This window comes from Equus asinus, chromosome 17 (genome assembly GCF_041296235.1).
Source record: "Equus asinus isolate D_3611 breed Donkey chromosome 17, EquAss-T2T_v2, whole genome shotgun sequence".
NCBI classification, from domain to species: domain Eukaryota; kingdom Metazoa; phylum Chordata; class Mammalia; order Perissodactyla; family Equidae; genus Equus; species Equus asinus.
The window spans coordinates 50,298,490-50,416,004 of record NC_091806.1 but is presented as its reverse complement, the minus strand read 5'-3'; the positions used below and the strand labels follow the sequence as shown (position 1 = coordinate 50,416,004).

The 117,515-nt window shown below is 55.1% G+C and overlaps 3 protein-coding genes and 1 long non-coding RNA gene across 5 annotated transcripts; 1 reads left to right on the top strand and 3 right to left on the bottom strand.

The window, feature by feature from the left end:
• Positions 1 to 30,742: 30,742 nt before the first annotated feature.
• LOC106824950 (mucin-2-like) lies at positions 30,743 to 117,297 on the bottom strand. Of its 2 annotated transcripts, none has more exons than XM_070488524.1 (49): positions 117,181 to 117,297; positions 115,801 to 116,071; positions 114,721 to 114,835; positions 114,250 to 114,340; positions 114,058 to 114,167; positions 113,654 to 113,864; positions 113,218 to 113,343; positions 112,496 to 112,613; positions 112,239 to 112,377; positions 112,039 to 112,149; positions 111,887 to 111,956; positions 111,608 to 111,745; positions 111,355 to 111,519; positions 110,823 to 110,917; positions 110,321 to 110,447; positions 109,682 to 109,937; positions 109,485 to 109,537; positions 109,245 to 109,345; positions 108,659 to 108,810; positions 108,203 to 108,341; positions 107,779 to 107,889; positions 107,514 to 107,693; positions 107,137 to 107,376; positions 106,462 to 106,618; positions 106,093 to 106,224; positions 105,252 to 105,399; positions 104,630 to 104,673; positions 104,042 to 104,239; positions 103,547 to 103,570; positions 93,712 to 102,975; positions 92,660 to 92,962; positions 39,113 to 39,324; positions 38,580 to 38,754; positions 37,827 to 38,074; positions 37,074 to 37,257; positions 36,576 to 36,798; positions 35,740 to 35,918; positions 35,263 to 35,332; positions 35,040 to 35,140; positions 34,902 to 34,933; positions 33,966 to 34,143; positions 33,561 to 33,665; positions 33,295 to 33,335; positions 32,924 to 33,046; positions 32,727 to 32,822; positions 31,878 to 32,006; positions 31,655 to 31,694; positions 31,219 to 31,345; positions 30,743 to 31,122 (listed from the first exon to the last, which is right to left on the bottom strand). In XM_070488524.1, exons 1-49 carry the CDS (start codon positions 117,254 to 117,256, stop codon positions 30,909 to 30,911), a joined length of 15,942 nt encoding a protein of 5,313 aa, XP_070344625.1. In that variant the 5' UTR covers positions 117,257 to 117,297; the 3' UTR covers positions 30,743 to 30,908. The 2 variants fall into 2 exon arrangements, with proteins under 2 accessions (XP_070344625.1, XP_070344624.1); XM_070488523.1 differs by lacking the exons at positions 30,743 to 31,122; positions 31,219 to 31,345; positions 31,655 to 31,694; ... (13 more) ...; positions 38,580 to 38,754; positions 39,113 to 39,324 and adding exons at positions 83,657 to 84,060; positions 84,157 to 84,283; positions 84,593 to 84,632; ... (13 more) ...; positions 91,604 to 91,778; positions 92,151 to 92,368.
• Positions 39,608 to 42,459, bottom strand: LOC139040853 (mucin-2-like). Its single transcript, XM_070488582.1, has 2 exons — positions 40,624 to 42,459; positions 39,608 to 39,897 (listed from the first exon to the last, which is right to left on the bottom strand). The coding sequence occupies exons 1-2, from the start codon at positions 42,335 to 42,337 to the stop codon at positions 39,608 to 39,610; spliced, it is 2,004 nt and encodes a 667-aa protein (XP_070344683.1). The 5' UTR covers positions 42,338 to 42,459.
• LOC106828028 (mucin-2-like) lies at positions 43,334 to 59,544 on the bottom strand (the record flags this gene model as incomplete). Its single annotated transcript, XM_070488525.1, has 30 exons — positions 59,416 to 59,544; positions 58,094 to 58,364; positions 57,004 to 57,118; positions 56,534 to 56,624; positions 56,342 to 56,451; positions 55,945 to 56,155; positions 55,503 to 55,628; positions 54,781 to 54,898; positions 54,524 to 54,662; positions 54,325 to 54,435; positions 54,173 to 54,242; positions 53,913 to 54,050; positions 53,660 to 53,824; positions 53,130 to 53,224; positions 52,630 to 52,756; positions 51,990 to 52,245; positions 51,791 to 51,843; positions 51,543 to 51,643; positions 50,884 to 51,035; positions 50,428 to 50,566; positions 50,019 to 50,129; positions 49,754 to 49,933; positions 49,377 to 49,616; positions 48,700 to 48,856; positions 48,331 to 48,462; positions 47,490 to 47,637; positions 46,869 to 46,912; positions 46,276 to 46,479; positions 45,781 to 45,804; positions 43,334 to 45,207 (listed from the first exon to the last, which is right to left on the bottom strand). Coding segments are annotated over exons 1-30 (5,778 nt in total), but the record flags the coding sequence as incomplete, so codon positions are not given.
• On the top strand, positions 62,967 to 68,571 carry LOC139040829 (uncharacterized). Its single transcript, XR_011495247.1, has 3 exons — positions 62,967 to 63,127; positions 67,208 to 67,350; positions 68,439 to 68,571. It is a non-coding gene; the product is annotated as an uncharacterized lncRNA (long non-coding RNA).
• Positions 117,298 to 117,515: the final 218 nt, after the last annotated feature.

Sequence of the window (117,515 nt, the reverse complement as noted above, 5' to 3'; positions counted from 1 at the left end):
GATGGGGTGTGAAGTGGAGACCTAATGTGACTTTGTCCACCTGGAGAACCACTGTCCCAGCATTGACTGAAGGTCCACCCGCCCTGCGGATGGGGAGGACCTTCCCACCGCAGTATTTATCAGAGCGTGGGGTCTGTTCCACCTGTCCCCTGGCCCATCCCTGCACCAGGTCCACGCCACCTTACTGGTCGTGAGGGCTGGTGAGACCAGCCTCCCCACCTTCCGCTTCTTTGAAATGCTTGAGGTTCTTCTGGCTTGTTGCCCTTCACGTGGGCTGCTGGAGCAGCCTGCCAAGTCCTTAAAAATTCTACTGGGATTGTGAAAGGCATCTCAATGGATATACTGCTGCTTGCAGAGAACCGACCTTATTTCCCCTGTTGAATCTCCCCATTCGTGAGCATGCTCATCCACCCCTCCATTTAGTACGAGCTTACTTTCTGCCCTTCAGAAACATCTAGTGATTTCTCAGAATGGCCTGAAACATGTTCCGTTTGATTTATTCTTAGGAATCTACGTAACAGTATGGCTGCTGTTAATGACATAATTTCCCATTATATATTCCACTTGGTTTTTACTGGTGTAAATAAGAGCTTGGTTTTGTGTGTGTGTTTTCATTAATCTTGTATTTAGTAGGGGTGTTGAACTCTCTAATTGGTCCAAATAACAGAGCCATATATTCTCTTGGCTTTTCCATCTTGATAATAGTCTCCTCGTTCAATCAGGACAGTTTCTTCTCTTTCCAGTCCTGCTGTTTACTTTTCCTTTTTCTTGCTCTATTGCTTTGGCAGAACCTCCAGCGCCCCGAGGACTGGAAGCCACGGCAGCAGACCGCCTCTGTCCTCCCTGACTTTGGCGGGAGTGATTCTAGAGTCCCGGAACGCAGTCTCAGGTTTGCTGCAATTTTTTGGCAGCTACCCCTTAACATGCTAAGAACATTTCCTTCTGGAATTAGTTTGCTGTAAAAAAAGAATCAAGGGAGTGACATCAACAACATGACAGAGTGAGCAGTTTTCTTTGTGTCTCCCTCTTCAAACTACAACTAAATGGACATTAACTGATCAACGGAGGGTACTCAGACAGCACCTGAGGACACGTGAGAGAACCACATTGCTACACATGAGAAGGTGGATGGACAACCCCCGGGGAGGAGGTGGAGATAGGTGAGAACTCTCCGGCACCCAGACGGACCACTACCCACGAGCGACTCTCCCCCGGCTGAAGCACTCATAGCACTGCCGCGGCCCCATGGGTAGTTGTGTGGGTTAGCATGACTGATGAAACAGGTGAGCGCAGCCCTAAGCCTCCAGCGATTGCCCTTTGGACCAGTGACAACATCCACAGTCCCACTGAGGCCCCAGGGAGTGACTCGGGCTAGGACTCAGTAGGGAGGCCCCGCCCAACAAGCGCAAAGGCTGGGCGAGCTAGGAGGAGATGCAGCAGAGCTGGGAAGCTAACCGCTGCAGCATTAGATGCACATAGCTCTGCTGCGGCCTCGAGGGGACAAGTGAGATCCAGAAGGACTGACCGAGTAGGCGGTGACAATGCAGAGCCCCAGAGTGATTGCTCCTTGGTCCAGTGGGAAAATCCATGGGCCCACAGTGGCCCCAAGGGAGCAAGTGAGATCCAGCTGGACCACACAGCGGCACAGCTGTGAGTCTGGGAAAACAAGCTCCAGGCTGCTGCAGAAGCCCATAACACCACTGCAGTCCATAATGGGGGAGCATGTCTAGGTGGACCTATGGGAGCAGGCAGCAGCAACCTGAAGCCCCCAGGTGATTGGTCTCACAGTTGATGGGAGACACCACAGGGCCACTGCAATACCAAGGAGTGGCCCAGGCTTGGTCAGGAACAGCTGACAGAGATCCTGGTGGGCACTGATTACACAGCTCCTGCCCCCTCCCCCCAGTGGCAGCAAGTGGAAGCAGTAAACAAACTCTATCTCTATGCGAAGGCACAAATCCGTGCCATCAAGAAGTATGAAAAAATCTATTAAATCTCCAGAACAGAAGGAAAATGACAAGTACCCAGAAAACCATCACAAAGACACAGAAATCTATAACTTCAATGACAAAGAATTCAAAATAGCCATTATTAAAAAACTCAATGAGTTAAAAGAGAGTACAGATAGACAACTGAACGAGTTCAGGCGCCACGTGACAAAAGAGCTTGAAACTATAAAGAAGATCCCATCAGAAATGCTGGAGATGAAAAACACAATGCATGAGATTAAGAAAAATCTGCAATCCCTGAACTGCAGAGCTGATATCATGGATGATAGAATTAGCAGTCTGGAGTGTAGGAATATAGAAATGCTTCAGGTAGAGGAAGAGAGAGAACTAAGACTAAAAAGAAATGAAGAAACTCTCCAAGAAGTATCTGATTCAATTAGGAAATGCAACAGAAGCATTATAGGTATCCTAGAGGGAGAAGAGAAGCAGAATAGAGCAGAAAGCTTGTTCAAAGAAATAATAGCTGATAATGTCCCAAATCTGAGGAAGGAGCTGGAAATAGATGTGACAGAAGCCAACAGATCTCCAAAATATATCAGTGTCAAAAGACCTTCTCCAAGGCATATAGCAGTAAAGCTGGCAAAAGTCACTGACAAAGAAAAATATTAAGGGCAGCAAGGCAAAAGAAAATAAACCACAAAAGAACACCTATCAGGCTGTCGGAAGATATCTCAGCAGAAACCTTACAGGCTAGGAGAGAGTGGAATGACATATTCAAAATTCTGAAAGACAAAATCTTTCAGCCAAGAATACTCTATCCAGCGAAAATATCCTTCAAACATGATGGAGAAATAAAAACTTTCCTAGATAAACAAAAGTTAAGAGAGTTCATTTCCACAAGGTGCCAGCTACAAGAAATCGTCAGGAACACCCTCATACCTGGAAAAAAAAAGGTAAGGGGTTACCAAACCCTGAGCAAGGAGATAAATAGAAAGACAAAATCTGAAAATTCCAGCTCTCCATCAAAACAGGATAGGAAATGCTTGAGTATAACATTAAAGATAAAGCGAAAGAAATCACCAAGAATAAATATGATCTTTTTATTTTAACCACAAACTCACAAAACAAGAGGAAAAAAGATGTGACAGTAACAACTTAGAAGGGGAAGAGGAAAGAGATGGAACCAGCTTAGTCTAAGGAAATAGGAGGCTACCAGAAAATGGAGAATCTCATCTATGAGATGTTTTATACAAACCACATGGTAACCACTAAACAAATAATTACAACAGAGACACAAATTACAAATAAGGAGGAAACTAAGAAGACCACCATCGAAAACTACCTAACTGAATCAGCAGTCCAAAATACGTGGGACGAGAAACAAAGGAAATGCAAGAGAACTGGAAAATGAGTGATAAAATGGCAGCATTAGGCCCCCACATTTCGATAATCACTCTAAATGTAAATAGATTGAATTCTCCAATCAAAAGACACAGAGTGGCAGGATGGATTAAAAAATAAGACCCAACAATACGCTGCCTCCAGGAAACACACCTCAGCCCCAAAGAGAAACAGACTCAGAGGGAAGGGATGGAAGACGATACTCCACGCCAATAGTGAACAAAAGAAAGCAGGTGTTGCCATACTTACATCATACAAAGTACCCTTCAAGACAAAACAGGTAAAGAGAGACAAAGAGGGGCAGTATATAATGATAAAAGGGGCACTCCACCAAGAAGACATAACCTTATAAATATATATGCACCCAACACAGGAGCACCAAAGTACAGAAAGCAACTATTATCAAAACTAAAAGGAGATGTCAACAACAATACAATACGACAAGGGGACTTCAACACCCCACTAACACCAATGGATAGACCATTCAGACAGAAATTCAACAAGGAAACGGTAGGATTAAATGAAAAGCTAGACCAGATGCACTTAACAGATACATATGGAACACTGCATCCAAAAACAGCAGGTTACACATTCTTCTCAAATGCACATGGAACATTCTCAAGGACAGACCATATGTTGGGAAACAAAGCAAGCCTCAACAAATTTAAGACGACTGAAATAATATCAAGCATCTTTCCCAACCATAATGCAATGAAAGTAGAAATTAATTACAGGGAAAAAGCTGGGAAAGGGGCAAAGATGTGGAGATTAAACAACATGATACTGAACGACCAAGGGATCACTGAAGAGACTAAAGGAGAAATCAAATATTATCTGGAGACAAATGAACATGAAAACACCCCATACCAACTCATTTGGGATGCAGCAAAACCGGTCCTAAGAGGGAAATTCATTGCAACACAGGCCCGCCTCAACAAAGAAGAAAAATCTCAAATAAGTAATCTCAAACTATGTCTACCAGAATTAGAAAAAGAAGAACAAACAAAGCCCAAAGTCAGTAGAAGGAGGGAAATAATAAAAATCAGAGCATGAATAAATGATATTGAAATAAAAAAGACAGTAGAAAGGATCAATGAAACAAGGAGCTGGTTGTTTGAGAAGATAAATTAAATGACAACCCCCTAGCCAGACTTGCAAAGAAAAAAAGAGAGAAAGCTCAAGTAAACAAAATCAGAAATGAAAGAGGAGAAATTACAATGGATACCACAGAAATACAAAAGATTAGAAGAGAATATTATGAAAAACTATATGCCAACAAATTGGACAACCTAGAATAAGCTGATAAATTCTTAGACTCTTACAACCTCCAAAAAGGGAAGAAAAATAGAGACTCTGAATAGACCAGTCACAAGTAAAGGGGTTGAAACAGTAATCAAAAACCTCTGCAAAACTAAAAGCCAGGGACTGACAGCTTCTCTGGAGAAATCTACCAAACATTCAGAGATTTAGTACCTATCCTTCTCAAATTATTCCAGAAAATTGAGGAAGATGATGCACTTCCTAACACATACTACAAGGCCAACATCACCCTGATACCAAAGCCAGACAAGGACAGCACAAAGAATGGAAATTATAGGCCAATATCACTGATGAACATAGACGCAAAGATCCTTAACAAAATATTGGCAAACCAAATACCGCAATACATTAAAAAGATCATACACCATGACCAAGTAGGATTTATACCACGGACACATGGATGGTGCAACATCTGCAAGTCAGTCAATGTGATACACCACATTAACAAAATGAGGAACAAAAACCACATCATCATCTCAACAGGCACAGAAAGCATTGACAAGATCAAACATCCATTTATGATTAAAAAAATCTCAATGAAATGGATAGAGAAGGAAAGTACCTCAACATAATAAAGGCCATACATGACAAACCCACAGCCAACATCATACTCAACTGGGAAAAATTGAAAGCCATCCCTCTGAGAACAGGAACAAGACAAGGGTGCTCACTCTCACCATGCTTATTCAACATAGTACTGGAGGTTTTGGCAAGAGTAATTACACAAGAAAAAGAAATAGACTTCTTCAAGGAGCAGAGCAAAATGGCAGGTTGAGCTGACCCGGGATTCTCTCCCCTCCAAAATACAACAAAGGGTTGGAAAAACTGAATTTCAGAGAATAAATCTAATGCCAACACGTTAGAGACCTACAATACCAAGAAGGCGGAGATCATAAACCTTGTTTACACCTTCGGAGGCGCCGGAACGGTAGGAGAGAACATCGCTCCCTCCCCTAGAGTCTGCGATCGCTGCGGCGTGGGTCGGGAAGGAGCGGGGGAGGGGCCACGCAACCGAGGATCATCCAGGACTCCTGCCGCTGATTCAGAGGAGACCTGCTGACGGGGGGGAAAACTTCTGTGCACAGGGACCCTATAAACCCAGGGCCTCGGGAGACCAGAGAACAGAACTGATCTGAACCCAGACCGGCGGCGAGAACAGCAGCCCCTCCCCCCCAGCAAAGCCACTGGGCGCCGCCATCTTGCCCAAAGGCCGAGAGCTCAGAACACGTGGCTCTCGACCCCCATCTAGTGGCGACAGGCTGTAACTGCAACCGAATTCTACCACCATGAGAAAAAAACACTCCTCTACCATCCAGCAATTTATAAAAGCCCCAGACCAGAAGGAAAACAATAAAAACATAGAATTAAGTCCTGAGGACTTGGAATTAGGTAAACTAAGTGATAATGAGTTCAGAGTAGCTATAATCAAAAAACTCAATGAGGTAGAGAGAAGAGAAAGATAGGGAAACAAGCTGAGTTCTGGAGTTACTTCACAAAAGAGAGTGAAATCATAAAGAAGAATCAAACAGAATTACTAGAGATGAAAAACACAATGGACCAGATAAAACAGAATACGGATTCCCTGAATGCCCGTGTAGACACCATAGAAGAGCAAATTAACGTAATTGAAGATAGACAGGCTGAATGACTCCAGACAGAGGAAGAAAGGGAACCAAGAATTTAAAAAAATGAGGAAAATCTCCGAGAGATAGCAGATTCAATGAGGAGTAAGAACTTAAAGATCATAGGAATTCCCGAGAATGTGGAAAAGGTAGCCAGCTGCTTAACGAAATTATTGAAGAGAACTTCCCAAATCTAAGGATTAACGGAGAAATGTGTGTAGAGGAAGCTTTCAGATCTCCTAGATTTGTCAATGTAAAAAGACCTACTGCAAGGCACATAGTAGTACAATTGGCAAGAAGGAAACATAAAGAAAGAATACTCAGGGAAGTAAGAAAAAAGAAGAGAATAACCTATAAAGGAGCCCCTATCAGACTGTCAGTGGATTTCTCTGCAGAAACCCTACAAGCTAGGAGAGAAAGGAGTGACATATTCAAAGCTTTAAAAGATAAAAATCTTCAACCAAGAATACTCTATCCAGCAAGAATTTCCTTCAAATATGAGGGAGAAATTAAATCTTTTCCAGACCAACAAAAGTTAAGGGAATTTGTAACTAAAAGCCCTCCAATACAAGAAATCCTCAAGAAGGCTCTCATACCTGAACAAAGAAAAAAGGGAGAAAGGAGTCACAATCCACAGACTAGGGAGACCAATGGATAGAACCAGAACAGGATAGCAAATATTCAACTATAGCATTAGGGTAAAGCTAAGGAAATTACCAAAGCAAGGACGATCTTATCACTCTAACTACAAATTCATAACACGAGTTGGAATAAGAAATGAAAATAATGATTTAGGAGGGGAAGAGCAAAGGGTCTAAATCAGTATTGGCCAAGTAAGTAAGAGACCACCAGAGAATAGACTATATTATACACGAGATTCTAAATACAAACTTCAGGGTAGACACTAAAATAAAATACAGAACAGAGTCACAAATCATAAATAAGGAAAAATCTAAGAAACCCATCATAAGAAATTGCAGTATTAAATGGGGAGGCTAAAGCACACAGGAAAAGAAACGTGGGAAAACAAGATAATGAGCGACAGATTGACAGCATTAAGTCCACATGCATCAATAATCACTCTCAATGTGAACGGATTGAACTCTCCAATAAAAAGACACAGAGTGGCAAAATGGATTAAAGAACAAGATCCAACAATTTGTTGCCTCCAAGAAACACACCTCAGCCCCAAGGACAAACACAGGCTCAGGGTGAAGGGGTGGAGGACAATACTTCAAGCTAATAGCAACAAAAAAAAAGGCAGGTGTTGCCATTCTTATACCAGACAAAGTGGATTTCAAAATAAGACAGGTAAAGAGAGACACGGAGAGACAATATATAATGATCAAAGGGACACTTCATCAAGAAGAAATAACGCTTATAAATATCTATGCACCCAACACAGGAGCACCAAGATTCATAAAGCAACTATTAACAGACCTAAAGGAAGAGGTTAAAAACAACACAATAATAGTAGGGGACCTGAACACCCCACTCACATCAATTGACAGACCATCCAGACAGAAAATCAACAAGGAAATAGTGGAGCTGAATGAAAAACTAAAACAATTGGACTTAATAGACATATATAGATCACTCCACCGTGAAAGAGCTGAATACACATTCTTCTGAAGTGCACATGGAACATTCTCAAGGGTAGACCATATGTTGGGAAACAAGGCCAGCCTCTACAAATTTAAAAAAATTGAAATAATAAGAAGCATCTTCTCTGATCATAATGCTATAAGGCTAGAAATTAATTACAAGAAAAAAGCTGAGAAAGGCACAAAGATGTGGAGACTAAACAAGATACTACTGAACAAGCAATGGATCATTGAAGAAATTAAAGAAGAAATCAAAAAATACCTGGAGACAAATGACAATGATAGCATGCCATACTAACTCATATGGGATACAGCAAAAGCTGTATTAAGAGGAAAATTCATCGTGATACAGGCACATCTTAACAAACAAGAAAAATCCCAAATAAGCAATCTTAAACTACACCTAACTGAACTAGAGAAAAAAGAACAAAGAAAGCCCAAAGTCAGCAGGAGAGAAATAATAAAAATCAGAGCAGAAATAAATACTATTGAAACAAAAAGGGTGGTAGAAAGGCTCAATGAAACAAAGAGCTGGTTTTCACATAGGTTTCACATAATAACTTCAGGGTATTATGTGAAGTGAAATAAGCCAGATAGAGAAAGACAAACTATGTGATTCCACTCATGTGTGAAAGATAAACAAACACATGGACAAACATAACAGGTTAGTGGTTACCGGGGGATGAGGGGTAGCGGGTGGGCACAAAGGGTGAAGGGGTGCACCCATAAGATGACTGACAAATAATAATGTACGACTGATATTTCACAATGTCGTGAACTATCATCACCTCAACAAAAAAAAAATCAAGACAAGCTGTGCCTTACCAGATGCTTTTTCTGCATCTATTAAGATCACAGGGTTTTTCTCCTTAAAACTGTCGACGTGGAAATCACTATTGCCAGCTTCCCACCCTGTTCACATAGTGATATGGCACATCCCGGCCCCCGTAGCTGTGAGGGGCCAGGTCACCATTTTTTCAGAAGATTTAGACACCAGACAGGACCCTCCACATGACAAATGTGATCTCCAAGATGATAGCTGCTCCATCACCCTGGGTCCTGGACTGACATGTGGAGCAGGGCACCAGCCAACCAGTAACAAAGATGAAGCACGAATGAGACAGAAACTTTTGTGTCATAGGTCACCAAGATCTGGGAGCTTTGTTACTGCAACACAGCAAAGCTGTCCTGACTGATACACAAGGGGATTTTTTTGTTGTTGAACCATCCTTGAATTCCTGGACAGACCTGCTTGCGTACAATTGTTGGGGTGTCAGGGTGGTGGTGGGGGCTTCATACCCAGCACCAGCTCCCCATGCCACTGCTTGAACCAACTGAAAAATAAGCAAACGGCATTGGCACATGCAGGGCCAAGCCTGGTCTTGCAAATTATAAATTCTAGGCTGGAGGCCATGGATTATGTTTGTGGGTAAGCAAGCTTCCTCACTCTGACCCCGAGAATTAAACAGACAGTCCTCCAGTCGCCGGCAGTGCTGGGGCTGGACAAGCCCCCCTCCTGGAGAAGAAGAGGACAGGGATGGTGGAGGTTAGCTCAGCCCTGGAGGAAGGGACAGAGAAGAGCTGGGATACACAAGCCCTGTTCCTTTTCCAGATTTGGCGGATCCTTTAAGTCACAGCACCCTCCCTGTGATGGAGCAGGTGAAGGGTGGAGGGGCAGGAGCATTGCGCTAAGGGGACCAGCTCCACTGGAAGGAGAAAAGCACTTGCCCCACAACGGCTTCTGACTCCCCCTTCTGAACTCGCAGTGCTGATGTTCTCCTCAGCTGTCTGCATCTGTGTTAGTGATGGGATTTGTCTCCCGCATTCTTTCCTCGAGATGTTCTTGGCTGATTTTGGTGTGACAGTTCTTCTAGTTTCAGAAATGAGATGGCTAAGTTTCCCAAGTTTTTGCTATCTGGGGTGGTCTGTGACATAATGTGGTCAGAGCCCCCATTGTCCACACCCACTGTGTCCTGTCCTCACTGATCTGGGCTCGGCCATGTACGTGGTTCATTACGGCCACTGGAACAGCAGCAAATGGGACACAAATGGAGGCATGAAAAGTGCTTGTGCACCGGGCCTTGTCCTCTTGAAAACAATGTGGCTGACTTGCATACGGTTCTCTTCTTCTGGAGAAGGAGAGAACTGGCCAAGAGAGACGTCAATGACCCAAGCTGTTCCAGCCAAGGCCAGCCCAGCAGACCACCAAATGACAGACAGCAGGCACAGGAAAGCCAGCCCAGACTGCAAACTGCGGAATAAGGAGCTAAATGAATGGTGGTTTTTTAAGCAACCGTCACTAGGTTCGTTTTCTTTAATCGAAGTATTATTTCCATGCAATAACATGCATCATTTTAAGTGCACAATTTGCTAAATCTTAGTAATTGCATGCCATCATTTACCCAGCACCACACTCAAGACAGAGAATCTCAAAAGCTTGTTCGTGACATTTTGCAGCTGGTTCCTTCCCCCATCCCTGGTCCCAGGAAACCCCCGATCTGCCTTCTTTTCCCCGTTTTGTCATTGTCAGAACATTCAGGATGGACTCATGCTGTGTTTTAGGTCTGACTGTGTTCAGTTAACACAGTGTTTTTGAGATGCATCTGTGCTGCGTCTATCAGTATTGTTCATTTTCATCAGAGAACAGTATTTCACTGTGTGGATATGTTTCAATTTGTCTATCCATTTGCCAGTGCATAAACATTTAACTTGGTTCTAGTTTCAGAAATTTTGAATAATGCTTTGAACGTCCACACACATGTCTTTATGTGGCCAGATGGTGCCCCTGCCTCAGGTAAACCCCCAAAAGAGGAACTGTTGGGTCATAGAGTACATACATATTTAACTTTGTAAGATCTTGTTTTCCAACGTGGCTGCATGATTTCTCATTCTCTCCAGCAACGTAGGAGAGCTCTAATTGCCCCACATTCTTGCCAACACTTGGTATTGTCAATGTGTGCATCCCAGCATATCTTTGTAGTTTGTGCAATTATTTGATGACTAGTAATGTTGAACATCCTTCTGTATGCTTGCTGCTCAATCATATACCATGTTTTCTGAAGGATCCTATAAATCCTTTGCCCATTCTGAATTGAGTTGCTTAACTTATTGAGTTGTTAGAGTTCTTTATTTTATATTCTGGATATAAGCTCGTTTTCAGATATGTGTTTTGCAAAATTTCCTCTCAAACTGTGGCTTACCATGTTGGTAACTATGTCTTTCAAAGAGCAAAAGTTTTTAATCTTAGTGAAGTTGATTTTATTGGGTTTTTTCTTTTATATTTTGAGCTCTTTGTGTCTAGTTTAGAAATCTTCACCTATGCTAATGTCATAAATATTTTCTTCTAGAACTTTAATAGTTTTAGCTCATGCATTTAGGAGGATGATTTGTGTGTGTGGTGCTAGCTCAGGGCTGGGTTCATTTCTCCCCATATAGATAGACAGATATTCTGGCATTATTTGTTAAAAGACTACCTTTATCTGATTACTCACCTTGGCACCTTGGTTGAAAATCAATTGACCATAAAATTATTGATCTATTCCTGGACTCTCTCTTCTGATACATTGACCTATAAGTCTATCTTTATGCCAGTAGTACACTAGTAATTATAGATATATACTATATCTTTATAATAGTATAAATAATCAACATAATATACATAATATAATATAAATAATAAATAATATAAAACTATGTCTATATAACATTTTCCTGAAATCAGGTAACATTAGCCCTCCAACTTTGTCTTTGTTCTTAAATTGTTTTGTCTATATTAGATCATTTGCCTTTTCATATGAATTTTAAAATAAGCTTCTCAAATCCTTCAAAAACGTGTATTAAGAATTTGATTGGTGCTCAAAAACAAAGATAATCTTGTCATTTTAACCACAAACTCATAACACAAGATGGAATAAGATGTGAGAAAAACAACTTAGGAGGGGAAGAGGAAAGGGACTGAATCGGTTTACTCTAAGGAACTTAGAGGTCATCAGAAAGGGGACTATCTTATCCACGAGATCGTGAATACAACCCTCAGGGTAACCCCTAAAGAAAAAAGCAGAATAGAGACAAAAATAATAAATAAGGAGAAAACAAAGAAACACAACATAAGAAACTACATGACTCAGTTGATAAACCAAAACACACTGGACGAGAAACAAAGGAAATGCAGGAGAACCGGAAAACGAGTGATAAAATGGCAGCATTAAGCCCTCATATATCAATAATCACCCTAAATGTAAATGGATGGAATTCTCCAATAAAAAGACACAGAGTGGCGAGATGCATTAAGGAACAAGACCCAACAATATGCTGCCTCCAGGAAACACATTGCAGCTCCAATGACAAACACAGGCTCAGAGGGAAGAATGGAAGAGGATACCCCAAGCTAATGGAAAACAAAAGAAAGAGGTGTTGCCATACTTATATCAGACAAAGTAGACTTCAAGACAAGACAGGTGAAGAAAGACAAAGAGGGGCCGTATATAATGATCAAGGGACATTCCATCAAGAAGAAGTAACAGTTATAAATACCTATGCAACCAACACAGGAGCACCAAAGTACATAAAGCAACCATTAACAAACCTAAAAGAAGACATTCATAATAACACAATAATAGTAGGCGACCTCAACATTCCACTCACATCAATGGATACATCATACAGACAGAAAATCACCAAGGAAACCGTGGAATTAAATGAAAACCTAGAACAGATGGACTTAATAGACACATATACAACACTCCATCCAAAAACAGCAGCATACACATCCTTCTCAAGTGTGCACTGAACCGTCTCAAGGATAGACCATATGTCTGGAAACAAGACAAGCCTCAATAAATTTAAGAAGATTGAAATAATAACAGGCATCTTTTCCAATCACAATACTATAACGATAGAAATTAATTACAAGAAAAAAGCTGAGAAAAGGATAAAGATGTGGAGACTAAACAACATGCTATTGAACAAGCAATGGACGATTGGAGAAATTAAAGGAGAAATCAAAAAATAGCTGGACACAAATGAAAATGAAAACATAGCATACCAACTCATATGGGATGCAGCAAAAGCCATATTAATGGAAATTCATGGCAACACAGGCTGCCCTTAACAAACAAGATAAAACCCAAATAATCAGTCTCAAAATACACCTACTGGAATTAGAAAAAAAAAGAACAAAGCCCAAAGTCAGCAGAAGGAGAGAAATAATAAAAATCAGAGCAGGAATTAATACTATTGAAACAAAAAAGGAGTGGACAGGATCAATGAAACAAAGAGCTGGTTCTTTGGGAAGATAAATAAAATTGACAAACCCCTAGCCAGACTTACCAAGACGAAAAGAGAGAAAGCTCAGATAAATAAAATTAGAGATGAACGAGGACAAACAATGGATACCACAGAAACGCAACAGATTATAAGAGAATATTATGAAAAACTATATGAGAACAAAATGGACAATCTAGAGGAAATGGATAAATTCTTAGACTCTTACAAACTTCCAAAGCTGAATCAAAAAGAAATAGAGAATCCGAATACACCAATCACAAGTAAAGAGATTGAAACAGTAATCAAGAGCCTCCCAAAGAAGAAAAGCCCAGGACCAGACAGCTTCCCTGGGAAAGTCTACCAAACGTTCAGAGAAGATTCAATACCTATCGTTCTCAAGCTATTCCAAAAAACTAGGGAAGATGGAATGCTTCCTAACACATTCTACGAGGCCAACATCACTCTGATACCAAAGCTTGACAAGGACAACACAAAAAAGGAAACTACAGGCCAATATTGCTGATGAACACAGATGCAAAAATCCTCAACAAAATATTCGCAACCCGAATGCAGCAATACATCAAAAAGATCATACATCATGATCAAGTGGGAATTATTTCAGGGATACAGGGATGGTTCAACATCCACAAATCAGTCAATGTGACACACCGCATTCACAAAATGAGGATGAAAACCACATGATTATCTCAATAGATGCAGAGAAAGCATTTGACAAGATCCAACAGCTATTTATGATAAAAACCCTTAACAAAATGGGGATAAAAGGAAACTACCTCAACATCATAAAGGCCATATATGACAAACCCACAGCCAATATCATACTCAATGGGGAAAAACTGAATGCCATCCCTCTGAGAACAGGAAGAAGACAAGGATGCCCACTATCAGCACTCTTATTCAACATGGTACTAGAGGTTTTGGCCAGACCAATTAGGCAACAGAAAGGAATAAAAGGAATCCAAATAAGGAGTGAAGACATGAAACTCACTGTTTGCAGGTGACATGATTTTATATATAGAAAACCCTAAAGAATCCATCAGAAAACTATTAGAAATAATTAACTACAGTAACATTGCAGGGTACAAAATCAACTTACAAAAATCAGTTGCATTTCTGTACTCTAATAACGAACTAACAGAAAGAGAACTCAATAATACAATTCCATTTACAATTTCAAAAAGAAGAATAAAGTACCTAGGAATAAATTTGACTAAGGAGGCAAAAGACTTATATAATGAAAACTATAAGACATTATTGAAAGAAATAGATAATGGCATAAAGAGATGGAAAGAGATTCCATGCACATGGATTGGAAGAATAAACATAGTTAAAAAGTCCATAAAACCCAAAGTAATCTACAGATTCAATGCAATCCCAATCAGAATCCCAATGACTTCTTCAAGGAAATACAGCAAAGACTCCTAAAATTCGTATGGGGCAACCAAAGACCCTGAATTGCTAAAGCCATACTGAGAAAAAAGAACAATGCTGGAGGCATCACAATCCCTGACTTCAAAATGTACTACAAATCCAAAGTGATCAAAATAGCGTGGTACTGGTACAAAAATAGGCACACACATCAACGGAACAGAACTGAAAGCCCAGAAATAAAACCACACATCTATGGACAGCTAATTTTCGATGAACGTGCCAAGAACATACAAGGCAGAAAAGACAGTCACTTCAACAAATGGTGTTGGGAAAATGGACAGCCACACGCAAAAGAATGAAAGTAGACCATTATCTCATACCATAAACAAGAATAAACTCAAAATGGATCAAAGACTTGAAGATAAGTCCTGAAATCATAAAACTTCTGGAAGATAATATAGGTAAAACACTCTTTGACATCCAATTAAAAGGTTCTTTTCGAACACCATGTCTTCTCAGACAAAAGAACAAAAGAAAGAATAAACAAGTGGGAGTTCATCAGACTTAAGAGCTTCTGCAAGGCTAAGGAAACTAGGATCAAAACCAAAAGGCAATCCTCCAATTGAGAGAAAACTTTTGCAAATCATATATCTGATAAGGGGTTAAGCTCCATAATATATAAGGAACTCACACAACTGAAAAACAAAAAAACAAACAGCCCAATTAAATAACGGGCAGAGGATATGAACAGACATTTTTCCAAAGATATGCAGATGGCCAATAAACACATGAAAACAGCTTCAGCATTACTAATCATCAGGGAAATGCAAATCAAAACTACACTAAGATACCATCTTACACCTGTTAAAATGGCTATAACAACAAGACTAAAACTAACAAATGTTGGAGAAGGCGTGGAGAAAAGGAACCCTCATACACTGCTGGTGGAATGCAAACTGGTGCCGCCACTATGGAAAACAGTATGGAGAGTCTTCAAAAAACTAAAAATACAAATAACATATGACCCAGCTATCCCCCTACTGGGTATCTACCCAAACAACTTGAAACCAACAATCCAAAGTAACATATGCACCCCTATGTTCATCGCAGCACTATTCACAATAGCCAGGACATGGAAACTATTCAAGTGCCCATCGACTGATGATTGGATAAAGAAGATGTGGTATATGTATACGATGGAATACTACTCAGCCAGAAAAAAGGACAAATTCATACCATTTGCAAAAACATGGAAAGCCCTGGAGGAAATTATGCTTAGTGAAATAAGCCAGACTGAGAAAGACAAAGACCAGATGATTTCACTCATATGTGGAATAAAAATAAGAACATGGACAAAGAAAACAGTTCAGTGGTTACCAGGGGAAGGGGGTGGGGGGTGGGCACAGGGGCTGGAGGGGAGCACCTATGAGGTCACAGACAAGAATTCATTACAAGTGAAATTTCACAATCATGTAAACTATTATGATCTCAAATTTTTAAAAAATGGTTAAGATAGTGAAAAAAAAAAGAAAAGAAAAGAATTTGATGGGTTTTGCATTGACTGTTTAAATGGATCCATTTGGGGAGAACAGCCATGTTACCAATATTAAATCTCCCCAATATTAAATCTCCCCAACCGTGAACATGGATAGGGCTCCATTTACTCCAGCCTTTAAATTTTGCTTTGTAATATTTTGTAGCTTTTGGTGTATCCGTCTTGTACAACTTTTGCTAAACTTCTTTGTATTTCATATGTTGCTGTTGTAAATGGAGTGCTTGTCTTTCACTTCACTATATAGAAATGCCAGTGTGTTTTTGCACATTGACCTTATATCCCTCAATGTTGATAATTTCGCTTATTCTATCTACTAGTTACTTTGTAGGTTCCTCAGGGATCTGCACACAGAAATATATCATCTGCAAATACAGACAGCTGCATCTTTCCAGCCTGAACGTCTTTCCTTTCTTTGGCTTGTCCTACTGCACTGGCGAGGTCCTCTACCACCCGCTAAATAGAAGAGCTGAGGGCAGACATCCTACTCCCCTTCCTGATCTTGGAACAGCTTTCTACCACCGAGTGTGATGCTAGCTTCAGGGTTTTGGAAATGTCCTTGATCAGGTTAAAGATGTTCTCTTTTATTCCTAACTTGCTGAGAGTTCTTACCATTAAAGCATTATTATTTTTTTCAATTGCTTTTTCTGCATACAATATGATCATTTGTTTTTATCGTTTATTTTATGAATAAGGCGAATTACATTGATCGATTTTCATATGTTAAACCAACCTTGCATTCTTGGGGTCAACCTTACTTGGTCATGATGTATTAGCCTATGTAGATATTGCTGGATTAGAGTTGTTAATCTTCGTTATGGATTTTTGCATCTATTTTCATGAGAGGAGTTGATCTTGTCATGTCTTTGATTCTGGGATCAGGATAAATACAAGCCCCGTAAAAGGACTTCAGGGTTCTCTCCTCATTTATCTTATGAAACTATTTACATAAGATTGGTATTATTTCTTCTTTAAGTGTCTGGTAGAACTCACCAGCAAAGCCATCTGCCTGGAGTCTTCTTTTGGGAAGGTTTTTAAATTATGGATTAAGTTTCTAAAGTCGATACAGGCTGTTTGAGTTTTCAATTTCTTTTGAGCAAGTTTTGCTAATGTGTTTCCTTCAAAAAATTCGTCTACCTCATCTAAGTTATTGAATTTCTTGGCATAAAGTTGTTCAGAATATTCCCTTACTATCTTTATAACGTCTGTAGTATTCATACTTACGTCTTTTTTCATCCTATTAATCATTAATGTCTTTGCCCTTTTTTCATCATCGGCCTTGCTGGAGGTTGGTCAATTTTTTGTTGTGTTTTTGTTCTTTTGAGGGAAGATTGCCCCTGAGCTAACATCTGTGCCAATCTTCCTCTACTTTCTATGTGGGATGCCTCCACAGCACAGCTTGATGAGTGGTGTGTAGGGCCACACCCAGGATCTGAACCCACAGACCCCAGGCACTGAAGCAGAGCATGTGAACTTAACCGCTACACCACCCGGCTGGCCCCAGGTCTCTCAACTTTATTTTTAATCTCTTCAGAGAGCCACGTTTTGTTTCATCAATTACATCTATTGGGATTTTGTTGTGGCTGCTTCTTTTAAATTTTATTTATTGACTCTCTTTATCATTGGCTTCTTTCTGTTTGCTTTGAGTTTTGTTTTCTCTTCTTTTACTTATTAACGTAGAAGTTTAGATCATTGATTTGAAAACTTCCTTTTTGCCAATATAAAAATCAAATTCATAAATGTGCGTCTGAGAAATGCTTTAGCTGCATTTCATGATTTTTGAGATGCTCTGTTTTCATTTTTATTCTATTAAAAATACTTCTTAAAGGGGGTCCTCGTCAAGATGGCGCTGTGAACAGATGTTGAACTCACCTCCTCCCACAAACACAACCAGGTTACAACAATTTTAGGAAGAATCACCCTGGATTGAAAACTGAAAACTGGATAAAAAGATCTCCCACAACAAGGGACAGTCCTGACGAAAGCAGAAGAGGCAGTAACTCTGGCCAGAGAGGAAAAAAGCCACCTTTGGGAGCAGAGGAGCTTCTCAGCTGGCCAGGCAGGAGCCAACCTAAGGTACAAGCCCTCCCTGGAGGAGTGAGGTCTGGAGCGGGGACAATACTGCTATAACCATCCTTCAGACTCAGCCCAACTGAGAGAGGGGTCTTACTGTCTGGCTTTGCTCACTATTAACTGCAGCGAGGACACCCCAGAAAAGCTATCGGCCGAAAGCCAAAAAGATCCGGGTTTTAAACAGCCCACACACAAACTCACTCATTGCAGCAACCTAAAATCACCAGAGAGAAGACTGACTGTCCTTTGGTGAGATGAGACTCACCTGGTGGGCTCTGGGGGCATCTTGGTGAGAGGAGGATCCTCTCCGGAGACTGAGATATTGGTGGCGGCCATTGTTCTGAGCTGGTCCAGGCATGCTGATACGGACACAGGCGGGGGCCATTGAGGTGTGTCCCTTGGGCTGTTAGCCCAGGGGTCTGCCACACCCACTAGAGCACAGATTTAATCCAGTTCAGCCAGGGCAGGCAACCCGCCCTAGGGACTGGCCCCCACATAACAGCAAGCCCTCAGGCTACTTTTCAGGCTGCATTGACTGAGTGCCTTGATCCTCTACAGGCAGGCAAAGGTGTCTGCCTCTGTGGGGCAGGGCTTGTGTGAGGACCAGGTGAACTGTGGGGGGCATTGGGGCAGAGGTGGGGGCCTCTGCAGTGTGGCGGTGGGGTACGCTCCAGGGGCTTGAGAAGTGTGCATGGACCAGGACTGTGCTGACAGTGTATGTGATCCAGAGTGGGGTGAGGCTTATCAGTGGCAGAAGACTTGTGTTTCACAAATAGCCATAAAAAGGATCAGCCCCACCTTCCAAAGCCTGAAACAACTGAGGGCCTCCATGCCAAGAGCTAGCCCTACTCAGCTGCACTCCTAAGAGAACTGACATCAGCCTTGTTGGCCTCAGGCCTATCACAACTGAGCCTAGCAACCAGCTACACTGGGTACCAACCCAATTAAGAGGACAATTGCAATAAGAGTGTGCTAATAGGTGGGACAAAGATGGCGGAGTGAGTGGTCTTCTTCGTCTCTCCCCCGTCGAATCTACAACTAATTGGACATTCACCGATTAACAAAGGATATCCAGATAGCATCTCAAGACGCCTAAGAGTCTCGTGCTACTATACATTGGAAGGCGGAAAGACTTCCCCCTGGGAGGAGGTGGAAATAGGTGAAAACTCTCCGATCCCTGACCCCTGACCCCCAGACAGCCTAGTTCCTGCAGGAGGCTCTCTTCCAGCGGACTCCCCCATAGCATCACCACACACCAAGGGTAGGAGTGTGCACTCACCAGCGGAGCGACAGTGGAAACAGGTGACAACAGCCCTACTCAAGCCCCCGCGATTACACCTAAGCCCAGGGGGAATCCCCAGGGCCCTGCACCCACCGGCAGGGAAGGCCTCCGCTCACCATTAGCAGGGAGGCCCCGCCCAGAACCCAGAACAGAGAGAAGCTCCCGGCGGGCGAATTCCCCAGCACAGCACCAGACCGCAAGCTGCTGCTGGGCCCACGGTGTCCGGTGCATGGGTTGGTGCAGGGGGCGCCCGGACTTCCCGTGGACATGCTTGGGGACATGGTTGGATGTCCAGCACCCGGCTCTGCGGCCCGGGGGGAGGCTCTGGGGTCCTGCACCTCCCCGGCAGGGAAAGCCTCTGCTTGCCATTAGCTGGGAGGCCCCTCCCAGAATCCAGAACAAAGGGAAGCTCCCAGTGGGCAGATTCCCTGGCACGGCCCCAGACTGCAAGCTGCTGCTGGGCCCACGGTCTCTGGAGCACAGGTCGGTGCAGGGGGTTCCCAGACTTCCCGTGGATGTGCTTGGGGACACGGTTGGAGCTCCAGCACCTGGCTCTGTGGCCCGGGGACAGGCTCTGGGGTCCCACACCTCCCTGGCAGGGAAAACCTCTGCTTGCCATTAGCTGGGAGGCTCCACCCAGAATCCAGAACAAAGGGAAGCTCCCAGCAGGCAGATTCCATGGCACTGCACCAGACCACCAGCTGCTGCTGCGCCCACGGTCTCCGGTGCACAGGTCAGTGCAGGGGGTGCCTGGACTTCCCATGGACATGCTTGGGGACTGGGTGGAGCTCCAACACCCGGCTCTGCAGCCCGGGGGGACGCTCCAGGGTCCCACACACCCCCCCCAGCAGGGAGGGCCTCTGCTCGCCATTGGCAAGGAGGCCCCTCCCAGCATTCAGAACACCAGGAAGCTCACTAGAGCAGAATTCCCCACAAGGCAGCAGCTTACAAGCCACCGCCAGGCCCACGGACTCTGGCCATGTCCCACACGAGGCAAGGGGCTCCCAGAGATCCCGTGAGAGTGGAGTGGGGCAGAGTGGAGCTCCGGTGAAATGGCTACATAGCCCAGGGGGAACTCCAGGTTCCTACAGCAGCCTCAGCAAAAGCCTCTGCACAGCACTACTGGAGAGGTCCCAACTGGCAATTGCAAGGCGGGAAGGCCCTGGGGCAAAAGTAGCACAGCTAGGTAAGCTAACGACAGACTGCAGAAGATACCCATAGCTCTGCTGGGACCTATAGTGGACAACTGTGATCTTGTGGGCTCTGTTAGGGACAAAGCGGCGATTATAGGTGATCCTGCTCCTGGCTGCTGGGAAAGCCCACAACACCGCTGCAGACCACAAGGAGGGAGCACATCTAAGTTGGCTGCAACAGTAGGCACCAGCAGCCTGAGGCCCCGTTGCGATTGCCCCCACAACCGACGAGGGACCCCACAGGACCACTGTGACTACGAGGAGGGGTCCAGGTCCAGTCAGTAACAGCTGACAGGGTTCCTGGTTGGTGCAGTCTAAACAGCTGCCCCCACACACACACCAGTCGCAACAAGTGGAAGCAGCAACTAAACTCTATCTCTATGCGGAGGCACAAATCCACACCATCACGCAGTATGAAAAAAATATATTAAATCTCCAGAACAGAAGGAAAATGATAAGCACCCAGAAAATAATCCCAAAGACAATGAAATCTATAACCTAAATGATGATGATTTCAAAACTGCCATTATTAAAAAACTCAACAAGTTAAAAGAGAATTCAGATAGACAACTCAATGAGTTCAGGAGTTATGTCACAAAAGAGCTTGACACTATAAAAAAGAACCAATTAGAAATATTGGAGATGAAGAACACAATGGAGAAGATTAAGAAAAATCTGCACTCTCTGAACAGTAGGGTCGATAATATGGAGGACAGAATTAGCAATTTGCAGGATAGGAATATAGAAATGCTGTAGACAGAGGAGGAGAGAGAACTAAGACTAAAAAGAAATGAACAAACTCTCCAAGAATTATCCGACTCAATTAGGAGATACAACATAAGGATTATAGGTATACCAGAGGGAGAAGAGGAGAAGTGGGCAGAAGGCCTGTTCAAAGAAGTAATAGCTGAGAACTTTCCAAACTTGGGAAGAGAGATGGAACTTCATGTGATAGAAGCCAACAGATCTCCAAACTTTATTAACGCAAGAAGACCAACCCCAAGGCATATAGTAGTGAAACTAGCAAAAGTCAATCACAAAGAGAAAATACTAAGGGCAGCCAGGCAGAAGAAAATAACTTACAAAGGAAACCACATAAGGCTATCAGCAGATTTCTCAGGGGAGACCTTACAGGCTAGAAGAGATTGGAACGAAATATTCAAAACTCTGAAGGACAAAAACCTGCAGCCAAGAATACTCTACCCAGCGAAAATATCCTTCAAATACGATGGAGAAATAAAAACTTTCCCAGATAAACAAAAGTTAAGGGAGCTCATCGCCACAAAACCTCCTCTTCAAGAAATGCTCAGGAAGAACCTCATTCCTGAAAAATCAAAAAAAGGAAAGGGGTTACAAAATCCAGAACAAAGGAGATAAGCAGAAGGACAATAACACAAAGTAACAGCTCTCCATCAGGACAAAATGCAAAAGACCCAGAAAACAAGTGATAAAATGGCAACAGTAGGCCCCCACGTTTCAATAATCACTCTAAACGTGAATGGCTTGAACTCTCCAATCAAGAGGCACAGAGTGGCAGGATGGATCAAAGAACAAGATCCAATAATATGCTGCCTCCAGGAAACACACCTCAGCCCCAAAGACAAACACAGACTCAAAGTGAAGGGATGGAAGACAATACTCCAAGCTAATAATGAACAAAAGAAAGCAGGTGTTGCCATACTTATATCAGACACAGCAGACTTCAAAGCAAAACAGATAAAGACAAAGAGGGGCAGTATATAATGATAACAGGGATGCTCCACCAAGATGACATAACGCTTATACATATATACGCACCTAACACAGGAGCACCAAAATTCGTAAAGAAACTATTAACAAAACTAAAAGGAGACACCAACAGCAATACAATAATAGTAGGGGACCTCAACACCCCATTAACACCAATGGACAGATCATCCAGACAGAAAATCAACAAGGAAATTATAGAATTAAATGAAAAATTAGATCAGATGGACCTAATAGATATATATAGGACACTTCATCCAAAAACAGGAGGTTACACCTTCTCAAGCGCACATGGAACATTCTCAAGGATAGACCATATCTTGGGAAACAAAGCAAGCATCAATAAGTTCAAGATGGTTGAAATAATATCAAGCATCTTTTCTGATCGTAATGCTATGAAACTAGAAATCAACTACAAAACTAAAGCTGGGAAAGGGCCAAAAGTGTGGAGACTAAACAACATGCTACTGAACAAACAATGGATTATTGAAGAAATTAAAGAAGAAATCAAATATTATCTGGAGACAAATGAAAATGAAAACACGCCGTACCAAATCATTTGGGATGCAGCAAAGGCAGTCCTAAGAGGGAAATTCATTGCAATACAGGCTCACCTCAATAAGCAATAAAAATCTTACATAAACAACCTCAAACGTACCTAACGGAATCAGAAAAAGAAGAACAAACAAAGCCCAAAGTCAGTAGAAGGAGGGAAATAATAAAAATCAGAGCAGAAATAAACGATATTGAAACAAAAAAGACAGTAGAAAGGATCAATGAAACAAAGAGTTGGTTCTTCGAAAAATTTAACAAAATCGACAAACCCTTAGCCAGACTCACTAAAAAGAAAAAGAGAGAAGTCTCAAATAAATAAAATTAGAAACAAGAGAGGAGAAATCACAAAAGATACCGAAGAAATACAAAGGATCATAAGAGAATACTATGAAAAACTATATGCCAACAAATTGAACAACCTAGAAGAAATGGATAAATTCCTAGACTCATACAACCTACCCAAACTGAATCAGGAAGAAATAGAGAATCTGAATAGACCAATTACAAGTAAAGAAATAGAAACAGTAATCAAAAACCTCCCCAAAAATAAGAGTCCAGGACCAGATGGCTTCTCTGGAGAATTCTACCAAACATTCAAAGAAGACTTAATACCTATCCTTCTCAAACTATTCCAGAAAATTGAGGAAGATGGAGTACTCCGTAACACATTCTGTGAAGCCAACATCACTCTGATCCCCAAACCTGACAAGGACAACACAAAGAAGGAAAACTACAGGCCGATATCACTGATGAACATAGATGCAAAAGTCCTCAACAAAATTTTGGCAAACCGAATACAGCAATACATCAAAAAGATTATACACCATGATCAAGTGGGATTCATACCAGGGACACAGGGATGGTCCAACATCCGCAAGTAAGTCAACGTGATACACTACAATAACAAAATGAGAAACAAAAACCACGTGATCATCTCAATAGATGCAGAGAAAACATTCGACAAGATCCAACATCCATTTATGATAAAAACCCTCAGTAAAATGGGTATAGAAGGAAAGTACCTCAACATAATAAAGGTCATATATGACAAACCCACAGCCAACATCATACTCAACGGACAAAAACTGAAACCCATCCCTCTCAGAACAGGAACAAGACAAGGGTGCCCACTTTCACTACTCTTATTCAACATAGTACTGGAGGTTTTGGCCAGAGCAATTCGGCAGGAAAAAGAAATAAAAGGAATCCAAATAGGCAACGAAGAAGTAAAACTCTCACTGTTTGCAGACGACATGATCTTATATATAGAAAACCCCAAAGAATCCATAGAAAAACTATTAGAAACAATCAACAACTACAGCAAAGTTGCAGGGTACAAAATCAACATGCGTAAATCAGTAGCATTTCTATGTGCTAACAATGAACTAACACAAAAAGATCTCAAGAACTCAATCCCATTCACGATCGCAACAAAAAGAATAAAATACCTTGGGATAAATTTAACCAAGGAAGTGAAAGATCTACACAATGAAAACTACAAGACCTTCTTGAAAGAAATCGATGACGACATAAAGAGATGGAAAGACATTCCATGCACATGGATTGGAAGAATAAACATAGTTAAAATGTCCATACTACCTAAAGCAATCTACAGATTCAACGCTATCCCAATCAGAATTCCAATGACATTCTTTACAGAAATTGAACAAAGAATCCTAAAATTCATATGGGGCAACAAAAGACCCCGAATTGCTAAAGCAATCCTGAGGAAGAAGAACAAAGCTGGAGGCATCACAATCCCTGACTTCAAAACATACTACAAAGCCACAGTAATCAAAACAGCATGGTACTGGTACAAAAACAGATGCACAGATCAATGGAACAGAATTGAAAACCCAGAAATAAAACCACACATCTATGGACAGCTAAACTTCGACAAAGGAGCAGAGGGCCTACAATGGAGGAAAGAAAGTCTCTTCAACAAATGGTGCTAGGAAAACTGGACAGCCACATGTAAAAGAATGAAAATCGACCATTCTTTTTCACCATTTACTAAAATAAACTCAAAATGGATCAAAGACCTAAAGATTAGGCCTGAAACAATAAGTCTTCTAGAAGAGAATATCGGCAGTACACTCTTTGACATCAGCTTCAAAAGAATCTTTTTGGACACCACAACCCCTCACATGAGGGAAACAATAGAAAGAATAAACAAATGGGATTTCATCAGACTAAAGAGCTTCTTCAAGGCAAGGGAAAACAGGATTGAAACAAAAAAACAGCCCACTAATTGGGAAAAAATATTCACAAGTTATTTATCGAACAAAGGGTTAATCTCCATAATATACAAAGACTTCACACAACTCAACAATAAAAAATCAAACAACCCAATTACCAAATGGGCAGGGGACATGAACAGCCATTTCTCCAAAGAAGATATATGGATGGCCAATAGACACACGAAAAGATGCTCATCACCACTAATCATTAGGGAAATGCAAATCAAAACTACACTAAGATATCACCTTACACCTCTTAGAATGGCAAAAATATCCAAAACCAAGAGTGACAAATGTTGGAGAGGCTGTGGAGAAAAGGAAACCCTCATACACTGTTGGTGGGAATGCAAACTGGTGCAGCCACTATGGAAAACAGTATGGAGATTCTTCAAAAAGTTAAGAATAGAAATACCTTATGACCCAGCCATCCCACTACTGGGTATCTATCCTAAGAACCTGAAATCAGCAATTCCAAAAGTTCCATGCACCCCTATGTTCATCGCAGCATTATTCACAATAGCCAAGTCATGGGACCAACCTAAGTGCGCAGCAACAGATGATTGGATAAAGAAGATGTGGTATATATACACAATGGAATACCTCTCAGTCATAAAAAAGGACAAAGTCATCCCATTCACAACAACATGGATAGACCTTGAGGGTATTATGTTGAGTGAAATAAGCCAGACAGAGAAAGACAAACTCTGTATGACTCCACTCATAGGTGGTAGTTAACATATGGACAAAGAGAACTAATCGGTGGTTGCCAGGGGGAAGGGGAGTGGGGGAGGGCACTAGGGGTGAAGTGGTGTACCTACAACATGACTAACAATGATGTACAACTGTAATTTCACAAGGATGTTAACTTTCATAACCTTAATTTTAAAAAAAGGAAGAAGAAAAGAAAGAGAAGATAATAAAAAGGAAAAGTTTTACCAAAAAAAAAAAAAACTTCTTAATTTCTCTTATGGCATCCTCTGTGATTCATGAGTGACTCAGAAGTGTGTGTGTCTTAATTTCCAAGTATTTGGAATTTTCCAGATATCTCTCTGTTGTTGCTATTTAGTTGAATTCCATTGTGGTTACCTAACACACTTTGTATGACTTTTACCTTTTTAAATGTGCTGAGTTTTGGCTTGTGACCAGAATATGGCCCATCTTTGTGAATGTTCCACATGCACTTGAAAAGAACGTGACATTCTGCTGTTGTCAGGTGGGACACTCTATGCCAATCAGATCAAGTTATAGCATTTGTTTCACGTCTTCTAGGTCCTTATTGATTTTTCTCCTTTCTTATTCTGTTGGTTGCTCAGAGAAAGGTGTTGAAGTTTCCAACAATATTTGGATTTATGTATTTCTCCTTTCATTTCCATCAGTGTTTGTTTCCTGGATTTTGTATCTCTTTTGTTAGGTGCATACACATTTAGGACTGTCCTTTTTTCTTCTTGAGTTGACACCTTTATCATTCTGTAACATCCCTCTTTGTCTCTGGCAATATTCCTTGCTCTGAAATCTAATTTGTCTCATGTTAACATAGCCACTCCAGCTTTCTCTTGATTTCTGTTGGCATGGTAAATCTTTCTCTATCCCTTTCTTTTTAACCTGTCTATATCTTAATATTTAAAGTGAGCCTCTTGTACACAGCATACAAGTTGCCTTGCTTTTTTATCCACTCTGATTATCCCCGTCTTTTAAGTGAAGTATTTATACCACGTATGTTTAATGTAATTATTGGCATAGTTGGATTTTTATCTACCATCTTGTGGTTTTATATTCATTCTACAGTCTACTTTTCTTTTTCTGCTTTTTGTTTAAATGAGTACTTTTTACTATTCTATCTGCACCATTGGCTTATCAATTATGCCTCTTTTAAAAAGGTTTTTGGAGTGGTTCTATGGATTACAATATATTTCTGTAATTTATCATAACATACTTTCAAATAAGACAGTATTTCACTTATCGTGTGAGAACATCACAGCTGGGCTACCCCAGTTCCTCCTTCCCAACCTGCATTTTGCCTCCACATGTGTTAGAATCCCATGACACACTGTTAGGATTTTTCTTTGTGTGATTAACTTCTAAAATGACTAAAAGATGGGTGTCTCACAGTTGTCTTCATTTTCACCATTTTCAGAGGCCCTTATTTCTTTGTTTAGGTCCAAGTTTTTGTCTGGGGTCATATTCCTTCTGCCTGAATAACTTCCTCTCCTCTTGCTGTGGGCCACACCCAGCCCTCAGCAGTCCATTCCATTTCAGCTCATTTCTCTGCTCGCCCCCTGGGTTCTGCTCAGGTGACACGGCACACAAGTCCCTCTCCTGGGGAGTGGGGGTCCTTGTATTTCAGGCAACCTGGTTGCCCTGCAGCCTCAGCCTTGGATGGATTAGAAGAAAGTTGTGGTGTTTTGCTCATCTGGATTTTTCTCATTGTTGGGGTGGGAGTGATTCTCTTTCCACTTTTCCATGTCCTGGTGCAAAATGTTGAATTTACTTCCATACATGTCATGTCTATGACACAGCAAGCACTTCAGATCTGAGGACAGTATTTATCCTTGGCTCTGGAAAATTCCTTCATTCTGCTCATGTGTAAAGGGGTCCTGTGTCCTGGTAGGGGGCCCTGGACAGGTGGACCTGGGGAGAGGGAGGCATGGCCTCCGTAGGGCCCATGGAAGGAAATGTTCAGGATGGAGAGAGGAAGTGCCCATTCGCAGATGGGAGAGTCGAGGCTCCCACTCACTCTGCAGGTTCACAAGTCTGAGGGAGCACGGAGGGGCCTCTCTCTGTCCTGGGGAGTCTTCAGAGCTGGTCAAGAGCAGATTCTAGCACAAATGATGTTGGACTCATTTCCAACTTAAGACACCGGCGAAGGTTCCCCCAAGAAAGGGAGACGAGGGGACAGTGTGGGGCAGACAGGGTCTCCTGAGAGAGGAGCAGCCCTCCCCAGTCCACACCCACCTGCTCTGGGCCACTGCTTAGGGAAGGCTGGGTCACTCCCTCACAGCATTGTGGGACCTGCTCCTGCTGGACACCTGGGGGCAGCGCCCACTGTTTCCTCTAGTGGGGGTGGGGGGCAGCAGCCTCAGGGACCACCTGACAGTGGTTGTCACATTATTTTTAGGCCAAAGTCTCTTTCCAAAGAAAACCTCATGAAAACATGTCAAAGAGCAAACCTGGGGCTGCTCTGCCTAAACCAGGGGCTCTGGGTGCAGCTGGAGGAGCGGCGGGCCCAGCTGCACCCTCGCCTGCCCCCGGTCACCCAACCCCCACCTCACAGGTGCAGAGGTGGGAGCAGATGAGGAAGCCGGCTGGACCTGACCTTTCTTCCTGACCAGGCCACAGGCCACGCCCCCCGACCCTTCTCCAGGTCACCCAGCCTGTGCTGGGCCTGCCGGACCCAGAAGGGAGCAGCTGAAGAGCAGAGGTGACAGTCACCACGACGGGCCGGGATGCAGCTCACGCCAACGGGACACCACACTCGCTAAGGAACGGAGCTCACAGCCCTCGTGGGGGGACCCGGAATCAGCCCAGAGCCCTGGGGGGCACCCGGCCACCCTACAGCACCCAGGACCCCCGGGCAGCGCAGCAGAGGGCAGCCCGTGTCCCCTCACAGACCTTCTGCTCTGGGGGGGCCTCGGTGGCTCCAGGGCCGGCCCAGGAGCTGACCAGCTAGGAGTCCACAGGCCTGGGCCAGGGGCAGTGTGGGCTCCCGAGGTCCCCCGAGGGGCGGGTCCGGAGCATCGGAGGCCCTCCCGGGCCGGTGGGGACATGGACAGACCCCCAGCCCCGCGGGTGGAGGACCCGGGTGGTGCTCACGTGCCGGGTGTCCCCACCGGCCATCAGAGCCCTCGTGGTGGCAGGTGGGGTCGGGCGGGGGAGGGGCGGGGGCGGAGGGGTCAGCTAGGGGCGGGCAGCGGCCTCCGCCCGGCGCCCCGGGAGGCGTGAGCGGGACGAAGCACAGGGTGCGGGGCCGACCGGGGCGCCCAGCAGCCGCGACCCCTGCGGGCCCCACCCCACCGCCACACGGACCCCACTGGGCCCGGCGTCCACGGGGCAGAGGACCCGACGGGCCCCCAGCCCGCCGAGGACGCCACAGGCCGGCTTACCGCGCGGGCCTCGGCCCAGGGACCCCGGGCGCCCTGCCCTCGCCCCAGGGAGGCCGGAGCGCTGCTGCTGAGGGAGGAGGCGCCTGGGTTCACCCGGCCCCACAGCTCCGCCCAGGGCCGCCAGCCTGCGCTCTGCCATAAATGGAACTGTCGTAAACGGAACTGTCATAAGCGGACTGGTGACACCACCCCCCCGCGCCGGCCCCCCCAGGGATTCCCCCTGGGGTGGCTCCGCAGGGTCACCAGGTCCCGGACAGGCAGCTCCGCAGACGTGCGGGTGGGGTGTTCACGGACACACGCCCGCGTGCACACGCACACACAGGACGGGCTTCCCGCTGGGTCCGCAGAGCCCACCAGAACTTCTCAGCTTGGTCCGGAGGTTCCGACGGCTCTGCCAGCAGCTTCACAACAGCCCGCAAGGACCCTGAGGTCACTTTTTGTCACTTTTCCAGCAGGAGCCGACATGCGGCCGCCGATGCGTGGACCGAGAACCTCCCGGGTTTTCCCCGTGTGGAGACACAGCGAGGCGATGACACACACACACACACACACTCTCAGTGCTCACACACGTGCACCCGCACGCTCTTGCCCAGAGCTCTCAGCCCCTGGGTGCTGGACGGAGGGCTCACGATGGGGAGGCCCTGGGAACGGCTGGGAGAGGAACCTGAGTCCTTTTCACAAATTCAGGGTCTGGGGGCTTCCTGGGAGGGGGGCCACCTGCATCTCACTCCCAACAAGTGATATCGACCCTGGTATCAGTTTCCCCACATTAAACCCAGCATATATGGAGTTAAAAGCAAAACACCCATTCCCTGCTTACTCTCTAGCTTCCTGGCTCCAGAATCCACTATCCTCCATGGAGACAGACACCGTCAAGGACAAGCACCTGGACTATCTCCTCCCACAAAGAGATACGGGCTGGTGGGAAAGCTGCTGACCAGCAAGGCCATATGCTCCCCCTCTCTACTTAAAACCCTAAATAAAAACACTTCCTTTTGGCTTTTCAGGGAGTCTGGGATTTCAGCGTTAGCTACCCTCTCTCCTTGCTCAGCGCTGTGCAAAAATAAAGTTTCTACTTTCTTCCACCAGCCCCGGTGTCAGAGATTGGCTTGCTGCGCAACGGGTGCGCGAACTCACTTCAGGTTGGGTAACATAAGGGCTTTGCACACGCCAAGAACAGGACAGGGTGGGGCACGGCTCCCTGGGGGTGGCTCTAGGGAAGGGGGTCACGTGGTTGCATTTGTACACGAACTTTCCCAAAGCCACACCAACATAACTGCAGGTGTCCCCCGCGTCCCGGGCGGAGCCTGGTAAGCAGGCCCCACAGAGGGCCAAGGGGCCCTCTCTGGACCATCTGCAACCACTCGCCCATCGGGAAGCAGCTGATCCTAGACCCCTGCACGACGGCGCACCCAGACCCCCGGCACGAAGGGAAGCACACCAGCATGGCGTCTTTGCCCAAGTTTATTAGGAAAGCAAAGGATTGAGCAAAGGCTGGGAAAATAAGTATCCGCAGAGAGGAAGCCAGCTTAGGAGGAGACAAAGCTCAGAGGGACAGCAGGGGGATGAGGAGGATGGTGGAGGGTGGGGCCTGGGTGGCCGCAAGTGCCCTGCTCACCCCCTCGATGGAGGCAGGGCTGTAGGGCCAGTGCCCGGGGGCGGCAGGAGCTCACACGTGGTGTCCTGGCACAGGCAGCTCTCAATATGCGTGTAGGTGTACTCCCGCGAGCCGCCGCGGGGACAGTCCAGCACCACCTTCCGCTGGCTCGTGCGCCCCTCCTTGCAGCAGGTGCACCTGTGGTCCAGGGCCTGGGCCTCGGCAGAGTACCTGGGGGAGGGCCACAGTGAGGGGCCACTCCCTCCTGGAGGGGGCAGCCTCCCCTTCCCCTCCCCCAACCCTGGGCACTCGTGGCCTGGGACTCACATGGCGAAGGTCCCGCATGACCCGGAGCAGTAGTTCATGGTCACCAACTTGCTGCAGCCGGCATGTGAAATTTCCTTGGTAACGGGGATGGTGGAGCAGGGGATCCTGGTCTCATTGCGAAGGATGCCTGGAGGTGAGGAGGTGGAGGCTCTGAGGCGGGGTCTCCACACTTCAAGGGGGCCCACCAGGTCTCCCTCAATGCTTCCTCTCCATCCCCAAGTGCACCTCGCCTGGCCCTCAGGCGCCCTCTAGCGAGCTGGGCACCCCTGGTGATGCCCTCAAACTCCTCACTCTGCTGAGAGGGGCACAGAGGGGACAGGGCTCCCAGGGCACCATCCCCTCGTGCCTTCCTCCCCACAGGGTGGCCTGGATTTAGCCCACCCACCAGGCCCTGCCTCGGACCCCAGGAGCAGCCCACCGAGCATTCTGTACTCACACTTCCTGCAGCAGCCGTTGGGCATGAGCGTGATGGAGCCCTGGAGGAAAGGAGGGTGAGCCTGCGCCCCAGACCTTCCCCCAGCTGTGAGCACCTCCTCCAGCCACAGACGTGGGAAGGGGCTGTTTCTGCAGAAGGGGCCCAGGCCAGAGGCCACTGTCCCAGCACTGGGGCTTCAGACCCACGGTAAAATAGGGGATGCCCACTCCCCGGGCTCGCTCACCGGGAGGCAGGCGCTGGCGTCAAATTCCGGGCAGGTGATGTTGGAGATGGACGAGATGAACTGGTTGTTGGTTTTCATGCAGCTGAAGAAGGTGCAGTTGTTGGTGGGGTCCCTCTTTCTGTCCCTGGGCTGTGGGGCAGAGGACAGCATGGTGAGGGCCCGCAGGAGGCCCACCCTCGGAGGCCCACCCAGAAAGACAGACTGGAAACACCTGGAAGGTGCCTGACCAGCCAGCCAAGTGTGGCTTCTCGTGCACGAGGCCCAGCCTGCAGGCCCAGAGTCACTGGGCAGGTGACACCCAGGAAGGGCCCAGGGGCAGCCACCAGCGTGTAGTCCACAGATGCGTCCTCCTCCTAAACCCCAGAATTCATGGAGGTGACCTTTTCTGGAAAAACGGTCTTTGCAGCCATACTTAAGATCTCAAGATGAGATCCTCCTCAACTACTGGAGGGGGCCCAAAATCCAATGACAAGTGTCCTTGTAAGACACAGAGAGACAGAGGAGAAGGTCGTGTGAGGACAGGCAGATACTGGAGTGATGCAGCCACAACCCCAGGAAGGCCTGGAGCCCAGAAGGTGGAAGAGGCAAGAAGGACCCTCCCTGGGCCAGGGGGAGCGCAGCCCTGCCCACACCTGGGCCTCAGACTCCAGCCTCCAGGATGGGGGGGAGGGGGTTGGGGGAATCCTGCCTGTTGTTTCAGCCCCTAGTCTGTGGTCCCTTCTCACAGCCACCCAGGACAGTGGCACAGAGGACTCAGCCAGGGGCAGCGGGAGTTATCCCAGGCCGTGCCCTCAGCCCCAGGCCGGCCCTGCCACAGCATGAGCAGCCCTGAGCAGGGGACTCGCGCACCTTCAGGATGTACTGCCCGCTGGGCTGGTTGATGATGCAGTGGGTCTGCTCACACTTCATGCAGCACTCCCCAGGGGCCTCCACGAGCTCGTAGCCCTACGAGACACAGGGTTCAGGTTGGCGAGGGAAAGAGGACAGGAGCTGTTGGAGCCGGAACCCCACTCCTGAAGGGAAGTGATGGGGCAGCGGCTGCTTACGGGGCTGCAGGACGTGCTGCAGGGCACGTGGGTGCAGGAGATGTCGTTGAGCTGCGTGGTGCTGTTCCTGCTGCCGGTGCACATGCAGTTCTGGCACTTGGAGGAGTAAACTGGAGAGCCGGGCTGAGCGCACAGGGAGGGGCGAGTGAGGCTGGGCACCCTCCACGCCTCCCACCCGCCTAAGGGAGCGTGGCTCCCACCTGGGAGGGCTCTGACAGTAGGAGACAGGAGCTGGGTGCCCCAGGCCTGGCTCGCACAGCAGAGCCCCCAGAGCAGGCCCTAACCGGCACCATATCCAGCCAGAGAGCCTGCCCAGGACCCCACCCCTCCTCCCCCACCTCCACCTTCCGTTGGCCCAGCCCAGGGCTCACCTGGTACTCAGCATTCCCAACAACACACACGTTCTTGGGCACTGGGGAGAAAGAACGGGGACAGCAGTCAGACTGCCCTGCCAGGCACAAGATGCGCACAGCCGGTGTACCGAGTGGGAGCTCAGGGCCGGGGGCGGGGAGGGGTGCATCGGCCATGCAGAGTCAGGGCCCCAGATGGGAGCCACTTCACCACACTGCCCCACTCAAGCCACAGTCAGCCCCAGCCCCACAGCCGCCTCCCGCCCTGGCTCCAGGGCCCCACTCACCACACGAGTAGAGGGGGCAGCACCTTCCGGGGACCATCTCGCTCTTCAGCTCGAATCCCAGGGAACACTCAGGGGGCTTCTCTCTGCAGAGGCCGGCATTGCACTCTGAGGAGGGGAGGAAACGTGGTAATGAGCACAGCTCCTTGAAAGCTGTGCCCCGCCACTGCCCGCAGCACAGGGTGGGGCCTGGGGTGTCTGTGGGTACGAGCACGGCCCCCAGGCCCAAGCACAGCCTCCTCCTACAACACCTATTCTCAGCAGGATACACCCTACGGCCGCTGCTCCCCAGCTCCCCAGGGAGGTGAAATCACCACGGAGAATTTACACGGAGAATCCGGGGGCCCTAGGAGGGGACAGGTGCCCAGGGACCCAGGCTCGGCTCCCCTCCCCCGGGCGTGGCCTTACTGCAGAAGGTGATGGTGCAGCAGGTGTCAGTGGGGTTGACCTCCGTGACCAGGTAGGTGCCGTCCTCCTTGCACTCAGGCAGGGGCTTCTGGCTGCACTTCCTGGGCTGGCAGATGATGCCTCTTCCACCCTCCAGGCAGACGCAGTCCTTACAGTCGAACTCAAAGCGCTCCCCAAACTGCAGGAGGAAGGGGGTGAGCAGGGAGAAGAGCGGCGGCCTCGCCACGGGCCGGGGCTGCGGGAAAACCTGTGCCCTCCCACCTCTGAGCACACGGGGCAGGTTCTGGCCCAGGACAGAAGCCCTCATTCAGGGCCAGGCCACTAATATCACGACCATGACCTGCTCACCAGTATTTGCCTAAACCACATGGGCCTGGCTTGCGGCAGACACACCACAGGTGTCTAGAGGGTTGGTGAAGCATGGAACTAAGGAATCAACCATGGGTGGGAGACATGACAGTGCAGTGGCTAGGATATCATCTCAGGTCCAGACAGAGCATCGCATGAGCAATGGGTGGGTGGTGTGGACGGGTGGAGGATATGTTGATGGAGGGATGGATGGAAGGGTGGATGGATGGAAGAATGGAGAGAAAGACGGACAGATGGTTGGGTGGATGGAGGGACAGACAGACGGATGGATGGATGGAGGGATGAACAGAGGGATGGAGGGTCAGACAGTGGGATGGAGGGGTGCACAGACAGAGACGGGAGATGGAAGGATGGTTAGAGGGGCAGAAGATGGAGGGATGGGTGGAGGTAGCGACAGGGCAACAGACGGATGGGTGGGTGCATATCGTGCTAGCTGAGCCTTCCAGGACTTAAATGCCTCATTACTCAGTCTTTGAGGCTCCCAGGTTCTCGTGTCCACCCCACCCACCCCACAAAATTCAGGGTTTGTGGGAGAATCCCGCCCCAGCACCAAGGAGGAGGGCCAACCTTTCGGGGCACGTCATCAGGTCCCACACAGCCTAGGAAGAGAGAGGAAAGGAATCCTGTCAGCAGAGTCTCGGTGCCTCAGGAGCCAGGCTCAGCCTCTTGGAGGCAGAAGGGAGGCACCGAGAGCAGGCAACATACCGCAGACCTCCACGCAGACATCAAAGCCGGGGGCATAGCTGGTGGTGCCCTCGGGGCAGAAGCAGCCTTCCACCAGGCCTGTGTCCTTCCGCAGCAAGGAGCTGGAGGGGTGGGGGGCTTCGTGAGATGGGGGTGTGGACAGGCTGGGGAGCGGGCATGCTGGAGCACCACGCTCAGACAGTACCACCCAGTGGCCAAGCCCACATATTTCCCAGCAACTGACCTGGACTCGCAGGTGGGCTCCTCGGCAGGACCACAGGCCCGGTACTCCCTGTGAGACGGGCATGTAACCGCTGTGGGAGAGAGGCAGTAGTCAGAGGGGCCGGAGACATCAGAGGAGCCTGTGCCTATCCCCCTGCCCCCTGACGAGTAACAGTCCTGCCCAGCCCCTCCCACAAAGGGCCCACCCTCCCACACTGGCTGAGGGTGGCCAGCTGCCCGCTGCTGCCCGCCTTGGTCCCCCATGCTGTCCCCAGCCAGGAGGCCGGCGCCCAGTGGTGCTTAGCAAGGCTCGCAGTCCATCCAGTGCCCCCAGCCCCTCCAGCCTGCCCTTCTTCCCCACTCCAAGGCTCAGCCTGCCTCCACGGGGGCCTGGCCACCCCACCCTGATCTGGGTTCAAGCTGGCACAGTGCCCAGCAGAGCCGGCGCCCCAGCCCTTCTTCAGGACCCTCACCCAGGGCTGAAACACTGGGCACTTACGGCAGGCCCCCTGGGTATGGTTCCGCCAGTCAATGCAGACGCCCTCGTGAGCACAGAGGGCAGCATAGGTCTGCAGGCTGGCGCACTCCAGGCCTGAGTCGGGCACCAAGCAGCTATCGAACACGCAGGCGTCATAGTACTGCTGGGGGGGCACCAGGGCGTGGCACTCGGCAAACAAGCTGTTGGGGAGGGGTGTGGGTCACGCTTCAGCCGGTGCCACCAGGCTCTCTCACTGCCCGCCACCCAGCCCCTCTGCCTGGGCTGCCCTCCTGGAGCTCAGCCTGCATCCCACCAAGGGGGCCGGCACAGTGGCCCAAGGATGAGGCTGTGTGGCCAGGCTCTCAGAGATGAGGGCGCCACATCTAAATGAGCACCAGGTCCCAGGATCCCACCTCCAGCAACCCTGGCAGAGGGCCACCCAGCCTTGACTTGCATACCTCTGGGCACGAGGCACTCGTTCCCATGGATGCCAGCTTTGAGGGTGTCCCCTCTCTGTCTACACCCCAATCTGCCTCCCTGGTTCAGCCCTGAATGCTAGCTGCGTCCTGGGTCCACTGGTCTACCCCAGGCTTCAAGCTCAGCCTATCCTGCACCTCCCAGGAGGCAGGAGAGATTCGAGAATCAAAAGAGGCAGGGGGGTGTCTGACGAGGCAGCTCGGCCCCATAGGAATCAGGAGCCTGAGCCCTAAGGCCTTCGCCTTCCCAGCCCCACACCAGGCCCCCAGCCTCGTCTCCTCTGTGCAGACAGGGGTCCAGGCACAGAGAGGCGAGGCTGCTCCCTGAGTCTCTGCAGCTCTCTAGTGACGAGGCCACAGACTGGCCGGGAGCAGGGTCACCTGTCCTTGATGAGCTCGCAGAGGGAAGGATCACAGTCCTTGGGTGTGGGGGTGCGGCTGCTGGCTGTCGTGGTGGACGGGCGTGGGCTGGTGAAGCTGGAGTGGGGACAGTGTGGCTTGGAGGGGTCATCCACCACCCACTGGTCAGCTGCGACCTCGCAGTTGGAGATGACCTCCCCACTGGGCAGCACGCAGTCATCTGAGGTGGTGTTGGTGCACGTGCCTGGGATGGCGAGAAGGGCCAGGTTGTCCAGCAGACCCGGTGAGCGCCTGGGACCCCTCCCCTCCTCCTGCCCAGGTCCTCTGGGGACCAGCTGGCCAGTGCCAAGGGCACAGACTAGACTAGACTCCTATTGGTGTCCCACAGGGGCCAAAACCGGGATGATGGCCTTGGGGGCTCCAAGCAGAGGAGGAGGACCTCATCCAGGCTGGCAGGTGCCCTCTCCCCACCGGCCTCCCAGGGGCAGGGTGCAGGAGCCGCAGGGGGCAGGGGCTCACCACACTGGCCCTTGGTGTTGTTGCCAAACAGGCGGTAAGGCAGCCTGATGGAGAATGAGAGGCCGTCGTAGGAGATGAGGGCGTCCAGCTCGGGGATGTCCACCACGTACTTGAAGCCCAACTCGTACACCTGCAGCCCGAACTTCTTGTAGGGCAGCGCCACGGACTGCTCGTTGACCTGCACCTGTGGCCGACACACCTGGGGTCAGAGGGCCAGCCTGGCAGAGCTGGCCACTCGGCGGGAGGCCTGTCCTTCCCTGGCAGCCAGGACAAAGGACCCTTGTGTGTCTGAGGGACGGGGCGGCTGGTCTGTGCCTTCAGAGGGCGCCTGGGGCCACAGCACCCTCCTCATCACACCGTGTGGTAGGGGGTGCTACCCTTTCTCAATTCCTTTTCAGTGCACTGAGCAGACTTGTCCAGGCTGGTCCCAGAGGTGAGGACCCCAAGACTCTGGGCCCCATGCAGAGGGTGGGGCTCCCCTGGCCATGGGAGCCAACCACTCCATGCGGTGTGTGCACCTGTGCTTGGGGAGGGGGCTTCTGCCACAGAGATGTGTGCTCAGGGTGGGCGGTGGGGGCACGAGAGGGGAGGTTGAGGGGTCACTGACGTCCCTGGTGGGCCTGTGAGAACAGCCGCATGTGTCACATGAGCACTGACCCCCTCCCAGCACAGCTCTGGGGTTGCAGCCCAGCCCCCGCCAAGGGAGGGAGCCGTATGGATGCCCCGCCGTGGCCATGGGTCCTGCCAGCATACCTGCACCTTCAGGGGCAGCATCTGCACCGTCCTGAGCTGCACCTCCTGGCTCTCGTGGCGCACGATGAGTGTGCGGGGGCAGGACACTCGGTCGGTGACATCGCAGTGGTAGTTGTCGATGTAGACCCCGAAGTTGTCCACGGTGGGGTTGACCTCCTCCACCAGCACGTACGTGCAGTTGCCCTGGTAGCTGTAGTAGAGCCCGTCGAAGGTGGTGTAGTGCGGGTCCCCCCAGCCCGTGCAGTAGCCTGTGGAGGGAGCCCGGGTGAGCCGGGGGCAGAGGGAGGGGGACCCGGGGGGAGGGGACAGGATGCAGTCAGGAGCTCAGGGAGGGTGAGAAGAGCAGGGAGGATCCTAGGGACACGGAAAGTCTGGTCTGGGACAGGCGGGGCATCCGGGCTGGGGAGGATGGGGGTCAGCTTCGTCCGGCCCCCACAAGGCATCTCCCCACACAGCCCTCGGGGCCTGGCTTTGGAGCCTGAAGGTCCAGGTTCAATCTCCAGCTCTGCCCCTTTAACTGCGAAGGGGCCCGCGCTCCACCAGGCATGCCTCTCCCCCTGCCCAGGTCCCCTCGAGATGGGCAATGAGCAGGGACGTGGGAAGTCCCTCTGGAGATGTGCCTGGCCCTCAGTGAGCTCAGCTGTCAAGGCCATCACGTCCAACCTGGGGTCTGCACCGGAGGACCTCAGGCCACACAGCTCCCGCCCACGGAAGGGAGGAGGTGGGGAGGGTCCAGCCACAGCGCAGGCTTACAGTCGCACTCCCAGTGCCAGCAGCAGCCGTCGGGGTCCAGGACGCGCACGGGCGTGAGGTTGTTGGAGCAGGTGGGCATGGGCGGGGGCTCGCACTCCACCTGCACGATCTCCACCGTGTTGTCGTGCTTGCATGTGGCCATGGTGCAGTTGCAGAGCCACCACGTCTCATTCTCCTGAGGGCGGGGAGGGCGCAGGGTCAGGGGGACCAGCCTCACCACCCAGCCCACCGAGGACACTGCTTGTGAGGCCCTGGGGTGAGCGCCTAAGAGCCTTCCCCAGGAGGCTGGAGGCCAAGGGCGGCCCCATCATTGAAGCAGCTCCACGGCCACCGTGCTGCAGCAAGAGGGGCCGGGGTGAGATGGCAGGGGGCCCCAACAGACCCCACATCAGAAAGGCAGCTTGGAGCCGTGGCCTTACTGGGGATGGTGTGAGACATGGGGGACAGAGGCGTCTCAGGTGACCAGCAGGAAGGCAGCACCTGGGTCATTGAAGGCCTAGATGGTGGGGACACAGCGCCCACAGCCCACTGACCTTTCTGGGAGGATCAAAGTCGGGGCAGCCAGGGGGCTTGGTGGTGGTTGGCGTGCTTGATGTTGTGGACGGAGTGGGCGTTGGCGTGGGTGTGCTGGGCGTTGAGGAGGGGGTGGTCGGGCAGGACCAGTTGAAGAACTGCAAGGAGCAGTCCAGCGAGCAGTTCACGAAGTAGCAGGTGTCCCCGTGCCTGCCGTTGTACACCACCTCGCCTGCAGGGGGAGAGACCAGTGCCTACGCCATCCAGGCAGGGCTGGCCGCCAGTGTGCACAGGCGAGTTCCCACCCAGGCCACCAGAGGGGAGCCCACCAACCCCTCTCCCCCTGACTCGTGGCTGCAGCAAGGTGGGGCTGGCCACGGAATCAGTTCTCCCCACGCGGCACCCAGCTTCCCTAGCAAGCTCCCAGTTTAGACCTGAAACCCGGCTCCTACCCATGGAAAAGCAGAACCCAAAGTCCTACCAGCCTCCACCATCTGAGAGTCGGAGGGAACAGCCTATATACCTGGGGCGTAGTACGTATCATTCAGAAAACAGCAGCCGGAGCAGACATTGGTGGTCAAGCAGGAGGTGGTGATGGTGCTCGGGGTCGGGGTGGGCACGCTGGTGGTCAAGGTGCTGGTGGTCTGTGGCGTGGTTGAGGTCGGGGTGGGCGTTCCCGTGGTGGTTGTTGAGACAGTCACAGGAGTGGGTGTGAAGGGGGGTCCCGAGGTGGGCGAGGGGGGCCCGGTGGTGGTCCCGCTGGTGAGGGTGGTCTCCGAGGAGGTGGGACCTGACGTCTGTGTGCCTGTAAGAATGGAGGTGATGGCCGAGGGGTGATGGCAGCGGCTCATCATAGATGTGCAGCCAGACAGCTCCCTTGGGGCAAGGTATGTGGCATGGAAAGGCCCCACGTCCACTGCCCCGGCTCTCAGTCAGGGTGAGCAGGGCCACATGCATGGTGTGGGCAAGGGGAGGCCCCCAGGGGAGGAGCGCCTGCCCCTGGGCAGCAACCGAGCTCACCGGCCTGACCGGAGGTGTTGCCACAGGACACTGGCCCAACCATCAACCAGCTGCCCAGGTGGGAAGGTACAGGTAGAAGAGGATGGAGGGAGGGTCTCCCAGGGCACCTGGCTGGCAGCCTCTGCCCCCACCCAGCCCTGGCACCACATGCCTCAGTGGGCTTCCCTGGGGACAGTTTTGCCCATGTTGCTCATCACACAGCCGCGGGCTGAGGGAGGTGGGCTGCAGGCAGCTGTCCTAAGGAAGGAGGTTCTGTGGGGGCCAGAGGGGGTCTTCAGCTCAGCCACCCACCCACAGGCCGATGGTAAGCAGCACCCTGAACACTTGGTGGCCAGGCTCCGCTGGTAAGGGAGGCTCGCCAAGCCCGCTGGAACCTTCCTGGAGACCCCTCTCACAAGGCAGAGCAGGGAGCGCCAGCTCGGGTCCAAGGAGTTTCAACGTTCCCCTGGCAAGAGAGTGAGCTCTCCAGGGTGAGGAGGAAGCAAAACTGTGTGCCGTGGGGTCTGTGTACCTGGAGTGGTGGTGCCAGGGCTTCCCGTTGTAGTGACCGTTGTTGGGGGCCGTGGTGTGCTGGATGTCTCCACGATCGTTGGGGTGGCAGTCAGAGGCGTGGTTGATTCCGTGGAAGAGGGGATGGTGGACGGAGATGTTGGAGGGGAGGAGGACTCAGGCAGTTTTGGCGTGGTGGTCTCAGCAGTGGGTACTGTGCCTGTAGGGGTCAGGGTCTCCATGCTTGTAGTGAGAATGCTGGTCGTCGCAGTTGGGGTCACAGTGGTGGTAGTAATGGTGGTGGTTGTGCTCTCTGTGATGGTAGGAGTGGGAGTGGTGGTCTCTGAGGTGGTGAGGATTGGGGTCGGGGTCTCTGTGGTGGTGGTGGTGGTGGTGATGGTGGGGGTCAGGGTTGTGGTGTCTGTGGTGGTGGTGGTGGTGGCGGTAGGGGTGGGGGTTGTGGTGTCTGTGGTGGTGGTGGTGGTGGTGATGGTGGGGGTCGGGGTTGTGGTCTTGGTGGTGGTGGGGGGGGTTGTAGTCTCTGTGATGGTGGTGGTGGGCGTCGGGGTGGATGTCCTTGGGGTGGTGCTCGCAGTGGGTGTTGTGGTCTCACTGGTGGTGGTGGTGGTGGTGGTGGTGGGGGTTGTAGTCTCTGTGATGGTGGTGGGCGTCGGGGTGGATGTCCTTGGAGTGGTGCTCACGGTGGGTGTTGTGGTCTCAGTGGTGGTGGTTGTGGTTGGGGTTGTAGTCTCTGTGGTGGTGGTGGTAGGCGTCGGGGTGGCTGTCCTTGGGGTGGTGCTTGTGGTGGGTGTTGTGGTCTCAGTGGTGGTGGTGGTGGTGGTTGGGGTCGGGGTTGGGGTCTCCGTGGTGGTGGTGGTGGTGGTGGTGGTGATGGTGGGGGTCAGGGTTGTGGTCTTGGTGGTGGTGGTGGGGGTTGTAGTCTCTGTGATGATGGTGGTGGGCGTCGGGGTGGATGTCCTTGGGGTGGGGCTCGCAGTGGGTGTTGTGGTCTCGCTGGTGGTGGTGGTGGTGGTGGTGGTGGTGGTGGGGGTTGTAGTCTCTGTGATGGTGGTGGTGGGCGTCGGGGTGGATGTCCTTGGAGTGGTGCTCACAGTGGGTGTTGTGGTCTCAGTGGTGGTGGTTGTGGTTGGGGTTGTACTCTCTGAGGTGGTGGTGGTAGGCGTCGGGGTGGCTGTCCTTAGGGTGGTGCTTGTGGTGGGTGTTGTGGTCTCAGTGGTGGTGGTGGTGGTGGTGTTGGTGGTGGTGATGATCGAGGTCGGGGTGGAGGTCTCTGGGGCAGTGGGGCAAGGTGTGGAGAGACACAACCTACAGCAGTAGACGTTGATCTCATAGTTGAGGCAGTAAGGCATGGGGATGCGTCCCCCTGGCTGCTGGTCTTTGTTTTTGCACACCAGTCCAACTGAAAGGTCACACACCAGCGTTTGTCCAAGCTGTTCGATGGGAACATCTGGATACATACTGGCTCTGCAGGAGATGTTGGTTGCGCAGCCTGATCCACAGACATCTCCAATGGGTTCAATGTCTCCACCTGTGCTGGTAAAGGTTTGTTTACCAGAATCCAGCCAGCCAGTCCATTCGCAGTCAGCCACACACGTAGTAGTGGTAATGGCCATGGACGTGGTAGGTGTAGTGGTGGGAGTCGGGGTGGAGGTCTCTGTGGACGTGGTGGTGGTGGTGCTGGGTGTCATGGTAGGGGTCCCCGTGGTGCGGGTCATGGTGTGTGTTATCGTCACAGTGGTCGTAGGGGTGGGGGTCGGGGTTGTGGTCTCCGTGGTGGTGGTGGTGATGGTGGGGGTCGGGGTTGTGGTCTCTGTGGTGGTGGTGATGGTGGGGGTCGGGGTTGTGGTCTCTGTGGTGGTGGTGGTGGTGATGGTGGGGGTCGGGGTTGTGGTCTCTGTGGTGGTGGTTGTGGTGGTGTTGGTGGGTGTTGGGGTTGTGGTCTCTGTGGTGGTGGTGATGGTGGGGGTCAGGGTTGGGGTCTCTGTGGTTGTGGTGGTGGTGGGGGTCGGGGTTGTGGTCTCTGTGGTGGTGATGGTGGGGGGGGTCGGGGTTGTGGTCTCTGTGGTGGTGGTGGTGGTGGTGGTGGTGGTGATGGTGGGGGTTGGGGTTGTGGTCTCTGTGGTGGTGGTGGGGGGGGGGGTCGGGGTTGTGGTCCCTGTGGTGGTGGTGGGGGTCGGGGTCGGGGTTGTGGTCTCGGTGGTGGTGGTGATGGTGGGGGTCGGGGTTGGGGTCTCTGTGGTGGTGGTGGTGGTGGCGGTGGTGGTGGTGATGGTGGGGGTCGGGGTTGGGGTCTCTGTGGTGGTGGTGGTGGTGGCGGTGGTGGTGGTGATGGTGGGGGTCGGGGTTGGGGTCTCTGTGGTTGTGGTGGTGGGGGGGGTCGGGGTTGTGGTCTCTGTGGTGGTGGTGGTGGTGGTGGTGGTGATGGTGGGGGTTTGGGTTGTGGTCTCTGTGGTGGTGGTGGGCGGGGGGGTCGGGGTTGTGGTCTCTGTGGTGGTGGTGGTGGTGGGGGTCGGGGTTGTGGTCTCGGTGGTGGTGGTGATGGTGGGGGTCGGGGTTGGGGTCTCTGTGGTGGTGGTGGTGGTGGCGGTGGTGGTGGTGATGGTGGGGGTCGGGGTTGGGGTCTCTGTGGTGGTGGTGGTGGTGGTGGTGGTGGTGATGGTGGGGGTTGGGGTTGTGGTCTCTGTGGTGGTGGTGGGTGGGGGGGTCGGGGTTGTGGTCTCTGTGGTGGTGGTGGTGGTGGGGGTCGGGGTTGTGGTCTCGGTGGTGGTGGTGGTGGTGATGGTGGGGGTCGGGGTTGTGGTCTCTGTGGTGGTGGCGGTGGGGGGGGTCGGGGTTGTGGTCTCCATGGTGGTGGTGGTGGTTGGGGTCGGGGTTGGGGTCTCTGTCGTGGTGGTGGTGGTGGTGGTGGTAGTGATGGTAAGGGTCGGGGTTGTGGTCTCTGTGGTGGTGGTGGTGGTTGGGGTCGGGGTTGGGGTCTCTGTCGTGGTGGTGGTGGTGGTGGTGGTGGTGGTGGTGATGGTGGGGGTCAGGGTTGTGGTCTTGGTGGAGGTGGTGGGGGTTGTAGTCTCTGTGATGATGGTGGTGGGCGTCGGGGTGGATGTCCTTGGGGTGGTGCTCGCAGTGGGTGTTGTGGTCTCGCTGGTGGTGGTGGTGCTGGTGGTGGTGGTGGTGGTGGTGGGGGTTGTAGTCTCTGTGATGGTGGTGGTGGGCGTCGGGGTGGATGTCCTTGGAGTGGTGCTCACGGTGGGTGTTGTGGTCTCTGTGGTGGTGGTGGTGGTTGGGGTCGGGGTTGGGGTCTCTGTCGTGGTGGTGGTGGTGGTGGTGGTGGTGGTGGTGATGGTGGGGGTCAGGGTTGTGGTCTTGGTGGAGGTGGTGGGGGTTGTAGTCTCTGTGATGATGGTGGTGGGCGTCGGGGTGGATGTCCTTGGGGTGGTGCTCGCAGTGGGTGTTGTGGTCTCGCTGGTGGTGGTGGTGCTGGTGGTGGTGGTGGTGGTGGTGGGGGTTGTAGTCTCTGTGATGGTGGTGGTAGGCGTCGGGGTGGATGTCCTTGGAGTGGTGCTCACGGTGGGTGTTGTGGTCTCAGTGGTGGTGGTTGTGGTTGGGGTTGTACTCTCTGAGGTGGTGATGGTAGGCGTCGGGGTGGCTGTCCTTGGGGTGGTGCTTGTGGTGGGTGTTGTGGTCTCAGTGGTGGTGGTGGTGGTGGTGTTGGTGGTGGTGATGATCGAGGTCGGGGTGGAGGTCTCTGGGGCAGTGGGGCAAGGTGTGGAGAGACACAACCTACAGCAGTAGACGTTGATCTCATAGTTGAGGCAGTAAGGCATGGGGATGCGTCCCCCTGGCTGCTGGTCTTTGTTTTTGCACACCAGTCCAACTGAAAGGTCACACACCAGCGTTTGTCCAAGCTGTTCGATGGGAACATCTGGATACATACTGGCTCTGCAGGAGATGTTGGTTGCGCAGCCTGATCCACAGACATCTCCAATGGGTTCAATGTCTCCACCTGTGCTGGTAAAGGTTTGTTTACCAGAATCCAGCCAGCCAGTCCATTCGCAGTCAGCCACACACGTAGTAGTGGTAATGGCCATGGACGTGGTAGGTGTAGTGGTGGGAGTCGGGGTGGAGGTCTCTGTGGACGTGGTTGTGGTGCTGCTGGATGTCATGGTGGGGGTCCCCGTGGTGAGGGTTGTGGTGTGTGTTATGGTCACAGTGGTCGTAGGGGTGGGGGTCAGGGTTGTGGTCTCTGGCATGGTGGTCGTGGTCGGGATGGTGGTCGTGCGGGTCATGGTTGGGGTCGAAGGACACTCCTCCATGGGCAGGCAACAGCGGACACGTATCTCGTAGTCATAGCAGACTCCAAATGGTCCGTCCCCAAACTGGTCTTCGTTCTTGCAGATGAACCCAAATGACACATTGCACTGCACCTTCTGGCCCAGCTCCTCCCAGCTGAGCTGGGGCTCCGTGGCCGCCCTGCACTCGATGTCCTCAGGGGCCTGGCAGACGCTGTCGAACCTCTCACGGTCCCCGCTGTCGCCGTGAGTCTCGGGGTGATCCTCGTTGATCCAGTCGGACCAGAAGCAGCACGGCGCTAGGGAAGCAGACCCAGGGCTGGTCAGCCACGCCTGGGGGCGCGCCTGCCGGGGAGGTCACTGGGACTCAGAGATGTCAGAGACCCTCAGGACCGGCTCCCTGTCGTTCCCCAGGACCCGGTTGTAGGGTCAGAGAGTTTAGAGCTGGACACCACTTCCACCTGCCTTTTGCAGCTGGAAAACTGAGGCCCAGAGAGGGATGAGCCCTCGCACCCCCAGCGTTGATGGACCCAGGCCTCGGGGCTCAGACCAGCCCTCCTTCCTCCACTATTTTCAAATTCTTGTGCCCAAAAATTAACAACCAAAGGGTCACCCATTCCAGTGAGGAAGGGGCTTGGTCTCAACCCTTGACCAACCATGTTGTCACCCAGAGCAGGTCAAGTCCCCCTGCGTGAGTCCCTGGACTCAAAATACGGGGAAATAAGTCACCAAATGCACCATCTCGGTCTGTGAGCAGATGGCCCGCCAGCCGGCCCCACATCAGGGTCTCGAGGGATCTCCTCGGAGTTCGTTTGTGTGACCTGCCCCCCTCGCCCCATCTCCCACCCGGAAGTACCATCCACGGGACTTACGCGGAGTTGAAGTGGAAGATGAACCTGCAGTAAAGTGAAAAAAAAAAAAGAGAGATGATGTCATTACACAGCTCAAGACTTTTTAAAATCTTTTTAAATTTTACACGTTTCTTTTTCCTGTGGCTGTCATACCCCTGGTGGCTTGCCCAGTGGTAGCTACAATTTCCACCAGAACAAATGCAGAGGAATTTAAGGACGTTTCTCTGCTTTCGTTAACCCTTGGGATATTTTCTTGCTGGTTTTTGGAAATGTCCCCAAGTCGCCTTCACTGTGGTTGGGGCTCGGGAGGGTGGTCGTGACACAGGCATCTCAACTCCCAAGGCCGAGGGCCCGGGGGACATTTTCCTGAGTTGAGACGCGTGTCAGCGAGAACCCCCGCCCATGCGCAGAGGTGATAGCTGCCACGCCAGCTGTGCTCCTGCCCCTGGAAGGGCCGTTGCTGCTGGACTCAGGGTGCAGAGGAGGCAGGAGCCCCAGGAGGAAAGGGGGCCTCACCTGTGCTGGAGGTGGGGGTAGTTGTGGTGATGGCGGTGGTGGTGGCGGTGGTGGAGGTGGCGGAGGTCGTGCTGGTGGGTGTGGAGGAGGTTGAGGGTGTAGGGGGGCATCCACAGGTGTTGAAGTGCTGCAGCACCGTCCCGTTGGGGCCACATAGCTCCCAGTAGCAGAAGCAGCCGTGCTGGGTGTAGCTGAGAATCTTTCCTGGGGGATGGGAGGGAAGCTGACGCCAACACTTTGGGAGCAAGACTCACAAGACCCCTCTCGGCCTGTCCCAGAAGGGAAAGGCAGGCTGTCCCCGGTCTCCGGCAAGCGGCAAACCAATGCCCCATAGGGACCCCTCCCCAGAACCCTAAGGGCCCCCATCAGGATGGAGAAGCTGGGTCACAGGAGGGCATTTGCCACGGGGAGCATCAGGATGTGAGCCCCAAGGGGCTGCTGCCCATCAGGCAGGTCTGAGCCAGGAAGGGCCCCCGGGGTCCACGGGGTGGAGGAGGAGACTGAGTGTCCAGGGTCCAGGGACAGGAGAGCCACAGGCTCTTCCGGGTGGGTCTGGCCTGCCGCCTGGGGGGCAGCCACAGAGGGCAGCTTACCTTCCTCGGGCCAGCAGATGACCTTGGAGGACTTGCTGCACATGCTGGAAGACAAGTGCTGCAGCTTCAGACCCCAGGAAAGGAGGAACGTTGCCTCTGCCCCGAAGCTCCGCCCTCCCTGCCACGCCCCAGGCCTCGCCCCCTGTGCACACCCCCAATACCACACCCCCGATGCCACGCCCCTGAAGCCTGCCAGAAGCCCAGGGCACTGCCCCAAAGACCCACCCCAGAGGAGCCACCTGTGTTAACTGTGCAGAGTGGGGACGAGGCAAGGCAGGTAAAAGCCTGATGCAGAAGGGAGGCTGAGAAGGAAGGCCTTCCTCTCCCCAGAAGGAGGCTGGTCCCCACGCCCTGGCTCCTGTGTGTGAGTGTGTGCATGTGCATCCACGCACGTGTGACCCAGGGGTGTGTGTGTGTGACAGCATGTGTGTTGTGTCCACTTCTGTGTACGTGAACATGTTGTGTGCCTGTGCGTGGGTGCATGGATGTGTATGCTCGTGGGTGCATGTGCACCTGTAGGGGTGTGTGGCCGTGTCACAGGCGCATGCATGTGAGCACGTGTGTGTGTGCCTGTGTGTGTGCTGCCCTGCCCCATGTCCACCATGATGTGAGCCTAGGTACCAAGACTGGCAGATGTCATCCGTGGGAACAGACGCTCCAGGTAGGTAGCGGGTGTCCTCGATATAGCAGCCACATTCGTCTCTTCTGACGCACTTCTTCAGGTCCTCATCATAGATGGGCCTGTGCTTAGGGCACCGGGGGTAGCAGCCTGGTGGGCACAGGGCACAGGGCAAAGGGCTTGGACCACGGTGGGGGACCCCACGTCCACCAGACCCCACCCATGGGCCCCACTCTGGCAGGTCCTTCTCTGCAGGATGTCCCTATGGAAAGGTCAGGGACTGGAAAGGCAGGGACCTACATCCCCCCAGCTGGGCCCTGAACAGTGCCACATGGCCAAAGTGACAGCTAGGTCCCGCCACCTGCTGAGGGACAGCCAGGCCCCACCCAGCCTCCAGGTTGCACCCTGGGCCCCTGACCTGATGTCCCTCCCACGAGGTAGGAGGCTCCCTCCCCAGACTTCACAGCTCAGTCCTTCATGTCGCTAGTTCTCAGATCAAAGGCGTGGAGAGACCTCCCAGACCCACCTCTGAAAGCTCCCTCCCCCTCGTCCTGCTCTGCAGGTCCCATAGCACTCTCTGCTCCTGACAACACCCGGTGCCTGTTAACCTGCTTCTTTTCTGCCTCCCCCCGAGAGGGCGGGGTCATAGCTCAGTCTCCAACCCACTGTGCAATCAACAAACAGACTCTGCAGAAGGTGAACCTGGCCCACCTTGGGGCTCAGGGTCCCCGGCCCCCACAGAACATCTCTCAGGGTGACCCCAAGGGTCTCCAGAGGACACTGCCCTTCAGCCCCAGGCCAGCAGGGCAGAGCACCCACTGGTCCCCAGGAGGCCCCGCTCACCCTCAAGGTAGGACATGGAGATGCTGGAGTGGATGCCGTTGATGGTCCTGCAGGTCTCCAAGCTGCGGTGCCCACAAGGCTCGTAATGCCACTCACACTCGTGCGGGGGGTTGTAGTAGTCACAGAATATGGCTGGGGAGGAGGGAGCTGAGATCAGACTTGGTGAGTGCCGAGGCCAGGTCGGGGGACAGGCCGGGAGGGGCCAGCTCCCTCCTGCCACCCCAGGCAGCACAGTGGCCCCGAGGAAGGACACTTGGATCCTTGGTTTGGGGGAGGCAGGCAGGGGACCACATACACCCCATCCCTTGCAGGGGTAAGATGCGCCACCCACCCCACTGGCACCCAGGTCCAGGACGGGCGGACACTCACGGCACAGGTCTGGCGTCCTCCAGAACACACAGGCCCCCTCCTTGGTGCACTCCTGGGCGTAGGCAGCCACGGCGGAGCAGAAGCACTCACAGTCGCCGCCCGAGTCGCAGGAGCACGAGTCGTAGACACAGGCCTCATAGAAGGGTGTGGGGTTCACCTGGGGGAGAAGCCACCATGTGCCCTGGGCCTGTGCTGCCCTCTGGGGGTCAGGCCTCCCCTGCGGCCAGAGGATCTCAGAACCATGAGGCCAGCCCCACACCTGGGACATGGGGTGGTCGCCCAGCACTAGTTTCCCAGGCCTCCAGTGAGGCTGACAGGTGAGGTCCAGACACGGTTGGCCAACTCTGGCCATGCAGACCCTCAGGGTCCCGGGGTCTTCTGCCATGAGACAGACCACCCTGCACCTGCTCCCTCGCCCCCACTGCTTGGAGCTGAGGACCATCGGGTCTTAGAAGCTGAGTGTTCTTTCTCCCTCCTGGAAGGTACAGGAGGCTGGGGGTCCAGCTACAGGTCTCAGAGGGAAAGCTGGACCTCTGGTCGTGTGTCCAAAGGACACGGAGGATGGCACTGAAGCGAGAGGTGATGCAGCCGAGTGACTCCCAGTGTGCACACCAGGTGGGTAGATGCTGCCCACCCACAGCCATTCCCGTGCCCACCACTTGCGCCCCCCCACCCACCTTGCTGTGGCAGGCGCTGAAGACCGGGCTCTTGATGATGCTGCACTGCTTCTCGGCCCAGGAGCGGCGGTGCGGCTTCAGGGTGCACGGCTCGGGGGTGGCGCTCACGTCCGGGCAGGTGGGGGCCTCCTTCCAGCTGTTCCCAAAATCCAGCTCGCTCTCCACCACCATGTGGTCCCGCGTGGTGAAGTCATTGTTGGAGCGCTGGTCGAAGTTCCCACATAGGCCGCACACCATGCCCTGCGGAGACCAGCGAGCCGGGGGCTTCGTGAGGGGGCTCGAGGGAGGGAGGGGTACGGCCCCGCTGTGCCTGGGAGGCCCGGTGTGCGTGCAGGACCAGCCCTGCAGAGGCCTGGTGGGCAGGGGAGGCTGCGTACCTTGTAGGAGGGGGCCAGCTTGATGAAGATGGTGGTCCTCTTGTCCCAGATGACGATGATGCCGACGCTGGCCTCCACCACCAGGTACTGGCCCACCTCCCGCGTGGTGTAGGCCACATGGTGGCCCACGTCGCGCTGGATCACCACGCGGTGTTTGTCCTCCAGCTTCAGCTCTGTCCTCTGTGCCCAGGGGAGAGGCCCGGTCACTGGCCAGGTCCAAGGGTCCCCGAGGACCCTCACATCCCTGGGGATGGGCAGCACTCACCCCGATGAAGATCTTGATGGCCTTAGAGCAGGTGACGCCTGTGGTGCCACACGGGACATTCTCAGTGATGATGCTGAAGGAGCCCAGCGAGGAGTTCTGGCCGCAGTAGTCCTGGGGACCCACGGCAGAGTGTGAGCCAGGCCAGCCAGGCCACAGGTGCCCCACTGGGAGCCCCACCCCAGCTGAGCCTCAGCCCCTCCTCTGTCGAGAGGGGATAACCATGCCACATGAGGGACCTAACCCACCTCTAACACCCACACCCCCCATGCACTCAAGAGAGGGTCACAGGATGGGAGGGTGGAGAAAGGGCTGGCCCCTCACACCCACAGGAGCCTCCACTGAGAGCAGCTCAGGGCCGGCAGAGCATGGACACGGGCGGGTGCAGGCCTTGGCGGTGCCCTGGCCTCACCTGAACGGCCACGTAGGAGCAGTGTCCATCGAAGTTGTAGTACTTCCCATCAAAGGTGATGTAGTGGCCGCTCCCGTGGATGACACAGGTGCCGTGGCACACAGACTGGGTGCACGCCCAGCGTCCTCTCTGGCAGGTGCTGAGGAGAGTAGGAGAGGGGCCTGGAGGTGCTACAGGGTCTGGGGCCTCCCACGCCTGCTCAGAGGGCAGCCTGGCCGAGGCCCAGGTGCGGTGCAGACACCTCCACAGGCAGCTCACACACAATGCCTGCAAAGCAGCACCAGCCCAGCAAGTGCCACCCCAGCGCCCCCTCCGATCCTGGCCAGGGTCTTGCCCACCTGGTGGAGGGCCATGTAGCCCTGCTGGCCCCGGCCAGCCCCGGAAGAACAGCCCCAATAGTCTGCCTGGCCTCCAGGACACGCTCCAACTGGAGGGCAGCCGGGCCAGGCCACTCACCAGGTGTTGCAGTCCACCTTGATCTTGTCCCCGCGGGAGAAGAAGCCCTTGTTGTGCACACAGGGGCAGTCCTCCTCCACAACGCAGCCACCTCGGCCGTCGTCGATCAGCCCCTCGGGGCACACGCAGCCGCTCACACACTCTGTCTGGTACTGTGGGGTGGCCGCGGAGCGGGGTTCAGGCATTAGATGCCAGGCCCGGGATCTTGGCTGCCCTTGGCTGGCCCCTCCTCTGACACTGCAGACTCCTCTTGTGTCCCCCACCCCCAACCCCGCCTGCACCCCTTGACCCCTGATCCCTCTGTCTGGCCCACCCCTGGAGCCCCTCCTCCTTGGACACCTCCACCGCTGGGCAGGGAGACACGCAAGTGCTGCCTGCCAGGGGCCCCTGGTCCGGCCCCTGTGACCCCGGCAGGCTGAGCGGGGCCAGCAGGCCGCCACCAGGCCCCAGGGACAGGAGGGCTCAATGAGCCTCATGAGTCCTCAGGACCTGGCACAGCAGCCCCAGGGTCAGGGTGGGAGCCAAGGCTGCCCTGGCTACACCCTCCCCTCCACCACCAGCCCGGCTGCCCCCTCACCTCCACGGCCACCCCAACTGCCCCCACCCCTCCCCAGTTGCCCCAGCTGCACCCTCCCCTCCACGGTGGTCCCAGCACGCACATGTCCTGCAGCCAGCGTCTGGCAGCTGAGGGGACGGGGGTTCCGGATGGTCAGCGCGGTCTGGTTGTTGCAGTCAATGTGGATCTTTGGGGCTTTGCAGGCTACAGACAGAGGAGCCACCCCAGCTCTGCTGAAGTTGATGGCTGGCGGGCTCAGGCAGGATGGAGAGGGGGTAGGGCGAGCAGGCCAAGGGGCAGGGGGCAGGGGGCAGGTGGCAGGGGGCCAGGCTCAGGGCCATGTTCACTTACTCTCGCCAATCAGCTTGACTGGATTGCAGTGCAGCCTCCCGTTGCGGCACATGCTGCAGGGAGAGGTAGGAGGTGGACGGGGCCCTTTGAGGACAGGCCCAGAGATTCTGTGGGAAGGGGTGGGGAGGGGGCTTCCCCAGGTAGAGCTGGCCCTGCCCACCCCCATGCCCTCCCTCCCTCCAGGCCCTAGGCCACTCACCACCGCTCCTCCTGCCTCAGGACCACCTCTCCCGCATCCAGGTAGAGCCCTCGGTGGTAGCAGGAGCACTTAGCCAGGGGCACACAGCGGCCCTTCTCGTCCAGGAAGGTGCGGTCGGGGCAGCCGCAGCCGTCCACGGGCGCGAAGCCCTGGAGGCAGTGGGCGTCGGCCTCGGACAGCGAGCGGCAGGTCTGCTGGCAGGTGGTCAGGTTGTACAGGAAGATCTGCGAGTTGGGGCAGGAGCCCACGTCCTTGTCTGCAGAAGGGCAGAGCCAGTGTGAGGGCGCAAGGGATGGCCCCAGCCACGTCCCCGCAGGTGGCCAGCGGAGCTGTCATCCTAGGGCCACCCCAGGTGCACAGGTGGCCCGCCCCACATGCCTCTCTGTCCAGGCAAATGGGCAGTGGCCACATTTCGGACCCCTCCCCACAAGCGGGGAGCAGCCGAGCGCCGGTATCCCGCCTTCTGGGCAGAGGAAGCTGGAAGACGCATCACCCGCTGGTGGTGGACCGATCCCTCTCCCTGGACTCAGGGTGAGCTGCCACCGGGGACAGTGGCTGAATCGAAAGCCAAAGACAGCCCCCTACCCCATGGAGAAGCCAGGACCCCGAGCCCAGGACACTGGCAGGGGACGGCACTCACTGCAGACGTTCTCCCGCCAGCCCCGCAGCGTGACGCCCTTGGCGGCACAGGCACGGGCGTAGGAGGACAGGGCGGCGCACAGACAGTCCTCATTGTTCTGGCAGTTGCACGTGTCGTACTTGCACCTCTGGGGGTAAACCGAGGCAGGGCAGTGAGGGAGGGAGCTGGGCTTGGGAACTCACACACGTGTGCAAGCACTCCTGGACACGCACGAGTATACATGCACCCACACATACACACGTGAGCACGCTTAAACTCCCACTTCCACACGTCCAAAAACATAACACACTCACACATGCCCACACACATGTACACAAACATACACCTGTGCACAGAGACAATACATGTATGCACACTCACACGCATGCTTACACGCACACACACTCAGCAGCCCCTAGCGGGAGCCTCACAGGCAGCCAGTCAAGCTCAGCCAGGCACACTGGGCACACCTTCCTGTCACGGAGCAGGGGCTGGGGAGTGCAGGAGGGGGTCCCACCCACCTTGTAGTACTCGGCCGGGTCCACAACCGAGTGGCACCTGCCGAAGGGGGACTCCGTCTTCCTCAGCAGGGAGCACCAATGCTCGGCATAGTTGGCTGCAGAGGCCGGTCAGAACCTCAGGGGTGGCCCCTCCAGCAAGTGCCCTGAGTCTGGCTGCTTGGTGGCCCAGGCTGGAGCAGACACTGTCCCCACTGTGGACTGAGCCGGTCCCCCTCCAGGCCAACTCAGCGCAGGACAGTGCCTCTTACGAGACAGGGGCGCCCACCACCCACCCTCTCTGCCTCCTGGGACGCAAAAGGCAGCACAGCGGGTGGGAGGGTATCCTGTCATGGCACCAGGCCAGTCGCTGGAGGAGGGCCACCACCCAGCCATTGGCAGGTCCAGTCCCTCTGCCAGGTCACTTGGTGGGCTGCCATCATGGGCCACCATAAACCAGACATGTGGCAGAAAGCAGCAGGCGGGCCCCGAACGGGGCAGGCCATCTCACCTCCACCCACCCCCACGTCCCCCGGGAACCCCATCTGCCTCACCGCTCTCGATGTTGAGGGAGCAGGGGTCATCCAGCCAGTCCAGCTTGTCGGGACAGCTCGACTGGACCTTCCAGGTGTTGGCGAAGCTCGCCCCCGTGGCCTCCACCAGCCCACCAGCTGTCTTGAAGTCATCACCCTCCAGGCCATTGAAGTTCCCACAGAGGCCTGAGGGGCCGAGGGACCAGGTTGGGAAGGGCCTGACGCAGTAGGCCCCACGTGGAGCTCTGTCGCGGGAGCAGGCGGGGCCACTCACCCTGCACGCGGCCCTGGGCAGCCTGGTCCAGCGTCAGGAAGAGCTGCATGATCGGCACCAGCTGGACCTGCAGCCTGAGGCCGAAGGCGGTGTTCACGATGAGGTGATGTGAGGACGGTTGGAAGATGGAGAAGCTCGCTGCCAGGTGGAGAGGGGAGGGCGGTGAGGGGCTGCTCGGCAGGCCCGCCACCTTCAGCAAGCAGGTCTGGTGCTACAGGGGGATCGTCCCCCTCCCTACCTGGCCCCGGCCCATGACTCACCCGTCACATGGGGCAATTTCACCTGCAGCTCGTTCAGGAGCACAGTGCCATCCGACTTGAAGACCACCACCTGAGGGAAAGGCCAAGGGACGGTGGGGCTAAGGGCCATGGAGCCCCCAGAGGTGCGGGCAGGGCAGGGGCGGGGTACCCACGTTCTGCTTCTTGTCGGCCAGCAGCACCACCGTCTTCAGACAGGTCTGCTTGTCCGTGGAGCCGCAGACGGCCAGCTCGCCCAGGAGGGCGTAGGAGTCATTGTGGTCGCTCTGCGGGGAGGGCGGGGGTGCTGAGCAAGGCTGGGGTGGGGGGAACCAGCTCCCCACCCACGCCCACCTGCCTGCCGTGCCCACCTACCTTGGTCAGCACGTAGTAGCAGTCCCCGTGGAAGGTGTACCTCTTCCCGTCAAAGGTGGTGATGTGGGAGCCACCCTCCAGCGCACAGGACCCGGGGCACGGCCGGTCTTTGCACACCCAGCGGCCGGCATTGCACACGCTGCAGGCAGTGGGGCCCAGGGTCAGGCCCAGCTGCTTCCCCTAGGCTGCCGGGTCTCCAGCCCAGATCCCCAGGACCCTCCACAATCTGGCCCCCAGCCCTGGCCCCCGGGACCCACCACTGCTCGCAGTCCTTGGTGATCTTCTGGCCGGGCGCGTACTTCTGTCCCTGCAGCTTGCAGTGGCACTGGCTCACGGGGATGCAGCTGCCGCCCGCAATGTCATCATACACGGTGCCTGGGACAGCGCCAAGTGGGGCGTTACACTCGCTGGCCTCGGAAAGTGCCAGATTCCCCACAATGGGGCTGCCATTGCCAAAGCCACAGCCGTGGGACAGCCTCCGGAAGATGCCGGAATCCCCAAGGGGGGTTGCCAGCCAGGCCTCCCTCCCACAAGCACCTCTGGTCCTTTGGGTGACACCATGGTCCCCACACAGTGTCTGGTCAGGGCCGTGCCACGGGGGCCTGAGAGTCAGGCCCCTTCCCGGGGTCCTTCAGGCTCCATGGGCCGGACAGGAGGAGGTCTGTCAAGGGGTGACAACCAGGAAGGTTCCTTTCCCCCAGACTCCTGGAAGCCGCCATCGTGTGTGAATGAGGTGGGAACTTCAGCATTTGTGCCCTTTCTCCCTGTTCCTCGTCCTTCAATTTCAGTGGGGTCACCGTTCCTCGCTTCCTGTGCCATTGCTGCCCCCACCACCCGGCACCACCATCCCAGCATGGCTGTCCCCCCGGTGCAGCCAAAAACCCAAGGCCACTGGTCCCAGGGCCCTCAGGCAAGGGTGGGCTGTATCAGGGCACCGCCCCTCCTGCCCCCGCATGCCTGTGGGTGCCCCAGTGCACACCTTCAGGGCAGAAACAGCCATCCATGCGGTGCTCCTCACACAGGCTGCTGACCTCCAGGTGTGAGCAGGTGTCCATGCAGGGCGAGCCGCTCTCCAGGTAAACCATGTTCCCGGGGCAGCTCTTGGCTAGAAGGGCAAAGGACAGCCCCTGAGATGTGAGGCACTTACGCCAAGGGTGGAGGGCAGCTGGTGGGGGAGGGGAGAGGCTGGACCTGCCCGTGGGGTGCACCCAGAGGGCTCTAGACTCCCACCCAGGCGGTTTCTCCCACCCACCCCAAAGCCAAGGCCGCCTCCAGGGTCAGCACAGATGTGACTCCTGATCCAGGGCACCAGGCTGCCCTGCCCTGGGCCGGCAAGGCTGCAGTGCTCCCTGTGCATTGGTGGATCATCCCCCATGTGCCCCTGGGTCCCCACCCTCCCGATTCATGCGCGTGGCGCTTACGACAGAGAGTGCCAGTCCTCCAGTTCCCGGGGCGCCCGCCGGCGTGCGAGCACTGGCGGGAGAACTCAGCCAGGGTGCTGCAGACACAGGAAACGCCCGAGGGGCACTGGCAACGGTCCTGCACACAGGCCCGTACGTACGACTCCAGCGGCACCAGGCCCAGGCAGTCCTTGAAGGCCGCGGCTGTCAGCAGCTTCTCGCACTCGGCGCGCTGGTGGACAGACACGGGCAGTGGGCGGGGCTGCTCACGCCCTCCTCCCCTCCACACCGCCAGAGGTCCCCAGCAGAGACCAGTGGGCACACGGCCCTCTGAGGAGAGGGGTGGGCACGGCTCCCATAGGGTCCCCCCCCGGGAATGGCTCCTCCCCTGGGCAGGGGTCCCCGGCCAGCCACTCACGTGCTCAGAGCAGGACTCAGGGGTCTGCCCCTCCTCGGGGTCATCGCACACCACCTCGGGCTTGTTGATCTTCTGCATGTTCCCGAACTGGACAGCACTGAAGAGCATGCCTGTGGGGGGCACAGCCGGTCAGCGAGGGGCACCCGGGAGTCTGCACACACCTGCCCCCTAAGCCCCCGAGGAGGCCCTCACCATCAGACAGGAACTCGGAGTAGCTCTGCAGGCCGTTGTAGTCTCCACAGAGCCCGCACGTGTGGTTCTGGAATTTACTGTCCAGCTCCAGCTGTCGGGGGGAAGAGAGAGCAGGTGAGCGGCCATGGCCAGGCAGCACCTGCAACTTGTTTGAATGGGTGTAGCAGGAGGGCTGTGGTCAGCCAGGGGGTGTCCTGGCATCACTGAGGACCAGGAGGGGATTGGGAGATGGGGAGGGCTGGCCCACCACCCGAAGCCGCGAGGGTGCCCTGCTGGGTGGGCTGGGTGGTCCCGCCTCTGCCGCCAGCCTTCTCCACCAGCAGACAGGCTGCTCCACACTCCCAGCCCACCCTGGACACCCCTCTTGGTGAGGATGGGACCACTGGCAACCCTCTGCTCCCCTGGAGTCCCAGAGGTCTGATGGAGTCCCCTCGGCCCCCAGGGCCCTGTGGCGCTGGGGCGGCACCCACCATGAGTGAGTCCTCCCGGTCCCACATGAGGGTGAGGCCGGCACGGGAGTAGACCTTGGTGTAGGCGTCGTTCCTCTCGATGAGCAGCCCGGGGCTGTAATGCGGGGTGCTGACCCTGGGGGGGCAACAGGGTCACGAGCCAGCCCACAGAGCCGCCCAGCCAGGCCCAGGGGTCCCGCTACACAGAGGTGACTGAGGCTGTGCATCGTGTGGGCTGGGATGGCCTGGCCTCAGCCTCTCAGCCAGCCCTGCCAGGCCAGCTCCTGCCCTGTGGCCACAAAAGGCCTTGTCTGCCCTCTCAGGGGACTTGAGCAGAGGCCAGAGAGTTCCTCTCCACCTGGGCTGGCCGGGCTTCTTCAGGGGGAGCCACACCCTGCCTGCCCTTCCCCATCTCTGCACCCCTCCTCTGGGTCTGTCCTGGGCAGGAGCCCCATGAGCCCTGAGAATGGAGAGAGGCTTCCCCATCCACCGCCCAGGGTGGGCCCTGGCTCTGTGCTCACCCCAAACTCTGCCGCCGTGGGCCCTGTACCCACCCCCACCCTGAGACTGGGGCTGGCTGCCAGGGCTGCAGCCTCTAGGGGAAACAAGATCCCCTGGCACAGGGAGAAGGTGGACCCCGCAGGTGGGGAGCCGCCAGGCAGGAATGCACTTAGGCTCCATTGTTCCAGACACAATGGGGGACAAAGGCTGGGGCAGGGGGCTGGGGGCTCCCACAGGCCCCACCCTGCATGGCCTCTGTATATCTAGCCTGGGACAGCAGGGCCCAAGGCCTCCTCCCCAGAGGCTGCCAGGCCACCCCCACCAGGACGGCCACCTGTCCCCCATGCATGCCCAGAGCCTGGTGGGCTCCGAGCCACAGGGCTGCGAGACTCGCAGGAGAAATAAAGTCCCCTCCCTGGTCCTTCACCCATGGGGCTCATCAGTGTTTGCTGAATGAATCAATGACCTGAACTCAAACCCCAGTGCTCTCCTTAGCCTTGTGCTGGGGTAGAGAGGGGCTTGTGGGGGCTGGCCAGGCTCCTGCTTGCCCACAGAAGCCATGGGGCCCCCTTTCTAGGATGTTGGGGGGACGCCGCCCGACCACACTCACATGGCCCCGTTCAGCACAGCCAGCTTGGGAGTGAGGTAAACCGTGTCGTCCTTGACGGTCAGCAGGATGTACTCGACCTGGGGGCGGCCGCCCTTGCGGCCCGGGCCCCGCTTCAGGTGCACAGCAAACTCCTTGTAGGTGTCACGGCAGTCCGAGGCGAAGTTGTAGTCGCAGAGGCCGGGGAAGCGGAAGACGTCACCGTCGAAGGTCTTGTAGTGGAAGTCGCCCCAGGTGCTGCAGACGTTGTGGCCGTGGTTGTGCGTTCTGCCCTCTGGGGAGCAGGGGGACGGAGTGTGAGCAGCCCAGGCCGCCCCCAGGCTCGTCCCCAGGCCCCAGCCCGGCCACCGCCCTCAGGACCCTCCAGAGGCAGCTGAAGCGGCTCAGGTGGTCCTGCAGGAGGGGCCTCTGCCAACTGTCGTCGCCGTGCCCAGGGGTCTCAACCCCCTGAAAGGATGTCTCCCGTTTTGCGCCCTTGCACCCCAGCCTGGTGAGGCAAACGGCCATTGGCCCAGAAGGCAGTGGGGGCAGGGGTCTCTCGGGCCCCCTGAGTGCCCTGTCCACCTGGCCCAGTGCCTCCCAACCCCTGGTCACTGTCACATTCCATCCACTCGATGCCACACCCAGCCGCCCCTCATCCAGCAGAAGGACAGTGCTGGACCCCTCCAAGAGTCCCCACCTCATGTCAGGCCAAACGTGCCCAGGGAACCCCCAGTGGCTTTCTCACACAGCCCTGTGGGATGGAGATGTCCCCATCCTACATTCTCAGTCTTCTCTGGCTGAAGCCACCCCTCCAGCAGTCGGCCCAACGCCCTGATCTGCAGAAGGGGTCATCTTGGCCTTGCCATCCCAGGCTCCCTGGGACCTGCCTCCCCAACACCCATGGACAACGGCCCAATCCAGGTGTTTCCACCTGGTATCGCCCCTCAGAAATACTCCATCCTGGTGCTCACCTTCAAAGGGATGAAGGGAGCCCAAGACCACCCGATTCCCTCTGTCCCTCCTTCCCTCCCTTCTTTCATTCCCTCCCTCACTCCCTCCCTCTTTCCTTCCTTCTCTCCTTCCCTCCCTCCCTCCTCCCTTCGCTCCTTCCTTCCCTCTTTCCTTCTCTCCTTCCTTCCCTCCACCCAAAGTCAGGAGGGGTGGGGGCTGCAGGAAGCTGGACCCAGCCCATCTACCCCAGAAGATGCCAGGCTGCCCCAAAGCCTGGCACAGCAGGATCACCTCCCTTTCCCAGGAAGGACCGTCTGCTCTGGGCTGCCCCGGATGTCCTGACCCCCAGGTCGTGCTGCCCATAGCGCTGCCCGCTGCCCGCTGCCCCTCACCTCTCCGCAGCTCCTCACCCCTGGCCAAGGTCAGGGCCAGACAGAGGGCCACTAGGCGGGCTAGTGGCAGCCCCATGGTGGCTCAGAGGCTGGTGTGGGAGAGCAACAGCGGACAGGTGTCCAGGCCTTATATGCCCCGCAGGGCGGTCTGAGAGCAGGAGGGCAGGGGAGGGGCGAGGGGTGGGTGGGGCCTTAGCCAGATTATAGAGAAATCAGCTCTGGGGGCCTCCCCTGGGCCGCGAGGAAATATTGACTCAGGTTATCTGAGGATTATCTTTTTATTGCTCCCTAGGTAAAGGTGACCCTCCTCAGGATGCGGAAAACCCAATTACCCCAATTCCGACACACGCCCAAGGGAACTTGAACTTCGGAACTTCGTCCCTCCCCGCTACAAGCGGGTCCAGGCCCTGGGGCGGGAGATCCTGCCAGGAGCCTGTCCTGTAGGCTGCCGTTCTGCACGGCCCCCAGCCCACGGGGTCCAGTGCCCCACGGAGCTCGGGCAGCGCCAGCTGCTCAGCCTGGTTGGGAGATCGCCTGGGCCCCAGCCTCCCCAACCAGGGGTCCTGCCCTCCCTGCACCCAGCCCCCCAAGGCAGGGAGGGTGTGGGCTCCTGTGGGGCTCCGGGTGCCACCCCGTCTCCCCATGGGCTCTGCTCCAGGACAATCTCAGCTGGCAGATTATTGAGCTCCATCAGGAGCCCCCAGCTCCGGCCCACCCTCTAATCCCCTCCTTTCCCCAAGCTGAGCCAGTCCCTGGATTACCTGTAATCAGAACTTGGGGAACCCAGCCAGGGGACGCTTTATGGAATCGGTCCTTGGAGCCACAGGGCAACTGGCTCAAGGCCACAAGTGGCCATCCCGTGGGGAACGGGGCCTGGGTTCCGGACACAGCCATGGGCAGGCACAGGCCTCAGGGCTGCTGCTGGTAGGGAGGCGGCCCGACCCCGAGCACAGGCCCGCCCACCCCCAGCCTCCCCAGGATGTGTAGGGAGAGCGGAGTGCTGGCCACAGGGGGCTGGAGGGCAGGGACAGCCTGCCTGGGCTCCCCGGGGCCACACCTTTCACGGTGGGAGGGTCCTGTCCCAAAGAGAGGAGCTGTGGCCTCTGATGAATCTCAGACCCTCGAGCTGAGCCCAAAACCTGTCTGGAAATGCCCTGAGGAATCATGGTGTGGCATTTGAACTTGTACCTGCCCCAACCTTGGAAGCCACTAGCCATGGTGCCCTCGCTACCACCCTAGAGCGTGACCAGCCTAGGAGTGCATAGGCAGGCCCCACCAGGCACCGGGTGGGTAAACTGAGGTCAGGGGTCCTCCCCTCCCTACACTTTCTTCCTCCAGAAAACAGACACGCATCCTGAATTTGGCTTCTGATATTGGCCAGTGAGAGAGTGGACAGCAAGCTCAGATGGTGGGGGGAGCCTCGAATTCCAATCCAGTGGTCCCCAAGTTGCAGGGGCAGGGGTGAGTAGGAAGGGATTCATCTCCACAGTTATTGAGACCTTGGACAATGGGGATGCCCAGGGGATGGGGGGCATGGGATGCAGAAGCAGCGACCAGAAGTAAGTGTGAGCTGGGATCTGAGCCCTGGCCTGGCACCCCCTGGGCCTTCCCTGAGCGCTGTGCCTGAGCCTCTGCTGACAGGCCTTCCATGCCACAGTGACAGCGCCCAGGACCAAGAGGCCTCTCACGCCGCCTGACAGTTCCAAGCAGTTCCCAGCAGGGCAAGGACATCTTGGGGGAAGTCCCCCAGGGTCTGAGAGGATGACCAGGACTGTGGGCCCTGATCCCATCGCTCCCAGGATTCACCCCTCGTCCTGTGCTGCTGTGCCACCAGCCCCAGGCCAGGGACCGTCCTCCCTCCAGGGACCCAGGGACCTGGGCACATGAGGGATGCCAAGCATGTGGCCCAAGCCAGGAGGAGCAAGGATTAGGAAACCAAAGCCACAAGGCCAGCAGGCCCTTACACCACTTCGCCGTGGGGTCTCCACAGGCTGGCACTGAGCCCTGGGGAAACTCAGGAAGGGGCCCCGTCCAGGGCACCAAGGGGCAGAGATTTTCCATGCCAGGCTCCCTCTGACCTGGGGGGATCAGAGGAATCTGGGCACCCAGGACGCTCAGCACAGCCTCTCCAACCCTGGGTCCGAGAGGTGGGGGTCTTCTGTGGGATTGAGAAGATGGAGTCCTCCCTGGGATGGGAAGGTGCAATCTCTCTGGGATAGAGAAGGTGGGATCTCCCATGGATGGGAAGATGAGATCTCCCTGGGATAGAGGAGATGGGATCTCCCCTGGGATAGACAAGGTGGGATCTCACCTGAGATAGGGAAGGTGGGATCTCCCCTGGGATTGAGAAGGTGGGATCTCCCTGGGACAGCGAAGGTGGGATCTCCTCTGGGACTGAGGGAGTGGGATCTCCTCTGGGGCTGAGGAGGTGGGATCTCCCTTGGGATAGAGAAGGTGGGATCTCCCCTGGGATCAAGAAGATGGGGTCTCCTCTGGCATTGAGAAGGTGGGATCTCCCCTGGCATTGAGAACCTGGGTCCTTCCTGGGTCTGAGAGCCTGACGTCCTCCTGGGGTCTGAGAAGGTCAGCCCTATTGCCCCTCTGGGTGAGGCAGTGGTGGTGACCCGAGGTCCACAGGTCTGACTCTAACACCCCTTCATCACAGTGTCTCAGGTGGAGGCTCCGGTGGGCAGCAAGGTCAGTCCACCCAACATCGGGTGGGAGGGAGCAGACGGAAGGTGGTGGTGAGGGCTCCGTCAGGCCACAGTGACAGCAGTAGCCCCACAGCCCTCAGCAGAGAATGTGGGACCCCTTTCTCAGGCTCCACTCCACCATCAGATGGCTGGTCCGTCCTCAGAGCCGCTGGACTTCTCACCCCAAAAGGGGTCTCTAGGGTGCCCCTTGCCAGTGAGTCAGTGGGGCACAGGCTCCGCCACACGCTGGACAGAAATAAACTGGAAATTCCCTGAATAGGCCTGTGGACACTTGACCCACGTACACATCCACCCATCACCTTTAACCCGCACAGAGGCGGGGAAGGCCTGTCCGCCCTGCGCACCTGTCCTCCTTGTAGCTGGAGCCGTTCTCCCCTCCACCCCACAGGGACAGAGTTGCCCAGTGGTGTCTCTCTCTGCAACAAGGACATGATGCCTCAGGGTGATGAGGACAGGGTCCCCCTGGAGGCTGCAGGGGAAGGGCTGACTGCCCATATGCACAGGGCCCTGGGCACCCCGGGCCTCCCCTCCAGGCCCCACACCCACCAGTATTTACCCTGACAAGACACTGTTCTCACGGACCACACGAGTTTACAACCTTGACCACAGGGAGGAGGCCACAAACACGTCACAAAACTCAGCCTAAAATGACTGTTCCACTGCAGCTGTCCACAAACCCTGAGTCATCAGGAACGGGAGAGGGCAGTGTGGACAAGAGTCACGAGAGGAGGAGGAAGGGGGAGGAAGGGGGAGGAGGAAAGGAGGAGTGGAGGAGGAGGGGTGGAGGGGACGAGAAGGAATGGGAGGGGAAAAAGAGCAAGAGTCTCTACGTGTGTAGACTCTTCTCAGACCCTGGGCCCAACGGCAGCTCCAAGCCTCCGACCTGGCCTCGGTGGGCAGAGGGAGGGTGCGCCCAGAGAAGCCATGGGCTCCTAGTCCCTCCAGATCCTGAGGGAGACCCTAGCCTCGGCCAGCCACGGGGACAGAGTCCCTGGCAGGTGAGCATCTGGGGACTTGAAGGCGGGCAAATGGAACCAGCCATAGCCCCCTCCCCCCGCCAGTGTCCTCCCTGAGATGTCAGAAAGGGAGACACAGACGTGGCTGCAGGCCCACTTCCTGCCCCTTCCAAGGTTCTGAGAGGCCTGGGGGTGTGCAGGGCCGGGCCCCAAATCACCTCCCCCTGGCCTGCAAGGGTTACGAGTGGACCCTTGACTCCTTCCCTGTCCTTGTGGGAAGGGTAGGTGGCTGAGCAGACAGAGGTATTTGTTCTGGGTGAGTGGGGGGAGAGCCGAGTCAGCAGGCTGGGCTCCTCTGCCTCGGGCCCTGGCAAGCGGGCGGTGGGCCAGGCTCCTCACTGCACTTCAGGAGACCAGGCACCTCCATGTCGTCACCCCACCTCCAGACCTGGCCCTGGTGTCACGCCCTTAACCTGACCATTGTCCTCGCCATGCTAGCCAGAGTGTCTCACCACTGTTGGCCTTCCTGCTGTGAGCATCTTGAGGGCAGCCTACATGGGCTCCTCTGTGGGCCAACTTCACAGCAGCTGTGCTCATAACTTTGCCTCTGGGTGGGTGAATGGGTGGGGGGATGGAGAAGGGAGGGAGGGAGGATAGGGGGATGGATGGATTGGTAGATGACGGATTGAGGGATGATGGATAGGTAGATGGGTGGATGATGGATGGGTGGATCAGGTCTTGAGTGGATGATGAAAGGATGGATGCATGGACAGAAGAACATATGTACGTCTGTTTGGATGGATGGATGGATGATAAGACATGGGTGAATAGTTAGAAGACGGATGGATGGATGGGTGGATGGGTGGGTGGATGGGTGGATGGGCGGGTGCGTGGTAGATGCATTGGTGGTTGGCTGAATGGATGGATGGGGGAGTGAGTGGACAAACAAATGAAATCTCTCGGGGTGGTGGGGTGCGCCTTCTGCAGCAGTCCACACAGCTCCCACCTCACAATGGCTCATCGCGTGCAGTTGATGGCCGAGTGCTCAATCACCCCACTCCACTAAAGCCCTCCTCAGCCCTGGGAGGCAGGCACTCACATTCTTCCATTCTAGAGCTGAGGAAACCAAGGATCAGAGAGGGTGAAAGAGCTCCTTGAACTCGTGGCAGAGCTGGCCAATGGTCCCAGTGAGTCCTCCCTGCCCCGAGCCCACGCTGCCCACCACTTGACAATGTTGTGGCCATTTTTCACAGAGGGTCACTGTGGCTCTGTGCAGAAACTCAATATGAGTAACAGAAAGTCAGAGGTTCCTGGGTCATGTCATCGCCCCCAGGCGAGGAAACTCTTCTTCCTTCCCCATGTGGTGCCCCCAGAACAGAGGCGGCCCCTCTCCCCCAGCCGCTCTGTGAGGTTGTTTCACACATTAGTAACACAGTTCGATTGTTTTGTCATGTTTCTGCCAACCGTGCTGGGACGCCGCAACCTCTTAATTGACTCTTATTTTGCACATATTAAGATTCGCCCTTTGTGCCAGAAAGTTCTACGGGTTTTAACAAACGCACACTGTCACGAGTCCACCATCACAGTATCACACGACTCCACTGCCCTGAAATCCCCAGGCTCCACCTCTTCAACCCGCCCCCGAGACCTCCACAGCCACACGTCACCTTTTACCATTGCTCTCGTTTGGGCTTGAATGTATGTTTATGATTGATTCAAACCTCTCATTGCTAAAACAATCTTGAATAGCATACAGCCGTTATAAATTATGGCTATGATTTTGTGTTGCAACAAGGAAAACACTTATGATTTACTGGTCTGGAGAATGCAGGACAAAGTTTTGTCTAAAAGCTCAAATCTGAAATATTTTAAAACAGCTCGACTGAAATGTAATCGATAGTCAGTAAACTGCGCGTGTTAAGTGCCAGTTTGATCAGTTTTGATAAACAGACGCCTGAAAGCAGGTGCGTCACAGAAAGGCACTGAGTCCCTCAGCGTCCATCAGCCCGAGGCTCTTGTAGACGCCCTTGGGTGGTGGAGGAAGTTCTCTCACATTCTTAGTTTGCTCAGAGTTTTACCGGGAAAGGGTGTTGGATTTTGTGAAATGCTTTTCCTGCTTCTGTTGAGATGATCGTGTGGTTTCTCTTCTGTAGCCTGGTCATGTTGTGAATTAGACTGATTTGAAATGTTAAAACCACCCAGCATTCCTGGAATAAGTCCCATCCAGTCATGATCTTCATATGTTGTTGGATTCAATTTGCTAAAAGTTTGCTTAGAATTTTGCATCTATGTTCACAAAGGATTGCCACTTATTTGTCAGGGGGATTGCCAATGGGCAATGGCCTGAAACCCCACGGCCCTTGCTGAGCTTCCCCTTCTGACCCTCCCTGTGTAGCCTCAGGGTTGACCGTGTGAGTGCCTCGGGCTGAGTCACAAAGTCCCACACATGGGGAGGCTCAAACGCAGACGTTGATTGTCTCCCAGTCCTGGAGGCTGGACGTCCGAGATCCAGGTGTCACAGGGCTGGTTCCTCGTCTGCCCTCTCTCCTTGGCATTAGACACGTCTTCTCCCTGTGTCCTCACATGGTCGTCCCTCTGTGGGTGTCCGTGTCCTGAGTTCCTCCTCTTATAAGGACCCCAGTCAGATTGGATCAGGCCCACCCTAGTGACCTCACTCTACCTTTATCACCTCTTTGAAGACCTTATTTATCTCCTAACACAGTCTCATTCTGAGGCGCTGGGGGTCAGGACCCCAACATGTGAATTTGATGGGGACACAGTTCAGCCCACAACAGTCTACAGGAACCAAAGTGGAGAAATCGACTCCAACTCACTCCACAAGGGAGAACATCCCTCATTCCCTTCAGGGACCCGGCAGGCAGGTGGAGCGCAGGGAGTGGCCACCAAAATCCTGAACAGATGCGATTTGATTTGACGCCATCAGCAAATATTAGGGGAGTTTCTCCCTGAAAGTCGGGCTGATGCGTGAGATTCTTAGAGCCAGTCATAGCCGTGGGACCCTGTTCTGGCCTCTGGTCACCGGTGTGTGGTCACCGGTGTCAGCCTGGCCAGCTGAGGCCATGGAGGGACTGACCACAATGTACACAGCAGACTGTCTGGGCCTTGCCCAGCTGGACAGCGGAGAGGAGGGCTCAGGGCCACGCTGGAACAGTTGGGAGAGTCCACAGCCCCCCACTGCCACCTGCCCACAGCGGCCTGAGTCCTGACGCTTCCCCTGGGGCATGTTCTCTGTGGCCCATCACCTTGCAGCCCCAGGATCCCACACTGGATGGCACAGCCCACACTCACCGCCTCCCAGCTCTTTGCCTGGGAATGACTTCAAACACACTGTAAAGAACAGAGAATGATAAATAGATACCAGGTACCCACCGCCCAGCTGTAGCTAACATTACCAAGTAGCCATATCTGTTTGAGATATTGCCCAGCAGGGAACAAAGTCTTATAGATAGAATCGGGGTGCCCTGCCCAGACCCTCCTCCCCTCCTACCCCAGGGACGACAGCAAGACTGAATTCCATGGTTCTCAAAGGTTTTTATAATTTTAAGCTTGAGGTGTACGTGTAATATATTATCCATCATATGCAAAATTCATAGAAACGGAATCAGTGTGTGCATAAATCTGCATTTGACTCAATATTGAATTTTCAGTTCATCCATGTTGGTGCACACAATGCTAATTTAACTGCTCTGTTACATTCAAGGGAATGAACGTGCCCAGGTTTAGCCCGTCTCCCTGTCCATGGGCAGGTAGGCTGTCTTCGGTTTCTCGCTCTCATCAGGGTGGGTCTGTGCACACACCTGCTGCTCCACACACCTGCCAGAGCTGGGCATTGGTACAGATCTGGGACCAACACATGGGGTCCCCTGGTCGGTTCCACTTGCAACCCCCTGGATCCCAGTGGTCTCAAGCTTTTTGCTTGTGGCTTATTTTGTCTTTCACCCTTCCCGCCCTGCAACGTGCCTACTCAGACCCCTCGCCCCCCTTACGTTGGCTGGTGTGGGCATTCCCCAGATCTCTGGTCCCTCCCAGTCACAGGCATGGAAATTCTCTTCTTCTGCTCTTCAGCCTGTATTTTTACTTTGTTGCACTTTTTTCCAACAGGATTGTTAAATTGTGACGGAGTCAAATATCTGCATCTTTGACGGCTTGTGATTTCAGTGACTTGGTTAAGAAATCCTTCCCCATCCTGAGGTGATAAACATTATGCCTTTGTTTTCTCCCAGAAGTTCAAGATTGACCTTCAGGTAACACCTGTGACAATTTCATTTTTTTTTTAATTCTTCTTCTCCCCAAAGCCTCCCAGGACATTGCTGTATAGTCTAGTTGTAGGTTCCTCTAGCTCTGCTATGTGAGACGCTGCCACAGCATGGCGTGATGAGCAGTGGCATGTCCACACCCAGGATCCAAACCAGCAAAACCCTGGGCCGCTGAAGCAGAGTGTGCGAACTTAACCACTCAACAATGGGCCAGCCCTTTTCCAGAAGGTTTAAAGGTTTTGCTTTCCACGTCTAGCTATTTACTCCACTTGGGACCTTATTTTAGATGGGGTGTGAAGTGGAGACCTAATGTGATTTTGTCCACCTGGAGAACCACTGTCCCAGCACCATTGACTGAAGGTTCACCCGCCCTGTGGATGGGGAGGACCTTCCCACCGCAGTATTTATCAGAGCGTGGGGTCTGTTCCACCTGTCCCCTGGCCCATCCCTGCACCAGGTCCATGCCACCTTACTGGTCGTGAGGGCTGGTGAGACCCGCCTCCCCACCTTGTGCTTCTTTGAAACACTTGAGTTTCTTCTGGCTCGTTGCCCTTCACGTGGGCTGCTGGAGCAGCCTGCCAAGTCCTTAAAAATTCTACTGGGATTGTGAAAGGCATCTCAATGGATTTACTGCTGCTTGCAGAGAACCGACCTTATTTCCCCAGTTGAATCTCCCCATTCATGAGCACGCTCATCCACCCCTCTATTTAGTACGAGCTTGCTTTCTGTCCTTCAGAAACATCTAATGATTTCTCAGAATGGCCTGAGACATGTTCCGTTTGATCTATTCTTAGGAATCTACATAATTGTATGGCTGCTGTTAATGAGATAATTTCCCATTATATTCTCTACTTGGTTTTTACTGGTGTAAATAAGTGCTTGGTTTTGTGTGTGTGTTTTCATTAATCTTGTATTCAGCAGGGGTGCTGAACTCTCTAATTGGTCCAAATAACAGAGCCATATATTCTCTTGGCTTTTCCATCTTGATAATAGTCTCCTCGTTCAATCAGGACAGTTTCCTCTGTTTCCAGTCCTGATGTTTACTTTTCCTTTTTCTTGCTCTATTGCTTTGGCAGAAGCTCCAGCGCCCCGAGGTCTGGAAGCCATGGCAGCAGACCGCCTCTGTCCTCCCTGACTTTGGCGGGAGTGATTCTAGAGTCCCGGCACTCAGTCTGAGGTTTGCTGCAATTTTTTGACAGCTACCCCTTAACATGCTAAGAACATTTCCTTCTGGAATTAGTTTGCTGTAAAAAAAAAATCAAGGAGAGTGACGTCAACAACATAGCAGAGTAAGCGGTTTTCTTTTTGTCTCCCTCTTCAAACTACAACTAAATGGACATTAACTGATCAACAGAGGGTACTCAGACAGCACCTGAGGACACATGAGAGAACCGCATTGCTACACATGAGAAGGTGGATGGACAACCCCCAGGGAGGAGGTGGAGATAGGTGAGAACTCTCTGGCACCCAGACAGCCCACTACCCATGAGCGACTCTCACCCGCCTGAAGCACTCATAGCACTGTCGCGGCCCCATGGGTGGTTGTGTGGATTAGCATGACTGAGGAAACAGGTGAGCGCAGCCCTAAGCCTCCAGTGATTGCTCTGTGGACCAGAGACAACATCCACAGTCCCACTGAGGCCCCAGGGAGTGACTCGGGCTAGGACTCAGTAGGGGGGCCCCGCCCACCAAGCACAAAGGCTGGGCGACCTAGGAGGAGATGCAGCAGAGCTGGGAAGCTAACCGCTGCAGCATTAGATACACATAGCTCTGCTGTGGCCTTGAGGGGAGAAGTGAGATCCAGCAGGACTGACCGAGTAGGCGGCGACAATGCAGAGCCCCAGAGTGATTGCTCCTTGGTCCAGTGGGAAAATCCATGGGCCCACAGTGGCCCCAAGGGAGCAAGTGAGATCCAGCTGGACCACATGGTGGCACAGCTGCGAGTCTGGGAAAACAAGCTCCAGGCTGCTGCAGAAGCTCATAACACCACTACACTAAGACATCTCCTTACACCCAGCAGAATGGCTATGATCACCAAGACAAAAAATAACAAATGTTGGAGAGGTTGGGGACAAAAAGGAACCCTCATACACTGCTGGTGGGAATGCAAACTCGTGCAGCCACCATGGAAAACACTATGGAGATTTCTCAAAAAAATTAAAAATAGAACTACCCTATGATCCAGCCATCCCACTACTGGGCAGCTATCCAAAGAATTTGAAATCAACAATTCAGAGAGACCCATGCACCCCTATATTCAAGACAGCACTATTCACAATAGCCAAGACATGGAAGCAAACTAAGTGCCCATCCACTGATGATTGGATAAAGAAGATATGGTGTATATACAATGGAATACAACTCAGCCATAAAAAATGACAAAATCATCCCATTCACAACAACATGGATGGACCTTGAGGGTATTATGTGAAGTGAAATAAGCCAGATAGAGAAAGACAAACTATGTGATTCCACTCATATGTGAAAGATAAACAAACACATGGACAAACAGAACAGGTTAGTGGTTACCGGGGGATGAGGGGTAGCGGGTGGGCACAAAGGGTGAAGGGGCGCACCCATAAGATGACTGACAAATAATAATGTACGACTGATATTTCACAATGTTGTGAACTATCATCACCTCAACAAAAAAAATCAAGACAAGCTGTGACTTATCAGATGCTTTTTCTGCATCTATTAAGATCACAAAGTTTTTCTCCTTAAATCTGTCGATGTGGAAATCAGTATTGCCAGCTTCCCACCCTGTTCACATAGTGATATGGCACATCCCGGCCCCTGTGGCTGTGAGGGGCCAGGTCACCATTTATTCAGAAGATTTAGACACCAGGCAGGACCCTCCACATGACAAATGTGATCTTCAAGATGATAGCTGCTCCATCACCCTGGGTCCTGGACTGACATGTGGAGCAGGGCACCAGCCAACCAGTAACAAAGATGAAGCACGAATGAGACAGAAACTTTGTGTCATAGGTCACCAAGATCTGGGAGCTTTGTTACTGCAACACAGCAAAGCTGTCCTGACTGATACACAAGGGGACTTTCTGTTGTTGAACCATCTTTGAATTCCTGGACAGACCTGCTTGCGTACAATTGTTGGGGTGTCAGGGTGGTGGTGGGGGCTTCATACCCAGCACCAGCTCCCCATGCCACTGCTTGAACCAACTGAAAAATAAGCAAACGGCATTGGCACATGCAGGGCCAAGCCTGGTCTTGCAAATTATAAATTCTAGGCTGGAGGCCATGGATTATGTTTGTGGGTAAGCAAGCTTCCTCACTCTGACCCCGAGAATTAAACAGACAGTCCTCCAGTCGCCGGCAGTGCTGGGGCTGGACAAGCCCCCCTCCTGGAGAAGAAGAGGACAGGGATGGTGGAGGTTAGCTCAGCCCTGGAGGAAGGGACAGAGAAGAGCTGGGATACACAAGCCCTGTTCCTTTTCCAGATTTGGCAGATCCTTTAGGTCATTGCACACTCCCTGAGATGGAGCAAGTGAAGGGTGGAGGGGCAGGAGCATTGTGCTAAGGGGACCGGCTCCACTGGAAAGAGAAAAGCGCTCGCCCCACAATGGCTTCTGATGCCCCCTTCTGAACTCACTGTGCTGACGTTCTCCTCAGCTGTCTGCATCTGTGTTAGTGATGGGATTTTTCTCCCACGTTCTTTCCTCAAGCTGTTTGTGGCTGATATGGGTGTCACAGTTCTTCTAGTTTCAGAAATGAGATGGCTAAGTTTCCCGTGTTTTTGCCATCTGGAGTTGTCTGTAACATAATGTGGTCAGAGCCCCCATTGTCCACACCCCCTGTGCCCTGTCCTCACTGATCTGGGCTCGGCCATGTACGTGGCTCATTATGGCCACTGGAACAGCAGCAAATGGGACACAAATGGAGGCATGAAAAGTGCTTGTGCACCGGGCCTTGTCCTCTTGAAAACAATGTGGCTGACTTGCATACAGTTCTCTTCTTCTGGAGAAGAAGAGGACTGGCCAAGAGAGACGTCAATGACCCAAGCTGTTCCAGACAAGGCCAGCCCAGCAGACCACCAAATGACAGACAGCAGACACAGGACAAGCCAGCCCAGACTGCAAACTGCGGAATAAGGAGCTAAATAAATGCTGTTTTTTTAAGCAACCATCACTAGGTTCATTTTCTTTAATCAAAGTATTATTTCCATGGAATAAAATGCATCATTTTAAGGGCACAGTCAGTTAAACTTTAGTAATTGTATGCCATCATGGAGCCGCCACCACAGTCAAGACAGAGAAACTCAAAAGCTTGTTTGTGACATTTTGCAGCTGGTTCCTTCCCCCATCCCTGGTCCCAGGAAACCCCCGATCTGCCTTCTTTTCCCCGTTTTGTCATTGTCAGAACATTCAGGATGGACTCATGCTGTGTTTTAGGTCTGACTGTGTTCAGTTAACACAGTGTTTTTGAGATGCATCTGTGCTGCGTCTATCAGTATTGTTCATTTTCATCAGAGAACAGTATTTCACTGTGTGGATATGTTTCAATTTGTCTATCCATTTCCCAGTGCATAAACATTTAACTTGGTTCTAGTTCCAGAAATTTTGAATAATGCTTTGAACGTCCACACGCATGTCTTTATGTGGCCAGATGGTGCCCCTGCCTCAGGTAAACCCCCAAAAGAGGAACTGTTGGGTCATAGAGTACATACATATTTAACTTTGTAAGATCTTGTTTTCCAACGTGGCTGCATGATTTCTCATTCTCTCCAGCAACGTAGGAGAGCTCTAATTGCCCCACATTCTTGCCAACACTTGGTATTGTCAATGTGTGTATCCCAGCATATCTTTGTAGTTTGTGCAATTATTTGATGACTAGTAATGTTGAACATCCTTCTGTATGCTTGCTGCTCAATCATATACCATGTTTTCTGAAGGATCCTATAAATCCTTTGCCCATTTTGAATTGAGTTGCTTAACTTATTGAGTTGTTAGAGTTCTTTATTTTATATTCTGGATATAAGCTTGTTTTCAGATATGTGTTTTGCAAAATTTCCTCTCAAACTGTGGCTTACCATGTTGGTAACTATGTCTTTCAAAGAGCAAAAGTTTTTAATCTTAGTGAAGTTGATTTTATTGGGTTTTTTCTTTTATAATTCGTGCTTTTTGTGACTACTTTAGAAATCTTCACCTATCCTAATGTCATAAATATTTTCTTCTAGAACTTTAATAGTTTTAGCTTTTGCATGTAAAAGGATGATTTGTGTGTGTCGTGTTAGCTCAGGGCTGGGTTCATTTCTTTTCCATACAGATAGACAGCCATTCTGGGATTATTTGTTAAAAGACTACCATATCTTATTAATTACCTTGGCACCTTGGTTGAAAATCAATTCACCGTAAAAGTATTGATCTTTTCCTGGACTCTCTCTTCCGTCACATTGACCTATATGTCTATCTTTATGCTAATAGTACACTATTAATTATAGATACATACTGTCTCTTTATAATAGTATAAATAATCAACATAATATAGATAACATAAATAATAAATAATATAAAACTGTGTCTATATAACATTTCCCTGAAATCAGGTAACGTTAGCCCTCCAACTTTGTCTTTGTTCCTAAATTGTTTTGTCTATATTAGATCATTTGCCTTTTCATATGATTTTTAAAAGAAGCTTGTCAAATCCTTCAAAAAGGCGTATTAAGAATTTGATTGGTGCTCAAAAACAAAGATAAACTTGTCATTTTAACCAGAAACTCATAATACAAGATGGAATAAGATGTGAGAAAAACAACTTAGGAGGGGAAGAGGAAAGGGACTGAATCCGTTTACTCTAAGGAACTAGGGGCGATCAGAAAAGGGACTATCTTATCCACGAGATCTTGGATACAACCCTCAGGGTAACCCCTAAAGAAAAAAGCAGAATACACACAAATAATAAACAAGGAGAAAACAAAGAAACACAACATGAGAAACTGCATAACTCAATTGATAGACCAAAATACACTGGACGAGAAACAAAGGAAATGCAGGAGAACCGGAAAACGAGTGATAAAATGGCAGCATTAAGCCCTCATATATCAATAATCACCCTAAATGTAAATGGATGGAATTCTCCAACAAACAGAAACAGAGTGGCAAGATGCATTAAGGAACAAGACACAACAATATGCTGCCTCCAGGAAACACATTGCAGCTCCAATGACAAACACAGACTCAGAGGGAAGAATGGAAGAGGATACTCCAAGCTAATGGAAAATAAAAGAAAGTAGGTGTCACGATACTTATATCAGACAAAATAGACTTCAAGATAAGACAGGTAAAGAGAGACAAAGGGGGCAGTGTATACTGATCAAAGGGACATTCCATCAAGAAGAAATAGCACTTATAAATACCTATGCAACCAACACAGGAGCACCAAAGTACCTAAAGCAACTATTAACAAAACTAAAAGAAGACATTCATAATAACACAATAATAGTAGGGGACCTCAACATTTCACTCACATCAATGGATACATCATCCAGACAGAAAATCACCAAGGAAACAGTGGAATTAAATGAAAAGCTAGACCAGATGGACGTAATAGACATATATACAACACTCCATCCAAAATCGGCAGAATACACATTTTTCTCAAGTGCACACCAAACATTCTCAAGGATAGACCATATGTCTGGAAACAAGACAAGCCTCAATAAATTTAAGAAGATTGAAATAATAACAGGCATCTTTTCCAATCACAATACTATAAAGATAGAGATTAATTACAAGAAAAAAGCTGAGAAAAGGACAAAGATGTGGAGACTAAACAACATGCTATTGAACAAGCAATGGATCACTGAAGAAATTAAAGGAGAAATCAAAAAATACCTGGAGACAAATGAAAATGAAAACATAGCACACCAACTCATATAGGACGCAGCAAAAGCCGTATTAAGGGAAACTCATCGCAATGCAGGCTGACCTTAACAAACAAGATAAAACCCAAATAATCAGTCTCAAAATACACCTAGTGGAATTAGAAAAAGAGGAACAAACAAAACCCAAAGTCAGCAGAAGGAGAGAAATAATAAAAATCAGAGCAGAAATTAATACACTTGAAACAAAAAAAGGAAGTAAAAAGGATCAATGAAACAAAGAGCTGGTTCTTTGGGAAGATAAATAAAATTGACAAAACCCTAACCAGTCTTACCAAGAATACAAGAGAGACAGCTCAGATAAATAAAATCAGAGATGAAAGAGGACAAATAACGGATACCACAGAAATGGAACACATTATACAAGAATACTATGAAAAACTATATGCCAACAAAATGGACAATCTAGAGGAAGTGGATAAATTCTTAGACTCTTACAAGCTCGCAAAGCTGAATCAAAAAGAAATAGAGAATCCGAATACACCAATCACAAGTAAAGAGATTGAAACAGTAATCAAGAGCCTCCCAAAGAAGAAAAGCCCAGGACCAGACAGCTTCCCTGGGGAATTCTACCAAACATTCAGAGAAGATTCAATACCTATCCTTCTCAAGCTATTCCAAAACACTAGGGAAGATGCAAAACTTCCTAACACATTCTACGAGGCCAACATCACTCTGATACCAAAGCCTGACAAGGACAACACAAAAAAGGAAAACTACAGGCCAATATTGCCGATGAATACAGATGTAAAAATCCTCAACAAAATATTGGCATCCCGAATTCAGCAATACATCAAAAATATCATACATCATGATCAAGTGGGAATTATTTCAGGGATAAAGGGATGGTTCAACATCCACAAATCAGTCAATGTGACACACCGCATTCACAAAATGAGAACTAAAACCACATGATCATCTCAATAGATGCAGAGAAAGCATTTGACAAGATCCAACAGCTATTTATGATAAAAACCCTTAACAAAATGGAGATAAAAGGAAACTACCTCAACATCATAAAGACCATATATGACAAACCCACAGCCAACATCATACTCAGTGGGGAAAAGCTGAAAGCCATCCCTCTGAGAACAGGAAGAAGACAAGGATGCCCACTATCATCACTCTTATTCAACATGGTACTAGAGGTTTTGGCCAGAGCAATTAGGCAAGAGAAAGGAATAAAAGGAATCCAAATAAGGAGTGAAGACATGAAACTCACTGTTTGCAGATGACATGATTTTATATATAGAAAACTCTAAAGAATCCATCAGAAAACTATTAGAAATAATTAACTACAGTAACATTGCAGGGTACAAAATCAACTTATAAAAATCAGTTGCATTTCTGTACTCTAATAATGAACTAACAGAAAGAGAACTCAATAATACAATTCCATTTACAATTTCAAAAAGAAGAATAAAGTACCTAGGAATAAATTTAACTAAGGAAGCAAAGGACTTATACAATGAAAACTATAAGACATTATTGAAAGAAATAGATAATGGCATAAAGAGATGGAAAGAGATTCTATGCGCATGGATTGGAAGAATAAACATAGTTAAAAAGTCCATAAAACCCAAAGCAATCTACAGATTCAATGCAATCCCAATCAGAATCCCAATGACTTCTTCAAGGAAATAGAGCAAAGAATCCTAAAATTCATATAGGGCAACCAAAGACCCTGAATTGCTAAAGCCATACTGAGAAGAAAGAACAAAACTGGAGGCATCACACTCCCTGACTTCAAAATGTACTACAAACCCATAGTGATCAAAACAGCATGATACTGGCACAAAAATAGGCACACAGATCAATGGAACAGAACTGAAAGCCCAGAAATAAAACCGCACATCTATGGACAGCTAATCTTCCACGAAGGTGCCAAGAACATACAATGGAGAAAAGACAGTCACTTCAACAAATGGTCTTGGGAAACTGGACAGCCACCTGCAAAAGAATGAAAGTAGACCATTATCTCATGCCATACACAACAATAAACTCAAAATGGATCAAAGACTTGAAGATAAGTCCTGAAATCATAAAACTTCTGGAAGATAATATAGGTAAAACACTCTTTGACATCCAACTTAAAAGGTTCTTTTCGAATACCATGTCTTCTCAGACAAGAGAAACAAAAGAAAGAATAAACAAGTGGGAGTTCATCAGACTAAAGAGCTTCTGCAAGGCTAAGGAAACTAGGATCAAAACCAAAAGACAACCCACCAACTGAGAGAAAACTTTTGCAAATCATAAATCCGATAAGGGGTTAATCTCCATAATATATAAGGAATTCACACAACTGAACAACAAAAAAGCAAACGGCCCAATTAAATAATGGGCAGAGGATATGAACATTTTTCCAAAGATATGCAGGTGGCCAATAAACATAGGAAAACATCTTCAATGTCAGTAATCATCAGGGAAATGCAAATCAAAACTACACTAAGATACCATCTTACACCAGTTAAAATAGTTATAATCACAAGACTAAAACTAACAAATGTTGGAGAAGGTGTGGAGAGAAGGGAACCCTCACACACTGCTGGTGGAATGCAAACTGGTGCAGCCACTATGGAAAACAGTATGGAGAGTCTTCAAAAAACTAAAAATACAAATACCATATGACCCAGCTATCCCCCTACTGGGTATCTACCCAAACAACTTGAAATCAACAATCCAAAGTAACATATGCACCCCTATGTTCACTGCAGCACTATTCACAATAGCCAAGACATGGAAACTATTCAAGTGCCCATCGACCAATGATTGGATAAAGAAGATGTGGTATATGTATACGATGGAATACTACTCAGCCAGAAAAAAAGACAAATTGATACCATTTGCAAAAACATGGAAAGCCCTGGAGGAAATTACACTTAGTGAAATAAGCCAGACTGAGAAAGACAAAGACAAGATGATTTCACTCATGTGTGGAATAAAAATAAGAACATGGACAAAGAAAACAGCTCAGTGGTTACCAGGGGAATGGGGTGGGAGGTAGGCACAGAGGGTGGAGGGGAGCACCTATGAGGTGACAGACAAGAATTAATTACAAGTGAAATTTCACAATCATGTAAACTATTAGGACCTCAAATTTTTTTAAAATGGATAAGATAGTAAAAAAAAGAAAAGAATTTGACTGGTATTGCATTGACTCTTTAAATGAATCCATTTGGGGAGAAGAGCCACGTTACCAATATTAAATCTCCCCAACCGTGAACATGGATAGGGCTCCATTTACTCCAGCCTTTAAATTTTGCTTTGTAATATTTGAGGTTTTTGGTGTATCCATCTTATACAACTTTTGTTCAACTTCTTCATAAGTATTTCATATGTTACTATGGTAAATGGAGTGCGTGTCGTTAACTTCACTATACAAACGCCAGTGTGTCTTTGCATATTGACCTTATATCCCGCAATATTGATAAATTCACTTATTCTTTCTAGTAGTTACTTTGTAGGTTCCTTAGGGATCCGCACACAGAAATATACCATCTGCAAATGCAGACAGCTGCATCTTTCCAGCCTGAACGCCTTTCGTTTCTTTTGCTTGCCCTACTGCACTGGCGAGGTCCCCTAGCACCCGCTAAATAGAAGAGCTGAGGGCAGACATCCTACTCCCCTTTCTGATCTTGGAACAGCTTTCTACCACCGAGTGTGATGCTAGCTTCAGGGTTTTGGAAATGTCCCCAATCAGGTTAAACATGTTCTCTTTTATTCCTAGCTTCCTGAGAGTTTTTACCACTAAAGAGCTATGATTTTTTTCAGATTTTTTTCTGCATACAATATGATCATTTGTTTTTATCCTTTATTTCACAAATAAGGTAAATTACATTGATCGATTTTCATATGTTAAACCAACCTTGTATTCTTGGGTTCAACCTTACTTGGTCATGACGTATCAGCCTGTGTAGACATTGCTGGATATGACTTGCTAATTTTCGTTACGGATTTTTGCATCTATTTTCATGACAGGAGTTGATCTTGTCATGTCTTTGCTTCAGGGATCAGGACAAATACAAGCCCCATAAAAGCAGTTAACGGTTCTCTCCTCATTTATCTTCTGAAAGAATTTATGTAACACTGGTATTACCTCTTTTTTAAATGTTGGATAGAACTCACCAGCAAAGCCATTTGCCTGGAGTCTTCTTTTGGGAAGGCTTTTAAATTATGGATTAAGTTTCTAGAGTCGATACAGGCTGTTTGAGTTTTCAATTTCTTTTGACCAAGTTTTGCTAATGTGTTTCCTTCAAAAAATTCGCCTACCTCATCTAAGTTATTGAATTTCTTGGCATAAAGTTGTTCAGAATATTCCCTTACTATCTTTATAACATCTGTAGGATACATACTTGTGTCTTTTTTCATCCTGATATTAATCATTAATGTCTTTGCCCTTTTTTCATCATCGGCCTTGATGGAGGTTGGTCAATTTTTTGTTTTGTTTTTGTTCTTTTGAGGGAAGATTGCCCCTGAGCTGACATCTGTACCAACCTTCCTCTACTTTCTATGTGGGACGCCTCCACAGCACAGCTTGATGAGTGGTGTGCAGGGCCACACCCAGGATCTGCACCCACAGACCCCAGGCGCTGAAGCAGAGCAGGTGAACTTAACCGCTACACCACCCGGCTGGCCCCAGGTCTCTCAACTTCATTTTTAATCTCTTCAGAGAGCCACATTTTGTTTCATCAATTATATCTATTGGGATTTTGTTGTGGTTGCATCTTTTATTTTAAATTTTATTTATTGATGCTCTTTATTATTTGCTTCTTTCTGTTTGCTTTGAGTTTTGTTTTCTCTTCTTTTACTTATTAATGTAGTTTAGATCATTGATTTGAGAACTTTTTTCCCCAATATAAAAATAAAATTCATAAATGTGCATCTGAGAAATGCTTTAGCTGCATTTCACGATTTTTGCGATGCTCTGTTTTCATTTTTATTCTATTTTTATTCACTTTATTCCATTAAAAATACTTCTCAATTTCTCTTATGGCATCCTCTGTGATTCATGAAGTGGGTGTCTTAATTCCAAGTATTTGGAATTTTCCAGATATCTCTCTGTTGTTGCTATTTAGTTGAATTCCATTGTGGTTGCCTAACACACTTTGTATGACTTTTACCTTTTTAAATGTGCTGAGTTTTGGTTCGTGACCAGAATATGGCCCATCTTTGTGAATGTTCCACATGCACTTGAAAAGAACGTGACATTCTGCTGTTGTCAGGTGGGACACTCTATGCCAATCAGATCAAGTTATAGCATTTGTTTTACGTCTTCTAGGTCCTTACTGATTTTTCTCCTTTCTTATTCTGTTGGTTACTCAGAGAAAGGTGTTGAAGTTTCCAACAATATTTGGATTTATGTATTTCTCCTTTCATTTCCATCAGTGTTTGCTTCCTGGATTTTGTATCTCTTTTGTTAGGTGCACACACATTTAGGATTGTCCTTCTTTCTTCTTGAGTTGACACCTTTATCATTCTGTAACATCCCTCTTTGTCTCTGGCAATATTCCTTGCTCTGAAATCTAATTTGTCTCATGTTAACCTAGCCACTCCAGCTTTCTCTTGATTTCTGGTGGCATGGTAAATCTTTCTCCATCCCTTTTTTTTTTTTAAAGATTTTATTTTTTCCTTTTTCTCCCCAAAGCCCCCCAGTACATAGTTGTATTTTCTTCATTGTGGGCCCTTCGAGTTGTGGCATGTGGGATGCCGCCTCAGCGTGGCTTGATGAGCAGCGCCATGTCCATGCCCAGGATTCGAACCAACGAAACACTGGGCCGCCTGCAGCGGAGCGCACAAACTTAACCACTTGGCCACGGGGCCAGCCCCTCCATCCCTTTCTTTTTAACCTGTATATGTCTTAATATTTAAAGTGAGCCTCTTGTACACAGCATACAAGTTGTCTTGCTTTTTTATCCACACTGATTATCTCCATCTTTTAATTGAAGTATTTATACCACGTATGTTTAACGTAATTATTGACATAGTTGGATTTTTATCTACCATCTTGCTGTTTTATATTTGTTCTACAGTCTATTTTCCTCTTTTTCTGCCTTTTTTGTTTAAATGAATACCTTTTACTATTCTCTCTGCACCACTGGCTTATTAATTATGCCTCTTTTAAAAAGGTTTTAGGAGTGGCTCTATGGCTTAAAATATATTTCTGTAACTTATCATAACAGACTTTCAAATAAGACAGTATTTCACTTATCGTGTGAGAACATCACGGCTGGGCTCCCCCAGTTCCTCCTTCCCAACCTGGCATTTTGCCTCCAACGTGTTAGAATCCCATGACACACTGTTAGGATTTTTCCTCATGTGATTAACTTCTAAAATGACTAAAAACCTGGTGTCTCACAGTTGCCTTCATTTTCACCATTTTCAGAGGCCCTTATTTCTTTGTTTAGATCCAAGTTTTTGTCTGGGGTCATATTCCTTCTGCCTGAATAACTTCCTCTCCTCTTGCTGTGGGCCACACCCAGCCCTCAGCAGTCCATTCCATTTCAGCTCATTTCTCTGCTCGCCCCCTGGGTTCTGCTCAGGTAACACGGCACACAAGTCCCTCTCCTGGGGAGTGGGGGTTCTTGTATTTCAGGCAACCTGGTTGCCCTGCAGCCTCAGCCTTGGACGGATTAGAAGAAAGTTGTGGGGTTTTGCTCATCTGGATTTTTCTCATTGTTAGGGTGGGAGTGATTCTCTTTCCACTTTTCCACATCCTGGAGCAAAACGATGAATTGACTTCCAGACGTGTTCTGTCTGAGACAGCAAGCACTTCAGATCTGAGGACAGTATTTATCCTTGGCTCTGGAAAATTCCTTCATTCTGCTCATGTGTAAAGGGGGTCCTGTGTCCTGGTAGGGGCCCCTGGACAGGTGGACCTGGGGAGAGGGAGGCATGGCCTCTGCAGGGCCCATGGAAGGAAATGCTCAGGATGGAGAGAGGAAGTGCCCATTCGCAAATGGGAAAGTCGAGGCTCCCAGTCACTCTGCAGGGTCACAAGCCTGAGGGAGGAGGGAGGGGCCTCTCTCTGTCCTGGGGGGTCTTCAGAGCTGGTCAAGAGCAGATTCTAGCACAAATGATGTTGGACTCATTTCCGACTTAAGACACCGGCGAAGGTTCCCCCAAGAAAGGGAGATGAGGGGACAGTGTGGGGCAGACAGGGTCTCCTGAGAGAGGAGCAGCCCTCCCCAGTCCCCACCCACCTGCTCTGGGCCACTGCTTAGGGAAGGCTGGGTCACTTCCTCACAGCATTGTGGGACCTGCTCCTGCTGGGCACCTGGGGACAGCGCCCACTGTTTCCTCTAGTGGGGGTGGGGGGCAGCAGCCTCAGGGACCACCTGACAGTGATTGTCACACTACTTTTAGGCCCAAAGTCTCTTTCCAAAGAAAACCTCATGAAAACATGTCAAAGAGCAAACCTGGGGCTGCTCTGCCTAAACCAGGGGCTCTGGGCCCAGCTGGAGGAGCGGCGGGCCCAGCTGCACCCTCGCCTGCCCCCAGTCACCCGACCCGCACCTCACAGGTGCAGAGGTGGGAGCAGACGAGGAAGCTGGCTGGACCTGACCTTTCTTCCTGACCAGGCCACAGGCCACGCCACCCAACCCTTCCCCAGGTCACCCAGCCTGTGCTGGGCCTGCCGGACCCAGAAGGGAGCAGCCGAAGGGCAGAGGTGATAGTCACCACGACGGGCCGGGATGCAGCTCACGCCAACGGGACATCACACTCGCTAAGGAGCGGAGCTCACAGCCCTCGTGGGGGGACCCAGAAACAGCCCAGAGCCCTGGGGGGCACCCGGCCACCCTACAGCACCCAGGACCCCCGGGCAGCGCAGCAGAGGGCAGCCCGTGTCCCCTCACAGACCTTCTGCTCTGAGGGGGCCTTGGTGGCTCCAGGGCCGGCCCAGGAGCTGACCAGCTAGGAGTCCACAGGCCTGGGCCAGGGGCAGTGTGGGCTCCCGAGGTCCCCCGAGGGGCGGGTCCGGAGCATCGGAGGCCCTCCCGGGCCGGTGGGGACAAGGACAGACCCCCAGCCCCGCGGGTGGAGGACCCGGGTGGTGCTCACGTGCCGGGTGGCCCCACCGGCCATCAGAGCCCTCGTGGTGGCAGGTGGGGTCGGGCGGGGGAGGGGCGGGGGCGGAGGGGTCAGCTAGGGGCGGGCAGCGGCCTCCGCCCGGCGCCCCAGAAGGCGTGAGCGGGACGAAGCACAGGGTGCGGGGCCGACCGGGGCGCCCAGCAGCCGCGACCCCTGCGGGCCCCACCCCACCGCCACACGGACCCCACTGGGCCCGGCGTCCACGCGGCAGAGGACCCGACGGGCCCCCAGCCCGCCGAGGACGCCACAGGCCGGCTTACCGCGCGGGCCTCGGCCCAGGGACCCCGGGCGCCCTGCCCTCGCCCCAGGGAGGCCGGAGCGCTGCTGCTGAGGGAGGAGGCGCCGGGGTTCTCGGGTCCCACAGCTCCGCCCAGGGCCGCCAGCCTGCGCTCGGCCATAAATGGAACTGTCGTAAACGGCTCTGTCGTAAACGGAACTGTCGTAAACGGAACTGTAGTAAGCAGACTGGAGCGCCCTCCCTGGGGATTCCCGCTTGGGAGGCTCCGCAGGTTCAGAAGGACGAGGACAGGCAGTTCCCTAACCACGTGCGGCAGGTGTGTTCACGGACACACGCCTGCGTGCACACGCACACACAGGACGGGCTTCCTGCTGGGTCCGCAGAGCCCACCAGAACATCTCAGCTTGGTCCAGAGGTTCCGACGCCTCTACCAGCAGCTTCACAGCAGCCCGCAGGGACCCTGAGGTCACGTTTTGTCACTTTTGCAGCAGGAGCTGGCATGCAACCCACGATGCGTGGATCGAGAACCTCCCGGGTTTTTCCCCGTGTGGAGACACAGCGAGGCGATGACACACACTCTGCACACACACACTCAGTGCTCACACACGTGCACACGCACGCTCTTGCCCAGAGCTCTCAGCCCCTGGGTGCTGGACGGAGGGCTCACGAGGGGGAAGCCCTGGGAATGGCTGGCAGAGGAACCTGAGTCCTTTTCACAAATTCTGGGTTGGGGGACTTCCTGGGAGGGGGGCCACCTGCATCTCACTACCAACAAGGGCTTTGCACACGCCAAGAGCAGGACAGGGTGGGGCACGGCTCCCAGGGGGTGGCTCTAGGGAAGGGGGTCACTTGGTTGCATTTGTACACGAACTTTCCCAAAGCCACACCAACATAACTGCAGGTGTCCCCCGCGTCCCGGGCGGAGCCTGGTGAGCAGGCCCCACAGAGGGCCAAGGGGCCCTCTCTGGACCATCTGCAACCACTCGCCCATCGGGAAGCAGCTGATCCTAGACCCCTGCACGATGGCGCACCCAGACCCCCGGCACTAAGGGAAGCACACCAGCACAGCGTCTTTGCCCAAGTTTATTAGGAAAGCAAAGAATTGAACAAAGGCTCGGAAAATAAATATCCGCAGAGAGGAAGCCAGTTTAGGAAGCCGGAAAGCTCAGAGGGTCAGCAGGGCGATGAGGAGGACAGTGGAGGGCGGGGCCTGGGTGGCCGCACCTGCCCTGCTCACCTCCTCCACGGAGGCCGGGCCGTGAGGCCAGAGCGCCGCACGCGGCTGGGGGTGCTGCCCTGGGGCGGCAGGAGCTCACACGTGGTGTCCTGGCACAGGCAGCTCTCAATATGCGTGTAGGTGTACTCCCGCGAGCCGCCGTGGGGACAGTCCAGCACCACCTTCCGCTGGCTCGTGCGCTGCTCCTTGCAGCAGGTGCACCTGTGGTCCAGGGCCTGGGCCTCGGCAGAGTACCTGGGGGAGGGTCACAGTGAGGGACCACTACCTCCTGGAGGGGGCAGCCTCCCCTTCCCCTCCCCCAACCCTGGCCACTTGTGGCCTGGGACTCACATGGCGAAGGTCCCGCATGACCCGGAGCAGTAGTTCATGGTCACCAACTTGCTGCAGCCGGCATGTGAAATTTCCTTGGTAATGGGGATGGTGGAGCAGGGGATCCTGGTCTCATTGCGAAGGATGCCTGGAGGTGAGGAAGTGGAGGCTCTGTGGCGGGGTCTCCACACTTCAAGGGGGCCCACCAGGTCTCCCTCACTGCTTCCTCTCCGTCCCCCAGTGCACCTCGCCTGGCCCTCAGGCGCCCTCTAGCGAGCTGGGCACCCCCAGTGACACCCTCAAACTCCTCACTCTGCTGAGAGGGGCACAGAGGGGACAGGGCTCCCAGGGCACCATCCCCTCATGCCTTCCTCCCCACAGGGCAGCCTGGGTTTAGCCCACCCACCAGGCCCTGCCTCGGACCCCGGGAGCAGCCCACCGAGCGTTCTGTACTCACACTTCCTGCAGCAGCCGTTGGGCATGAGTGTGATGGAGCCCTGGAGGAAAGGAGGGTGAGCCTGCGCCCCAGACCTTCCCCCAGCTGTGAGCACCTCCTCTGGCCACAGGCGTGGGAAGGGGATGTTTCTGCAGAACGGGCTAAGGCCAGAGGCCACTGTCCCAGCACTGGGGCTTCAGCCCCACGGTAAAATAGGGGACCCCCACTCCCCGGGCTCGCTCACCGGGAGGCAGGCGCTGGCGTCAAATTCCGGGCAGGTGATGTTGGAGATGGACGAGATGAACTGGTTGTGGATTTTCATGCAGCTGAAGAAGCTACAGTTGTTGGTGGGGTCCCTCTTTACGTCCCCGGGCTGTGGGGCAGAGGACAGCGTGGTGAGGGCCCGCAGGAGGCCCACCCTCGGAGGCCCACCCCGAAAGACAGACTGGAAACACCTTGCAGGTGCCTGACCAGCCAGCCAAGTGCAGCTTCTCAGGCAGGAGGCCCAGCCTGCAGGCCCAGAGTCACTGGGCAGGTGACACCCAGGAAGGGCCCAGGGGCAGCCACCAGCCTGTAATCCACAGACGCATCCCCATCCTAAACCCCAGAACTCATGGAGGTGACCTTTTCTGGAAAAACGGTCTTTGCAGCCATACTTAAGATCTCGAGATGAGATCCTCCTGGACTACTGGAGGGGGCCCAAAATCCAATGACAAGTGTCCTTGTAAGACACAGAGAGACAGAGGAGAGGGTCATGTGAGGACAGGCAGAGACTGGAGTGTTGCAGCCACAAGCCCAGGAAGGCCTGGAGCCCAGAAGCTGGAAGAGGCAGGAAGGACCCTCCCTGGGCCAGAGGGAGCGCCGCCCTGCCCACACCTGGGCCTCAGACTCCAGCCTCCAGGATGGGGCGGGGTGGGGGCATGGGGGAATCCTGCCTGTTGTTTCAGCCCCCAGTCTGTGGTCCCTTGTCACAGCCACCCAGGACAGTGGCACAGAGGACTCAGCCAGGGGCAGCGGGAGTTGTCCCAGGCCGTGCCCTCAGCCCCAGGCCGACCCTGCCGCGATGTGAGCAGCCCTGAGCAGGGGACTCGCGCACCTTCAGGATGTACTGCCCGCTGGGCTGGTTGATGATGCAGTGGGTCTGCTCACACTTCATGCAGCACTCCCCAGGGGCCTCCACGAGCCCATAGCCCTACGAGACATGGGGTTCAGGTTGGCGAGGGAAAGAAGACAGGAGCTGTTGGGGCCATAACCCCACTCCTCGAGGGAAGCGACAGGGTGGCGGCTGCTTACAGGGCTGCAGGATGTGCTGCAGGGCACGTGGGTGCAGGAGATGACGTTGAGCTGCGTGGTGCTGTTCCTGCTGCCGGTGCACATGCAGTCCTGGCACTTGGAGGAGTAAACTGGAGAGCCGGGCTGAGGGCACAGGGAGGGGCGAGTGAGGCTGGGCACCCTCCACACCTCCCACCCGCCTCGGGGAGTGCAGCTCCCATCCCAGAAGGCTCCAAGGGTGGGAGAGAGGAGCTGGTTGCCCCGGGCATGGCTCGCACAGCAGAGTTCCCAGAATGGGCCCTCACCCGCATCCCACCCGGCCAGAGAGCCTGCCCAGGACCCCACCACTCCTCCCCTGCCTCCACCTCCCATTGGCCCAGCCCAGGGCTCACCTGGTACTCAGCATTCCCGACAACACACACGTTCTTGGGCACTGGGGAGAAAGAACGGGGGACGCAGTCAGACTGCCCTGCTGGGCCCAAGGACACGCACAGCCAGTGGACGGGGTGGGAACTCAGGGCCTGGGGGTGGGGGGGAGGTGCATCGGCCATGCAGAATGAGTCCCTCAGGAGGGAGCCACTTCACCACATGGCCTCACTCAAGCCACAGTCAGCCCCAGCCCCAGGGCCTCCTCCTGCCCTAGCCCCCGGGCCCCACTCACCACACGAGTAGTGGGGGCAGCACCTTCCCGGCACCATCTCGCTCTTCAGCCCGAATCCCAGCGAACACACAGGGGGCTTCTCCTTGCACAGGCTGGCATTGCACTCTGAAGAGGGGAGGAAACACGGTAATGAGCATGGCTCCTTGAAGGCTGCGCCCCGCCACTATCCGCAGTGCAGGGTCAGGACTTGGGCATCTGCAGGTGACGAGCATGAGCAGCAGGCCCATCACAGCCTCCTCCTCCAACACCCACTCTCAGTGGGACACACCCTGCGGCCGCTGCTCCCCAGCTCCCCAGGGAGGTGAAATCATCGTGGGGAACTTGCTCAGTGAGTCCGAGGGCCCTAGGAGGAGACAGGTGCCCAAGGGCCCAGGCTTGGCTCCCCTACCCCCGGGGCGTGGCCTTACTGCAGGAGCTGATGGTGCAGCAGGTGTCAGTGGGGTTGACCTCCGTGACCAGGTAGGTGCCGTCCTCCTTGCACTCAGGCAGGGGCTTCTGGCTGCACTTCCTGGGCTGACAGATGATGCCTCTTCCACCCTCCAGGCAGATGCAGTTCTTACAGTCGAACTCAAAGCGCTCCCCAAACTGCAGGAGGAAGGAGGTGAGCAGGGAGAAGAGCAGGTGGCCTCGCCACAGGCCCGGGCTGCAGGAAAACCCCTGCCTTCCCACCTCTGAGCACATGGGGCAGGTTCTGACCCAGGACAAAGGCACTCATTTAGGGCCAGGCCATTAATATCTCAATCGTGACCTGCTCACCAGCATTTGCCTACAACACGTGGGCCTGGCTCAGGGCAGACACACCACAGGTGTCTAGAGGGTTGGTGAATCATGGAACTAAGGAATCAACCATGGGTGGGAGACACGACAGTGCAGTGGCTAGGATATCATCTCGGTTCCAGACAGCATCACATGAGCAATGGGTGGGTGTTGTGGACGGGTGGAGGATATGTTGATGGAGGGATGGATGGAAGGGTGGAGGGACAGACAGAGAGATGGGGGGATGGATGGATGAAAGATGGAGGGACAGACAGATGGAGGGATGGAAGGATGGAGGGACAGACAAAGAAGGAGGGATGGAAGAATGGAGGGACAGATGGATGGGTGGATGGATGGAAGGACGGACAGACAGATGGAGAGATGGAAGGATGGATGGACAGACAGAGATGGAAGCATGGATGGATGGAAGGATAGATGGACAGACAGATGGGATGGATAGAGGGGGGACAGGGCAACAGATGGATGGATGGGTGCATATCGTGCTAGCTCAGCCTTCCAGGACTTAAATGCCTCATTACTCAGTCTTTGAGGCTCCTAGGTTCTTGTGCCCACCCCACCCCACCCCCACAAAATTCAGGATTTTTGGGAGAATCCCGCCCCAGCACCAAGGAGGAAGGCCGACCTTTCTGGGCACGTCATCAGGTCCCACACAGCCTAGGAGGAGAGAGGAAAGGAATCCTGTCAGCAGAGTCTCGGTGCCACAGGAGCCAGGCTCAGCCTCTCGGAGACAGGAGGGAGGCACCGAGAGCAGGCAACGTACCGCAGACCTCCACGCAGACATCAAAGCCAGGGGCGTAGCTGGTGGTGCCCTCGGGACAGAAGCAGCCTTCCACTACGCCTGTGTCGTTCAACGGCAGTGAGGAGCTGGAGGAGTGGGGGGCTTTGTGAGATGGGGATGTGGACGGGCTGGGGAGCGGGCATGCTGGAGCACCATGCTCAGATAGTACCGCCCAGGGACCGAGCCCACCGTCCCGCACGTCTCCCAGCAACTGACCTGGACCTACAAGTGGGCTCCTCGGCAGGACCACAGGCCCGGTACTCCCTGTGAGACGGGCACGTAACCGCTGTGGGAGGGAGGCAGCAGTCAGAGGGGCCAGAGATGTCAGAGGAGCCTGTGCCTATCCCCCTGTCCCCTGACCAGTGACAGTCCTGCCCAGCCCCTCCCACAAAGGACCCACCCTCCCACACTGGCTGAGGGTGGCCAGCTGCCTGCTGCTGCCCGCCTTGGTCCCCCATGCTGTCCCGAGCCAGGAGGCTGGTGCCCAGTGGTGCTTAGCAAGGCTGGCAGTCCGTCCAGTGTCCCCAGCCCCTCCAGCCTGCCCTCCTTCCCCACCCAAAGGTCCAGCCTGTCTCCATGGGGGCCTGGCCACCCCACCCTGGTCTGGCTTCAAGCTGGTACAGTGCCCTCCAGAATCCAGACTCCCCAGCCGTTCTTCAGCAACCCCGCCCAGGGGCTGGAACAGGTGAGCACTTACGGCAGGCCCCCTGGGTGCGGTTCCGCCAGTCAATGCAGACGCCCTCGTGGGCACAGAGGGCCGCATAGGTCTGCAGGCTGGCGCACTCCATGCCCGAGTTGGGCACCAAGCAGCTATCGAACACGCAGGCATCGTAGTAGTGTTGGGGGGGCACCAGGGCGTGGCACTTGGCAAACAAGCTGTTGGGGAGGGGTGTGGGTCACGCTTCAGCCAGTGCCACCAGGCTCTCTCACTGCCCGCCACCCAGCCCCTCTGCCTGGGCTGCCCTCCTGGAGCTCAGCCTGTATCCCACCAAGGGAGCCGGCACAGTGGCCCGAGGATGAGGCCGTGGGGCCGGGCTCAGAGATGGAGGCTCCACATCTAAATGGCCAACAGGTCCCAGGATCCCACCTCCAGCAACCCTGGCAGAGGGCCACCCAGCCTTGACTTGCATACCTCTGGGCACGAGGCACTCGCTCCCATGGATGCCAGCTTTGAGGGTGCCCCCTCTCTGTCTACACCCCAATCTGCCTCCCTGGTTCAGCCCTGAATGCTAGCTGCGTCCTGGGTCCACTGGTCTACCCCAGGCTTCAAGTTCAGCCTATCCTGCACCTCCCAGGAGGCAGGAGAGATTCGAGAATCAAAAGAGGCAGGGGGGTGTCTGACGAAGCAGCTCGGCCCCATAGAAATGAGGAGCCCGAGCCCTAAGGCCCTCGCCTTCCCAGCCCCACACCAGGTCCCCAGCCTCGTCTCCTCTGTGCAGACAGGGCCCGGGGGTGGGGGGTGCACAGAGAGGCGAGGCTGCTCCCTGAGTCTCTGCAGCTCTCTAGTGACGAGGCCACAGACTGGCCGGGAGCAGGGTCACCTGTCCTTGATGAGCTCGCAGAGGGAAGGATCACAGTCCTTCGGTGTGGGGGTGCGGCTGCTGGCTGCCGTGGTGGCCGGGCGTGGGCTGGTGAAGCTGGAGTGGGGACAGTGTGGCTTGGAGGGGTCATTCACCACCCACTGGTCAGCTGCGACCTCGCAGTTGGAGATGACCTCCCCACTGGGCAGCACACAGTCATCCGAGGTGGTGTTGGTGCACGTGCCTGGGTTAGCGAGAAGGGCCACGTTTTCCAGCAGACCCGGTGAGCGCCTGGGACCCCTCCCCTCCTCCTGCCCAGGTCCTCTGGGGACCAGCTGGCCAGCGCCGAGGGCACAGACTAGACTAGACTCCTCTTGGTGTCCCACAGGGGCCAAAACAGGGATGACGGCCATGGGGGCTCCAAGCAGAGGAGGAGGACCTCATCCAGGCTGGCAGGTGCCCACTCCCCGCCGGCCTCCCAAGGGCAAGGCGCAGGAGCCGCAGGGGGCAGGGGCTCACCACACTGGCCCTTGGTGTTGTTGCCAAACAGGCGGTAGGGCAGCCTGATGGAGAATGAGAGGCCGTCGTAGGAGATGAGGGCGCCCAGCTCGGGGATGTCCACCACGTACTTGAAGCCCGACTCATACACCTGCAGCCCGAACTTCTTGTAGGGCAGCGCCACGGACTGCTCGTTGACCTGCACCTGTGGCCGACACACCTGGGGTCAGAGGGCAAGCCTGGCAGAAGCTACCCACTCAGCGGGAGGCCTGCCCTTCCCTGGCAACCAGGACAAAGGAGCCTTAAGTACGTGAGAGAGGGGGCGGGTAGGCAGCACCTTCAGAGAGCGCCTGGGGCCACAGCACCCTCCTCATCACACCATGTGGTAGGGGGTGCTACCCTTTCTCAATTCCTTTTCAGTGCACTGAGCAGACTTGTCCAGGCTGGTCCCAGGGGTGAGGACCCCTAGACTCCGGGCTCCGAGCAGAGGGTGGGGCTCCCCTGGCCATGGGAGCCAACCACTCCATGCGGTGTGTGCACCTGTGCTTGGGGAGGGGGCTTCTGCCTCAGACGCCTGTGCTCATGGCGGGTGGTGGGGTCAGGAGAGGGGAGGTTGAGGGGTCCCTGACGCCCCTGGTGGCCCTGTGAGAAGGGCCGCATGTGTCCCATGAGCACTGATCCCCTCCCAGCCCATCTCTGGGGTTGCAGCCCAGCCCCCGCCAAGGGAGGGAGCCGTATGGATGCCCCGCCGTGGCCATGGGTCCTGCCAGCATACCTGCACCTTCAGGGGCAGCATCTGCACCGTCCTGAGCTGCACCTCCTGGCTCTCGTGGCGCACGATGAGTGTGCGGGGGCAGGACACTCGGTCGGTGACATCGCAGTGGTAGTTGTCGATGTAGACCCCGAAGTTGTCCACGGTGGGGTTGACCTCCTCCACCAGCACGTACGTGCAGTTGCCCTGGTAGCTGTAGTAGAGCCCATCGAAGGTGGTGTAGTGCGGGTCCCCCCAGCCCGTGCAGTAGCCTGTGGAGGGAGCCCGGGTGAGCCGGGGGCAGAGGGAGGGGGACCCGGGGGGAGGGGACAGGATGCAGTCAGGAGCTCAGGGAGGGTGAGAAGAGCAGGGAGGAACCTAGGGACACGGAAAGTCTGGTCTGGGACAGGCGGGGCATCGGGCCAGGGAGGATGGGGGTCAGCTTCGTCCGGCCCCCACAGGGCATCTCCCCACACAGCCCTCAGCGGCAGTTCCTTCTGCAGGACGGGGCCTGGCTTTGGAGCCAGAAGGTCCAGGTTCAAACTCCAGCTCTGCCCCTATAACCACAGAGGTGCCCTCCACCAGGCATACCCCACCCCTGCCCAGCCCCCTTGAGATGCGCAATGAGCTGGGCCATGGGAAGTCCCTCTGGACGTGTGCTTGGCCCTCAGTGAGCTCGGCTGTCAAGGCCGTCACATCCAACCTGGGGTCTGGACCTCAGGCCACGCAGCCCCCACCCACAGAAGGGAGGAGGTGGGCCACAGCGCAGGCTTACAGTCGCACTCCCAGTGCCAGCAGCAGCCGTCGGGGTCCAGGACGCGCACGGGCGTGAGGTTGTTGGAGCAGGTGGGCATGGGTGGGGGCTTGCACTCCACGTGCACGATCTCCACCGTGTTGTCGTGCTTGCAAGTGGCCATGATGCAGTCGCAGAGCCACCACGTCTCGTTCTCCTGAGGGCGGGGAGGGCGCAGGGTCAGGGGGACAGGCCCCACCACCCGGCCCACACAGGACACTGCTTGTGAGGCCCCGGGGTGAGCACCTAAGAGCCCTCCCCAGGAGGCTGGAGGCCAAGGGCCGCCCCATCAGGGAGGCGGCTTCAAGGCCACTGTGCTGCAGCAAGAGCACAGCACTGTGCTCCTTGTGGGTGAGACGGCGGGTGCCCCAGCAGACCCCACGTCGGAAAGGCAGCTTGGAGCCATGGCCTTACTGGGGATGGTGCGGGGCATGGGGGACAGAGGCGTCTCGGGTGACCAGCAGGAAGGCAGCCCCTGGGGCATTGAAGGCCTGGACAGTGGGGACACAGCTGCCCACAGCCCACTGACCTTTCTGGGAGGATCAAAGTCGGGGCACTCATACACAGGGGGCGTGGTGGTGGTCAGCGTGCTTGATGTTGTGGACAGCGTGGGCGTTGGCGTGGGTGTGCTGGGCGTTGGGGACGGGGTAGATGGGCAGGACCAGTTGAAGAACTGCAAGGAGCAGTCCAGCGAGCAGTTCACGAAGTAGCAGGTGTCCCCGTGCGTGCCATTGTACACCACCTCGCCTGCAGGGGGAGAGACCAGTGCCTACGCCATCCAGGCAGGGCTGGCCGCCAGTGTGCACAGGCGGGTCCCCACCCAGGCCACCAGAGGGGAGCCCACCACCCCCTCTCCCCCTGACTCATGGCTGCAGCAAGGTGGGGCTGGCCACGGAATCAGCTCCCCCCACGCAGCACCCAGCTTCCCAAGTGAGCTCCTGGTTTAGACCTGAAACCCGGCTTCTACCCCTGGAAAAACAGAGCCCAAAGTCCCACTAGGCTTTACCGTCTGAGAGTTAGAGGGAACAGCCTGCGTACCTGGGGCATAGTACGTATCATTCAGAAAACAGCATTTGACATTGGTGGCATTGTTGATCGAGCTGGTGGTGATGCTGCTGCTCGGGGTGCTGAGTGGGGTCAGGGTAGGGGTGGGCACGCTGGTGGTCGAGGTGCTGGTGGTCTGTGGCATGGTCGAGGTCGGGGTGCGCCTTCCCGTGGTGGTCGTTGAGACAGTCACAGGAGAGGGTGTAGAAGGGGATCCTAGGGTGGGCGAGGAGGGCCCGGTGGTGGTCCCGCTGGTGGGGGTGGTCTTTGAGGAGGTGGGACCTGACGTCTGCGTGCCTGTAAGAATGGAGGTGACGGGTGAGGGCTGATGGCAGCGGCTCATCATAGATGCACAGCTGGACAGTTCCCTTGGGGCGAGGTACGTGGCATGGAAAGACCCCATGTCCATTGCCCCAGCTCTTGGTCAGGGTGAGCAGGGCCACATGCACGGTGTGGGCAATGGGGAAGCCCACAGGGGAGGAGCACCTGCCCCTGAGCAGCAGCAGTGCTCGCCCCCCTGGCCGGAGGGGTTATCACGGGACACTGGCCCATCCGAGGACACTGACCAGCTGCCCTCCGAAGCCCCCGTGATGAGGCGCAGGCAGAAGAGGAGGATGGAGGGAGGGTCTCCCGGGGCACCTGCTTGGCAGCCTCTGCCCCCTCACCTGGCTCTGGCCCCATGTGCCTCAGTGGGCTCCCCTGGTGATGGTTTTGCCCATGTTGCCCATCACACAGGTGTGAGTTGAGGGAGGTGGGCCACAAGCAGCTGTCCTAAGGAAGGAGGTTCTGTGGGGGCAAGTGGGCAGCCTTCAGGTCAGCCGCCCACACACAGGCCAATGGTAAGCGGCACACTGAACGCTCGGTGGCCAGGCTCCACTGGTAAGGGAGGCTCACCAAGCCCACTGGAACCTTCCTGGAGACCCTTCTCACAAGGCAGGGCAGGGGGCAACAGCTCAGTTCCAAGGAGCTTCAACTCTCTCCTGGGAATTGAGTGAGCTCTCCAGGTTGAGGAGGAAGCAACAGTGTGTGCCATGGGGGCTGTGTACCTGGAGTGGTGGTGGCAGGGCTTCCCGTTGTAGTGACCGTTGGTGTTGGGGGCCGTGGTGTGCTGGATGTCTCCCCGATTGTTGGGGTGGCGGTCAGAGGCGTGGTTGATTCCGTGGAAAAGGGGGAGGTGGACGGAGATGTTGGAGGGGAGGAGGACTCAGGTGGCTTTGGTGTGGTGGTCTCACCCATGGGTACTGTGCCTGTAGGGGTTGGGGTCTCCGTGCTTCTGGAGAGGATGCTGGGCGTTGAAGCTGGCGTCTCAGTGGTGGTAGTACTGGTGGTGGTTGTGGTCTCTGTGATGGTGGGAGTGGGAGTGGTGGTCTCTGAGGTGGTGAGGATTGGGGTCGGGGTCTCTGTGGTGGTGGTGGTGATGGTAGGGATTGAGGTTGGGGTCTCCGTGGTGGTGGTGGTGGTAATGGTGGGGGTTGGGGTTCCTGACATGGTGGTTATAGTAGGGGCTGTAGTCTCTGTGGTCGTGGTGGTGGGCGTCAGGGTGGAGGTCCTTGGGGTGGTGCCCGTGGTGGGTGTTGTGGTCTCTGTGGTGGTGATGGTAGGGGCCACAGTGGAGGTCTCAGTGGTGGGAGGAGAAGATGTGGAGAAACATAACCCACAGCAGTAGACGTTGATCTCATAGTTGAGGCAGTAAGGCATGGGGATGACTCCCCCAGGCTTCTGGTCTTGGTTTTTGCACACCAGTCCAACTGAAGTGTCGCAGACCACCGTTTGTCCAAGCTGTTCGTTGGGAACGTCAGTATGCTTAGTGGATCTGCAGGAGATGTTGGCCGCCCAGCCTCTTCCACAGACATCTCCGATGGGTTCAATGTCTGCACCTTGTTCGGTAGCATTTGGTTTACCAGAATCCAGCCAGCCAGTCCATTGGCAGTCATCCTCACACACAGTGCTGATAGAGCTCGTGGGCACGGTGGTCATCGTGGTGGGGGTTGGTGTTGGGGTCTCTGTGCTGATGGTGGTGATGATGGCGGAGGTAGGAGTTGAGGTCCTTGAGGTGGTGCTCGTGATGGGCGTTTTGGTCTCTGTGGGGATGGTGGTGATGATGGTGGGGGTCAGAGTTGGGGTCTCAGTGGCAGTGGTGCTAGGAGTCATGGTTGTTGGCCCTGGGCTGGCGGTCGTGGTGGAGGCTGTGTTCTCTGTGGTTGTGGTGCTGGCAGTTGGGGTTGTTGTCCTTGGGGTAGTGGTCATGGTGGGAGTTGTGGTCTGTGTGGTGGTGGTGCTGGGGGCCAGGGTTGTTGTCCCTGGGGTGATGGTGGGGGTCGGGGTTGAGGTCTCAGTGATGCTGGTGCTGGGGGACAGGGTTGTTGTCCCTGGGGTGGTGATGGTGGTGATGGTGGGGGTCGGGGTTGGGGTCTCAGTAATGCTGGTACTGGCAGTCAGGGTTGTTGGCCCTGAGGAGGTGGTGGTGGTGGTGGTGATGGTGGGAGTCAGAGTTGAAGTCCCTGGGGTGCTGGTCGTGATGGGGGTTGTGGTCTCTGTCCCAGTGGTGGTGGTAGTGGTGATGGTGGGGGTTGGGGTTGAGGCCCCTGAGGTGGTGCTTGTGGTGGGTGTTGTGGTCTCTGTGGTGGTAGTGGTGGTGATGGTGGGGGTCAGAGTTGAGGATCCTGGGATGGTGGTCATAGTAAGGGTTGTAGTCTCTCTGGTCGTGGTGGTGGGCGTCGGGGTGGCGGTCAATGGGGTAGTGCTGGTGGTGGGTGTTGTGGTCTCTGTGGTGGTGGTGGTGGTGATGGTCGTGGTCCGGGTTGAGGTCTCTGGGGTCGTGGGGGAAGGTGTGGAGAGACACAACCCACAGCAGTAGACGTTGATCTCATAGTTGAGGCAGTAAGGCATGGGGATGACTCCCCCAGGCTTCTGGTCTTGGTTTTTGCACACCAGTCCAACTGACGTGTCGCAAACCACCGTTTGTTCAAGCTGTTCGATGGGATTGTTTGGATACATATGGGCTCTGCAGGAGATGTTGGCCACCCAGCCTCTTCCACAGACATCTCCGATGGGTTCAATGTCTGCACCTTGTTCGGTAGCATTTGGTTTACCAGAATCCAGCCAGCCAGTCCATTGGCAGTCATCCTCACACACAGTGCTGATAGAGCTCGTGGGCACGGTGGTCATCGTGGTGGGGGTTGGTGTTGGGGTCTCTGTGCTGATGGTGGTGATGATGGCGGAGGTAGGAGTTGAGGTCCTTGAGGTGGTGCTCGTGACGGGCGTTTTGGTCTCTGTGGGGATGGTGGTGATGATGGTGGGGGTCAGAGTTGGGGTCTCAGTGGCGGTGGTGCTAGGAGTCATGGTTGTTGGCCCTGGGCCGGTGGTCGTGGTGGAGGCTGTGTTCTCTGTGGTTGTGGTGCTGGCAGTTGGGGTTGTTGTCCTTGGGGTAGTGGTCATGGTGGGAGTTGTGGTCTGTGTGGTGGTGGTGCTGGGGGCCAGGGTTGTTGTCCCTGGGGTGATGGTGGGGGTCGGGGTTGAGGTCTCAGTGATGCTGGTGCTGGGGGACAGGGTTGTTGTCCCTGGGGTGGTGATGGTGGTGATGGTGAGGGTCGGGGTTGGGGTCTCAGTAATGCTGGTACTGGCAGTCAGGGTTGTTGGCCCTGAGGTGGTGGTGGTGGTGCTCGTTGTGGTCTCTGTGGTGGTGGTGGTGATGGTGGGAGTCAGAGTTGAAGTCCCTGGGGTGCTGGTCGTGATGGGGGTTGTGGTCTCTGTCCCAGTGGTGGTGGTAGTGGTGATGGTGGGGGTTGGGGTTGAGGCCCCTGAGGTGGTGCTTGTGGTGGGTGTTGTGGGCTCTGTGGTGATGGTGGGGGTCAGAGTTGAGGATCCTGGGATGGTGGTCATAGTAAGGGTTGTAGTCTCTCTGGTCGTGGTGGTGGGCGTCGGGGTGGCGGTCAATGGGGTAGTGCTGGTGGTGGGTGTTGTGGTCTCTGTGGTGGTGGTGGTGGTGATGGTCGTGGTCCGGGTTGAGGTCTCTGGGGTCGTGGGGGAAGGTGTGGAGAGACACAACCCACAGCAGTAGACGTTGATCTCATAGTTGAGGCAGTAAGGCATGGGGATGACTCCCCCAGGCTTCTGGTCTTGGTTTTTGCACACCAGTCCAACTGACGTGTCGCAAACCACCGTTTGTTCAAGCTGTTCGATGGGATTGTTTGGATACATATGGGCTCTGCAGGAGATGTTGGCCACCCAGCCTCTTCCACAGACATCTCCGATGGGTTCAATGTCTGCACCTTGTTCGGTAGCATTTGGTTTACCAGAATCCAGCCAGCCAGTCCATTGGCAGTCATCCTCACACACAGTGCTGATAGAGCTCGTGGGCACGGTGGTCATCGTGGTGGGGGTTGGTGTTGGGGTCTCTGTGCTGATGGTGGTGATGATGGTGGAGGTAGGAGTTGAGGTCCTTGAGGTGGTGCTCGTGACGGGCGTTTTGGTCTCTGTGGGGATGGTGGTGATGATGGTGGGGGTCAGAGTTGGGGTCTCAGTGGCGGTGGTGCTAGGAGTCATGGTTGTTGGCCCTGGGCTGGCGGTCATGGTGGAGGCTGTGTTCTCTGTGGTTGTGGTGCTGGCAGTTGGGGTTGTTGTCCTTGGGGTAGTGGTCATGGTGGGAGTTGTGGTCTGTGTGGTGGTGGTGCTGGGGGCCAGGGTTGTTGTCCCTGGGGTGATGGTGGGGGTCGGGGTTGAGGTCTCAGTGATGCTGGTGCTGGGGGACAGGGTTGTTGTCCCTGGGGTGGTGATGGTGGTGATGGTGGGGGTCGGGGTTGGGGTCTCAGTAATGCTGGTACTGGCAGTCAGGGTTGGTGGCCCTGGGCTGGTGGTCTTCGTGGAGGCTGTGGTCTCCGTGGTTGTGGTGCTAGCAGTTGGGGTTGTTGTGCTGGGGGTGGAGGCCGTGGTGGGAGTGGTGGTCAGTGTGGTTGAGGTGCTGGGAGTTGGTGTTGTGGTCTCTGGGGTAGTGGTCATGGTGGGAGTTGTGGTCTGTGTGGTGGTGGTGCTGGGGGCCAGGGTTGTTGTCCCTGGGGTGATGGTGGGGGTCGGGGTTGAGGTCTCAGTGATGCTGGTGCTGGGGGACAGGGTTGTTGTCCCTGGGGTGGTGATGGTGGTGATGGTGGGGGTCGGGGGTGGGGTCTCAGTAATGCTGGTACTGGCAGTCAGAGTTGTTGGCCCTGAGGTGGTGGTGGTGGTGGTGATGGTGGGAGTCAGAGTTGAAGTCCCTGGGGTGCTGGTCGTGATGGGGGTTGTGGTCTCTGTCCCAGTGGTGGTGGTAGTGGTGATGGTGGGGGTTGGGGTTGAGGCCCCTGAGGTGGTGCTTGTGGTGGGTGTTGTGGTCTCTGTGGTGGTAGTGGTGGTGATGGTGGGGGTCAGAGTTGAGGATCCTGGGATGGTGGTCATAGTAAGGGTTGTAGTCTCTCTGGTCATGGTGGTGGGCATCGGGGTGGCGGTCAATGGGGTAGTGCTGGTGGTGGGTGTTGTGGTCTCTGTGGTGGTGGTGGTGGTGATGGTCGTGGTCCGGGTTGAGGTCTCTGGGGTCGTGGGGGAAGGTGTGGAGAGACACAACCCACAGCAGTAGACGTTGATCTCATAGTTGAGGCAGTAAGGCATGGGGATGACTCCCCCAGGCTTCTGGTCTTGGTTTTTGCACACCAGTCCAACTGACGTGTCGCAAACCACCGTTTGTTCAAGCTGTTCGATGGGATTGTTTGGATACATATGGGCTCTGCAGGAGATGTTGGCCACCCAGCCTCTTCCACAGACATCTCCGATGGGTTCAATGTCTGCACCTTGTTCGGTAGCATTTGGTTTACCAGAATCCAGCCAGCCAGTCCATTGGCAGTCATCCTCACACACAGTGCTGATAGAGCTCGTGGGCACGGTGGTCATCATGGTGGGGGTTGGTGTTGGGGTCTCTGTGCTGATGGTGGTGATGATGGCGGAGGTAGGAGTTGAGGTCCTTGAGGTGGTGCTCGTGATGGGCGTTTTGGTCTCTGTGGGGATGGTGGTGATGATGGTGGGGGTCAGAGTTGGGGTCTCAGTGGCGGTGGTGCTAGGAGTCATGGTTGTTGGCCCTGGGCCGGTGGTCGTGGTGGATGCTGTGTTCTCTGTGGTTGTGGTGCTGGCAGTTGGGGTTGTTGTCCTTGGGGTAGTGGTCATGGTGGGAGTTGTGGTCTGTGTGGTGGTGGTGCTGGGGGCCAGGGTTGTTGTCCCTGGGGTGATGGTGGGGGTCGGGGTTGAGGTCTCAGTGATGCTGGTGCTGGGGGACAGGGTTGTTGTCCCTGGGGTGGTGATGGTGGTGATGGTGGGGGTCGGGGTTGGGGTCTCAGTAATGCTGGTACTGGCAGTCAGGGTTGTTGGCCCTGAGGTGGTGGTGGTGGTGGTGATGGTGGGAGTCAGAGTTGAAGTCCCTGGGGTGCTGGTCGTGATGGGGGTTGTGGTCTCTGTCCCAGTGGTGGTGGTACTGGTGATGGTGTGGGTTGGGGTTGAGGTCCCTGAGGTGGTGCTTGTGGTGGGTGTTGTGGTCTCTGTGGTGATGGTGGGGGTCAGAGTTGAGGATCCTGGGATGGTGGTCATAGTAAGGGTTGTAGTCTCTCTGGTCGTGGTGGTGGGCGTCGGGGTGGCGGTCAATGGGGTAGTGCTGGTGGTGGGTGTTGTGGTCTCTGTGGTGGTGGTGGTGGTGATGGTCGTGGTCCGGGTTGAGGTCTCTGGGGTCGTGGGGGAAGGTGTGGAGAGACACAACCCACAGCAGTAGACGTTGATCTCATAGTTGAGGCAGTAAGGCATGGGGATGACTCCCCCAGGCTTCTGGTCTTGGTTTTTGCACACCAGTCCAACTGACGTGTCGCAAACCACCGTTTGTTCAAGCTGTTCGATGGGATTGTTTGGATACATATGGGCTCTGCAGGAGATGTTGGCCACCCAGCCTCTTCCACAGACATCTCCGATGGGTTCAATGTCTGCACCTTGTTCGGTAGCATTTGGTTTACCAGAATCCAGCCAGCCAGTCCATTGGCAGTCATCCTCACACACAGTGCTGATAGAGCTCGTGGGCACGGTGGTCATCGTGGTGGGGGTTGGTGTTGGGGTCTCTGTGCTGATGGTGGTGATGATGGTGGAGGTAGGAGTTGAGGTCCTTGAGGTGGTGCTCGTGACGGGCGTTTTGGTCTCTGTGGGGATGGTGGTGATGATGGTGGGGGTCAGAGTTGGGGTCTCAGTGGCGGTGGTGCTAGGAGTCATGGTTGTTGGCCCTGGGCTGGCGGTCATGGTGGAGGCTGTGTTCTCTGTGGTTGTGGTGCTGGCAGTTGGGGTTGTTGTCCTTGGGGTAGTGGTCATGGTGGGAGTTGTGGTCTGTGTGGTGGTGGTGCTGGGGGCCAGGGTTGTTGTCCCTGGGGTGATGGTGGGGGTCGGGGTTGAGGTCTCAGTGATGCTGGTGCTGGGGGACAGGGTTGTTGTCCCTGGGGTGGTGATGGTGGTGATGGTGGGGGTCGGGGTTGGGGTCTCAGTAATGCTGGTACTGGCAGTCAGGGTTGGTGGCCCTGGGCTGGTGGTCTTCGTGGAGGCTGTGGTCTCCGTGGTTGTGGTGCTAGCAGTTGGGGTTGTTGTGCTGGGGGTGGAGGCCGTGGTGGGAGTGGTGGTCAGTGTGGTTGAGGTGCTGGGAGTTGGTGTTGTGGTCTCTGGGGTAGTGGTCATGGTGGGAGTTGTGGTCTGTGTGGTGGTGGTGCTGGGGGCCAGGGTTGTTGTCCCTGGGGTGATGGTGGGGGTCGGGGTTGAGGTCTCAGTGATGCTGGTGCTGGGGGACAGGGTTGTTGTCCCTGGGGTGGTGATGGTGGTGATGGTGGGGGTCGGGGGTGGGGTCTCAGTAATGCTGGTACTGGCAGTCAGAGTTGTTGGCCCTGAGGTGGTGGTGGTGGTGGTGATGGTGGGAGTCAGAGTTGAAGTCCCTGGGGTGCTGGTCGTGATGGGGGTTGTGGTCTCTGTCCCAGTGGTGGTGGTAGTGGTGATGGTGGGGGTTGGGGTTGAGGCCCCTGAGGTGGTGCTTGTGGTGGGTGTTGTGGTCTCTGTGGTGGTAGTGGTGGTGATGGTGGGGGTCAGAGTTGAGGATCCTGGGATGGTGGTCATAGTAAGGGTTGTAGTCTCTCTGGTCATGGTGGTGGGCATCGGGGTGGCGGTCAATGGGGTAGTGCTGGTGGTGGGTGTTGTGGTCTCTGTGGTGGTGGTGGTGGTGATGGTCGTGGTCCGGGTTGAGGTCTCTGGGGTCGTGGGGGAAGGTGTGGAGAGACACAACCCACAGCAGTAGACGTTGATCTCATAGTTGAGGCAGTAAGGCATGGGGATGACTCCCCCAGGCTTCTGGTCTTGGTTTTTGCACACCAGTCCAACTGATGTGTCGCAAACCACCGTTTGTTCAAGCTGTTCGATGGGATTGTTTGGATACATATGGGCTCTGCAGGAGATGTTGGCCACCCAGCCTCTTCCACAGACATCTCCGATGGGTTCAATGTCTGCACCTTGTTCGGTAGCATTTGGTTTACCAGAATCCAGCCAGCCAGTCCATTGGCAGTCATCCTCACACACAGTGCTGATAGAGCTCGTGGGCACGGTGGTCATCATGGTGGGGGTTGGTGTTGGGGTCTCTGTGCTGATGGTGGTGATGATGGCGGAGGTAGGAGTTGAGGTCCTTGAGGTGGTGCTCGTGACGGGCGTTTTGGTCTCTGTGGGGATGGTGGTGATGATGGTGGGGGTCAGAGTTGGGGTCTCAGTGGCGGTGGTGCTAGGAGTCATGGTTGTTGGCCCTGGGCTGGCGGTCATGGTGGAGGCTGTGTTCTCTGTGGTTGTGGTGCTGGCAGTTGGGGTTGTTGTCCTTGGGGTAGTGGTCATGGTGGGAGTTGTGGTCTGTGTGGTGGTGGTGCTGGGGGCCAGGGTTGTTGTCCCTGGGGTGATGGTGGGGGTCGGGGTTGAGGTCTCAGTGATGCTGGTGCTGGGGGACAGGGTTGTTGTCCCTGGGGTGGTGATGGTGGTGATGGTGGGGGTCGGGGTTGGGGTCTCAGTAATGCTGGTACTGGCAGTCAGGGTTGGTGGCCCTGGGCTGGTGGTCTTCGTGGAGGCTGTGGTCTCCGTGGTTGTGGTGCTAGCAGTTGGGGTTGTTGTGCTGGGGGTGGAGGCCGTGGTGGGAGTGGTGGTCAGTGTGGTTGAGGTGCTGGGAGTTGGTGTTGTGGTCTCTGGGGTAGTGGACATGGTGGGAGTTGTGGTCTCCGTGGTGGTAGTGCTGGGGGCCAGGGTTGTTGTCCTTTGGGTGATGGTTGGCATTGGGGTTGAGGTTTCAGTGATGCTGGTGCTGGCAGACAGTGTTGTTGTCCCTGGGGTGGTGGTGGTGGTGATGGTGGGGGTCGGGGTTTGGGTCCCAGTGGTGGTGGTGCTGGGAGTCCTGGTTGTTGGCCCTGGGCTGGCGGTCATGGGGGAGGCTGTGGTCTCCATCGTTGTGGCGCTGGCAGTTGGGGTTGTTGTGCTTGGGGTGGATGTTGTGGTAGGAGTGGTAGTCAGTGTGGTTGAGGTGCTGGGAGTTGGTGTCGTGGTCTCTGGGGTAGTAGTCGTGATGGGAGTTGTGGTCTCCATGATGGTGGTGCTGGGGACCAAGGTTGTTGTCCCTGGGGTGGTGGTGGGGGTCGGGGTTGAGGTCTCAGTGATGCTGGTGCTGAGAGTCAGGGTTGTTGGCCCTGGGGTAGTGGTGGTGATGCTAGTTGTGGTCTCTGTGGTGGTGGTGGTGAGGGTGGGAGTCAGAGTTGAAGTCCCTGGGGTGCTGGTCGTGATGGGGGTTGTGGTCTCTGTCCCAGTGGTGGTGGTAGTGGTGATGGTGGGGGTTGGGGTTGAGGTCCCTGAGGTGGTGCTCGTGGTGGGTGTTGTGGTCTCTGTGGTGGTGGTCATGGTGGTTGTGCTGGGGGTGGTGGTCGCGGTGGTCATGGTAGTGGTCGTGGGGGTCGTGGTTGGGGTCGAAGGACACTCCTCCATGGGCAGGCAACAGCGGACACGTATCTCGTAGTCATAGCAGACTCCAAATGGTCCGTCCCCAAACTGGTCTTCGTTCTTGCAGATGAACCCAAATGACACATTGCACTGCACCTTCTGGCCCAGCTCCTCCAAGCTGAGCTGGGGCTCCGTGGCCGCCCTGCACTCGATGTCCTCAGGGGCCTGGCAGACGCTGTCGAACCTCTCACGGTCCCCGCTGTCGCCGTGAGTCTCGGGGTGATCCTCGTTGATCCAGTCGGACCAGAAGCAGCACGGCACTAGGGAAGCAGACCCAGGGCTGGTCAGCCACGCCTGGGGGTGCGCCTGCCGGGGAGGTCACTGGGACTCGGAGATGTCAGAGACCCTAGGACCGGCTCCCTGTCGTCCCCCAGGACCCGGTTGTAGGGTCAGATAGTTTAGGGCTGGACACCACTTCCACCCGTCTTTTGCAGCTGGAAAACTGAGGCCCAGAGAGGGAAGAGTCCCCGCGCCCCCAGCGCTGATGGACCCAGGCCTTGTGGCTCAGGCCAGCGCTCCCTCCTCCACTATTTTCAAATTCTTGTGCCCAAAAACTAACAACCACAGGGTCACCCATTCAGTGAGAAAGGGGCTTGGTCTCAACCCTTGACCAACCATGTTGTCACCCAGAGCAGGTCAAGTCCCCCTGCGTGAGTCCCTGGACTCAAAATACTGGGAAATAAGTCACCAAATGCACCATCTCGGTCTGTGAGCAGATGGCCCACCAGCCGGCCCCACATCCGGGTCTCGAGGGATGTCCTCAGAGTTCGTTTATGTGACCTGCCCCCCTCGCCCCATCTCCCACCCGGAAGTACCATCCACGGGACTTACGCGGAGTTGAAGTGGTAGATGAACCTGCAGTAATGTGGAAAAAAAGAAGAAAGATGATGTCATTACACAGCTCAAGACTTTTAAAAATCTTTCTAAATTTTTATATGTTTCTTTTTCCTGTGGCTGTCACACCCCTGGTGGCTTGCCCAGTGGTAGCTACGATTTCCACCAGAACAAATGCAGAGGAATTGAAGGACATTTCTCTGCTTTCTTCAACCCTTGGGATATTTTCTTGCTGGTTTTTGGAAATGTCCCCAAGTCGCCTTCACTGTGGTTGGGGCTCGGGAGGGTGGTCGTGACACAGGCATCTCAACTCCCAAGGCTGAGGGCCCAGGGGACATTTTCCTGAGTTGAGACGCGTGTCAGCGAGACGCCCTGCCCGTGCACAGAGGTGACAGCTGACACGCCAGCTGTGCTCCTGCCCCTGGAAGGGCCTTTGCTGCTGGACTCAGGGTGCAGGGGAGGCAGGAGCCCCAGGAGGAAAGGGGGCCTCACCTGTGCTGGAGGTGGGGGTGGTTGTGGTGATGGTGGTGGTGGTGGTGGAGGTGGCGGAGGTCGTGCTGATGGGTGTGGAGGAGGTTGAGGGTGTAGGGGTGCATCCACAGGTGTTGAAGTGCTGCACCACCGTCCCGTTGGGGCCACATAGCTCCCAGTAGCAGAAGCAGCCGTGCTGGGTGTAGTTGAGAATCTTTCCTGGGGGATGGGAGGGAGGATGACGTCAACACTTTGGGAGCAAGACTCACAAGAAACCCCCAGCTTGTCCCAAGAAGGGAAAGGTGCGCTGTCCCCTGTCTCCAGCAAGCGGCAAACCAATGCCCCATAGGGACCCCACCCCAGAACCCTAAGCACCCCCATCAGGACGGAGAAGCTGGGTCACAGGAGGGCATTTGCCACGGGGAGCATCAGGATGTGAGCCCCAAGGGGCTGCTGCCCATCAGGCAGCTCTGAGCTTGGAAGGGCCCCTGGGGTCCACGCGGCAGAGGAGGAGACTGAGTGTCCAGGGTCCAGGGACAGGGCAGCCGCGGGCTCTTCTGAGTGGGGCCCGGCCTTCCACCTCAGGGCCAGCCACAGAGGGCAGCTTACCTTCCTCGGGCTGGCAGATGACCTGCGAGGAGTCGGTACACATGCTGGAAGGGAAGTGCTGGAGCTTCAGACCCCAGGAAAGGAGGAAAGTCACCTCTCCCCAGGCTCCACCCTCCCTGCCACACCCTGAGGCCACGCCCCCTGCTACCACGCACCCGATGCCAACCCCTGTGGCCACGCACCTCAGGCCCACCAAAGCCCTGGGCACTGCCCCGAAGACCCACTCCAGAGGAGCCACCCGTGTTAACTGTGCAGAATGGGGACGAGGCGAGGCAGGTAAAAGCCTGATGCAGAAGGGAGGCTGAGAAGGAAGGCCTGCCTCTCCCCAGAAGGAGGCTGGTCCCCACGCCGTGGCTCCTGTGTGTGAGTGTGCGCATGTGCATCCACGCACGTGTGACCCAGGGGTGTGTGTGTGTGAGAGCATGTGTGTTGTGTCCACTTCTGTGTACGTGAACATGTTGTGTGCCTGTGCGTGGGTGCATGGATGTGTATGCTCGTGGGTGCATGTGCACCTGTAGGGGTGTGTGTGGCCGTGTCACAGGCGCATGCATGTGAGCACATGTGCGTGTGCCTGTGTGTGTGCTGCCCTGCCCCATGTCCACCATGATGTGAGCCTAGGTACCAAGACTGGCAGATGTCATCCGTGGGAACAGACGCTCCAGGTAGGTAGTGGGTGTCCTCGATATAGCAGCCACATTCGTCTCTTCTGACGCACTTCTTCAGGTCCTCGTCATAGATGGGCCTGTGCTTAGGGCACCGGGGGTAGCAGCCTAGTGGGCACAGGGCACAGGGCTTGGACCATGGTGGAGGACCCCATGTCCACCAGACCCCACCCATGGGCCCCACTCTGGCAGGTCCTTCTCTGCAGGATGTCCCTATGGAAAGGTCAGGGACTGGAAAGGCAGGGACCTGCATCCCCCCAGCTGGGCCCTGCACACTGCCACATGGCCAAAGTGACAGCTAGGTCCTGCCCACCTGCTGAGGGACAGCCAGGCCCTGCCCAGCCTCCAGGGTTGCACCCTGGGCCCCTGACCTGATATCGTCCCTCCCACGAGGTAGGAGGCTCCCTCCCCAGACTTCACGGCTCAGTCCTTCATGTCGCTGGTTCTCAGCTCAAAGGCCCTGGAGAGGCCTCCCAGACCCACCTCTGAAAGCTCCCTCCCCCTCGTCCTGCTCTGCAGGTCCCATAGCACTCTCTGCTCCCGACAACACCCAGTGCCTGTTAACCTGCTTCTTTTCTGCCTCCCCCCAAGAGGGCAGGGTCATAGCTCAGTCTCCAACCCACTGTGCAATCAACAAACAGACTCTGCAGAAGGTGAACCTGGCCCACCCTGGGACTCAGGGTCCCCAGCCCCCACAGAACCTCTCTCAGGGTGACCCCAAGGGTCTCCAGAGGACACTGCCCTTTGGCCCCAGGACAGCAGGGCATGGCAGGCCACTGCTCCCCAGGAGGCCCCGCTCACCCTCCAGGTAGGACATGGAGATGTTGGAGTGGATGCCATTAATGGTCCTGCAGGTCTCGAAGCTGTGGTTCCCACAAGGCTCGTAGTGCCACTCACACTCATTCGGGGGGTTATAGTAGTCACAGAATATGGCTGGGGAGGAGGGAGCTGAGGTCAGACTCGGCGAGTGCCGAGGCCGGGTCGGGGGACAGGCCGGGAGGGGCCAGCTCCCTCCTACCACCCCAGGCAGCACAGTGGCCCCAAGGAAGGACACTTGGATCCTTGGTTTGGGGGAGGCAGGCAGGGGACCACATACACCCCATCCCTTGCAGGGGTAAGGAGCGCCACCCACCCTACTGGCACCCAGGCCCAGGATGGGCGGACACTCACGGCACAGGTCCGGCGTCCTCCAGAACACACAGGCCCCCTCCTTGGTGCACTCCTGGGCATAGGTGGCCACGGCAGAGCAGAAGCACTCGCAGTCGCCGCCCGAGTCGCAGGAGCACGAGTCGTAGACACAGGCCTCATAGAAGGGCGTGGGGTCCACCTAGGGGAGAAGACACCATGTGCCCTGGGCCCATATTGCTCCATGAGGCCAGGCCTCCCCCTGCGGCCAGAGGACCTCAGGACCACGAGGCCAGCCCCACTCCTGGGACAAGGGGCCGTCACCCAGCACTTAGCTTCCCAGGCCTCCAGTGGGGCTGACAGGTGAGGTCTAGACACGGTTGGCCAACTCTGGCCACACAGACCCTCAGGACCCCAGGGTCTTCTGCCGTAAGACGGGCCACCCTGAACCTGCTCCCTCGCCCCCACTGCCTGGAGCTGAGGACCATCAGGTCTTAGAAGCTGTGTGCCCTTTCTCCATCCTGGAAGGTACAGGAGGCTGGGGGTCCAGCCAGAGTTCTCAGAGGGAAAGCTGGACCTCTGGTTGTGAGTCCAAAGGACACAGAGGAGGCGCTGAAGCTAGAGGTGAAACAACCGACTGACTCCCAGTGTGCGCACCAGGCGGGTAGATGCTGCCCGCGCCCGGCCTCTCCCATGCCCGCCACTCGCGCCCCACCCCACCTTGCTGTGGCAGGCGCTGAAGACCGGGCTCTTGATGATGCTGCACTGCTTCTCGGCCCAGGAGCGGCGGTGTGGGTTCAGGGTGCACGGCTCGGGGGTGGCGCTCACGTCCGGGCAGGTGGGGGCCTCCTTCCAGCTGTTCCCGAAATCCAGCTCGCTCTCCACCACCATGTGGTCCCGCGTGGTGAAGTCATTGTTGGAGCGCTGGTCGAAGGTCCCGCACAGGCCGCACACCGTGCCCTGCGGAGACCAGCGAGCCGGGGGCTTCGTGAGGGGGCTCGAGGGAGGGAGGGGTACGGCCCCGCTGTGCCTGGGAGGCCCTGTGTGCGTGCAGGACCAGCCCTGCAGAGGCCTGGTGGGCAGGGGAGGCTGCGTACCTTGTATGAGGGGGCCAGCTTGATGAAGATGGTGGTCCTCTTGTCCCAGATGACGATGATGCCGATGCTGGCCTCCACCACCAGGTACTGGCCCACCTCCCGCGTGGTGTAGGCCACATGGTGGCCCACGTCGCGCTGGATCACCACGCGGTGTTTGTCCTCCAGCTTCAGCTCTGTCCTCTGTGCCCAGGGGAGAGGCCCGGTCACTGGCCAGGTCCAAGGGTCCCCGAGGACCCTCACATCCCTGGGGACGGGCAGCACTCACCCCGATGAAGATCTTGATGGCCTTGGAGCAGGTGACGCCCGTGGTGCCACACGGGACATTCTCAGTGATGATGCTGAAGGAGCCCAGCGAGGAGTTCTGGCCGCAGTAGTCCTGGGGGCCCACGGCAGAGTGTGAGCCAGGGCAGCTGGGCCATAGGTGACCCCCCCCCCCGGGAGCCCCACCCCAGCTGAGCCTCAGCCCCTCCTCTGTCGAGAGGGGATAACCATGCCACATGAGGGACCTCACCCACCTCCAATGCCTTCAATGCACACCCACACCCACCGTGCACCCGAGGGAGGGTCACTGGATGGGAGGGTGGAGGAAGGGCTGGCCCCTCATACCCACAGGAGCCTCCACTGAGAGCTCAGGACCAGCAGAGCAAAGACGCAAGCGGGTGCAGGCCTTGGGGGTGCCCTGGCCTCACCTGAACGGCTACGTAGGAGCAGTGTCCATCGAAGTTGTAGTACTTCCCATCAAAGGTAATGTAGTGGCCACTCCCGTGGATGACACAGGTGCCGTGGCACACAGACTGGGTGCACGCCCAGCGTCCTCTCTGGCAGGTACTGAGGAGAGTAGGAGAGGGGACTGGAGGCGCCACAGGGCCCAGGGCCTCACAGCCCTGTTCAGAGGGTGGCTTGGGCGAGGCCAGGGCACAGTCCAGACACCTCCACAGGCAGCTCATGCACGATGCCTGCAAACCCGCACCAGCCCAGCAAGTGCCACCCCAGCGCCCTTCCGATACTGGCCTGGGGCTTGCCCACCAGGTGGAGGGCCACGTGGCCCTGCAGGACCCGGTTGGCCCCATGGGGAGCAACCCCGACCCTCTGCCTGGCCTGCAGGACACGCTCCAACTGGAGGGCAGCCGGGCCAGGCCACTCACCAGGTGTTGCAGTCCACCTTGATCTTGTCCCCGCGGGAGAAGAAGCCCTTGTTGTGCACACAGGGGCAGTCCTCCTCCACAACGCAGCCGCCTCGGCCGTCATCGATCAGCCCTTCGGGACACACGCAGCCGCTCACACACTCTGTCTGGTACTGTGGGGTGGCCGCGGAGCGGGGTTCAGGCATTAGATGCCAGGCCCGGGATCTTGGCTGCCGTTGCCTGGCCCCTCCTCTGACCCTGCAGACTCCTCTTGTGTCCCTCCCCCTCCCCCGACCCTGATCCCTCTGTCTGGCCCACCCCTGGAGCCCCTCCACCTTGGGCACCTCCACTACTGGTCAGGGAGACACGTGAGTGCTACCTGCCAGGGGCCCCTAGTCTGGCCCCTGTGACTCCGGGAGGCTAAGCGGGGCCTGCAGGCCACCACCAGGCCTCAGGGACAGGAGGGGTCAGCGAGCCTCATGGGTCCTCAGGACCTGGCACAGCAGCCTCAGGATCAGGGCGGGAGCCAAGGCTGCCCCAGCTACACCCCACCCCTCCACGGGCACAACGGCTCGACCCTCCCCTCCACGGTGGTCCCAGCACTCACGTAGCCTGCAGCCAGCGTCTGGCAGCTGAGGGGATGGGGCTTCCGGATGCTCAGAGCGGTCTGGTTGTTGCAGTCGATGTGGATCTTTGGGGCTTTGCAGGCTGCCGACAGAGGGACCACCCCAGCTCAGCTGAAGTTGATGGGTGGCGGGCTCAGGCAGAATGGAGAGGGGGTAGGGGGAGCAGGCCAAGGGCCAGGGGGCAGGGGGCAGGGGGCCAGGCTCAGGCCGCATTCACTTACTCTCGCCAATCAGCTTGACTGGAATGCAGTGCAGCCTCCCATTGCGGCACATGCTGCAGGGAGAGTGGGAGGTGAATGGGGCCCTTTGGGGACAGGCCCAGAGACTCTGTGGGGAGGAGTGGGGATGGGGGCTCCCCCAGGTAGAGCTGGCCCTGCCCGCCCCCCGGTGCCCTCCCTCCCAGAACCAGGCCACTCACCACCGCTCCTCCTGCCTCAGGACCACCTCCCCCGCCTCCAGGTAGAGGCCTCGGTGGTAGCAGGAGCACTTAGCCAGGGGCACACAGCGGCCCTTCTCGTCCAGGAAGGTGCGGTCGGGGCAGCCGCAGCCGTCCACGGGCGCGAAGCCCTGGAGGCAGTGGGTGTCAGCCTCGGACAGCGAGCGGCAGGTCTGCTGGCAGGTGGTCAGGTTGTACAGGAAGATCTGCGAGTTGGGGCAGGAGCCCACGTCCTTGTCTGCAGAGGGGCAGGGCCAGCGTGAGGGCGCGAGGGACAGCCCCAGCCATGTCCCCGCAGGTGGCCAGCAGAGCTGTCATCCTGGGGCCGCCCCAGCTGCACAGGTGGCCTGCCACGCATGCCTCCCTGCCCGGGCAAACTGGCAGCGGCCACAGTTCGGACCCCTCCCCGCTGGCAGGGAGCAGCCGACTGCTGGTTTCCCGCCTTCCGGGTAGAGGAAGCTGGAAACCGTGTCACCTGCCTGTGGTGGACCGATCCCTCTCCCTGGACTCAGGGTGAGCTGCCACTGGGGACAGTGGCTGAACAAAGGCTGAAGCCAGCCCCCTGCCCCATGGAGAAGCCAGGACCCCGAGCCCAGGACGCCGGCAGGGGACAGCACTCACTGCAGATGTTTTCCCGCCAGCCCCACAGCATGACGCCCTTGGCGGCACAGGCACGGGCGTAGGAGGACAGGGCGGCACAGAGACAGTCCTCATTGTTCTGGCAGTTGCACGTGTCGTACAGGCACCTCTGGGGGTAAACCGAGGCAGGGCAGTGAGGGAGGGAGCTGGGCTTGGGAACTCACACACGTGTGCAAGCACTCCTGGACACGCACGAGTATACATGCACCCACACATACACACGTGAGCACGCTTAAACTCCCACTTCCACACGTCCAAAAACATAACACACTCACACATGCCCACACACACATGTACACAAACATACACCTGTGCACAGAGACAATACATGTATGCACACTCACACGCATGCTTACACACACACACACTCAGCAGCCACTAGCGGGAACCGCACAGGCAGCCAGTCAAGCTCAGCCAGGCACACTGGGCACACCTTCCTGTCACGGAGCAGGGGCTGGGGAGTGCAGGTGCGGGTCCCACCCACCTTGTAGTACTCGGCCGGGTCCACAACCGAGTGGCACCTGCCGAAGGGGGACTCCGTCTTCCTCAGCAGGGAGCACCAATGCTCGGCATAGTTGGCTGCAGAGGCCGGTCAGAACCTCAGGGGTGGCCCCTCCAGCAAGTGCCCTGAGTCTGGCTGCTTGGTGGCCCAGGCTGGAGCAGACACTGTCCCCACTGTGGACTGAGCCGGTCCCCCTCCAGGCCAACTCAGCGCAGGACAGTGCCCCGTGCAAGGCAGGGGCGACCACCATCCACCCTCTCTGCCTCCTGGGACGCAAAAGGCAGCACAGCGGGTGGGAGGGTATCCTGTCATGGCACCAGGCCAGTCCCTGGAGGAGGGCCACCACCCAGCCATTGGCAGGTCCAGTCCCTCTGCCAGGTCACTTGGTGGGCTGCCATCATGGGCCACCATAAACCACACATTTGGCAGAAAGTAGCAGGCGGGCCCTGAGTGGGGCAGGCCATCTCGCCTCCACCCACCCGCCACGTCCCACCGGGAACCCCATCTGCCTCACCACTCTCGATGTTGAGGGAGCAGGGGTCGTCCAGCCAGTCCAGCTTGTCGGGGCAGCTTGACTGGACCTTCCAGGTGTTGGCGAAGCTCGCCCCCGTGGCCTCCACCAGCCCGCCAGCCGTCTGGAAGTCATCACCCTCCAGGCCATTGAAGTTCCCACAGAGGCCTGAGGGGCCGAGGGACCAGGTTGGGAAGGGCCTGGCAGGGTAGGCCCCACGTGGGGCATTGTGGGGTGAGCAGGCGGGGCCACTCACCCTGCACGCGGCCCTGGGCGGCCTGGTCCAGCGTCAGGAAGAGCTGCATGACCGGCACCAGCTGGACCTGCAGCCTGAGGCCGAAGGCGGTGTTCACGATGAGGTGATGCGAGGACGGTTGGAAGATGGAGAAGCTCGCTGCCAGGTGGGGCGGGGAGGGGCAGTGAGGAGCGGAGAGGGGCCGCTCAGCAGGACTGCCCCGGGACCGCCACCTTCAGCAAGAGGGTCTGGTGCTGCAGGGGGACACCCCAACCAACAGGGCCGCTGAGCAGGACTCACCTGCCACGTGGGGCAGGTTCACCTGCAGCTCGTTCAGGAGCACAGTGCCATCCGACTTGAAGACCACCACCTGAGGGAAAGGCCAAGGGACGGTGGGGCTAAGGGCCATGGAGCCCCCGGGGGTGCCGGCAGGGCAGGGGCAGGGTACCCACGTTCTGCTTCTTGTCGGCCAGCAGCACCACCGTCTTCAGGCAGGTCTGCTTGTCCGAGGAGCCGCAGACGGCCAGCTCGCCCAGGAGGGCGTAGGAGTCATTGTGGTCGCTCTGCAGGGAGGGCGGAGACACTGAACGAGCAGGGGAGCAGGGAGAGCCAGCTCCCCACACGTGCCTGCCTGCCCGCCACACCCGCCTACCTTGGTCAGCACATAGTAGCAGTCCCCGTGGAAGGTGTACCTCTTCCCGTCAAAGGTGGTGATGTGGGAGCCACCCTCCAGCGCACAGGACCCGGGGCACGGCCGGTCTTTGCACACCCAGCGGCCGGCATTGCACACGCTGCAGGCAGTGGGGCCCAGGGTCAGGACCAGCTGCTTCCCCTAGGCTGCCGGGCCCCCAGCCCAGATCCCCAGGACCCTCCACAATCTGGCCCCCAGCCCTGGCCCCCGGGACCCACCACTGCTCGCAGTCCTTGGTGATCTGCTGGCCGGGTGCGTACTTATGTCCCTGCAGCTTGCAGTGGCACTGGCTCACGGGGATGCAGCCGCTGCCCGCAATGTCATCGTACACGGTGCCTGGGACAGCGCCGGGCGGGATGTTACACTCACTGGCCTCGGAAAGTGCCAGATTCCCCACAATGGGGCTGCCATTGCCGAAGCCACAGCCGTGGGACAGCCTCCGGAAGATGGCGGAATCCCCGAGGTGAGGCTACCAGCCAGGCCTCCCTCCCACAAGCACTTCTGGTCCTTTGGGCGACACCATGGTCCCCACACAGTGTCTGGTCAGGGGCATGCCATGGAGGCCTGAGAGTCCGGCTCCTTCCTGGGGTCCTCCAGGCTCCATGGGCCGGACAGGAGGAGGTCAGTCGAGGGGTGACAACCAGGAAGGTTTCTTCCCCCCAGACTCCCAGAAGCGGTCATCGTGTGTGAATGAGGTGGGAACTTCAGCATTTGTGCCCTTTCTCCCTGTTCCTTGTCCCTCGATTTCAGTGGGGGCACCGTGCCTCGCTTCCTGTGTCATCGCTGCCCCCACCACCTGGCACCACCATCCCAGCATGGCTCTCCCCCAGGTGCAGCCAAAACCCAAGGCCACTGGTCCCAGGGCCCCTCGGCAAGGGTGGGCCGCAACAGGGCAGTGCCCCACCCACGCCCGCACGCCCGTGGGTGCCCCAGCGCACACCTTCAGGGCAGAAACAGCCGTCCATGCGGTGCTCCTCACACAGGCTGCTGACCTCCAGGTGTGAGCAGGTGTCCATGCAGGGCGAGCCGCTCTCCAGGTAAACCATGTTCCCAGGGCAACTCTTGGCTAGAAGGGCAGAGGACGGCCCCTGAGCCGGCACTCACACCAAGCGTGGAGGAAGTGGGCAGGGGGGCTAGAGGGTCTGCACCCACATATGGCGTGCACCCAGGGGGCTCTAGGCTCCGGCCCCGATGGTTTTTGTCTCCCATGCCAAAGCCGAGCCCGCCTCCAGGGTGGGCAGAGACGAGGCTGCTGTCCAGGGCACCAGGCTGCCCTGCCCTGGGCTTGCCGGCCTCAACGCTCCCTGTGGATTGGTGGATTGTCCCCCATGTGCCCCTGGGTCCCCGCCCTCCCGATTCACGCGCGTGGCGCTTACGACAGAGAGTGCCAGTCCTCCAGTTCCCGGGGCGCCCGCCGGCGTGCGAGCACTGGCGGGAGAACTCGGCCAGGGTGCTGCAGACACAGGAGGCGCCCGAGGGGCACTGGCAGCGGTCCTGCGCACAGGCCTGCACGTACGGCTCCAGCGGCACCAAGCCCAGGCAGTCCTCGAAAGCCACGGCTGTCAGCAGCTTCTCACACTCAGCGCGCTGGTGGGCACACAGGGGTGGTGGGCAGGGGCTACTCACACCCTCCTCCCTTCTCCCTTCCACACCGCCGGGGGTCCCCAGCAGAGACCAGCGGGCACAAGGCCCTCTAGGGAATGGGGTGGGCACTGCTCCCATAGGGTCCCCACCAAGGAACAGCTCCTCCCCTGGGCAGGGTCCCCGGCCAGCCACTCACGTGCTCAGAGCAGGACTCAGGGGTCTGCCCCTCCTCGGGGTCATCGCACACCACCTCGGGCTTGTTGATCTTCTGCATGTTCCCAAACTGGACAGCACTGAAGAGCAGGCCTGAGGGGGGCACAGCCGGTCAGCGAGGGGCACCCGGGAGTCTGCACACACCTGCCCCCTAAGCCCCCGAGGAGGCCCTCACCATCAGACAGGAACTCGGAGTAGCTCTGCAGGCCGTTGTAGTCCCCACAGAGCCCGCACGTGTGGTTCTGGAATTTACTGTCCAGCTCCAGCTGTCGGGGGAAGAGAGAGCAGGTGAGCCGCCATGGCCAGGCAGCACCCACAACTTGTTTGAATGGAGTGGCAAGAGGGCTGGGATCAGCCAGGGGGTGTCCTGGCATCACTGAGGACCAGGAGGGGATTGGGAGATGGGGAGGGCTGGCCCACCACCCGAGCCCCCAAAGGTGCCCTGCCAGGGTAGGCTGCGTGGCCCCGCCTCTGCCGCCAGCCTTCTCCACCAGCAGACAGGGGCCGCTCAACACTCCCAGCCCACCCTGGACCCCCCTCTTGGTGAGGATGGGACCACTGGCTCCCCTCTGCTGCCCTGGAGTCCCAGAGGTCTGATGGAGTCCCCTCAGCCCCCAGGGCCCTGTGGCGCTGGGGCGGCACCCACCATGAGCGAGTCCTCCCGGTCCCACATGAGGGTGAGGCCAGCACGGGAGAAGACCTTGATGTAGGCGTCATTCCTCTCAATGAGCAGCCCGGGGCTGTAGTGTGGGGTGCTGACCCTGGGGGGGCACCAGGGTCACAAGCCAGCCCACACACCTGCCCAGCCAGGCCCAGGGGTTCCGCTACACAGAGGCCACTGAGGCTGTGGGCTGGGTGGCCTGGCCTCAGCCTCTCAGCCAGCCCTGCCAGGCCAGCTCCGGCCCTGTGGTCACGAAAGGCCTTGTCCTCCCTCTCGGGGGACTTGAGCAGTGACCAGAGACCCTCTCCACCTGTGCTGGCCGGACTCCTTCACAGGAAGCCACACCCTGCCTGCCGTTCTCCGTCTCTGCACCCCCTCCTCTGGGTCTGTCCTGGGCAGGAGCCCCACGACAGCCCTGAGAGTGGGGAGGGGCTTCTCCATCCACCGCCCAGGGTGGGCCCAGGCTCTGTGCTCACCCCAAACTCTGCCTCCGTGGGCCCTGTACCCACCCCCACCCTGAGACTGGGGCTGGCTGCCAGGGCTGCAGCCTCTAGGGGAAACAAGATCCCCTGGCACAGGGAGAGGGCGGACCCTGCAGGTGGGGAGCCGCCAGGCAGGAATGCACTTAGGCTCCATTGTTCCAGACACAATGGGGGACAAAGGCTGGGGTGGTGGGCTGGGGGCCCCCACAGGCCCTCCCCCGTAGGGCATCTGTACCTCTAGCCTGGCACAGCAGGGCACAGGGCCTCCTCCCCAGAGGCTGCCAGGCCACCCCCACCAGGATGGCCACCTGTCCCCCACACATGCCCAGAGCCTGGTGGGCTCCGAGCCATGGAGCTGTAAGACTGTGGGAGAAATAAGGCCCCCTCCCCGGTCCTTCACCCATGGGGCTCATCAGTGTTTGCTGAATGAATCAATGACCTGAACTCAAACCCCAGTGCTCTCCTTAGCCTTGTGCTGGGGTGGAGAGGGGCTTGTGGGGGCTGGCCAGGCTCATGCTTGCTCACAGGAGCCACAGGGCCCCCTTTCTAGGATGTGGGCGGGACGCCGCCTGACCACACTCACATGGCCCCGTTCAGCACAGCCAGCTTGGGGGTGAGGTAGACCGTGTCGTCCTTGACGGTCAGCAGTATGTACTTGACCTGGGGGCTGCCCCCCTCGCGGCCCGGGACCCGCTTCAGGTGCACAGCAAACTCCTTGTAGGTGTCACGGCAGTCCGAGGCAAAGTTGTAGTCGCAGAGGCCGGGGAAGCGGAAGACATCGCCGTCGAAGGTCTTGTAGTGGAAGTCGCCCCAGGTGCTGCAGACGTTGTGGCCGTGGTTGCGCCTTCTGCCCTCTGGGGAGCAGGGGGACGGAGTGTGAGCAGCCCAGACCGCCCCCAGGCTCGTCCCCAGGCCCCGGCCCGGCCACCGCCCTCAGGATCCTCCAGAGGCAGCTGAAGCGGTTCAGGTGGTCCTGCAGGAGGGGCCTCTGCCAACTGTCGTCGCCCTGCCCAGGGGTCTCAACCCCATGAAAGGATGTCTCCCGTGCTGCGCCCTTGCACCCCAGCCTGGCGAGGCAAACGACCATTGGCCCAGCAGGCAGTGGGGGCAGAGGTCTCTCGGGCTCCCTGAGTGCCCTGTCCACCTTGCCCAGTGCCCCCCAACCCCCAGTCACTGCCACACTCCTTCCACTCGATGCCCCACCCAGCCACCCCTCATCCAGCAGAAGGGCCGTGCTGGACCTCTCCAAGGGTCCCCATCTCGTGTCCGTCCAAACAGGCCGAGGGCCCCCCCAGTGGCTTTCTCACACAGCCCTCTGGGATGGAGATGTCCCCATCCTACATTCTCAGTCTTCTCTGGCTAAAGCCACCCCTCCAGCAGTCGGCCCAACGCCCTGATCTGCAGAAGGGGTCATCTTGGCCTTGTCTTCCCAGGCTCCATGGGACCTGCCTCCCCAACACCCAGGGACAACAGCCCGGCTCAGGTGTTTCTACCTGGTATCGCCCCCTGGAAATACTCCAACCTGGTGCTCGCCATCAAAGGGATGAAGGGAGCCCAAGACCACCTGTCCTACCCTCCTAATCCTCCTTTCTTCTGTCCTCTCCTTCCTTCTTTCCCTCTTTCCCTCCTTCCCTCCCTCCTTCTCTCCTGCCTCCATCTTTCCTTCCCTCCTTCCCTCCCTCATTCTTTCCCTCTTCCTTTCCTCTTTATCCCCTTTCATCTTCCCTCCCTCCTTCCTTCCCTCTTTCCTTCTCTCCTTCCTTCCCTCCACCCAAAGTCAGCAGGGGTGGGGGCTGCAGGAAGCTGGACCCAGCCTGTCTACCCCAGAAGATGCCAGGCTGCCCCAAATGCTGGCAGAAGAGGATCGCCTCCTCCTCCCAGGTAGGACCGTCTGCGCTGGGCTGCCCCGGATGTCCTGTACCCTCAGGTCGTGCTGCCCATAGTGCTGCCCGCTGCCCCTCACCTCTCCGCAGCTCCTCGCCCCTGGCCAAGGTCAGGGCCAGGCAGAGGGCCACTAGGCGGGCTAGTGGCAGCCCCATGGTGGCTCAGAGGCTGGTGTGGGAGAGCAACAGGGGACAGGGGTCCGGGCCTTATATGCCCCGCAGGGCGGTCTGAGAGCAGGAGGGCAGGGGAGGGGCGAGGGGTGGGTGGGGCCTTAGCCAGATTATCGAGAAACAGCTGTGGGGGCCTCCCCTGGGCCGTGAGGAAATATTGACTCAGGTTATCTGAGGTTTATCTTTTTATTGCTCCCTAGATAAAAGGGACCCTCCTCAGGATACGGAAACCCATTACCCCAAT

What these genes read in the sequence shown, in the direction of transcription:
- LOC106824950 (XM_070488523.1), bottom strand. Translation starts at nt 117,256, where the DNA reads ATGGGGCTGCCACTAGCCCGCCTAGTGGCCCTCTGCCTGGCCCTGACC. An exon ending in GCGGGCAGTACATCCTGAAG is followed by an intron (nt 84,945 to 85,667) that starts GTGCGCGAGTCC and finishes TCTGCCCCACAG; the next exon opens with CCCGGGGACGTAAAGAGGGA. An exon ending in ACGCCAGCGCCTGCCTCCCG is followed by an intron (nt 84,633 to 84,815) that starts GTGAGCGAGCCC and finishes CCTTTCCTCCAG; the next exon opens with GGCTCCATCACACTCATGCC.
- LOC139040853 (XM_070488582.1), bottom strand. Translation starts at nt 42,337, where the DNA reads ATGACCCGCACCACGGGGACCCCTACCATGACACCCAGCACCACCACC. An exon ending in CCCTGGCACCACCACTCCAG is followed by an intron (nt 39,898 to 40,623) that starts GTACACAGACCC and finishes CCATTCTTACAG; the next exon opens with GCACACAGACGTCAGGTCCC.